This window comes from Malaclemys terrapin, chromosome 13 (genome assembly GCF_027887155.1).
Source record: "Malaclemys terrapin pileata isolate rMalTer1 chromosome 13, rMalTer1.hap1, whole genome shotgun sequence".
NCBI lineage: Eukaryota > Metazoa > Chordata > Testudines > Emydidae > Malaclemys > Malaclemys terrapin.
The window spans coordinates 10454114-10587448 of NC_071517.1; the positions used below are offsets into that span (position 1 = coordinate 10454114).

Genomic DNA, 133335 nt, shown 5'->3' on the forward strand with positions numbered 1-133335 from the left:
AAATAGAATTCTGTATTCAAAGAAAGAGCCAAACAAGCTTACTACACAGAAAGGGCTCATAACAGCTGGCCATCAAGCTAATATAATAATAATAAAAAGACTGCCAGGAAGCAAGCCATCTCCACCCACAACTCCCCTGCACCTATTATAAAACCAGAAGATACATGCAAGGAATTTGCATGTCATCAGAAGCAGATAAACAAGAAGAGTATATCTGCCACTCCCTTGTTGACCTACATTATTGTTTTTCTTTCCATTTCAGTCATGTGGAAAACTGGGTGGTCACAGTGTCTGCCGGAGCTCATCTACAGCCCTTTGGGTTCACCACACTGCATGTTCTTTATGATCGGCAGTAATTAGGAATTGGCTATTAGAACAGGAGTGCTTGTGGCACCTTAGAGACTAACACATTTATTTGAGCATAAGCTTTCGTGGGTTACAGCCCACTTCATCGGACGCATAGAATGGAACATATAGTAAGAAGATATATATACATACACAGAACATGAAAAAGTGGAAGTAGCCATACCAACTGTAGGAGGCTAATTAATTAAGATGAGCTATTATCAGCAGGAGAAAAAAAAACTTTTGTAGTGATAATCAAGATGGTCCATTTCAGACAGTTGACAAGAAGGTGTGAGGATACTTAACATGGGGAAATAGATTCAATATGTGTAATAACCCAGCCACTCCCAGTCGCTATTCAAACCCAAGTTAATGGTATCTAGTTTGCATATTAATTCAAGCTCAGCAGTTTCTTGCTGGAGTCTGTTTTTGAAGCTTTTCGGTTGCAAAATTGCCACCTTTAAGTCTGTTACTGAGTGACCAGAGAGGTTGAAGTGTTCTCCTACTGGTTTTTGAATGTTATGATGCCTGATGTCAGATTTGTGTCCATTTATTCTTTTGCGTAGAGACTGTCCAGTTTGGCCAATGTACATGGCAGAGGGGCATTGCTGGCACATGATGGCATATATCACATTGGTAGATGTGCAGGTGAACGAGCCCCTGATAGTGTGGCTAATGTGATTAGAGCCTATGATGGTGTCATTTGAATAAATATGTGGACAGAGTGGGCATCGGGCTTTGTTGCAAGGATAGGTTCCTGGCTTAGTGTTTTTGTTGTGTGGTGTGTGGTTGCTGGTGAGTATTTGCTTCAGGTTGGGGGGAGGGAATAGGTCAGTGGTTTGAGCATTGGCCTGCTAAACCCAGGGTTGTAAGTTCAATCCTTGAGAGGGCCACTTAGGGATCTGGGGCAAAAATCAGTACTTGGTCCTGCTAGTGAAGGCAGGGGGCTGGACTCAATGACCTTTCAAGGTCCTTTCCAGTTCTATGAGATAGGCTGTCTGTAAGCAAGGACTGGTCTGTCTCCCAAGATCTGTGAGAGTGATGAATCGTCTTTCAGGATAGGTTGTAGATCTCTGATGATGCACTAGAGAGGTTTTAGTTGGGGGCTGAAGGTGACAGCTAGTGGTGTTCTGTTATTTTCTTTGTTGGGCCTGTCCTGTAGTAAGTGATTTCTGGGTACTCCTCTGGCTCTGTCACTCTGTTTTTTCACTTCAGCAGGTGGGTATTGTAGTTTTAAGAATGCTTGATAGAGATCTTGTAGGTGTTTGTCTCTGTCTGAGGAATTGGAGCAAATGCAGTTGGGGGACTAGAGCTAAGGAAGCGTTGTTCTAAGTCAGCCATAAAAATGTTGGCATACTGTGGGGCTATGCAGGTACCCTTAGCAGTGCCGCTATTGATAATTGTTTCAAAAAGAATTCTGGACAAACACTAACAGGTCCAGCCAGCTGTGTAAAACAAGTCAATGCTAATACCAAAAAATTCAGAGGGGAATAATTATATTTAAAATAAGGGAAAGGGACTTTTCAAGATATATCATTTAATAAAACTTGTGTTATGTGCATATATCTTAATTGTTATTAAATAACAAGAACACAGGGGCAGAATTAACCCAGGTCAGTGTGGTGAGAGACAAATTCAGAATTTAATACATCAGAATTTACTTTTGGTTTGGACTTTATGTAAATAATGGCTTTCGGTAGCAGTGTCTGCGTACTTTATCTTGCATACATATTGATTCAAATGCAAAACACAAAGCTTGGGAAAGAGCTGGGTTTGCAAAAGGCTGGAATTGCAAACTTTTTCCTTCTTGCGTTCATGTTACGTGGGTGATAATGAAAGCTGATGTGTTACTGTGAATCTCTAGGAAAGGCAGTTGATTCTGTTTTAGAAGTGGCAAATATGTGCCCAAGACATACATTCCATACATAGATTACCAGATTTTATCGGCACAAATAAATGAAGTTAAAAAAAGAGGGAGTCACTTTGAACGTGGAATAAAAACATAGCTTCAAGAGAGAACCTTTTCTTCATTGTTTCTCTAATCCATTTACCCATTGCTGACAATGGAGGTTACGGAACCCAATTTAACTGCCGATGGAGCCAAAGAGAAACAATGTCCATCAGCATTTCAGAGACCACTGCTAAAACCTGCAGAGAGCAGCTGTTAGAGGGTTTCCAGGGTGGAGAGATTTCTTTTGACCTGCACTATGTCCCAGAACATGGGTGACACAGGAGCCACATGAGTGTTTCTGCCTGACTCATAGATTTCCCCTACCCGGAGCAGAATTCTCCACTCGGTTTGTTAAACAGCTTCAGGGACAATTGTTTGCACTCCTCAGATCAGAAAATCTAGTCCACCGCGTTCATCCTTTGCCTCCTGGCCTACATCCCCAAAAAGAAAAAGAAAAATGAGACTGTGATTTCCCCCTGGCCACATTACAGAACCGCGATAGACTTTGGTATACCTGGCAGTCTCTGCTCAAAAATGGCCTTGGGTGCAGGAACAGGGGTGTTTCAGACAGCTTGGGGCTGAAGGTGAATTGGCAGAACCTTGTCAGGGAAGCACGCCTAGTGGCTGCCTGCATTCCGATGTGCTTGGCTCAAGTCTCGTAAGTCCCCCATTGCCATGCCTGTTGACATTCACACACACATACAGGAGCAGCAGATTCACTACACCGTTTGTATAGGCAGCACAGCTGGCCTAGAGCTGACATAGGGCCAACACCTTCACCAGCTCCTTTTGCAGAAGCCTTGGCATACGGGTTGGCATTAAGGGAGAAGCTTACTGGGGGCATGTCCATACGGCACCAAACTCCCTTGGGCCCTGTTGTCAGATGCATAGTTTAGAGCACTATCCAGGCTGCTCTAACCTATGATAGAGCTAAGGCTAGGGTGGGACTGGGGAGAAAAAAAATATATCTGTAACTAGCTCCCTGCTGCCCTCTCAACTCCCATCCTCCCACCCCACCCCCATCTGCACCCTAAGCTCCAGTTGCATTGGGTGGATCTTGGCTGCAGTAGAGAATCTGTCCCATTTAAAAAAAAATAGAGTAAAAAGCATATTTCAGTGGTACACCTGGGGCAGATCCTCAGCTGGTGTAAATTGTCACAGCTCCATTGAAGTCAGCAGTGTCCGTTTATCCCAGCCGCCTCACTAAGTTAAGGGCAATGAGTTTTCTCTCTTTCATTCCGGATTTGGTTTGATAGTGCAAGAACCTTTCAACTGAGCATATTTAATGGGAACCTTCTCATATGCAGCAAAGTTTAACAGGCACTAAACCTTTTTGGCAACCTTTCATTGTAGATTGGAGAGGAGGTTTTATGGGAACTGGATACATACGCATTGCTATATAAATATTTGCTCTCTGCTCCTTAGCAGCAAAGAGATGAGTATGATGAAGAGCTCCATTTAAGGTTCCATTCACTAGTTACAAAAGCTCATCAACTTAAGCCAGTTTTGCTTTCATTACAGACCTCCTGTTTTGCTTTCTGCAGGAACAAGGATTATGTAATGCCTTAAAAGCAGTGGCTCGGAAACCAATGCCAGTCAGTTCTTTCGCTATAGTTCTATAACAATGACATCTGAACAATGGAAACTATACCCCTCGCTGTGCAAAGTACTAGCTTCTTCTTTCTTCTTCTTCAAATATTTTTGCTAACCAGTTTAGCAAGACGTGCAGTTGTTCTCCAGCCAGTGACTGTAAAGAATCATAGGGTACAAAGGGGCCTTGAGAGGTTACCTAGTCTAGCCCCCTGCACTGAGGCAAGTAAACCTAGACTGTCCCTGATAGGTTTTTGTCTAACTCTAACCTGTTCTTGAAAACTTCCAATGAAGGGGATTCCACAACCTCCTTTGGAAGCCTATTCCAGAGCTAACTACCCCTAGAGTTAGATAGTTTTTTCCTAATATCTAACCAAAATCTCCGTTGCTGCAGATTAAGCTGATTACTACTTGTCCTATCTTTAGTGGATCTGGTGAACAACTGTTCACCATCCTCTTCAGAGCAGCCCTTAACCTATTTGAAGACTATCAGGTCCCCCCTCGCTGGTCTTTTCTCCAGACTAAACATGCCCAGTTTTTTTAACCTTTCCGCATAGGTCAGGTTTTCCAAATCTGAATGGCACCATTGAGGATTCATGTCCTCCAACCCTGCCATCAAATCTGCATGGGTAGATGCTGGAGCCCGAGTGCAGACCTCTGGGGCCAAAGTCCATCTGCAGGATTTGGGGCCCTTGATTTGTTATACCCCAGTGATTCTATATACGCTTCACTTTGCTTACAAGACTTCACTGGGGCTCTGAGCAACGGCCTGCAGTAGAGTAGGTTGGAGTCTGACTAGCCATGCCCTTGAAAGAGAGCAGCAGTGTGCTTCTCCCCATAACAATCCACCTCTGCTGGCCAGTGCAGGTGGGAGAATGGGCTGTGACTTGATTAAGATTTTGTGCACAAGCACTGACATTGGAATGGGACCTTTAAGGCCTTCTAGTTGGTCACTTCAAAAATGGCCATACTACCAAAGGAGAGAGAGGGTAGTCCAGTGCATTGCCTGCTGGACTGAGCATTGTGAGACCTAAGTTCTGTTCCCAGCTCTGCTGCATGACCTGGCCCCTGCGTCATTTCCTCTCACATTGTCTTGTTTAAATGGTAAGCTCTTTGGAGCAGGGACTGTCTCTTAATACTTGGAAGGTGTGTAGTGAATGAGCAGGGCACTACAGGAAGAGAAAGCATGATCTCGTGGTTAAGGCAGTTGAATGTCACCCTGAAAAATGGGATTCTATCACTCCCACAGAGCTCCTATGTGATGCTGAGCAAGTCACTTAAACCAAACTTTTCACAGATTGTGTTCCTCATTTTCTGGATGCCCAACTTGATACCCTGGGGTCTGACTTGCAGAAGCGCTGCTCATTGGCAGCTGAAGTCAATGGGTGCTGCGCTTTGAACATATAAAGTGCTACGTAATGCTAAATACTCTGAAAAATCAGGTCTGAATGGTCTCAGAATGGACACCCAAAAGTAGTGGAAACTTTTTAGGTTAATCGCTGTGCCTTGGTTCCCCTTCTGTACAATGCGGATAATGACATTCCCTCGCCTCATATTTGCAAAGCACTCAGATGCTCTAGCAATGAGCACCATAGGAAATCCCAGGAGGAAATTAATAACTCCGTCTTTAGAGATGAGTTTGACTAGTGTGTGGGAAATAAACCTTAGGACCACCCATTGAACAATGATGAGAAAGCACAGTATTGAGTAGCACCCTCCATCCTGGGCACTGAACAAGGCAGGGGTTGTGTAGAAAAAATAGTATGTATTAAAGACTGAGGCATGATGTTTATGCACAAGGAGGCTGAATTAAGGTTCCTTGGACAACCGTAATCCTGCCATTTCCTAACTTTTGAGTGCTGGACGTTTTGCAACATTAATCAGGTTCTTTTACTGTCGTTTTTTGTGTGTGATTATATCTACGGTATGACCTGAGCAAAATGAGGCCCTGATCTTGGTTGGGGGGATTTCTGAGCTACTGTAATACAAATAATAACAATATACGTGAGAGTGATGCCCTTGATGGTTATTTAGTCATGTGTGAATTAAAAGCAGACCCTGAGCTAGGATTTTAGCTTTAATTTCCTCTTCTGGCTACATATCAGACCAGTATCTTTAATGTAGTTTACTATTAACTTTGTGAGGCTTAAGTACAAGCAGATTTCTGAGATCCCAAGTAAAGTTATCTAATTATTTTAATAACTTCCTCATTACTGTCTATTTAGCTGGAGACAGAAGGTTCAAGAGCGTATTTAATTGTGGAGGAGTCTGCGTCGTAGCATGACATCTCAAACAAAGGCAAGGCATTCTTACAGCATGTATAATCTGGAGCTTTAAGAGGATCAGTCACCCTTAAATAGCAGTGTATTGATGACTAAGAGCAGCACAAACTGTACATCAGTACCCACTGTTCCTGGGACTTTTTACTTTAGCTTTCTATTTTTCAAGAAATGGGAATGAAGTTATGAGACCTGGTATACTATTGCCCTGCACTTTGGGTAGTGATTTGCACTAATGCAACATGAGTAGGAAATTGACACTAATGCAAAGTGAGTAGGAGGCAGGAGTAAACTATCAAATCACTTTGTATTAGTGTAACTGATAACACAAAGTGTGGTTCAGTAATGAAGCAGACCCCTAGAGTCTAATACTCCTCTGTCTGACACCAGGAAATGTCTTCTTGCTGTGTGAATGGAGAGACACATGGAGATTTCCAAAACTGTGATCAATAGGATTCCTTGGAAATTTTCCATCAAAACTGTTTTTCAATGGAAATTGGAGTTCTGACTCAAAAGTTTTCAAAAACAATGTCTGCTTTCCACAGACAAGTTTAATTTTTTGTTAAAAAATCAATATCTGAAAAGTTTTTAGGTTTTCGCCAAAAACAGAAAACGTTTGGTCAAAAACTTCAGTTTGGAAATGGCACCAAAGGAGTCAGTTCCTCAGGCTCCAATTCTCCTCTATAAGCCAGACTCTTCAGCTGGAATATCTCCCGTGATGCACCACAGTCCTAGGACTTCCATGGTGGTTCACCAAGCCGAGAGCTCATGGTGCATCATGGGAGATGTAGTCCAACAGGGATCCCAGTCCGAGGAGAGGGGGAGCCTGAAGTACCTAAACTATAAGTCCCATGAGGCACCATGGTGGCATATCGGAACTGAAATGTTTGGTTTTTAGACCCCCAAAAATTGTTTTTCAGCCAATATTTTGGACTAGCCATTCAAGTCCAAAAAGGGCAACACTACAATATATTTCCTACAATATGTTTTCTCCTGTTTTGTCCAGTTGTATCTTCAATATGTAAAATGATAGGGTGTTTTTACTACTTCCCTGTGAAGAACGTTCCATAGCCTCTTAACTGAAAGACAATTTCTAAGTATTCTTTCTTTAAGGGAGAAAATAGCATGGAACAGTCACAAAGAGTACTCTAGTACAAGCCTAAACCCCCTTTAAGAAAAGGGTCTCCTTTCCTATTATTCCTTGAGGCTGCTCTAATACTGAATTGAAGACCTACTAAGTAGTGGTATAAATTTAAGTGCTGTGGTCAGTCTGGCTTCTCCTTATTAAGTTGACTTTGACAGATTATGAACATTGGCTGCGAACAGCCTTATGGGTTTAATTTATCCATTTGTTCCAGGCCACATCAATAATTCATTTGTCTCAGTTTCTATTTCAGGAGCTTCTACAAAGAGTTGTGTTAGACAAAGCGCAGTGCTAATTAGCTGCCTGTATCCATTTGAGATCTTATTTACCAGTAGGCTAGTTACTCGCTGGCTAGTCTAAAGGAGGATTCATAGGCCCAGGCCCTCAACTGACGTAAATGGGTGAAGATCCATTGATATCAATCCACTTAATAGATTTTAAGGCCAGAAGGGATCGCCAGATCATCTTGTTTGACCTTCTGCACATCACAGACTACTATTCCCCTTTAATGAGACTAATAGCCTGGATTAGACTAAAGTATTAGTCATCTAAACTGTGCATACCATGGACTACTGAACCTCACTCAGTAATTTCTGCATCTAATCCATAACTTCTTTCTGAGCAATAGCAACTCTTTTAGAAAGATATTCAATATTGATTTAAAGTCTTCGTGTGACTGAGGATCCACCACGTGACTAGGTAAATTCTTCCAATTTACAACAACTCAAGATTAGGCCCATAATATCTTTATACCTAAACCACTAAGGGTATGTCTACACTGCAATCTAAACCCAGGGTGCAAACTAGGGCTCACGCCCAACCCCCTTCCCATCTACACACACATTGCACTAACCCAGGGTTCAGACCCAGTGTCCCCAGACTCCACGAGGGTGCAGGGTCCGAACCAGAGTCACTGATTTGCAGTGTAGACGTAGACCCACTGGACTCATGTTCTGGGGGTATGTCTACATTGCCATAAAATACCTGTGGCTAGCCAGCCTGGGTCAGCTGACTTTGGCTTCTGGGTCTCATGCTGCATGGCTATAAAATGGCAGTGTAGACATTTGGGATCAGGTTAGAGCCCAAGCTCTGGGAACCTCCCCATTCCTGGGCTCCCAGAACCTGGGCTACAGCTGGAGCCTGAATGTCCACACTGCAGTTTTATAGCCCCCAGCCTGAGCCCTGCAAGTCCGGGTCAGCTCACACAAGCCAGTCACGGACGTTTTATTGCAGTGTAGACATACTCTGGCAGTCCGCCACTAATATCCCACAATGCCACAGCCTGACTTTCTTTGTTCTCTGGACAGTCAAGTTTGGTGAACTGTCAAGTTTTCCCATCAATACCACGAACAAAGGACTAGAGCAGCCACATTTTGGGAGGGTGCCAGCAAGTCTGAGATGTGGGTGGTTTGACTCAGGCCTGCATAATGCAGTGTAGACACTGGAGCCCCAGATTGGGACCAAGGGTTCAACTATTCCTAACCTGGGGTTACAAATAAATGTAGATGCTCAAGCCCTAACAAACCCAGGAGCTACTGATTTGACTTCTACTTACCCTGGGCTTACATTGCAGTGTAGACATACCCTGAGATGTCCAGAAATAAGAGAGTCCAGAGAGAGAGCATGCTAAAACAAACAGAAGAAAGAGAAAGGTGTGGCCTAAACTCAGGAGGTGTGGTTAAAATCAGAGGCAGGGATTCTTGAAGTCTGATCTATCTCCAGTACTGATTATCTTTGGGCTGTGAGAAAGTCACTGAGAAGCACATTTTCAAAGGGTGGGCTCTGTTCTGAGGCTGCAAGTTGCACTCCCCAAAAATGTAGCTGCATCTTTTGCATCCACAAGTCACAGAGTGCAAGGAAACTAATTCCCAATTCACGGGGGACCAGGTAACTCCTGATCAGCTTCTCTGTGCCCTTCCTCAGGTAACCAGAGGAAAGTGCTGTAGAAGTAAGAGAGAAAGAGTCAATGGCTTTGCTCCATCCACACCCAGGTATCATACAACTGGCCTGAACTTTCCTCTAGGGAGTTTGTCTGTTTATTTTCTGTTTATGTTGAATGATTTTATCTTGTTGTAAGAAGTGCACCCTAACCTCAAGATTCAGTCCTGAGGAAGAGACTTTGCAGTCTAAAGTCCCAATCCTCCAAATAAGAACCGTGTGGGTGGAACCGTTATTCCTGGAATTTATACCATGAGTCAGGTCCTCAGCTAGTGTAAGTCAATGAAGTCCAACAGAACCACACTGATTTAAACCAGTTGAGGATCTGGCCCCTGGATCCAGTTGTGGGTACAAATCAGGCAGGCAGTGAGGCACAGGTATTCAGATTTCTGCTCCGGTTTATTCCCCAGGTGTGAACTACATCCACAAAAAGGGAAGCCAGGCCTCAGCCTTTCTGAAAACTTACCCCTTATCCTCTCTTTCCCCCTTCCCCCATTTCTTCATCTATGAAAGATGATGGTTAGGTAATACCACCCTCGCAAGGCTGTTGTGAGACTTAACTAGATGGCAAAGATAAGAGGTGCTGGTAAGTGTCATTATTAATAGTAGTAGCATCTGTCTGGGAGTCACTCAGTGTTTGTCTACTAGTTAGAACAGTGAGACAGGCAATTGGTCTCTTGATATCTCTTTGCCGCTGACTGCGCGACCTTTGGCAAGTGACATAACCTCTCAATGATTCAGTTTGCTCTTCAGTAAATTGCATGTAACAATACTTTGCTACCTTGCTGAAGGGATGTTGTGAGGATCAATTAATTCAGATGACATGCACTATAAAAGCATCAAGTATGATTATTATTTTGTCCCAGTGCCCAGGTCCCCGTTGAGTGCCACAAATTGTTCTGTAGGCTGAGTGGAGAGAGCTACCTCATCAGTAATGACATTAGATGATTACATCATGACTGTTCTTTTGCCTGCCCATCCCCTTCCTCCCCACTTCCAATGCTGGTAATATTTTATTTTAAAGGTAAACAATACTTAGATTGTCAGCAGGAACTTCCTGTTCATTCTGAGTTTGCATAGCGCCCTGTATAATAGGATCCCAGTCCATGACTGCGACTCCACAGTGCTACCACAGTACAGGTAATTAATACAAATCCAGTGAAAACAGATGAGAGGAACCAACTGGAAAAAGAAATGCCATGTTCCTAAAGCCAGGTAGCTGCCTTTTCCACAATGAAACATACCTATGGAAAAAGAACAAGAGTACTTGTGGCACCTTAGAGACTAACAAATTTATTAGAGCATAAGCTTTCGTGGACTACAGCCCACTTCTTCGGATGCATATACAGTGAAACATATATTGAGGAGATATATATACACACATACAGAGAGCATGAACAGGTGGGAGTGGTCTTACCAACTCTGAGAGACCAATTAAGTAAGAGAAAAAAAACTTTTGAAGTGATAATCAAGTTAGCCCAGTACAGACAGTTTGATAAGAAGTGTGAGAATACTTACAAGGGGAGATAGATTCAATGTTTGTAATGGCTCAGCCATTCCCAGTCCTTATTCAATCCTGAGTTGATTGTATACAGACTAACACGGCTGCTACTCTGAAACATATCTATGGAGACAGTCCTGGAAGGTGATGTGCACCTTCAAATCTCCCTGACTTCATTCTATATGTCAATAAGCAATTTGGGATAGGGACTGTCTCTTTTTAAGTGTTTCTACAGAGCCTAGCACAGTGGGGCCCTGATCTCATTTGGGACCTCTGGGTGCTACTATAATACAAATAATAAGATGGCTCGTGCATAGATTCACATGTTCTAAAATATTTCCTAATCAGGTTTGAACCTAAACATTAATGAAAGAAATCCCACGTTATTGGAAGGAGTTCTAGTTTCCAACACACATGATAAAAACAGCAACTGGTGAGTACATTCATAGAATCATAGAAGATTAGGGTTGGAAGAGACCTCAGGAGGTCATCTGGTCCAACCCCCTGCTCAAGGCAGGACCAACACCAACTAAATCATCCCAATCAGGGCTTTGTCAAGCCGGGCCTTAAAAACCTTTAAGGATAGAGATTCTACCACCTCCCTAGGTAACCCATTCCAGTGCTTCACCACCCTCTACTTTGGATTTGGATTTATATATGATAGCTTCACTTCACTTCTCAATGACTTTTGCCACTAACAGCAGGCCGGAGGAGACCTGGATTTTTAAGTTATTCTTTACTAAAATCTATTTGTCAAAAGTAAAAGAACTGAGATGTTTATTTCAAGTTTGAAAGCGTGCATCTCAGTCTATATTTGGGTTCTCAGATTCCAAATATATTATTCAAACAACCTAATGAAAACCATTTTAACAAATAACTAGCATAATGCTGTCAGCATGGTCTGTGATTTTAAATGAATGACTCCTCAGCTCTAAGCAAATCCTGGGTCTGGTCCAAGTACTAAATAAGAGATAACTTGTCATGTAAACACAATAGACCTGCTTCTAGTCCCACTTACACCATTTTGATTCCATAAACTCCAATGAATTCTTCTTGATTTACATCACTAGATGTGAGAGAAAAATCTGGCCTGAGATTTTTATTTATCTATTTTCTGGTTATTTCTCTTTATAAAGAAAGTATAACAAAATGACTTTAGGTATCTTTGTATTTTAAAAATACAATCATGTAAAAATAAATTCAGCTGCTTCTCATCCTAAAACTAGACAATACCCACTTGGAATAAAACCTCTGCCATGCTTAATCATATATTAGGAAACTGCAATTTTTTCCCTTCAGTTAGGAAACAATGTATGTTAAAATCTGTAAATATGAAGGGCCAGATTCTGTGACCTTTATTTACTGAAGGCCTGATCCAAAGCCCATTGGATTCAATGGGGGAAGTCTTTCTATTGTCTATCTCGACAATAGATCATGGCTTTAGATCAGACCCATTGACCTTACTCCGCCAAGTATTCCCTTCATTGCAATGTCAAAGGAAGGTATTCCTTAATGTGAATAAGAATGGCAAAATCTGGTTCATCATCGATGTGTTTCCAAAGGGAAAAAAATCTGAGGTTTGGGAGGAAGTGAGAGAGAAGTCTTTACATGTAGGTGTCTGCTTTACCAATCCAGACTAGTTCTGCTTTGTTACTGAAAAGGGACTTGCAAGTGTATTAATTATATAATGGATGCTGGCACAAATGTGAAAATCTCGTACTTTTTTTTTGACAATATAGATGGTAAAATATTGATCAAATATCAGTGCCAAGGAGAATGAGTTGTTCTGAGTGAATGGCACATTGCCAAGAAAAGCTACAGAACCTTGTGAAAAGACTACACTTAATGGGCTGAAGAATTAAGGACTCGTCATACTGACAACTGAAGTTATCAGCTTTCTCATGCATTACATCAGCTGCTTTCTTCTCTGCATGGTCATTCTCCCATGCTGGAGTGTCAGGACCATCAACCCTGGCTTGGAAGGACCTTTCTGCTCTGCAGAGGAGAGAACCGACTGGTAACTTGGGCCAGACTGTGATATCTTTATTCACACTGAATAACTCCTTTCACCATGTGTAAGTGGAGTAAAACACCACTCAGTGTGAGTAAGTATATTACAACCTGCCCCTTTATCTGTATAATGTTGTACATTAGGGCAGATTATTGAGTTGTCCCAATTTATCTGGGAACCATCCAGCTCCAGAGATGATACAGATTGTAGAAATAATCAATGCCCTGATGACCATCCAGACAACCAACAAGCTGAGCATTTGATCTGTGAAATGCTGTATTTCTACGTGGAAAGTGGGGTGGCTTTCAAATGTCTTGTTATTTAAATTATAGTATATGAATGTACAAGATGATAGTTGTCAGGAAAATTGTGGATTTTTAAGAGGTCCTAATCACTATTGGGAATAGGGGGTTCTGGTTCTTCTCATCTGTGTTATGGGCACAGGCCAGCAGATAGGAGCCCATGTTCGGGAGAGCAAAAAACCCACATTTGCACCCCTTGATGTGCTGAACATTCCATGGCCACAGCTGAGTTTCTGACTCCACAAACTCTATTTGTTGCTCATGCAAGAATCCAACACCACAAATCAACAAATGGTGACTATTTTTCTATCAGCAGTCTCCTATGGGGAGAGGTGTTAATAGCGAATGTCTCCTTCATAGCAGGATAAGACTGAAAGCAATCAGCAAGAGAGGAGGAGAGGGTAGAAAATTCAGATTCACAAAGAGTCTGTTGAGCTAATTATAGTATGTATTGTTATAAACCCAAGAAGTGATAGTTCTTTATCCACTAGTGGAGACTTCCTTGTGGCAGAATACAACGTAAAACATCATGCAGTATGAATTGTACTTATTACATTTGGTTAAATGCATCCCAGTACAAAGGGTTTGGCCCTCTGATTTAAGTCACTATGTTACCCGAGGTTTTCTGAACCCAAAACCATGGTAACTAGTCTCTGTTTTCTAGGTGGCTACAGGAAATAAATCAGTGGGGAACACAGCACCTCTAGCTGATAAAAAATTGGTACACACAAGAGTGCTTTCACCCCAAAATCCTTGTTTTTATTAAGTATAAAGCACTCATCTAAAATAGAAATAGTCTCATCTAGAGCTCCCCAGATATAGTTACCCAAAGTTTGAGATGTATCAAGTAGTCAGCAGCAGAGTTCTAGTGACCAGCCTTTCTCCGAGCCACTGGGGAGTTCGGTGTCAGTCTTTTAGCTCATTGAAATCCACTCCAAAACTTCTCCAAAGTGCACACTCTAACAAATCTCTTTTATAGATAGCTCAAAACAAAGCACATAACCCCTAATGGGTCAAACATTTCCCTAGCAACAGCAAAGAATTCATAATTTCTTATCAGCAAAGCAGCTTCCAACAAGAAACTCACAGAAACCCAGAGCCAAGGTCAACTATCCACACTCCCTTCCATTCGCATGAATCCTTCGCTTTATCTCTTCTTGTTAGCAGCACAGTTTCAGTGTTGCTGGTTTGTCTGGCTAAGCCACAGGCCAAATTATTCCCTCCTTGCAGAGCAGTCATCTAGCTCCTCCTCTACTGGAAGGCTGGATTCTATTGGCATGCCAATGCTCCTTTTTTTCATCCTGACTTACCCCACCTCTCCTGATAAGTCCAACCCATCAATACCTGGAGAGCAAAGGAGTTCCACCAGTCAAACTTGTCTCCTCTTGCCTCATAAAAAGACCTAAGCTATTCTCTGCTATGTTAAAATGGATGATGGCTCCCAGAGTCACAGAAGGAAACTGGCCACCTTAGCTGTGTACCTGTGACCACTGAAGACTCAGGCAAGTATCCAGGAATGTAAACCAGTCAGTAAGGAAAACATTAACTATCATTGTGTAAGCGTTTGGTGACTACCAAAGCACACTCCAGAAACAATTGCAGTTCCTTATTCTAAATGTTTGTTAATCTCTTGATCTGACAAATGAAAAGGCTGGGTACATCACGTATGTCTGACATACATACTAATGACAATAATTCCTATGTTGTCAACGTGACAAGAAGAGATTCAGCTTCTATCTGAGAGATTTAATTTTGTTAGTAGGACGTCTACATGGACTTCTTGTGGGATACTACAATTTAGCCTTGGCCGTGGTGTGTGTTTTGCCTATGCCAACCATCATATGTAGGTTCTGCGTGTGCTGTGAGGCAGAGTGAAAATGGCAGCTTGTCATCAAGATCCCATCTTTCTGTCCCTGTTAGTATAATCTCCCCATGGTGCTTGATGTCTGTGCCAAAAACAAGAAATGCTATATATGTGTGAACTTAGCTCATGAAAAATGATTAATGAACAGCTCGGGGGAATGAATTTCTCTATCCACAGAACAATGGCGGTGCAAGCTTTGCATGTCCTCCAGCTCCTCCCAGGTGTCAAACCTGAAATAGCAATGAAAGAAGAGGTCACTCCATGTGGCCCATCCACTCGTTGTTCTCTGTGATGAGCCTGCCACTAAGCATGGCAATGAGCAGCCGGTTTGCTGTGTGGACACCTGCCTATTAGTTTCAGTCTAGTTCCTATCAGGCTCATTTCATATCACCCATCTAACAAATTTCCAGTATTGTTGAGCAGAGGTGTATTCAATCCACCAAGCTAGAGGTGAAAGCTTCTGTATCTTATCAGCAGTCCTCTGGGCCATCCATCATCAGCATGCAGCCATTTTGTTTCTAGGTGGACAAAGACATTGTAGCAGCTAGGGTTTCATCCCTTAAGAAACCATTGGCAATTTTGTTTAAGCAAACCTGACACATCGAAAAAATGCACTCCTAGCTAAAGCGAGGCAACATGTTTCTAGTGCCAGGAGCACTTTGTAATAAAGCAATGAAATAGCATCTTAGGTTTTTTAATTTGCAAAGTATAAGAGTGTAATAAAAATAGTGGTGTTTGGAAGACTTGGGGGATTTGGTTTCTGCAGTTTAGTGCTTGTTGCCAGTTTTTTTAATTAATTTGTAGCTCCTGAGACCATAAAAAAGTCTGAGCTCTTCTGATATTTACAAAATACAATAAAATGTCTGAGTCATTAATACATGAAATGCAATTAGAGATATGATTTCCATGGGAGTGGTAAGTGCTAAGTATGGTATTGTTCAGGATCAGGCTCTTAAATGTGAATGCTGAATAACTTACTTTCATTGCAAAAAGAAATATACATATTTGACTCAACATCAGCATCACAAAATCTTACGATTTTTATCACAAGTCTTGTGATTTTTTTTTCTTTTCTGAAATCCCCAGATGCTGCAATCAGGTTATTCTCTGAGCATCTCAGCTTTTCATTAAAACACAGAAGTAAGTTTCTAATCCTCATGACTCCAAAGAAAAACTTGAAAATGTGAATCCCCAGTGCTCATGCAGCAGAAGGCCAATAAAAGGAACCCAAAACTTAATTTTTAAAAATCTCATTATTTTAAGCAAAAAGAACAGGAGTACTTGTGACACCTTAGAAACTAACACATTTATTAGAGCATAAGCTTTCGTGGACTACAGCCCACTTCTTCGGCTGTAGTCCACGAAAATTTATGCTCTAATAAATTTGTTAGTCTCTAAGGTGCCACAAGTACTCCTGTTCTTTTTGCGGATACAGACTAACACGGCTGCTACTCTGAAACCTGTCATTATTTTAAGCCACTCTCATGATTTTGAGAGCCTGATTCATGATATTTTTTTTTAAACTGTTCAGGGTGGGCAATATTGAAATACTGTATTAGAATAGCTACATTCTACAAATATTCCCTGGGAGTCTTGTGTTAAAATTTGACCAAATTAAATTTATGTGGGATCATGGAAATCTGCTATACTATATGATTTTTAATTGTAAGTGTACTATGCACTGTGAAATAGCTAGAATGTACTGAACAAAGACACATGTGCATGCATAAATCCTGCAAAGACTTATGTACATTACTTACTTTTTGTGCACTGTTAGTTTTACTTAATTCAATGGCTCTATACATGTAACATACAATTAAGCACAAGAGTAAAACTTTGCAGGATGGAAGTTCTCCCTAAAGAGATTATCAGCTAAAGTAATGAATTGGTATAAAATTATACAAAAACTCCAGTGCATCTGCAACACACAAATCAGGCAATCAAAGGTTGAAGTGCATGGGGTTAGTTAGCACTTTTGCAATTTTTTAACTACAAATAGATAACTTGCATTAAAAATGTTTATATTTGGTGGTTTACTTCTCCCTAAGCCACTGTTCTCCACCCTTCACAAGTCATTGTATGCTCTTCGGGGTCTGTTTGTTCAACGTTTAGCACCCAGAGGATCAGGCAGCCATTGTGCTACAGTAAATAATAAGGCCAACATGGAATAAGGAGGTTGTGGCTGCTACAAGACTTTGTGGGAGAAATCAGTTTTGAGAAACTTGAAGAAAGACAAGTCGGTGTGCCACATGGGGAGTCTAGAAGGCTAGTTCAAATATAAGGAGGCAGCAGGGGAAAAGATGAAGCAGAGACTATAAGAGGAGATGACAAAAGAAGCAGCAGCTAAGAAGAAAGAGGATTAGAGAGGATGTGGGCAGAATACCCAATGACGTACCAAGAGGGATTTGAGGGTCACCGTCTGACTGGATACATTTTATACCGTTCACACATGCTTTCTGCTTTACCCTCCTTGGGCTCCACACATTGTGCTCTGCTCACAGCCACAGTCTGATGATGCAGCAATGTCATGACAGTTTCCTGTACTTTCTTCATACTTTCAGTATGCAAACTTGCTATGGGAGCAACAGAGGAAAACCATCACAGACGGTAGGGTGTTGTGCGGGAAAGCAGTGCTGCTACTCTTAGACTGTGCAGGTATTCAAAATATGACCATGTATTCTGATGGGCTCTTTGGGTTTAGCATTCCCTTTCTGGAGCTCACGATGCCTTGCTATGCTCCTTCACCTTTGCCCCTTATTGATTAGTAGGAAAAGAAGTTGGGAGGGAAAACAGAGGTACAGAAAAGTGAAGCAACTTCCCAGTGTCACACATGTAAATTGGGTAGATTTTCATACTACGAACCTCTATCTCTTATGTGCTGATTTGCAGTGAAATAGTTAATTCATGTTCAAATTAAATGTCAACATTGTTAAAACCTGAGATTAATAGGGGCCACTCATAGAGCTTGAAATTATTTTAGGCTGTCTGCAAACACAGGAAAATTAATCTGCAGTGGCTAAACCCATTTGGCAATTTGAAGGTTTTCTTTTCAACTACAAGAGATAAACTTGCCATTCCTCTCCCTTCCCCTTTTTTTAAAGAAAGCTTAGATGTTGTCCATCCACACTGAGGATTTGTGTACCTGCCCTGATGAAAACCCTTGCTGTAAATGAGAAAGGTGTGATCTGCACCACTGCAGCTCACTCCACCTTAAAAGTAGAATAAACTGCATCATAGCGTAGGTGTCTACACCAGTGGCTTGCCTTGGTCACTTTCCATGCAATCCCAAGCATAAACAAGGCCTTAGATTCTTTAATGAAAGGCGGGAGCTTGTGAGAAGTCGTACATCTTCCCCCTTCATAGTATTTGGTAAGTTTTAAATGGAATGTTGTGTTTTCTGTTACAGCGCTGCCTACTGTTTCCAACATACTAAATAGCGTACAAACATATTTAGAGGCAATCCCTGCTTGGAAAAGGCTATAATCACAATAGACAAGACAAGAGTGGGAGGGAAAACAGAGGTACAGAAAAGTGAAGCAATCTGCCCAGTGTCACACAGCAGCTCTGTAGCAGAACTGGGAACAGAAGCCAAACTGCTCTGGGCGCACCATGTCCGAGGCCACGCTATCTTCTCTCCATTGTTTCTGTTATGGTGATGGTATCTCACCTTTTTATAGACAAGTACATTGTTCTTGGAGTCAAGAAGATTCATCGTCTTAAGTTTACTGCTTCCTGGGGCAACTAAATTAAAACAAAGGGACTGACACCACTATCCTTTCTGATTCAGCCCTGGCCTCTTTTTCAGCTGCCTGTCCTAGCTCTCCTCTCTTACTTTCCCCTTCCAGTCCTTCATCCACCCTTACAACTATTCTGTTTAGGCTCTTCGCCCAGCACCTGACCGTCTCCTATCTTACATTTTCCCCTTTTACTTTCTTCCTTCTCCCCAGCGGCACTAAAACCATTTTTATAGTGGGGGTGCAGAGAACCATTGAACAAAACTAAATCCTGTATATGATGGAAACCACTTTAAGCCAGGGGGTGCTGCAGTACTTCTAGTCCCAGCCTCCCTGCTTCTCTCCTCACCTAAGAAACAATTGTGCTCAGGTCCAGCCTGGCTTTCTTTTTAACAGAGAGAGAGTGTGTGTGTGTGTGTGTGTGTGTGTGTGTACACACACACACACACACGAAGGGAATCCCACGTGTCAGCCAGTACACGGGTTTTCTTCTTCTTCTTCCATTCTGAAAAAGGAAACCCAGCTTGGTACCAGGATGTGCTTATTACACAGCAGCGCCCCCCTGGCCGCTGGACTAAAACGGGGTCTGATTTTCGGCCGGGGACTCCCGCGGGCTGCCAGCCTGGGGTTTCCACTGTAGCGCGGAAGGCGCCGCGGGCAGGTTTAGCCTCTGCGCGGGGAGGCTCTGCGGGGAGCCCTATGGACCCCCCGCCCGGGCCGCGTCTCCGCCTTCGCTCCCTCCTTGGCCCGGCGCCCACAGGGGCGGGACGGCGCCGGCGCTGTGGGCGGGGATGGGGCGGAGGGAAGCCCGGGCCGAGGGGCCGGATAAAGCGGCAGCCCCGAGCGCCTCCCCCCGCGTGTGCCGCCGGCTCCGTCTCTCCCGCACACGCCGCTGCCGGCCGGCCGGCGCTCCGGGCCGCGGGGCTCGCAAGCCAATGAGGGCCCGGACCCCGGCCCTCGCCGCCGCAGGAGCCGCCCGCAGCCCCCCGGCCCGACCCCCCGCCCGCCCGGCGCCCAGGACCCATGCGGCTGCTCCAGGAGAGGCTGCGGAGGTGAGCCCGGGGCCGAGCGCCCATCCCCGGGGGGACCCCCCAGCCGGCAGGCGGGGCCCGGGGCTCCCCACGCCGCCCCCGGGGCTGGTGCCCGCATCCCCCGGCCCCACCCTCCTGGGGTCTGTGCGCCCCCTCCTGGGGGGGTCTGATACCTGCCTCCCCCAGCCCCAAATACTGGAGCATGGGCGGGGCGGGGGGCCCATTGCTGAAGTCTTTGGGGGGGACCGGGTGTGTTTGGAGGGGTTTAAATTCCAGGGCTAGAACCCCCCCCCCCCCCCCGTAGCTGCATGCAAAGCGCCGCCAGCCCCCCATGGGCTGCATCTGTCACTGGGGAGCCAGTCCCTTCCCTCCTGGGAAACGGGCCCTGGGCTGTGCCGGGATACACCGGCCGGCAGGAGAGATGAGGAGCCAGCGTGTCTCCAAAAAGGCACTAGATCGCAGGCAGGGATGAGATCCCCCCCCTTCCCCTTTTAAGTGGGTGAAGGGTCACGCATCCGGTGGGATGCTTTGTCACAGGTTCATCTTTGGTTGGACTCCGCCAGCTCTCCCTGCGTGTGCAGCCGCTGGCAGGGGAATTTCCAACCTAGAAATGCTCTGGTCTCGGGAATGACTGGCCGTGGGGACTGTAGGGTATAGGGTGCTTTGGGATTATTATGTCTAGCGGTTTGTTTTGGCTGCTTTACGCTGCAGAACGCGTGGCAGGAGGAGAAGGGTTGGCAAGGGACAAGCAAAGAGTGTGGTCTTTTGTGCTCTGATGTGGTTGCGGAGCCTTACGTATATGGGGATATTTTCAATCCCTGCCGGCTTCTTTAGATGTCTTTTAGAGAAACAGGGAGGGTGAGGTAATATCTTTTATTGGATCGACATCTGTTGGTGAGAGAGACAAATTTTGGAGCCACGCAGAAGCTCTTCTTCAGGTCTGAGCGATTAGGGTGGCTTAAAAACTTCTCTCCCTCTCACCAACAGATGTTGAAGTGTTCAAGCCACCCTAGTCGCTCAGACCTGAAGAAGAGCTTCTGCATGGCTCCAAAACTTCTCTCTCACCAACAGAAGTTGGCCCTATAAAAGAAATTACCTCACCCTTATTGTGTCTCTAATTTCCTGGGACCAGCACAGGTATAACTACACTGCATACGACAATTAGATGTCCATTAGCAGACAGAATTAGAATGCTGGCCTCATTCCTTGTTCTTGTCCCCTCCCTTCCAAAAATGGGTCAGTTCAAGGAACAATAGATCCCGGGTACTTACATAAGTATTTGGGTTTTCAGGTGCTTCATTATTCTAACATCAGGTACAATGAAGGTGAAGTTTTGAATGACAGTGAGACTCCCAAGTGTGTAGGACCTCTGGTGTATTTCTCCCCCCCCCCAAGGAGGTACACCGTCGCAGTCTCTTGCAGAATTACAATAACTTTTTACTTTTGAGCAAGTAAACCGAAAGGCAAAGATTGAAAGCTCAAAGAAATCAAACCTAAAGTAGACCTGAGGGGAGAGAGCTTGTCTACATTGCCCATGCCTGTTTTGATATACTTGTTTTGTTAAGCTCCCCAGCTCAGACATGTGCTGCAGCATTACATGAGTGTCATCTATTCTTTCCCAGCCCCATCCCCATTATTTTCACATTTTGAGCTCTGCCACCTTAACACGCCTTTACTTTGCAATTTCCAGAAATCTGGGGATATTGAGGCGCATGTAGCAATGAATTTTAGATTAGGCCATAGGGAAATATAAAACAGCAGGCCTCTATTTTTATAATGGAGATTGTGAGCATATTGTGGGCTTGGGTTAACTTTCAGCATTCGCTTATTTCAAGAAGACTTTATGACCATGTTATGTTGGCTTCAGAGTTCATACTACCTGTGAACAGTGTTATTTATTATATCTAATGTTGAATGTGACAAATGGAAGCAATCTAATTCTGTGCTGATACATGTTTTGAAGCATTCTGAATTCTCTTGCCTCTAAAATAATTCTGTGTGGTAGTCAATAACATCTCAAACAGTGATCAGTGTGGTGGTTTTATTTGGTGAAGGGATTTCATTTATTTTCTTTTATTCTGGGAAAAGATGGAGGGAAGTAGAAACAGCTGCCAGGTAGATTATGAACATTAAACTTGATGCAGAACTGACTTTTTTTTTAATTTTATTTGTATCTTTATTTAGAGAAAAATAAAACAATGAATGGAACAATGGAAATCACTCTTCCTTCCCCCCGCTTGGGTTGTCTAGTCTGTTTAGTTCCTTAAAACTATTACCTTGGTATCTAAATGTGGAATTCCATTTAATCGATTCCCCTGCTAATGCTGGTTTGTTCCTGCCAGTGTATTTTCTCAGACTCTGTCAATCATGGATTTATTTATTTTATAAAAGGCCATTCAGACCTCCTACTTGGGTTTCTAGTTATACAAAAACAGAAGGGCACCAAGTAAAACAAAAAGGCAACACATTTAAAATGGATGAAAGGAAATACCAGAGGCTTAAAGTAACTTGGTCTATGAAACTAAATACTGAAAAATATTTACCTCTAAAAGATTACAAAATTGGACTATTGTGTGAATAACATCATACAGAGTTACTTAGCTAAGATGAGAACTAGAAGGTGCTCTCACTTCATGTTTCAAAGCTTACATTGATCACTAGATGAAGTCAAGAATATATTGCAAAATGGGCAGGTTTCTTGTCGATGTGTTTCTTACTACAGCTTTAGATGTAACCCAGTGTTCAACACAATGTTGAGTGTACAATTAGATGGGCCACCGGTCTGATTACAGAAAAAATAAGATCGAATTGTGAAGTAGTGTCTTGGCTACAATAGTCCTCATACTGTCTTCCAAACTCATTGTGGTCCATGGTACAGTTTAAAAAAAAAAAAAAAATCTTCCCCTTAACACAGGACTATTTAATTCTATATAATTCACATTTGAAATACAGAACACCGTGTACAAGGCAGTCTGATGGGAAATGAACAAGAATTTTACATTAAAAACTTCAGATGAGTTCTGTCCTTTCACTAATCTAATTGGTTACTCTGTTTTTTATTTAAAAGTCTGTCAGATACTTTAGGCCGAAAGTGTGTGTGTGTGTGTGTGTGTGTGTGTGTGTGTGTAAACCTTAAGATGAAGATGTTAGTATGAATTGCCCAAGCCACTTGCCCCCTCCCCCCCGTTCATTACTTTCCCTGTCTGTAAAATGAAGATGCTTGTCCTCATGTGGGATTCTACATTGAAGATGTAAAGGATTTGGTTTGCCTTTGCTCCAAGGCCATTTTAGTTTGATGAATACTTCATTTTAAAGCTTGGATGCCTTCAAACGTACTTTATACATATTGCAATGCTTTCACATTGCCTTGATTGATACAATTGACTGGTAACCGATCTAAGGGAGTCTCATGTCAAAATTGATTTCCTTCAGCAGAGCTTGAACTGGGGGAAGCTTCCCCAGCCCAATCTGCAGAATGTCTGTTTCTAATTAGCATTATTAGTCCATTACTTTCATAAACACTAAGGTCTAGTACACCAAACAATCAAGAAAACCAGGAACCCTATGTGTCATTTTCCTAATGGGCTATAAAATCCCTAAAATAGCAGTTAGTGTTGATCATATAAACATGTTACAAATTCTCTCTTGCAACTCCTTTTCAAGTCCATGTGTTTACCTGATGGACCTGAATGACTTGGGCTTGGTCTGCGCTACAAAGTTAGGTCAACGTAAGCTGCCTAGTTGCATGTGCCTACGTTTAAATTTTGTGTCTGGCCAATGTAAGCACCCTGTTACACCGTCTTCTCAAACAGCGCTGAACTATGCTCAATGTACTGAGAGCCGTGCAGTGTCCGTGTAGATACTGTGTGACTTACGTCAACTCTAACAGTCCGCCAGCAACTGTCCCGCGATGCCTGACGCTGACGGCTCTGGTCACAATTGTGAACTCTGCTTCCCAAGGGTCAGCAGAGAGTGGAAGCCACCCCCACCCCCCCTTAAAAAACCCTTCACCATTTTGTAATACTTTTTCCTGATTGCCTAGCTTGGTGAGCACAGCTAGCAGCTTCCCCTTGGGTGCAACTGACCACGCCGTCTACACGCTCTAGATGCGCTGCTGCCTGGAGTAGATGGGAGGTAATGGATTTCCTGGGCCCATGGGGGGCGGGGAGGGGAGAGGCTGTGCAGGCACAGTTATACGGCAGGCATAGAAACATCGACGTCTGCAAGCAGATTGCATAGGGGATGTGGGCGAAGGGGAACAACAGGGATCAGCAACAGAGCTGCATTACAGTGAAGGAACTACGGCAGGCATGCTGCGAGGCTAGCAGTCGATCCAGTGCTGAGCCACAGACATGCCGCTTTTAAAACGACATGCATGCCATGCTTTGCGGACACCCCACCAGCACCCCACAGAGCACCGTGGGTACCTCCAAGGAACTGGACACACAGACCTCTGCATGAACAGCCAGGAGGAGGCGGCGGATACATAACATGTGACTGAGGAGTCCAGCCATGCTGAAAGCCAGGACCTGTTTGAGACTCCTCCACAGTCCAGGCCGTCAAGCACAGGGGAGCCTGCTGCAAGATAAATGTGTGTATGCATTTCCCATTACAGGTAAAGTACTGATGGTGCCTGACCCCAATGTAGCAAGGTCCATCTATTGACTTATTATTTTCCTCATACTAGAAGAAGTAGTGGTACAACAAAAAGAGGTGGAGTGATCTGCTTTTCATTCCCCACTAGAGATAGGCAGAGGGTAGGGGACCCGTGGAGCAGTTTGTTTACGTACACATGGATGTCCTTGAATCGTCCTGAAAGATCTCAACGATGCTTCCATGGAACTGCTCTGCAATCCTCTCCTGCAGGTTTCTGGGGATGACTGCCTTATTTCTTCCTCTGTGGTAGGACACAGTCCCACTCCACTCTGCGATGACTTTGGCAGACATCATTGCAGTTGACAGCTAGCAACATACAGGCCTGGGTGGTTTCGGGTCACCAGCCACAACTGTGCTCTCTGTGCCTTTTCGTTACCCTCAGAGGACAGTTCAGCTAAAATCACCACTGCCTGTAGAATATAGTGCCTGTAGTCACTGCCATTGCCCTATACTTGTATTGTTTCATGCAACCAAACAATTCCCTCCTCATTTCTATTCCCTCTGGCCGCCCACGCTCACGATGGCTGGAATTGGAGCATGGAGCTGTGCCCAAGCAGTGTCAATAAGCGTGTCTTGTTTAAAACCTGAGGGCAGCAAGGGAAGGGAGTTCTGAAACAAAACGTACACTTTCCATTTTGACTATTACAATGATACCTCTGTGTGTGTTAGCTGTAGCTCCTGCCATTGTGGCCTTCAGGGGTCCCCCTCCACACCTGTGGAATGCTTGAGCTAGATAAGGAAGAGAAAGAAGAGACTCGATGGAGAAGGAAAGGGTGGGCAGGAGACAGGCCCATCAGGAAAAGGAGAGGCAGATGCACCAGGGCATAATGAGGCTTCTTCAGCACAAAACACAGATCCTGCAAACCCTCTGGGGGGCCTGCAGGATCAACAAGCCTGGACTTGCCTCCCTTTGCAGTCAATGGGAGGTGCTAAAACGAAATTCTTGTACACCCCTTCCCCCCCATGCTCTCCAATGTTCCACATGGCATCAGGGCTGCATCCCTACCCCTGCCACTCCACACTGGGAGACAGTAAGGACAACCACAGCTTCACATCCTGACCTGAGGGAGCCATGATTGTTGTCTGTGTAGCTGAAATGGACCTGAATGTTCTTTCCCTGTGTTTGTTTTTGAAATAAATTAAAAGGAACTAATTATTTGAGGTTTTTTAAATTGCATATAATTTCTATGCACTGGCTTTGGTACCCAATAAAATCTATTTTTGAGAACATAATGTATCTTTTATTTCACAACATAATGCCTAGCACAACTGAAAGCACCCACTGTTAGTTATTGTACAGGGCAACAGAACTCATGGGATCAGTGACAAACACCATAATAATTATAAAGGTACAACAAGCACCGCAAAATTGAACACTTGAATAACATCAGCCCCTCATGGTGAATTTTCCAACTCCAAAATGATTTCCCATGTATCAGCAGCAATCCAACATTGCAGGCTTCCCCAGTGTGATTGTCATTCAGTTCTCAACTTGACTATGCAGCTTTCATTCTGCTGTCCCTGTGCTGGAGGGCTGGGGTAAGCTCGGCCCACAGCTCCAGGAATGTGGCCTTTCACAACTCAAAAGTTCTGCAGCCTCTACTGGTCATCCCAAACCTGCTTTATGATTCAATCCTACTTGTTTCTCAGGTCCAGAAGCCACACTAAACCATCTGTAGCTGCTTCATGAACACCACCAGCAACCTTGAATTGGTTTTTACTAAGTCCCACAGCAAGCTGTACTCCATGAAATTATCACGTTGCTCGCAGCTATGGTTCTTTTTGTGGCTCTGCCAACACCAGAGGATCGTGCGTTTGTGTTTGCAACGCTCATGACAGTAGTGCAGAGCTGTGTGGACTCCCTGCTTCTGTCAGAGATGGTGGACAGTGACTAGTACTGCATGGGTTTGTGGGGCTTTTACAAAAGGCACAAATGTTATGGGATAGAAATGGCATAATAGGATGGAGAAAGTTGCATGATCAGAACTTGACCCTTCACTACTAGACCCCCTTACGTCACTCATTTCTGCCCAACCATACAGTGCCTGAATTTCCCAAAAGAGGCTGCACAATGGCAAGTTGCACACTGGGATATCCGCCCGTGCTGCACCACATTGTGCATCAACGCCAGCACTGCTGGTGAGTATGTGCACTGCTGGTGCAAGGAACTCAGTAGGCACATGCACAAGCCATATCTTAACTGCAATGGCTTTACACTGGCATAGCTTGCATCAACCAAAGTTCTGTAGCGTAGACATGCCCTCGGTGTATGACTTCTGTGCTCCGCAGTTAAAAAATAACCTTAACACAAGATACCGTGTGTGTGTGTGTGTGTGTGTGTGTGTGTGTGCGCGTGCCTAAGCAGAGCCCCAGTGTCCTATCCTGGAAACTGTTTGTTTTACAATCTTAATTATATTGGCTCTAATAATAAAAGAACTACTATAAGAACAGTATATCTTTACTGTTCAAGAGTCTTACACTGGAAAACATTTATGGATTCTCTTGGTGTAACAGATAACTAAAGCTAACTGGGTTTTCTTGTAAACTATTACTGTGCATTCCTTGGTGCTGCGTTTTGTTTTTTATTTCCCCCCTGCCCCCCCCCTCATCTGCCTGGCATATTCATTGTTTTTATTTATATTTTGAGGTCTATTTGTTCAGCTTAAGGCTATGTCTACACTGCACTTTTGTCAGTAAAACTTTTGTGGGTCATTGGTGTGGGGGGAAAAAACACATCCCTGACTGACCAGTTTTGCCGACAAAAAGTGCCAGTATGGACAGGTGGACAGTGCTATGTTGGCGGGAGATGGTGTCCTGCCGATAAAGCTACCGCCCCTCGTTGGGGACTTATTTTATCGGCAGGAGTGAGTGGTTAGTGTGCTGTAAGGTGCCCGGTGTAGATATAGCCTAGGAAAGTTTCTCCTAAGTGTAAATTTGAAGATTCAAACCTCCCGACCCTCACTTTTGAACATATGACTTAGTCTGAATACAGCATATAAACTTTTCATGTATTCTCCCTCTTTAAATCTGAATCCCTCTTGCCAGTACAGTACCTTTTTTCTTTTTTTTAAAGTGGCACATTTTCCTGCTAACCCAATATTAGAGATAACCAGTATCATCATCACTGCAACATTCATGATTTTAGGGAACAAAAAGCAGCAGCATTCCCACAGGAGAAACAGCGCAATCTTGTGCATGATGTTCCCAATCCCAACTGACTTAAGGAACAAGCATCTCAAGGTCACCTTTAACATGGCATATCGGGTCAGGAAATCAATTCTTCTATCTGTCTCAGTGCTACAGTATAGCTTTTAACTTTTACATACAGGAATAGTTGTCTGAGCTGATCTTTCACAGTAGATGTCAAAACCACATGTTCGTTTTTGATGAGTATGTAATCTTTAAAAGTAACCTTTTCTCTCTTTGGCCCAGTTTCTGCCTACACTGAACCAAAATAAATAGCAGAACTTTCTCAACACATAATGAAACTTGCGACATGGCAACAAACTCTCCATTCAAGATTGGATAATTATGAGCACTTCCCAGGGGCAAAAAAAGCCATATGTGCCACAATAAAATTGCTGTAGAGCATGGCCTGTCTTGAATGACCACTTAAGGGACCAACAAACTAGTTGTTTAAGAAATGCAGTCTGTAAATGTGGAGCATACCTGTACTTGGTACAATTATAGATGCTTGTGGATACAAGACAGAAGGTTGCCCAGTAAGGAAGTGTCCACATTTCACTGCACTTTGGGAGTTGGAGGAGATTCTTGTCATGAAGGGAAGTGGCTGACCTACGTACGATATAAAAAACATTAAATCTAGATACTAGATAAACTAGACTCTCTTCCAGTCAATTCCTCCTTATAAACAAAATTATACTAGTTGCTGTAACTTGCCTAGTGCTCCTAAGGCACTAGTCTTGTGTTGTAGAAAAATTATTTCACCATTTTCTTTAAATTCGCTTTACACTAATATTTGGTTTGTGTATTTCTTGGAGTATTTTTTTTTTGTTTTGTTTGATAACTGTAAGGAAATACACCAGACCCTTGCTAGAACGTGGGATTTGAGACCATGTTATAGTAGAGACTGCGTTAAAATGAATTGTAATTAAATAAATTAATTAAATTTGGGATCCATGGGCACAATCGCGTTATATGCAAATTCATGCTATATAGACGCGTGTTCTAGTGAGGGTCCGGTGTACTTGTAAATGTTGGTCTTCTTGGAAATCTAGAATGGGAGTCAGTGTGACCTAGTAATTCTTGTGGTGACACTGAGGTATCCACTTTTTTCACAAAGGAGGAATGGGGGTGTCACACCTAAAGCTGATAGGGGATGCAGTGCTTTGAAATCCTCCCATTAAAGGCACAGTAGAAGTGCAAATTTTTCGAACCTTTCCAAGATCCAAAGCAGAGCTCTGATGTTTATTATCCCCAAACTCATTTGTTTTCCTTGATGTTTAAACAAAGCATTTGTAGACACATTAGGATCTCTGTCACTATATGGATGAGCCCCTCCCTAAAAACACAATCCTGTGAGACAATCATCTATGGTAGAAAAAGGGTAGGGCTCAGTTCCCATTTAGTAGCTCAGTAATGCTGCTCTTCCAATAAGATTCTTGCTAAAGAGCGCTGAAATTCTCTACTGTGCTGTCAATGTGTCCACCAAGTGGAAACATTCAAACAAGCTTCTAGAATCTTGTCTAAAGAAACAGACTCCATGTGTGTGAAGATCTCCAAACTCGGAGGCCAGTTCTACAACAGGGCTTTTAGCCAGTGTCATTATGTTGGTTAGGGGTGTGATTCTTTACAACACATTTATACTGGCAGAAAGCATTAGTATAGATGCAGTTTATACCAGCAAAAAAGTTCTTTGCTGCTATAGTTGATTTCATTTGGGGAAACTAGTATAAGCTATACGGGCAAAAGAACTCTTTTCCTGCTATAAGCTGTCTACCCACTGGTATAAGCAATACCAGTCTAGTCTCCACTAGTTTATGGTATACCAGCCAACTCTCTTGGAGATGGGGGCCTTAGTGAAAGTCTGTATCTAACCCAGTCCCATTAAAGTCATTTAAGTTCATCCAGTCTTTAGAGGATCTGGTAATGCATTCACCCAATGCGGGCAGGGGACTGGACTCGATGACCTCTCGAGGTCCCTTCCAGTCCTAGAATCTATGAATCTATCTCCTGTGCAGATGATTTTCTTTATTTTCACTGAGTTATAAAACTATAATTTAATTTAAACTTGTACTGTGGTATCCCATTAACCATCTTAAACTCTTGTAAATCACGAATAGCTCAAAACAACTGAAGTAGTTAACATTCCAAATCCTGAAATAAGCAAAGCTTTAAAGTTAACTCTCAAGATATAATTATTCCTTTTGTTTCTACATATAATAAGGCCTCAAAGGTACCAGTGTGGTCTATGGAGAAATTTTGTAAAATCATCCCAGATGTAATCAATGGAAAGATGTCTCCTGTGGTTTTGAATCCACTTAACTGTCCAGGAGCAATCTAATCCTGAACACGAGGCTAACCTAACAGATGCTTTATTTTTAACTATTTCCCCAACGTGGAAACAAAACTGAGTGAACTGTTGGGCTCCCTCTAGACGACGTTCAGATAATCTTTAACAGTTGTTGAATAAATAAAGATAGGCAACCAGGCATTAATTCCATTTTCCAAATGTCCTGGAAATCTGTTTACCTCTGATTGCAATCCTACGGTTGTTCTAGAGACTAAGAACAGGTGTAAGTCTGCTAAATTCCTCATTGATTTAGGAGTTAGTATAGTTCACTGCAATTTGGCATAAATGTTCAGTATTCTCTGGTGTGTGAATAATCATTACATTTTGTTATGCCTCTCTAGGGAACTCAGAAAATGCAACTTTATGTAGAGATTGTATTTGTTAATGGACCAGTTTAGAAGGGGAGTTTTATTTTGATATCCTGCTCAATTTATCAGTCTTTGCAGGATTCCTTATTTATCAGTTTAGTATACATGAATAAAAAGCATTGGCACCCAGAGTTTCAATGTTAACTTGCACTGATTGTCATTATGAATAGATCAAAATATTTGTCACTATTTTCTATTTCACAAATAGGACTCTATATTTGGTCAAAAGAACTAGCTTCCAAATACCACAACTTCAGCTGCTAAGATTGGCCTGGTCTGACGTCACAGCACAGTAAATGGATGGTATTAAAATAGGACTCTTGACTTAAGAAAAACAAAGTGCTTGCATTATAAACAGGACTTGCATTATGAAGCAGTTTTGAGCTCTGAACATATAAGTACCCATTGGGAAGTCGGGGGCCTGTGCATTCATGATTCTGTTTCCTGCTGGGTACCAGTGAAAGCCTGAGAAACCCATTTGGGTGTTACTGGTTATTGGTACAAAATGATCTACTTGGAATAATTATTACTAACTATTGTTTTGTATTACTGTAGTGCCTAGGGGCCCCATACCAGAACCCCACTGTGCTAGGCACTGAACAAAAAGAGGATCCCCGTCCCAAGGGACTTAGTATAAGTTTAAGACAAGATGGATATAGACCGACGGGAGAGTAAGTTAGTAGGACGTTTCTTCTTGAACATTAAATTTCCCTATTTGTGTATAGCTTTAAAAAAAGGTTTTAAAATGATACAGGGAATATTTGCCTATTGGTTCTGGTCTTGTTGCCTGTGTCTGCAGTTTTATGTGACACAGGGTTTTTCCAGCTGCTCTCAGAAGAGTATAGCTCAGGGGTTGGCAACGTTTGGCACGCGGCTCGCCAGGATAAGCACCGTGGCGGGCCGGGCCAGTTTATTTACCTGCTGATGCGGCAGGTTCGGCCGATCACAGCCCCCCACTGGCCGCGGCTCGCCGTCCCGGGCCAATGGGGGCGGCGGCAAGCCGCAGCCAGCACATCCCTCGCCCGCGCCGCTTCTCGCCGCCCACATTGGCCCGGGACGGCGAACCGCGGCCAGTGGGGGCCATGATCGGCCGAACCTGCCGTGTCAGCAGGTAAATAAACTGGCCAGGCCTGCCAGAGTGCTTACCCTGGGGAGCCACGAGCCAGACGTTGCCGACCCCTGGCATAGCTTATGCTGGCAAGTTTTTTCTAACATTCTCTTACGTTTCCTCAATTGATTCTATTCACAAGCCTCTTGTGATTGACTCTTGGTTCAAGAATTAAAATGCATTATTTATTTTAGATGTATACTCACATCCACTTCAAAAGGACCACCTATTCTTGCTCTATGCAATCCTTCAATTTCTAAATAAACAATAGGATATTTGCCATAACTTGTTGAAATGTGATCTAGATGTATGTTTGACTTTGAAACCATTGTGATCTGAATGCAGTCCTAAGCAGGCAGAAGATGGAGTATAGTCTTAAAGGGAAAAGTCTTTAGAAATTGGTTCATTGGTCTTATTAGGATACCTATATAGAGCTCTAGCTCTATAAAAATACTACTCACTTTTGGTATTCAAAACTATGTGTACATTTATAATATAACATTTTTTACTTTTAAAATAATGCATTTCATTCTAGATCTAGCAAAATATTACTTGCTTGGTACTGAAACATGTAACGCAGCATGGAAGGGCAAGTTGAACATTTCAGTTATCTGGACCGTCTAAAAATATGGCAATTTATATCATTTATTAAACACCTGCTGGGAATGATTTATTTTAGTGTCCTGATGCTACATTTTGCTTAGAAGTTAAACTGGAAAAAATATGGGGAAACATTTTTCATCAGAACTAGATGAACAGTAGTTCATGATCAGCGAGAACTTTGATATCCCCTTTGGCTCTCACTTTTCTGAAGCTACTACTGAAGTAACATGCTCTAGGGGCAGGACCGGCTCCAGGGTTTTGGCCGCCCCAAGCAGCCAAACAAACAAAACCGTGATCGCGATCTGCAGCAGCAAGTCAGCAGGAGGTCCTTCACTCCGAGCAGGAGTGAGGGACCGTCTGCCGAATTGCTGCCAAACAGCTGGACGTGCCGCCCCTCTCCAGAGTGGCTGCCCTAAGCACCTGCTTGGTAAGCTGGTGCCTGGAGTCGGCCCTGTCTATGGGAAAAGTTGAGAGAGTTCAGCCATGCTCCCTCTCCTCTGAATCTAATCTTAATTTGGAATAAACCCCATTTTCCTCCAGGATCTTCTGAATACTATGGGTCCATATGGCCTGGGGAAGAGACTGTAGTGAAACAGTCATTCAAAAAAGCAAAACATGTCTTAGACTTGGATGACAGACCCAAAGTCTTGACCTTAGCTAAAAACACTAGGTTAAAAGACTAGGCACACACACTCAAGAGGCAATTGTTGAGGCCCCTTAGAGGAACAGAAACACCAGTATCTCAGCTGCCATGATCCAAAGGATTAGTCTCCTGTATCTACATAGAACTAGAGAAAACTGTTACAACTTTAGATAAAAGAAATCTTGGTCCTAGGATTACTCCTATTTTAACATGTATTCCCTTGAGTCCTGGCCATTCTTCAGAGCTGCCACCTCGTGTATGTTTAAAGAAAACAGAACAAGCCATGGGAAAAACTAAGTGTCTTCCATGTCTAGGGGATTGGTCTTCTATACACTGGGACACAGAAAAAATTATTTAATGAATTTCTTCATTAGGTCAGTTTTCAATTGTATATTATACCTTTGAGATTGTTTAAAATATCTGTAAGAAAAACATCGCTTTGCTTATATTTTTAACATGTTAACAGATTTAAGTTAGATGCTACTGTGTGTGGTGATGTGTTAACTTTTCTAAAAGTATTCCGTGATTATCTGAACAGGTTCATGAACCACCCAGCTCCAGCAAACAGCCGCTACAAACCCACTTGCTATGAACATGCTGCTAACTGTTATACACACGCAGTAAGTAAATTCATTATTTTACCAGTTCTTTCAGTGAAACCCTTTATGGTATTGGAATCCTAAATTTCTTTCAGCTTTGAATTCTTAAATATATTTGTTTGCAGCTTCTAAAAATCAATCTGATGGTATACTATTACTAGAAAGTAGCAGTAAATACAAGCAGTGATCATAAGCACATGTTCCGGGAGCGCAGAAGGATCCAAGGAGTCATATTTTGGAAAAGTCCTGCAGGTTAAAGGTTTTGACCCATCTATTTTCATTCTGCCCAATCAAAGGGTGACTAAAGCATCATGAAAATGGATCTCTATAGCTAATGATTACTATAATCCTTTTAGACGGATTATTTTTCAGTACAGGAAGAACAAGGAAGATTTAACAGTTTAAAAACTTTTGAGCCTTTAAATACAAGGCTGAGGCATAGGCTACATTTAGGATAAAAATAGAACTGAACAGCTTTGCTATGATAAATCTTCTCTTTCTAAATTGCTTAGAGAGAAGTCTAGACATTTTTTAAAGACACTAACAATTAAGGCGAGTGTAAACTCTAAGTATCTAAATATAAATATCCACATGTTCCCCTGGACAAAACATTTTTGAGTGACTAGTTTATTCGCCCAAAAATGCAGTCTCAGGTCAACTAAAACTATTTGTGAATTTGACCCTGATTTGGCAAATAGTTTTGGCAAAAAATAAAATAAATGTTCAGGCTAGATTTACCAGGGAACTTGATTGCTGTTCAACCTGGTGGTGGAATGCCTTTTGATCCTCTAGTCCAGTGCTTAGCACACTCATCCGGGATGTGGGAGGCTCAGGTTCAAATCCATTCACTCTTTGATTTGGAGCAGGGACTTGAATTTGGATCTGCCACTCCTACAGTTGAGTGCACTAACTGAGATGCAGGAAGGGCAGCTAGCGGATGAATGTAGCGACACTCAAGACTGCTCTTTTTGTAACTGCAGGAACAGGAAAGAAACCGTGCGTATGAGTGAAGTTGGGAGACGTTTACAGTTAAGTTGCTGTAAACTCCATTTGATATGGGAGTGGAGGGGTCAATCTGAAATTATCCAAAATACAGGGTTTTTATACCTGTGTAGAGAGCATATGCTATACTATAGTAAACTAAAACGAGCAAAATGTAAACAACTTGTCTTTGCAACAATTTTAAAAGTCCCTTCCCACTTGCTTTCATATAAGGAGCTCTCCTCTTTCTGTATTTCAAAATATGAGTCATGGTCTATATGCCCCAATGCTGCATCATGCAGCAGGGAGCAAAGGACTGCAAGTATTCCCAGAAGGGAGCAGTGGAGAGCTTGTCAGCTCCTTGGAGGAGGCTCCTCAAAGGTACAGATTGTGAAAGAGCTGATGGAGAGAGGGCCCTGTTTCTCTCCAGCCAATGTTGGGGAGTACAGAGGGAAACCATGTGGCATGGCCAATGATCATCCTATACTGCCAGTGGAGAAGTCCTCTCTGAAAGCCATGTACCGGGACAGGCAATCGAACTGAATGCCTCAAGATCTTCAGTGTTGAGTCTGGGACTGCTGCATGCCTCCCTGTGAATACTCGGGTTCCACATGGTCCTACCTGCTTTACATAGTCTTCCACTTGTCTCCATACACAGAGCAAGAATTGGGGTTTTGCACACTTTTGCCTTTCCCGTGGAAAACTTATGCAAGAGAATAACTTTACATTGTGTTGCTGTGGCCTGTGCAACAAAAAGAGTAGTAACGTAACGCACAACTTGCCTTAACTTTATGCATAAGCCAAAGAGATCTAACTGGTGTAGCTACTGGTCAAAGACCAAAATGGTGCTACGTAAACAGTGTGAAATGTGGAACAAGTTGAGGCAAAGTCGTGTCTATACCACCCTAGTAAACTGAGAAAATTGATGGGAAGTTTATACTGGTCTGCTATAGTTTGACAGCAAACAGCACGTTGGTGTTGCAATATATGAGTGTTCAGTGGTTGCGTTACATATAAGTTCTGTGGGTTTCATTTTGTGCTGCAAGAAGCTTATTAGAATTGTGTGGAGGATGCAATTATGTTTCACGAAGGATTTCTAGTGGTGGTTTTTTTGTTCTTGTTTTTTTTAATTTGGCTTCATTCCAAATTTAAACAAAAACTGAAAAATTTTGAAGCTGTAAGACAGAAACTTCTACAAAAATTGTTTCAGGTCAGTTGAAACGTTTTGTTTCAACAAAATTGAAACATTTCATTTTGATTGTGACCGTCTTATTTTGCATTCTTATGAGAGATGGTACAAATTTTTAAAACTTCCAAATGGAAAATTGGTTTCAAAACAAAAAATCAAAATGTTTTATTCTGAAAATGTCCAGACAGAATGCTCTGACATTGTTAAACATTTAATTCTGGTTTTCTTCCAAAAGGAAATTCCAGGGACATGACAGGATTTTGCAGAGTGCCAAGATTTCAACAGCTCTGCATGTTCCAATGGCATATGATTCCATCAAAACTTCTCCAACCAGCTTTAGGGCTTATAGTTTCTGCATCATTCATTCTGCTGTGGGCCCTAATTAAAGTTGCTGTTATGTGTAGCAATAGGGAAGTGCTATTGACTTTCCCCAGTGTATTTGCCACCTTTCAGTTCCTTCAGCAGATATTCCTACCAGCAGTGACTGCGACTTTCTCATAACTGAATGATTAGGATTTTTCCAAGGGTCTAGCAGAGTTAGGTGCTTAAATCCCAGCCAGTTTCAATGGACATTCAGCTCCTCATTCAACAGGCTCATTTGATGATCCCAGCCCATAAAAATAAGCTGTTAATGCATCTTAACTCCTTCCTGTCCTTTCCTTAATAGAAAGTAAAGCAAATGACTCTATCAGACGAGGTTCTCCAATTTATTCTAAAATATCTTAGTAAAATTGAAAGAACTAGGCAGCAATTCTGCTACATCTCCTCTAAAATACTGTCACTTCCCTGACCCCCCACCCCACCCCACTTGCCTCTCCAAAGCTCACTGCTCACTTCCTCTAATTTAGCAAGTACGCTTTGGCGAAGGTGCTCAAAAGTAATTGCTAACCTTGAACGATGAAACGGAATACTTTCTAAATTGATTTACTTTATTTTAATGCTGGCTTTTGTTTCAGTTGGGCTATTTATAAAGTAGTGGATTTGGCACACAGTATTAGCACCCTGGTACAGTATCTCCTGTTAATACAGCTTTGCTTACACAATGAACAAAGTGTAAATTTCAGCAAATTTGAATACCAAGAACAGGACATTGTCTGGCAGTTTAGCACTGTTACATTATATTGTGTTGACTCAGCGTTTTTATGATTAATTCCCCCGGTTTGTTAGTAAATATCAATCCTAAAGGTACTGTCAGGACTTTCCCCTTTTGAGAACTGATACTGTATTTGTTGTATAATTTTTGAAGTTTTAAATTTCTAAAAGATCTGCTCCAGGAATTATTTTGGGGAAGTTGTATCGCCTGTATTATAGATGGTCCCTTCTGACCTGGAAATCTTTGTATTTATGAAAAGTTTGAGTGGAAAACTTGTATTGCTTATCACTGCTCTAAGACTAAAGCTATATCTTGCTTTTTAAAAGGTGGATGAGAAATCCATTTTTATATACATCTTATTTTTATTAGAACCTATATTGTGTCAAGTGTAATTAGTGTAGTAGAGAATTCTGTTTGCCAGTAGGTAAGCAGACACCAGAATTCCACTTCTGGTCTGACATAAAATGGCTAGATTGAAAGCAAACACCCTGGAAGTAATAAAACACCTTTTGTTTAGTTAACTGTTCTCATGATGTACTTGATGGGATATAGGCAAGGCATGCTATTTTCCCCAAATGGACCACTTAGAAGAAAAGAGAAATGTAGAGTGTGTAATTCTTCCATAGCAGGAATGGAATTTTTTTATTTGGAGCTCAGAATAAAAGCCAGAAAAATGGCAGAAATAAAATTACATTTGATAGCTTGCAGCTCTGTACTGATTTGTATCTGTATTCATCCTTTAAAGGCATGAAGGAAGAGATGGTAAAACAAACTGATTTGCTTCACCCTGCTATAACTTGAACTACAGTGGTCTTTATAAAAGTTAGACCCCACCTTGTCAAAAATATCTGGTATCTTAAATGCACTGTTTCTTGATTGTATAAAAGTTTACTTTTTAATGGTGACCACCAGTGCTTAAGGTGTCTTATGAGTAATATACCTCTAGGCTCAAGTATTCTTTGGGTTTATGTGTATTCCATTAAATCTGAGGATGGAGAAGACTAAATTGTATTCAGTGTGAACTTCAAATTAAAAGGTAAACATGTCTTGTACATTGGTTCATTTGCTGTGGTACTAACAGGGTAGTACTCAACATATTTTTACAGTTATGCAGTTAGTTTATATATTCTAATCTTTGTAAAAGGGCCTTGAGGTCTGTGAATGGAAGGCAAAGGCATCATAGAAATGCAATTGTTGCATTCTCTGTGTGTGTTTAAGGATCAGTACATGCATTTATCTCTTTTTATTTATTTTATTTTATTTTTTAAACAAACAAACAAAAAACAGGCACTGGTTCTGTGCTTTTTACATTGGTTTATGAACTCTGGTCTTCAAGTTACAGACTGTTTGTTTGTTTTTCAATCCACAGTGCAGACTTTTCTTGAATGATCTCTATTGTAGCCAGGCTCGGGATTTCCATTTATGCTACAGGGAGTTTTGCATGTGGATAAAGTACAGTATATCTACTGTATATCTATAATCAAGGAAGAACTTTGCATCCTGTAATTCTGTCTTGCATTACAGACTTTTAAAAAGGTGAATCCTTGTCAAATTCCAGGATGCAGTGTTTATCATAAAAGACCTGTGTTTTCCCACCTTGGGCTGTACCAATAATTTCATTGGTTAAATTAATATTTCATTTCTTCAATAAAGCCTGAAAAATCTATAGTCAGGACCAGTAGAATACTATGTTCAAAATATTTACAGATGTATATTTTCTATAGTTTGAAGGGGGCAGCTTGAAATGTTTCTTATGACCTAAACCAGGGGTTGGCAACCTTTCAGAAGTGATGTGCCGAGTCTTCATTTATTCGTTCTAATTTAAGGTTTCACATGCCAGTAATACACTTTAACGTTTATAGAAGGTCTCTTTCTATAAGTCTATAATCTATATCTAAACTATTGTTGTATGTAAAGTAAATAAGGTTTTTAAAATGTTTAAGAAGCTTCATTTAAAATTAAATTAAAATGTGGAGCCCCCCAGACTGGTGGCCAGGACCCGGGCAGTGTGAGTGCCACTGAAAATCAGCTCGCGTGCCGCCTTTGGCACGCGTGCCGCCTTTGGCACATGTGCCATAGGTTGCCTACCCCTTGACCTAAACAGACCTCATCTGAGCACCTTTTTATCACTGTTACTGATTTGCCAGACATGCATACAAAAAATAGAAGGTGATAAAGATCTTTGAACTGCCACATATTAAAATCTAAACCGAAGTAGCACATTTTAAATTTTCTTCACTATAATTATATAAAATACACACAACCACTTTTTTTAGGATTTCATGTAGCATATTTTTACCACTAAGACTTAAAGATAACTCGGGTATGCAGAATGCTCTTTCAAGCCTAAAAATGATATAGGTTCTATTTTGTGTTGTGAATTGAGGATTATTTTTCTAAATGTTACTCTGCAGTGGCCTTAACCGATCCTTGTTCTGTTTATCAAGAGTACAGAAAAACGCCTTTTAAATGCTCAGTACGTACATGAGAATTTCCTCCTGCTCTTATTTAGGCCTCTCTACACACAGATTTTTGTATCACTATAACCATTTTGCTTTGGGGAGCGGGATTTTAGTGAAATAGTTATGCTGGGTACAACCTCCAATGTGGACCCAATTATACCAAAATAAAGGTGCCTTATACTGGTATAGATTATTCCCATTTTTCCTTCAGGAATAAGTTATACAGGTATAAAGGCCTTTATACCCACATAAATCTTCATCACACGAGGGGGGTGTTGTACTACTTTAACTATGCCAATACAGTCAGTACTTGAATCCTCTGTTCAGCAAAGCACTGGTCTAAATTCTGTTGACTTCAGTGAGGCTAAAACACTTGCTTTAGTGCTTTTCTGAATTGAGGCTTTAGTTTTCTTTAAAGATTTCTCTTGTTCACTTGTTATACTAAAAAGAGAACTTTTGCTCATGGATGCATGCATAGGGTGGGGACTCTCTCTTAGCCTCCAGTGGGCACTGTGAAGGAAGAAGTTGGCCTTCAGTTTGCATTACTTCCAGCTAGGTAAAAATACCATATCCGGTTTTAACCTGAAATTAGTTTGGCAAAGCGGTTGTGAAGACTGAAGATCTCCTTCAAAATCTTTGTATTTTAAATAGCTTACTAAGTGAAGAGCTGTGCTGAGTGTCTGTTTCCCTGGTGCTTTGTGACTGAAGAGGCTAATGATTAATCCCAAACACTAATGTGAGGAAGAGGTAGAATTGATATATAAACCTACTCGTAATAAGCCGTGAAATATTTAGATAACAGTGATCTTAGGTTTTGTGCCCTTTTTAGGGAGCTGCCTTCAGTCTGTGCAACAAAAACAGCTAATCAGGTCTTCTTTTACTCAGTGAAAAGAGGTTGTGGGGAGACGGACAGGCACACACTTGGCATATTGTCTGTTGCTGCTGCTTGTGTATTGTGACCAGTGAAATCCATAGTTCAGGAATGGGTGGATGACTCTACACAGTGGCTGGGCATAGAGAATAACATCCGTGTTCTTATTGTTTCCTTAGTTCCTCATTTTTCCAGCCATTGTGGGTAGTGCCCTCCTCCACCGGCTCTCTGATGATCGATGGGAAAAGATAACCGCATGGATGTATGGCATGGGCCTCTGTGCACTCTTCATTGTTTCAACGGTGTTTCACATTGTTTCCTGGAAAAAGAGTCACTTAAGGTATCCACAGAGAACTCACCATTTGTAATGTTTTTCATGCTGCTTCTGAAGTGGTCAGATTCAATTACCCTGAGTAAGCAGATCAAGGAACACTTTTTTTTTTCCCGCTTTGCAGAGCATTGTGAGGGGTACCTTGTGTGCTGTGTAATAGATTCTCCAGGAAACCTTCATTCTGTCACTGCAGACCTTTGGCTTGCAAGGTTGGGTCACTAAAGTAACACTATACTCTGTTTGTCTGGAAGAATTACTCCAGAGAAAACTAGATACATTATTTAAAGAACATATAATACTGCACAAAGTGTAGCTGTGTGTCACATTTCTATGTGCCTGCATGGCATATTCAAATATGAGTTGACTTCTATGAAGACAAAACTCAATAGGACACTGAACCAAAAATACATTGGTCTTCTGCTAATCTTACACCTACCATTATTTCTGATCACTTTCTATAGGCAGAACGTAATGATTACTTCTTTATTAAAATAATAGCATGTACTTCCTTCCATCACGAGGCTCTGAATCACTTTCACTGTATGTGTACAGGACAGATCAACACAACAAAACCACACAATTTATGCTGGCATTAACTGTTGTGGTTAATGGATGTCACGAGCAACTCAACATTATTCTGTAGAAGAAAATTGCTAGATTAAAAGTGAGGTGGGTTTGATCTCAATATAGAAATGTGATTGCTGGCTGGATGTTTTGCATTCTACCATACATTGAGCTAGACACAGAACCGAAGGGTCTCACAATCTAATACACAGTTGACCAGACGAAGGTTCTGTTTCAAAGTTAGTCTCTAATAGCAGAACTCCGGCTAGATTCTTGCTCCTGCCACGATTCCTCTGGAGTCACAAAGCTGTCTTAAACAGCCTCTTTAAGGATTCCCCCTGCATAGTGCCTGTCATTGGGTAGTGTAGAGCTTGTGTAGCAGCTCCATGCTACCTTGCCCTAGCATGGGGTCTTTTCCCCAGCCATGACATGACAGGAGCACTGCTGTGCTCTGGGTTGCCTGAGTCAACTGGCCCAACGTAGATCATCCTGGAGGCTGCTGCAGGCTGAAGGCATAGCCAGCCCTGAAATGAGGGAGCACAGAGCCAGACCTGAGCACTTGGTCCCTACTCTAGTGTCTCAAAGACCAAGAAGCTTTACTATTGTACATGAAAGCATTTAAAAGTGAGACACTTTCACGCTGAACACAAAAAGATCTAATGCTTTTTCTTGACAGAGGAATTGTGACGTTTTTCCACAACTTGTATTTTAGCAGCTTGTTTTTTCTTTGTTAGGACAATGGAGCATTGTTTTCACATGTGTGACAGAATGGTGATCTATGTCTTTATTGCAGCATCATATGCACCATGGTAAGAAATCAAATGTATATTTTCAAGGGATTAAAACGTCCTACGCTGTATTAATATGATTTCCAAATAACTTTTGTAAAGGTGTTGAAGTAGTTGATTGACAACATTATTGAACTGGGAAATGGAATATGGCCTAATCCCATGGGATTTAACACTGCTGCCTCCTCCTTCTTTTGTATGACAAGAAGAACAAACTGTTTTTAGAGTAGCAGCCGTGTTAGTCTGTATCCGCAAAAAGAACAGGAGTACTTGTGGCACCTTAGAGACAAACACATTTATTTGAGCATAAGCTTTTGTGGGCTACAGCCCACTTCTTCAAATGTTACTTTCTTTGTATTGTTGAATGAATTCCGAGCTACATGACTAGAAATTATGGGCTTTAACCTGCATTCCTGCTTATCCAAAGTTCAAACTGACTTCAGTGGGACATCAGGTTATGGAAGGAATGTAACCGGGCCCCTCATTTTTTACCTTGAGTTTTAAAATTTGGACTGAAGAAGAAAGGGAGGTAGCTAACAGTGATACTTCTTTCGAATGAGCAATTGCTAAATTATCCAAGTACTGCAGTTGTCTTTTTCTCTAGTCTACTGTCATAAGCAAAATACTACAATTTGTTATTGAAAATACTCTGAACATTATCCCTAAGAAGGGATGGTAGAAAGGGATTTGGGAATAGAAAAAAGCGCTCTCTTCCTCACATCTGTCCCAGCACACCTAAACACTACTTAGTTTAGGTTCTCAAATAAATTTTCTTACCTCTCCAAGAAGTCGCAAGATTATTTCCTCTTCCTGTTTTCTAAACAAAGTGTAGCCCATATTGTTTTAAAAGAATAAAAATCTTTGTATGTCAATAAATTCCATTCAGTCATCACTTCTGTTGTCTATTGTAATCTTCACGTTTTCAGGTTAAATCTTCGTGAGCTTGGACCTCTGGCATCTCATATGCGTTGGTTTATCTGGCTAATGGCAGCTGGAGGAACCATTTATGTATTTCTCTACCATGAAAAGTAAGAATTCTAATTTGCATTAAACTGTAAACTGCATTTGAACTTGCTGCTTTATAAATACTCCTATAATAAAATGTCAGCTTGTCTTGCATATTGACTTAAGAAATTCAAAATAGCAGAAATACATAAATAGAAGGATGCAAGCTTATATCTTGTTAACAGATATTTGCACCCACTTTATCACATACAAATTTACAGTAACTTGTATATCTCGCATTTAGAACAAATTTATAAATGCTCTTCTATGTCTTCTGTGGAAAACTAAGACACAGCTGGTAGAAAGTAGGCAAGGAGAGGAGGAGTATCTTTATTGACTTCATTCAGTAGTTGATCTTTACTGTCCTATTAAATCTGTTGACGGGAGTTGAGGGAAATGTCTAGACAATCAAGATGTCTTCATTGCTTCCATATTCTACTATGCTAGTTAATTGATACAACATCCCTTATAGGATTACAGTGCAATATAATTTAAGTTGCACATGGAGAAGTTACTAACCCAGGAAATGTCTACAATGCCCCTGTTGAGCTATTTGGAGAGCTGAGTCTGTTTAGTTTACACTGTTTCCTTGAGCCTGTGTGACTGCCTCTCATCGCATACCCCATTCCCGAGGAGCAAGCGACTAATCTTCATAAGTCTTTCCCCACCTAGTTAGAAAGAAGGGTTGAAACCATATGCATTGACCCACTTGGTGGGAGACTCAAAGTGGTAGTTACAGGTACATCTCAAAAGTATGGAGAAAAATTGATAAATTTAGCTATATATCGAAAGTGTGTAGGCAATGTTTATAGCATACTGTCATCCTCTTTCCCTTAATTAGAGAAATATCAGCCCTCTGTTATGTAAATAAAACCTCAATGTGATCTATCTGTAGATCTGTCTGTATACAAAGAATTTAGGTGGCTGATGGGCATCTGTTAGTTTAAAAAGTCATACATTAGCTGTTTTTGTCTTTTAAGGAAATATTAAATGTGCATTAAAAATTCATCTTGTACCTTTCCTTATCTTATTCCTTTAGGTATAAGATTGTCGAACTCCTTTTCTATTTAGCAATGGGATTTTCTCCTGCTCTGGTAGTGATATCCATGGTAAGGAATATGCTCTTAATGTAATAAATGAATATTCTGTTAATGTAATAAATACCTTTCCTTTTAAAAGTAGTTTAAAAGGGAGCTCCAGTGAAGTTCCATTTTTGTCTGTATAGCTGTTAATTTCAGTTCAACACACTGTTATAAATGCTAGTTGTAGAAGCACTGAAAGTATTTAGCCATCTGTTTGGGTTGATTGGTTCTTAAGCTATAAGCCAATGAAATTCCATCCATTATGTAGATTCAGTTTCTTTAATAATAATAATAATTAATAAAAAAGCTTAAAAGAATCATGTAGGGATAGTACTTCTATTTCACTAGAGCCAGAAAGAATCAAGTAGTGCATTTCAGTTCCATACATCCAAACATCGTGTATTTCAAAGCAATGTGTTTGAATTGTAATATTTATGACTCCATTTAATGATTGCTTCCTTGTCCCTTGGAAATTCAGAAGGAAGCTTTTAATTTAGAAGTGTGGCATAAGATTCCCTGTAGTCCTATTTGGCTTATTCACTAGCTGTCTTGTAAGTTTTGGGGTGGTTTCTCTCTCCCCCCTCCCCGTCCCATTCTGGCCCAAAATCTAGAAATAAGTTACTCCTTCCCTCTTTTTTTGCCCTTTTACATCCATTCTTATGTGTTTGTGGTCTCCCATGTGTGTACTCCACTCTCAGCTGGGTAGAATGTCAGACCTGCTCAACTCTGATCATGTCACCTGATATTGCTTTGATAATAGTAACCTGTGAAACACGTCACCATACACAAAATCAAGAATAGCCATTACATTGTAAATATTTAAGTACATTACAGCGTGTTGCTCAAACTGCTAGAACGGTGAAGTGATGACAGAATTATAACAGCAGAAACAGTGACATTCTAACTTTACACATGTGGCGCAACATCTTATAATGATCACAACACCAGGCCAGTGTTCAAACAAGCTAAGTCTGAAACTCCAACCTGAACTGTAAGCATTTTAGGATTGGCTGTCCTGTTTGTTCTGTTCATATTAGCTGTCACATGAAAAGGTTTAGAAACTCACCCACAATTAGGATCCATATACTATGTACTCCAAAGTGATGTCTCAGAATAATATTGTTTGGCCTTTTAAATGTCATTAAATAAGTCATCCGTCCCATCCCCTATCCCTGCCCCAATAACGAGGCCTGGAGACTTAGGGTACGTCTATACCCAGCCGCTAGTTCGGCGGCTGGCAATCGAACTTCTGGGTTCAACTTATCGCGTCTTGTCTGGACGCGATAAGTCGAACCCGGAAGTGCTCGCCGTCGACTGCGTTACTCCAGCTAGACGAGAGGAGTACCGCGGAGTCGACGGGGGAGCCTGCCTGCCGCGTGTGGACCGAGGTAAGATCGAACTAAGGTACTTCGAACTTCAGCTACGTTATTCACGTAGCTGAAGTTGCGTACCTTAGTTCGATTTGGGGGGTTAGTGTAGACCAAGCCTTACTAACTCTGTTCCAGTTTTCATTTTTGAAGACTTAACTTTTTTTTGTCTCTCCTTGTTAATTAACAGAACAACACCGATGGACTTCAAGAAGTTGCCTGGGGAGGCTTAATTTATTGCATGGGAGTGGTGTTCTTCAAGAGTGATGGAATCATTCCATTTGCCCATGCCATCTGGCACATGTTTGTAGCTATTGCAGCTGCAGTTCATTACTATGCCATTTGGAAGTACCTTTACAGAAGCCCTGCAGACATTATCCGTCACTTATGATTTAAAAAAAAAAAAAAAAAATCTGCACTAGGCCTCCATAACAGTATTATTTGATGTAAGGAATTCTGGGGAATTGAAAAATTGCACAGGAAAAACTGCACTGACCTAGATAGTTCTCTGAATACATTTACTGTGAACAGATGTTAAATAATGTGTCCTGGAATTGCCCTTCATACAGCAAGTACTGTAAATAATCAAGGCACTAAAGTACAGTCCGGATAGTCCATTCCACACTAGTAGAACTGGGTTCCTGATGTTTACTAACCAGAATTTTTGTATTCTAGATTAATTTTACAGTTTTTACTATATGAATTTTTCTAAATTAGTGATTCAAATTGTGAAAGTCAGTGCAATAGCAAAGATGTAACTTCTTTTGTTTTAAAATTGGTTTCTACTGTTTTTTCACTAGCCATTTAATAAACATAAATCATGGAGGGATAGATCTAGTTTTACCACATGTCATCTTGGCATAATGACTTTTATAGAAATTTTAAATTGTTTTTTGTAAATTTTAAAAGTACATTTATTGAAATGAAAACACAGCTGTCATCTATGCAGTTATTCATATTGCAAACTCTTGCAAGAAACTTACATTCCACATACTGTACTGACAAGCGAACATTATACCTCTTCCAAAAGTTTTATTACAAGTGTGGTTGTAACTCATAATTTTTAAAAACTTGTAATTTCAAAACGTGGTTCTGCCAAGCTTGAACGTGAAAACATGCTGCTCACTATAGTACATTTAGTTACTCAGGGCTTGTCTACATGGTGGAGTAATGCAGATTACAGGGTGTGATTCGTAAAGTGCACTAACATGCTACATGTTAATTGGTCCATATGGACCCAGATGCTGCACATGAAAGGCTCCCTAATGCACTTTAATGTAGTGCTATTTGAAACAGTATTAAGTTAAAGTGCACTAGAGAGCCTTTAGTGCACACCAGCAGGGTCTGTATCAACTAATGTGCAGCATACCCCCGTAGTCCACATTACCACACCATGTAGACAAGCCCTTAGTATGGCTTATCAGTGAAAGAAACCGTGTTTCAGACAAGTAGTTAATACCAGTCAAACATTTTAAAGCCCCTCCCCACATGCCATCTATAGAGACAGTTGAATTGATGAGAGCAGACTTTTTTCAAAACTTGGCAGTATCAATGCAGGTGGCCAGTTATTAAATATTCCAGTATCCAAATTACAGTGAGGAAGCATCAGTAATTGTCTAGAAGAGTTAATATATATTGGTGCTGAAACATGAAGGCTGGGATATCCAAAGGATCTCAGTGGAGTTGGGTATCAGCGACCCTGGGCTTTGAGTGGGCGTTGTATGTCTAACTCCCTTAGGCTCCTTCAGAATCCCAGCCAAAACTGGTATATTGCAATTGCTGATAACTTAGAGTATTTTATGGTTCCTCACACACATGGCCTTCTAGTGAAGAAAGCCTGAAGAACTTGATACAATATCTCTCATCAATTTGGGACCTTAAGAAGAGCAAAACTGGGCTTAGCATATTGCTATTTTCTGTACAGGAAAACAAAATGTAGCAAGGCATGATTGTAGAACACGTGCATTAAATATCTAGATGTAGACGCCTCACTGTAATGCTGTTCGTCCAGTTATTGTATCTGTCCCACTACATTATCAATGTCTTATATTAAGATTGACTTGATCCTTTTTTCTAATTTACTCAGTTTTTCATGTCAGTGTTTTAAAAACTAAAAACAAAACAAACATGTTGCCTTTTTCAGATTTTGTTCTGGGTATTGCCTGTCTTCAAACAATAGACTAGTACAATAGAGATGTTTTTCGAGGTACTATTTAATATTTCATCTGAACTTGCCAGTGGGTTGTTTGCATATTATAGAATCTGTACATGTCTATAAAATTTCCAGGAAGGGACACTTTTAAAATCAAGGCATGGAAATGAGTTGCCATACAGTGTTAGCTGGTGACTGGAAAACGGCACCACTACACTCGTAGTTTACCACTAGTTAAATCTCTAAAAAGCATAAAAATGGAACATCTGGGCAGACAATCCCTTGTATGACAGTCTTAAACATATGGATGCCTGTGGGTTTTTGTTCTTCTTTTTTTTAACATGTCTGTTTTTAATATTTTTCACTTCTGTGGGTTCATCTATTCTGTTCAAATGCAGCACTGTTAAAACCACTAAAATCTGTGTAAACGTTTGCTTTTTGACAAAAATGAAATTTTCGCTTGGATTTGTTCCATTATCTTTTAAGTTAATTTTCCCGGCCAGTTGTTTGGAGTGTTTAATGGTGAAAATGGTTTTTTAAAAATTTGAACTCGCCAAAAATATTTTGAATTACTGTATTCTAGTCTAAATGAATTTGAATGTACTAGACTATTAAAAAAATAAATATTTTGTGAATTTGGAAACTTCATGGTGGTTTGTTTTTGTTTTTTGGTACCCAAATGGAGTGCCAAAGCCACTGCAGATATGCCAGCTTGTGCTGCAATCATACCTCTGGTTGCTGTGTAAACATACCCTAAAACATTAGTCCAAAATGTACAGACCAAGATAGTCCCTGCCCCAAGGAGCTTACAATGTAAGACAAGACGCGACAGATGGATAATCCTGCCACATGGATCCACTTTGGACTGTCCTCTTCATTCAGAGTTTTGATTCATTAACCAAATTGCTTTTTGTAGCCAATAATTTGAATGCTGAAAGCAGGTACTTGAATTATAATACACATTTGTTCTAGAAGTTAATTCAGTGACTGAATTAAGTGAAATTGCTGGGGATATTTGCATAATTTTGGTTTAAAATGAATGTTCTTTCATGCACTGTAGCATACAGGAGTGATATTTTACCTCTGTAGGGAACATTTTTCTGAGTCGCCTCCAGGATTCTTTATTTAGGTCTAGGTTATTTTAGCCTCCAGAGGAATCCAGTGACTGTGGCCGTCATGTTGACGTCATGTGCTTGACTACGTCTTTTCTCATGGCTTTGCTATTTTTTAAAAGAATACAGGATGCTAGTTTATGCTAGATAATTGCTTTTAGTAGTGAGAGGTGTAGTAAGATTAAAGCTAAGAACAGTTAGAATTTCCTGTTACCAGAAGAATGCCCAGGATGAACACCTTCCTACTGGTATAGGAGCCTTTTTATTAAATCCCTATTTCAGCCTCTCATTTAGGGTTGAGCAGGTCACTTAACCTGCAGCTGTTCCAGCTTTGGATCTATTAAGAGCCTCTGTCCTCATGAAGTAAAATCTTAGGAGTTTGTAACTCATTTATATTTTGTTTAATGTGCTAGTAAATGAACTTTATACACTGCATAAATACAAATCACTGGTAACCCATGCTATACAATTACTTGAAATACATTCAGGCCTATGGTACCACCCTCATTCTCTTTCCCCCCCCCACCCCCCAAACCACTCCACAATGTATTTCTCTTTCCCACGTCTGGAATCAACCACTCTTTTTGGTTAGGAGGGAAGTTAAGTGGTCATATAGGCCCCAGAGCTGCAAGGTGCTGAGCATGCACCATTGCGGTTTAGGACACATCTCCTCAGAAAATTGCAACCTTAGTCAGCTAATCCAAACATTAGGTCTTGTGGGCCTACCCTCAGGGGAGGGTCTCCAACTGGAAAGTAGTGGTTTCTATTGAGATACTATTCTCTAGTAGGCAGGCACAAAGTTCATATTCCCGTTGGTGACCTGAATGCTATTTGCTAAGATAATTGGCATAGAACTAGCTTTCTCTCTGAGCAATGTATCTCTGTCATCAGCTTTTGTTGAATACAAGAGAGTATTGCATATTTCTTTTGTGAAATAAGGACGCTTATTACTATGACTAAGGATAAACCAGAGGAAACCAAAGTCCTCTTACAAAAGTTTAGGGGTAAAATCCTGGCTCCAGTGAAGCCGTGGAAGATTTGCCATTGCCTTTACCCTAGAGCTGTATGCACTTACGGGAATATTTTCACATGTGCCTCAATGAATTAGGAGCACAGGTTAATAGGATTTGTGCTTTTAAATCGCGTGGGAGAGATTTGCAAATCTCCCCCTTAGGTTTTCTTTTTCATATATATATATATATAATTAATAAACAAAGTCCACTAAATTACCAAGGCTTTAGTTCTGGAAAAAGTGTTCTTGCTTTCTTATGCATCCTGTTCAATTTTAAGAACAATGACGCACAGGTTTGGGTAGCAGGGTATAAAGCTCTTGATCTGCCAGAATGTTATAACAGACGCTGACCTTCTTGCAGCTTCCCTGACGTGAGCGGTGTTACCAATGTCAACTGACAGCCCAGCCTCATATCAGACGGGAAGTTCAAACCCGATCACAGGAAGCTTGGCTGGAGAAAGGTTTGTGCTTATTCATCACGCTGTTCAAATAACACTAGACTCAAACCCACAAAAGCAAGAAAATTTAGTATGGAGCTTATTCCAACAATCATGCGCTGCTTCTTGCTTTTAAATAGCGTGATGATCTTAGAACGTACCATGTAATACACGGGCACAGTGAGTAATACAGTGCAAGCTTAAATCACTGAAATTTCTTGCTCTGGGAGTTTAAAAGATCATTTCGCTAAAAATCTCAAACTTACAAAACCTAAATTCTTTACATGTTACTAGAACGTATATGTATTAAAACAAAGAAATTTTAAAATTAGATAACCTTTTTCACTATGATCCTTTCTGGTGTTTTTTGCATTTCACTCAGCTTGAGAAATGAAAATAACCAAGTCAACATTAATTGGGTCAGTTTCCGTTTTGGATTCCCTTGCAGTGACTAAGGGCTAATGTTATCAAACTTTCAGGGAAATGTTACAAATTCAGGGCCAGGGTTTTCACTGAATATTTTTGCAAAAGAAATCAAAACCTTCATATTAAGTAAGTTTAGCTTTTGTAAAAATAAAATTTTAGTGCCCTTAAATGTGTGCCCCTTTCTGAAGTCGGCTGTTTCACTAGTATTGTAAAATAGGCATTTTTGTTGTTGCTTGGCTGAGTTTTAGGGGTGGGGGGTTGTAAATAAAATTACCTCAGAAATAATCACAGCTAATCAGAGCAAAAGTTCACCATCCATCCCTCTCCCCCATCAACAGCTGTGTTAGAAAGTAGTCCTAGTGCTAAATCAAGCTTAATAAAGACAATATGCATCTAAATACATGGTAATAGTCCTTTGGTTAGTATCGTGTCTGTATGTAGAACTCAACACACAAGATTGTGTCATGCATTGTGGCTGGATTAAGATAAGGATAATCAAATTTCAGGTTTGATGGGGTATGCTCATATTTGCAGAGGTCAATAAGCAATTATAGTATTTCACCTTTCACTTGAGCATCAGCTGTTGGCCACCATTGGACTGAATTTTACTCTGATCTGGCATCATTTCTGTTCCTATGCAGACAAAATGTAATTTTAAAAAAATGCCTCATCACTCCATTCTTACATGCTGATATTTACAGCAGCCTGCTTAGAAATTAATTTCAAACTATGGCCTCCTAATGTGTTTTTAAATAAAATCATTATGCTTTGTGCTGTGTAAAAAGATTGGATGTGTTAACCCTATGAAGAGTGGCTGGGAATTTTGGAATATTACTCTGAGGAGCTCGGTATAGCTTATTTAATAAACCTAATTCTGATCTGAGAGATGCCCTTCCAACTTTGGCAGAAACCCAGTGGGGCGTGTGTGTGTGTGTGTATTTGAGAGTAGGGTTTGGGGTCTCATCTTTTTCTCTGCTGTCCATGAGTCTAGCTGAAGAAAACTTGGGTTAAAATATAGGCAGCAGATGTTTACAGAATATACAGTGGCTTTATAGACATCTGCTATTAGACTCTATAATCATCTTCATATCATCTCTTCACAAATTTTAACATTGCTTCTCTTGAATCTAGAAACACGATCTCTGACATGTTGGGCCTGTTCTCAAATGAGTTATATCTCAGTCAAGGCCAAATTTGGTGGCCTGGTTCATACGCACATTTGTGTGTGAAAACTGGTAGAGATTTCCTGTTTGTGGGAGCAATCGGGTAGTGAGCTGCTTCGATGCTACTATCTGTGACCACATTTAATTTAAAGCTGCAAAATTAGAGGCTAGATTAAGGTCCCTTCTTAAAATGTGGCCTTTGCATTGGGAGTTGAAAGTTATAAATGTTTCCATGAAGAGAGAGGGAAGGAAGTGGAGGGGAAAGATGTAAAGAAATACATGGTTGATATGGAAGCCAGCTGCAGCCAAAATCCAATCCCAATATCCATTTCAAGATGGATTTGAACTGGGACTCTCAAAGCATTTTAAGATGGTGTCCAACACCCATTGAATTTCAGTGAGATTCAGGTGCCCAACTACCTTTAGGTTCCTCTCAAAATCCCACTCTTTGTGACTTACTATTGTCTATAAATAACTTCACAAAATAGATATTCAAGAGGGTGGAAATGCTATCTATTGAAAGTTTTATCTGGTATTTTTTCAGTGCTCATTGTCCTGCTATCTAAGTTTTTGGTACATCCAACATTTTCCTCTTACCCTCCACGTTCTGCTTACACAAGGGCTTAAATTTATTTTAGTCCTGATCGCCATAGAGTTCTATGGAGTCTTCTTGAATAGTTGTCAAAATTTCCTTTTATGCATTTCATGTACAAACAGCTCCCTAATTCCGCAAAGGAGGCTAGTCGTAATGAGAGTTGGTGTTGCCTACGGTAATGGGTAGCTTAATGGCCTGAGCCTAGTTCTCAAGGTGGATCATATTTATCATTCATCAGGAACAAACATTAAGTCCTGTCTTGGTCAAAACAGCTATTGAAGGCATTGAGAGTTGAGCCCAAGTAAAGGCTGTGGGGTCAGGTTTCTTAGCACTGTGATCATTGCTTATCTCAGCCAGCATTTGTGTAGTTTGGAAGTCATTCACCGTAGGTTATCTGATGTGCTTTAGATTAAGATGTGTTTTCTAAATGACTTTAGCTTTCCTTTTCCTTTCTCTTGGGCGCTCGAGTTCATTTCCTCAGTCATGCTGAAGCCTTATTGCTTGAACTTTAGTTCACCTGTTAATTTCAAGGGTCCTTTTCTAGCAACAGCCCGCCTCTTTCTGGAACACCCAACTCCCACCTTTTCCTAAGGATGATGAAAACATTAGTCTTGTAAAGTGGATAATGTAGGTCATTGAAGTGCACGCACAGCCGTTGTGTTAAACGAGGTGTGCTCCATGTTATATACACTTTGCAAATGAATTTAGTGGTGGGGAACAGTGATTTATCTTCAGCACAGGCCTTGGAAGTACAAGCGTCCCTAGTTTATATTAGAGAAGGGTTCAATCTCCACGATTATTCGGTCCTTGACCCTTTTACTAAAACTGCCAACCATGTGGCCAATTAACATGGCAGCTTTTGTTATATGGACATACAATTTATAGAGCAGCATAGACCCCTTTATCCTGTTCCAACTGACATCAGTGGCGAAACCCCTGTTGAGTTCAAAGTGAGCAAGTTGGCAACTGAAGTTTGAAAGGATGGAGCAAGTTGGCAATTGAAGTTTGAAAGACTTTTTAAGTTGTTGTCCTTTCATTGCATTTCAAGCCCCCGTGCAAATAACCCTTTAGAGCTTGGGAAAGAGAAACAGCTTTTCAGTTGTAATTATTGTTGACTATGAATTGACTTCACCTATGGAATGCATTTCATATAAGAAATGACCATAAGCAGCAGCCACTACCAGGCTTTAGCAGGTGTCTAAAGATCAGTGGCAAGATATTCGCTTGAGCTACCACAGTTATTACTGTGAGGAGACAGCGCTGCTGTCTGGATGGGGAACTCACTAAGGAGTTGGATCAACTCTCTCAGATAAATAAGGGCCAAGTGAAACAGCAAGATCTCTTGTTGGAAATGTGATGTATGGACACAGGAAATTGGGGATTAAGGTTTGAAGCCAGTATCCTTTTGATCCAGGGCCTATAGTCCGAGGGATATTTGTTTCATTGGGAATTGCTTGTATCCTGCCAGAGAGAGCTAGGCAGAGCAATGGACAGTGGCGCTGTGCACTGCTGTGGAGGGCAAGTCAGCCACCTGCTTCTGGGCTGGGCAGATGATGTGGGTCCATTCTGAGGGTTTGGTGGCAGATTCTCTGATTTTGAGGGCATTAGGTAGAGAGGAAGTCAGTCCATGCAGGAGAGAGTCTTCTCATAGGCATCCTGGAGTTGGGTGTATCTGGGCTCTATTTAGCCATACTCCGTCCTTACTAACCTGCCTTGTGCTGGGTGCCACAGCCCATCAGCAAGCAGTATTCTCTCTCATTCACTCTCCCAGTCTGCTGACTTGGGGTGAAATTGCTGCAACAAGCCAGATCTGATCAGAATTCCTGCTTGTCCCAGGTGCAAGAGACAGGGCTTTGCAATAATAATTAACTGGGCCCCAATGCAGCCAACAAAACCTACAAAAACTCATGATTGTTTCAATGTTTGAGGCCAGATTCTGTGCTGCACCAGCCCTATGTGGAGAGAATTCCCTCAGGGATTGCCCCAGCCCCTTCAAACCACTGGGCAGCATAGGGCCCAGGATCCGGCGCAAAGGCTGCATTTATTTCCTGTTTTAAACAATACTAAAGTGAGGATCTCAGACCCTACGTTCTACAGCAGTGGCACTGCAAGGTTCTGGGCAGTTACCGTTGTGCTTAATAAGGGGACCTTTGCCCAGGTAAACAGTTTGCTGTAAGTTGGGTAAAGAAAAAGGCAAACCTGACTCCACAATTTCCTTCCCCACCCATCGCTCCCTAAAATATTTCCCAAAGCAGAAGAACTCCCCATTTCTCCAGAAACTCCTTTCCTCCCCTTTACCAACATTTTCTTTGTTTTTAATGTGTATTTTAATGAAATGTCTGTATGATTCCAGTGTTGCACTTGGCACTATTCTAGTTCCCTCTGTCTTAGGGATATCTCCATTTATTTGGTCCTATCTCCTAGAGCTGGAAGGGATGTTGAAAGGTCATTGAGTCCAGCCCCCTGCCTTCACTAGCAGGACCAAGTACTGATTTTGCCCCAGATCCCTAAGTGGCTCCCTTAAGGATTGAACTCACAACCCTGGGTTTAGCAGGCCAATGCCCAAACCACTGAGCTATCCCTTCCCGCACTTCAGAAATGGTCATTTTCATAACACACCTGTGACATATTGGACCCAAATAGCTCTGGGCTGCCTCTAGCTGCTCTTGGACTCAGCCTACACAAGGCCAGAGAAATTCCCATGAAGTACACACCCTGTCTGTGTCTCCCCCTCCCCCCACCTCACCCCACCCCACCCCACCCCCGGCCGCCATGGTGGGGTCCAATAACCCTATAGTGTGTCTGTCTCCTGTACAGAATTCCTGACACGGAGCGTCTGAATGCTCTCACCACATCTCCTATTAGTCTAAGGTAATTTCTTCCATTTAAAAATAAGGCCCGTTTTCCTCAGCACAAAAGCATCTGCAAGCTCCTGGGATCTCTGTCCTGGTAACTCAAAGAGGGAGAGATGTTGGCGGTTAACGGAGAGTGGTACAGAGAGGCACTGACTAACGTAGACACTTGCCATTCTGTACCAGTTTGGGTCTCATCCTGCACCCAGAAAGTCAGTGGGAGCTTTGCCAGTCATTTCCTGCAGCAGGGAGAGGGGATCTGGCCCTTAGCTTCAGATACATGCAGTGCATCGTTGCTCTTTCTAAAGACCGAGAAATTGGCATCTGGCACTGAGTCACAGTTCAATAGTCACACTTACCCCATTGTATAGCCCGGTCCGTTCCAGAAACATTCATCTTTCTTTCCAGGGGCCTGTATGCTTACAGTTTCCCATGGTTACATCTGTCAGTACAGGAACTGCCTCTTTCTATCTTGTTGTCTCCATTAGGCTGCCTTGCAGTTATTATTAACTGTCATTGTCTTGGCTTTGATACACTTGTCAAACCACTCGTTTATATTTAGATCAAAAGGTGAGTTGCCTTCTGGTGTGTTTGTAATAACCCATTTCACTGTCCCACGTTTGTTTTATGCCCTTAATATTAGTTTATATTTGATTCTACCCTACGATCCTATTTTGTAATGCCTGGGACTGATTCATTGACTCGCTCTGTAAACCATGAAATAGTATCTTTAATAAAATGCTCCCTCAGGAGCCTAATCCAGCTCCCATTGAAGGCAGTGGAGAGATTCTAATGGGACCTGGACTTTGACTCCTTAACTCTTTTTATTGATTAATCCTAGGCCTTTTATTAAGGGATTGACGTGCCTGGCTCCATCCCTGCCTTTGCACACGCTCAAGGAGCCCTCAACTAAAGGGACTTATTTTCCACGTGCAAATAATGAGACTGTGCAAATTTCCCTTTTTTCCCAGGGATCTCAAAACCTTTTACAAAGCTGTGTAAGTCCTATCAATGCCCTGATTTACAGATGAGGAACCTGCAGACAGAAAAGGTAAATGACTTGCCCAAGGTGACACTGTAAGTCACTGGCAGAGTTAGCAACAAAACCCAGGTCTCAGGTCTCCCTACTCTAACCATCACACCGTCCTGTCTCTATAGACCCCATTTGGCTGGACCTCAGCCATAGATGGGAAATACCAGTGCACCCACACATGCAGATTTCTGCTCTGTAAGTAAAAACTACTGCCAAATGGTCAAATATGTTCTTTGCTACTGCATCGGCACAGAAGAATTTAAACACAGCAGATCCATGGTGATACCATAGCACAAGTTGGAAAGATAGTTAGAAAGGAAATGGAAACCTTGATCTGTTCCGAAAGATCATATTACCCCTGGTCTTTGCGTTGCTTGAACTGCTGTGCCGTCAACCCTGGCAAGCTTTGCAGAGTTATTAGTTATGTGGGTGTTGTCTCCTCAGCCACCATACTGTGGTCTCAGCGCTTTTGGACACACATTTCCAACCGCCTGTAGTAGTAACATTAACATCTGAGCTAAAACGTCCTCTCTGGGTGTCTTCCTTCCTGCTGAAGCTTAATATGATAATAATAATAATGGGGGGTAGGGGGGAGTGACAGGTTACATGTTCTGAAGGATCAAGATGATACTTATTAAAGTAGCTCTAGTATGACCCCTTGTGTTTGAAGACAGGTTTTCTGCCATGGTTAGATCATTGGAGATAATCTCACTAAATACATGTATAATACTTTGATGTGAGGTGAGCTATGTATATGAAACTCTCATCTCTCTGTCAGTCCACCCATATATCTATACACACAAAGAAGTTTACATATATATCTACGCAGGTATACCAGTATTTATTTATGTATAGTTTCCTCTCTAGTTATCTAAATGGACTGTAGTAACTTTGTGTGTTCCTATATTATAGACAGATAGCTAGATGGATAAATCTGCCATATTTCTCACACACATCGCGCAGCATTTAAAGCATGAAATATACATATGAAATTTGGATGTGTATCCAATGATCCAGCCATAAACGCAAGTCTCCTTTCTAACAAAAAGATGTTACGCAAGTGCTATTTTAAGTACCATTTTGCAAAACACATATCCATTGCTGCAGGTACTCTGTAAATTTACACTGTATAGATAAGGATAAGGTTCCAAAATACAGTCATGAATAGGTGCTGTAGAAATCTTTTGTTGTGTTCAAACAGTGCCTACTGTGATACAGTTCTGATTAGTCTCGCTACATCAATACAAAAATATATAATATACATATATCCACAGATGATACTTATTAAAGTAGTTCTTACATTATTCCTTGTTTTAGAAGGTTCATGTATGAGATAACTACAAGTATCCATCTAGCTATATGATACAAACAATGAACCATACGGGCACAGCGTGTACAATACAAATGAGTGCAAAGAGGAGTTGCAGTGTGCACACAGCTACTAGACTAATGAGCCATATAAGAATCTCAAGAGAGAGTTAAACGTTTGACCCATGTTCAGTGACTGTGACTAAAATTGCCCATCGAAAAAAAGAAAGAAACACCATCATCATTAATGTACTTATATTTTAAAAGACACATACTTGGGCTCTACGTGGGTTTTTTTGTTTGTTTCATTGTTCATGACCATAAGCCCTTGCAGTGTGCCAATCCATTTTATTCTCTTTCAACGTCCTTCCTTACTCTTCAGTGCACAGCTATGTTATCGCATAGGATTTTCAAATGTTTCTACGGGCCTGCAAGACTAACTGCCAGTCAGCCAGAGTATGCAGCACCCTGAACAAATGATGCCTTTGGATTGAGAGGAATCTGTTGATGCAATCAATAATGGCCATATCCTATATACATTCTGAGGGTGTCTTTCTTCAGCTCGGGGAGGAGTGTGACTGGACCATCAAGCACTATTTTTGGGTGGCTAGAGCCCAGAATTTTCAAGCTTCATGGGTATCAGATGTTTGGCTGGATCCTGTCCAGGTGATGGCGCTCATGGACTGGTACCTAAGCAGTTCGCAACCGGAAAATGGCATGTGCCAAAATATGGCTCATATTCCAGTTATAAATCAAGTGGATGAATGAACTCCTCTATGCATGATTGTGTGGCTTGATAAGAACAGGAGTTAAACTATAAATATAACCAGGTCCAAGACTGTAATAATGTGTATTATCCTTTATTAAGGAAGAATAAGGCCACTCTCAGTCTCTCCAGAGATTTACAGCTTTGTTCTCTTGCCTGAAGGATTTTCCCCTACGCTTCTTTCAGAGATGATGGATGCAATGCCAAAGTATTCATTGGTTCATTCTTTGTATTTTGTGCATTTTCAGTCAGTTTTGGACTCCTGCAAAATGCTTGACTGACAGCTCAAAATCTGACAGCTTCTGTTAGGCACTTACAGGATTGAGGTCTTTATACATAAGCACATGAATAGGCGCATTTATTCCAGTGCGAGTACTCATGTGCTTAATCCACACAATATGTACAGATCGGGCAGTGTCACTGCTACCTTCTTCTCCGCATTGCAGCAGTGTGCCTCCACCTTAACTCATACAGACCTCTTTAGGGCACATCAGTCTCCATGCCTATTCAGCCAGATAGTTTCTGGGATTTGAGAATTATTTTGTTTGCATAAAAATGGGATTTTTTCCCCTTAAGAGTTCATTACTTTGCCTCTGGGTCATTAAAGTGCTGACACTGCAATGTTCTTAGCACACTCAAAACTCTGATAAAGCCACGCCACTGCCGGCATAGATTTTTAAGGAAAATTTAAGAAGCAAAGGATTCAAATACTAACATCCCCCAGTGTGCTAGGGCCTCTAGATCTGAAGTTATGGTTCCTAGTTCTAGTAACGATTCAACTCAGCAGTTCTGAAATGTAGCAAGAATCCTGTCCAGCACTGCAGGACTGTCAGTCCCTGTAGAATGACAAAATTAAAGAATAAAATAATGAAAAAAGGCCATGGGGAGTTATACTGCAGCTGGGAAGCCTCATGTTGTGTTTATTCAGAAATGTTCTGCAATCAGGCACCACGCTTTCAGGAGATCTGACAACATGCTCAAGGGGCACTGGTGGACTTGCCTTTTGAGGTTATGGCGTTCTTCAGCCAGATGACAGACAAAGCTTTTCCCTCAAGGATAGTACCATAACCCTCAAGTCCTGAGGGATTTAGACACCAGCCCTCTAAGAAAATCATACAAGTATCAGCCACAGGAGAGGACACTGTCCTACTCCCAGGGCTCACAAGAAGAGTATTCTCAAAGAAAGAAGCCCAGGTTCTCCAAGAGATGCCCATCTTCCACATTTGTGGCTATGCCAGAGGCAGCAGATTTGATGGAACCTCGTCATACAGGAGCCAATCTGGAGTCTGCCCCGGCCTTTGGGAACCACCTGGCTCCTTTCCACTGGGCCCTAGCAACCACTACAGCTAACAAATGGGCATTAGACATCATCCCCTGCAGCTACCCTAGCCCTCTCCTCTTCATAAACGTGTGCCGGTAACCGCCGGCTTCCGATTCAGCAGCAACATGGGCCTGTTTCTCAGTGTGGGGGATTTCTACCAGTAACTGAGTCTATCACAGAACTCTAAACAAGTGTCCATAACCTTCGCTGGCAGTGAAAGAACAGCTCTGACTGTATCTGCGCCATTTGACTTTTCTCTTCACCCCAAAGGCTGTTCAGCACCCTGAACATGCCTTCCAAAGGACTGTTTGTTCCTTGCAGGTTCCTAGCCAGCGCTTCCACTAGGCAACCCTAGACGGTCATCTAGGGCGGCAAGATTTGGGGGCTGCAGTTTGCCGTTCTCAGCAGAAATTCAGCGGTGGGGGGCCCTTCCGCTCCGGGTCTTCAGCGGAAATTCAGCAGCGGGTCCTTCACTCGCTCCGGGACCCGCCGCCAAAGTGCCCTGAAGCCGCGGAGTGGAAGGACCCCCGCGGCCAAATGCTCAGAGGAGGAGCGCTGTCGCCTAGGGTGGCAAAAACCCTGGCGCCACTCCTGGTTCCTAGGTACCCCTGAGGTCTCAACTGCTGTGGTTTCTGAGCACTTCACAATCTCCCGTGCATTTAAATCTTACTACACCTCTGTGAGGTATTGTTATGCTCATTTTACCAATGGCGGGCAGAGGCACAGAGCGACTTGACCAAAGTCACACACGGAGCCTCACAGTGGAGCAGGGAATTGAACCACATCTCCTGAGTTCTAGGCTAGTACCCCAACTGCTAGGCAACCCTTTCTTCCTGACCATTGGCCTTCAGTATAATGACACGTCTTGAATCAATATTTTGCAGGTATAAAAAACCCAGAATGGTTTGACTGATTAAATGAAAACCTAGGATACTCCAGGAGTCCCAGAAGAAGTTCCGGGCATGCTATATGAATAACTGGGCCTGCCCCAGTAAAACTGGGACGTATGGTCACTGTAGGAGAACTGTTGCCTCCCTGCTCATTTATCATCCCCCTCCCTTCCCTGCACGATCCCAAGGGGTTGTGGGTTGGCCCAACAGCCCTGTTCAGCTAGAGAAGTACCATATAAAAGAACGGTCATGGGGAAATAGCCCCAAGGATAACCTCATGGAAATTTCCTTCACCTTAATCCCCTCTAGCTGGAAGGAAGCCCAGGGCCACTGATGATAGTGATATAGACTATAATTGCAGCAGAGCAACCATTTGCCACAAGAGGGCACCATCTCCCAGGAATACTAGAAAACAAAAAGAGAAACTTGATGATGCACATAGCTTCATATAGGGCCAAGCCCTTAGGCTAGGTCTACACTACCCGCCTGAATCGGTGGGTAGAAATCGATCTCTCGGGGATCGAATTATCGCGTCTTGTCGGGACGCGACAATCGATCCCCGAATCGATGCTCTTACTCCACCAGCGGAAGTGGGAGTAAGCGCCGTCGACGGGGAGCCGCGGAGGTCGATTTTGCTGCCGTCCTCACAGCGGGGTAAGTCGGCTCTGATAGGTCGAATTCAGCTACACTATTCGCGTAGCTGAATTTGCGTATATTAAATCAACCCCCCCTCCCCCCCCCCCCCCGTAGTGAAGACCTGCCCTTAAACTCCCACTCATTCTTCACTCATTCCAGACTAAGGTAAACTACTATTGTCTGCAACAGACATGTGTGCACATGGGGGGGGGGGGGGGGGGAAGCTCACTATTTGGCAAATGGTCAAAGAGAAAGAAGGGAGTGGGGAGTGAGCATGTGGCCATGTGGTTGGGGAGTTCTGTGAGCAGGAGCCATTGTGGAGGTATTTTCATAAGGAGTACATGGCTATTGTGACATCACCATACTGTCACTACACAGCACTCCGATTGGCTATGGGCCATTACTAGCTTGTCCAAGTGCAATCTACAGACTGCCCAGGTGTAACACCTGGGGCCCGAAGCCCTTAAGTGGGGAGCTCACTCACTATTGACTCCTGTTGGTGAACACAGACAAAAGCGGCCCAGTCCTGTTTGAGAACTTCAGATAGACGGGGGGTCCCGAGAGGAGGGAGCCCTCTGCTGGCACCTCTTGGTGTGCAAAGGGAAATGAGTGAATGGGCCGGGCCTCATTTGCATTTCAGTTATGTGGCAGTTTGGGTCATTTCTGGTTCAAAAACGTTTTGAGTGTGTGGACAATAAAGTGCTGTTATGCCTGTTTGGAAATGACGGGACATGAGAACTACACCTAATGTGACTGGGATGAGGGGTCTCCCTGACTGAGACGGCAAAGCTGGGTAAGGGGGCCTGGACAAGGTTACTGCAGGAGAAACACTTATCCTTTTTGTGGGGGCCTTTCTGGTGATAAAGATGCTAAAAAAAGATTGTCTCCAATACTGATTCATCTGCAAGGACTCAGCACAGAGACAGTGTTGAGTGAGTAGATAGACTAGCTCAGCTAAGAGGTGAAGCTGAGCTGCTGTGGCGTCTAGGGCGGCAGTGGAGGACACTGAAGTAACTAGGGCTGAAGCCACAGAGAGTAACCGCCTACCTGCGGGATTCCAGTGCACTTCTCCCTCCCCAGCAATCAAAGCTGAAATAATTTCAGCTGGGTCGGGGGTAAATTAGCCAACAGAACAGCACTTCCCTTAGGGGCTGGAAACTGAACTGCCAGAAAGAATCCTTGGACGGGCTTGTCCAAGTTTATTTTGTTGTCCCTTTGTTCAAACCCTTGGACTCAGTGCTTGCGAGTGGAGAAGCCCATCCAGGGTGCCCAGGGCGGTGTCTATAGTTTCCCAGGTTTCTGGGTGCGGGCTCCCGCCAGTGTTGTTTAGGTTTCTGAAAGGAATCCCTAAAAAACTGGACCCAGCCCTTTTTGCTCCCAGCAGTATCTGGCAGAAGTGTTACACGTGTGCTGAGAAATAACCTTGCCATCGTGAAGCGAATTGTGTTGTGTCTTTCCTGCCTAGCAACTGACAATAAGGATTCAATTAAGTATCAGCATTTCTCCTGCGATGACTATAACCTGAAGGGGGTTGCATTAAGACAGCCAAGTTAATGTCAGTGATTAATGGGAAGGAAGACTGGGAAAGGAGGCAAAGAAAGGGAATGTTGGTTTCCTTATCCTCCAAGGACCCGACCCTGCAGAGTTTGCGCACACACTTAACCTGACTCATAAAACGAGCCCTGTTGAAGCTCATGTGAGTAAAGAGAAGCATATGTGTAGCACCGCACTGCCCAAAGCCCCGCCCCCCCGCGAGCACTGCTCCGCCCAACCCCAACGCCCCCTCCGAGCTCCGCGCCGCACCACCCAAATCCCTGGAGCGCCGCCCAACTCCCCCGCCCCCGAGCGCCAGGCCAGGCCGGCCAAACCCCTGCTGAGCGCCTCGCCGGGCTGCCCATACCCCCCACCCCTCCCCGAGCCCAGCCCTGCCCAAACCCCTGGAGCACCACACCGGGCCACCCAAACCTCCGCCCCCCCCACCGGCCCCCCCCTCAGCGCCGCGCCGCCGAAACACCCCCCCCGCGCTGCCCGGCCGAAACAACAACAAAAAAACCCTCGAGCGCCCCCCGCCGAACAACAACAACAAAAACACCGCAAGCGCCCCCTGCCACCCCAACATTGGCCGTCCCTTCTAAGGTGCCGCCCCAAGCACGTGCTTGGTTGGCTGGTGCCTGGAGCCGGCCCTGTTCGCAACATCCCCTTATATTTTGGTGTGATGGCTGTCATCTCGGAGGACACCCCAGGAATTGAACTGTGGCCTTGCAGAGCTAAAAGCTGGAGCTCCAGCTTCTTAGCTGGACTTTTAACAAACGCAAATCCTCTGTGGATCAGGCACAGAGGGGCCTGTACCACACGCTCACAAGTGGGTTACAGTGGGGAGACGGGGTCCTGAGCTAGCAGTGCTCCACCCACATTCCACTATGAAGCAAATTGATCATATTGAGAGCCATCTGGTTAAAGAGCTCATGTATCAGCCACAGGGTTAGTATTGTGCTTTAAGCAATAGGGATCCCTGCCTTTCTCTGTGTCTCCATTAGAATAGCAGGGTTGGAAGGGACCTCAGGAGGTCATCTAGTCCAACCCCCTGCTCAAAGCAGGGCCAATCCACAGACAGATTTTTACCCCAGTTCCCTAAATGGCCCCCACAAGGATTAAACTCACAACGCTGGGTTTAGCAGGCCAATGCTCAAACCACTGAGCTATTCCTCTCCCTTTTGTGGCTTGCTTATGTGACTGACTTGCATCAGTTTCAGAGGACTAGCATAAAGGAGCAGTTGAAAAGGTTTGGTGGGAGGTGCAATCTCTTTGAGTTCGAAGATACTAGTGGAATCCAAAATATCACTATTACTAGGCATAACTTGTGAGTAGGAGGAGTTGTGCTTTCTTCTCCTTTGGTATCATTGACGGTGCGTTTCAGTTTCTAAATCCTATTAATTCCGCAAAGAATGAGCAAAGCAGTAGGTAAGGTTGTTGCTTGCAGCATTACCTGATATCTTCTGTGGGTTCAAACCAATCAACCAAAATATAATTTGTGTTTCTCTGGATTTAGGTTAACCTCGATATTGCCAGTCTGCACCCAGTCAGCCCCTTCGTGATCTACAATAATATCTCATTGTCTGATCCATAATCTGCTTTCCATATATTTCCCCAGGGGAAGGTGTTTGGATCCTTTCCTGTGTGTTATCTGTGTTGTCACTGTGTAAATAACGTGACTGATTTGGGAGGATTATGGATTTGGATATTATTCAGACACATAAGTGTCTCTTCTCTGTCTTTTTGCACATAACAGAATTGATGGATTGCTAGCTGTGGCTACACAGAGAGTGCCAAAGCTTGTAAGAATGGGCTCTCTATAAATCATTGTTTAAATTACAGGAGTGCCAAGAAGGCCCAGAGTGCTAGGCTCTGTATCTACATATAGTAAGAGGCAAACCCTTCCCAAAGAGCTTACAGCTGTTAAAACAGGGAAAGGAAGGGTTATTTTCCTTTTATACTGATGTGGAACTGAAGAATAAAGAGATGAGTGACTGGTCCAAACTCTCATACGGACAGTCCAATGCCTTACCCACAAGGTCAGCCTTTCTCTCTGCTAGTGTCTCTCCCATCCTTATTCCCCTTTCTTCCTGTGTACAATTCTGGTCAATCAGATCTTTTTAATTTGTAGTTTTAGGGGTGTGGTTCTGATGCTGTTGGGTTTATTGTGGTAATGTTTAGGCCACTATTATACAGTAGGGTTACCATATTTCCACAAGCAAAAAAGAGGACACTGGGGGGGAGGAGCCCCGCTCTAGCCCCGCCCCTGCCCCGCCCCCATCCACTCCCTCCCACTTCCCACCCCCTGATTGCCCCCCTCAGAACCCCCCAACCCCCCCCGCTCCTTGTCCCCTGACTGCCCCCTCCTAGGACCCCTGCCACTAACTGCCTCCTGACTGCCCCGACCCTTATCCACACCCCCATCCCATATTCACACCCCCACCCCCAGACAGACCCCCAGGGACTCCCATGCCCTATCCAACTGCTCCCCTCCCCTTGACAGGACCCCCAGAACTCCTGACGAATCCAACCACCTCTGCTCCCTGTCCCTGACTGTCCCAACCCCTCTCCACACCCCTGCCCCCCTAACAGCCCCCCCAGAACCCCAGACCCATCTAACCCCCCCTGCTCCCTGTCCCTGACTGTCCCAACCCCTCTCCACACCCCGCCCCCCTGACAGCCCCCACAGAATCCCAGACCCATCTAACCCCCCCTGCTCCCTGTCCCTGACTGTCCCAACCCCTCTCCACACCCCTGCCCCCCGACAGCTCCCCCCCAAACTCCCGACCCATCCAACCCCCCCTCCCTGTCCCCTGACCAGGACCGGCTTTAAAGAGCCCAGGAATCGGGCTGCACTCCGGCCAGCATTGCGGGGCTTGGGGCCGGGCTGGAGGTGCTCGGCCGGGGCTGGGCCGGCGCACTCGTCCGGAACCAGGGCCGGCGCTGCTGGGGCCTGAGCCGGGCTGGGGCTTGAGCCGGGCTGGGCCGGCGCTGCTGGGGCCCGAGCCGAGCCGGGCCAGGGCTGCTCGACCAGAACTGGGGTCGCCGCCCTGGGGCCGGAACTGGGGCCAGAGCTGCTGGGGCCCGAGCTGGGCCAGAGCCGCTGGGGCCGCTGGGCGCCGCTCAGCCCGGGCTGAAGGGAGCCGCTCGGCCAGGGCCGCACCTCCCCGGAGCTCTCCTCCTCGCGCCCCGCCCCAGCTTATCTGCTGCTGCCTCCCACCTGCCCCTGCTTCTTTTCAGACTTCCCGCGAAGATCTGATTGGCGGGAAGCAGGGGAGGGGGAGGAGCAGGTGGGCGGAACGTTCAGGGGAGTGGAGTTGGGGGAAGACAGCTGCGGGGCCGGACAGCGTGGTAAGGCTGCAGGGGATGGGGGGAGCCGGGAAGGGGCTTTGGGTGCCCAGCGGCGCTTGGCCGCCGCTTTTCTGTCTATAAATAGTCGACTGGGGGGAAATCCCGGACATTTTTAGATTTTTAAAAATCCCCCCCGGACAGCTATTTATAGACCGAAAAGCCGGACATGTCCAGGAAAATCCGGACATCTGGTAGCCCTATTATACAGCGCCCCATAGAGTATTCATGAATATGGGCCACCGTGGACATACATACTGGGGGCCTAGCACAGTTGGAAGTGGTGAAACTCGGTCTCCCCAGTCTAAACCTGGAGCTCTGCATGGAGGGGACTTCACTGGGGTGTGAGAGCAAGCACCCACCCACTCTCAGTGGCACAGTCCCCAGATGGCTGTACGGAGGTAGGTAAAACAGCTTGAAGCAATTTCAGCTCCCTTTCAGTCCCCTCCACAGTGGAATCACTCAGCCCAGGTGTACCAGAGCAGAGGGAAAACCGGGGAACAGCACAGACACCGTTCAATACTGACTCTGAGCAAAGACTGCTCCCTACTGAACCACCAGTGCCACTACCCTGCAGGCCCCCAGACAATTCCTGACTTGGACAAGGACCTGTGTAGCTTCGAAAAGCTGAAAAGGGTCTAGCTTGCTGGGCTAATGGCTGTGCAGTCCAAACAGCAGCCTGTAGCACTAGCTATTGGGAGGTTTATGCATGAACTCACACGTCATCTTTAATACGCTCTGAAGGGGCTCGTCTGTTCCTTACCAGATCACCGTTTTGGTTCCCTAGATTGTAAAAAGTTTGTCTTCCGATGCTGGGCCAAATTCTGCTTTCAGTTATACTGATGTAAATCTGGAATCTTTCCATCGATGCCAGTGGCGTTAGTCCAGATTTACCCTAGCAACATTTGGAACAGAATTTGGCCTTCTGCTTAAAACCGGGGGGACTTTTATTGTTCACTGTCTAAATGCCTTGGAGGATCATAAACCAGTTTGCGGCTATTTTCCTTTACAAACCAAACCCATTACAAACATTGGCTCAAATCTCCTGTGAGTTCTCACTCAATCAGCAGCCTCCGCATGCAAGTGAAAGCAATAAAATATAATTGAAGAGCTGCCACTTTTCTAATTAAAACTCAACCCAAAAGGGCTTTGCCACAGAGGTGTTTCAAACACCTGTGGCAAAAATGAATCCATTAAAACAAAATCCCCCTTTGCTTCTCTCCTCCCTGCCCTGAAATAGATAAATAAAATAAGCGGCAGCAGACGTTAATAAAACTCACAAGTATTTTGGGACTGCCGCTGCTTTGCATATTTAGTACGTAACATGCTGATTTGAAAGATCTAGGTTTACGGAAGAAGAAACTGAGTGTAAAGAACTATTGACCAACTTAAAAAATAAACCAGAAAAGGTTTGCTGGACGCCAGCATCAACAGGAAGCCTGAGGTGTGTTGACAGGCCTGGATCCTGCTGTTGATTTCCAGGAAGGCAGCTGGCAAACATAATTGAAAATGACGTTCCTGCTTGCTGCATTACGGGTTGGCATTGGTAACCAATTCAACTTGGAGCAGCTGCCTACGGTGGATTGGTGGTGTTTATATAGAAAATAAGTTTTCGACTAGTAGATACAAGAGCAAAGAGCAAAGGGCAGAGGGAAAAGCTGTAGGCAGGGTGTACAGGGCTTTTCCAAATTACTACTATGGGCTGGTGCAAAGAGTGCAAATTACACCTCTCCCAAAGCCAGCAGGGCTGATGCATCTACTGTAGGTACCCTCCGTGTAATATCTCTGCATCTCACAGTCTTTAATGTAGCCATCCTCCCAGCACCCCTGTGAGGTAGGGCAGTGCTAATATTCTCATTTTACAGATGGAGGTCAGAGTCACAGAGAGACTACGGACCAGATCCTGAAAGGTATTTAGGTGCCTACTTCCCATTGGCTCACCCACTTTCCAGACCATTCCCTCTGGCACTGCAGTAGGGCGAAATGTAGGACTGAAGCTGCAATGGTGTAGCCATGATTTACACTACAGCAGTGTGATCGGAGCCAGTGCAGCTTGCCCTGGTTTGAAACGAAGGTAAACGACACTGGTGAAGACCAGCGTACACGTGTATAAATTGTGCCTGAACTTGGGGTTTCCATTAGTGCAAGGACAACAGTGACTGAAACATAGATACGATCAGACAATGGTACTGAAAGCAGCTACGTTGGCACATTTCATTGAAGATTCAATTAAGTCACAAAGATTTCTAATAGTGTCTCTTATTGCACCATCAAAGGCCAATGGGACTTGAGTGGTGCATAGATCTGCTGTAGACCAATTTCCCCCAGAGCATGTAAATTATCTTCATCACGGGTGTAAAGATGTGACATACCAGGATACAATTCAGACTAATAAGTAGCTGTGTCACCTCTACCATCTAACCTGGGGGTTACAAACAGCCTCCAGCGTGCAAGTCACTCTCAGCTATGTCTGGGTATGTGCTGAAGCCAATCAGCAACACCTTGGCTCTTATCAGCCTTGGTTATCCTTCAGGATGACCCCAATACACTCCCAGTCTTATATTTTCCCCCCAGAAATGTATGTCCTGTACTGCCCAGCCCGCTCCTGGACAATACAAGCTTACATAAAGTCCATTCTTTCTTTAATAGAAATAATATGCACACAACTTGCCATCCCAAATGGAGTTTCCCAAACACTTCAACTTAAACACGTTGGATTAGATAAAACAAGTTTATTAACTACAAAGAGATAGACTTTTTAAGTGAGTGCAAGTAATGAGGTATAAAAGTCAGAAATGGTTTGTAGAAAATAAAGTTAAAATGTTACTGGGACCTAATTTAACAAACTCAGATTCAAATAAGTTTCTCACCATGTGCTTTCAGCAGTCAGGACTCCTCCCAGAGTTCAACAAATGCTTCCTTTGTCACTTCTGGTGCTTTGATTGCAATGGACAGGGGTGGAGTGTGTCTTGGTCTTTGCCCCTCCTTTTTTATAGTTTCAGTTCCCCTTTTGAAAAACATTTCCTGCTAGGTACCAGGAGACAAAAGGTCTACAGGGAACGATGTTCCCTGCTTCTTTTTTCTCACCTATTTTAGCTTCCTTTGTCTCCCCTTTCTGCTTGATGACTCTGTTTACTGCTTACATGCAAATTAAGCGGATCACACATTGCTTTGTTGGAGACAGACCTGTTTGCCAATCACAGTTTGGAACATGAGTTAATAACACCTTACAGTGGAATCTTATAATTTCACATACAATGTTGCCACACATGTTTTATCAGGGCAATATTGCCAAGCAAATTATGAGTTTTCAGTTGATACCTTTCAAGACATACTGTGTACAAAGATTATTACAACAGTGTGAAGGGTGTGGGGGGTACAGTCTGTCACAAAAGAGCAATCAGCCTTTGAAGCAAGCCAAAAGGGATGAACTTGAATTGAGGATTATGTCATTCTTCTCCTTTTGGTCATAAGACTGCACCATCCTTTCCACTCACTGAGCTAATGGCTTTAATTTACCCCTCAGACCAATCTACGTTCCTGCATAAAAATAATCATCTTTTCCAAAGGGAGGAGTGTAGGACATCTGCATCTTAGGCCTCTTTGTTCATTTCTTTGTCTTCCTTTACTCTTTTTTCTCTTGGATTCCTTACTTTGGCATTGGTCATTTTTGGGTTCTCAGTGATATCACATCTCCTCTCTGGGCCTCTGATTCCCTTCCTACCATTTGTCTGTCTTGTCTGTTCAGACTACAAGCTCTTTGGGACAGGAACTGCTCTTATGGCTTGTCTACATGAGGAAATTAATTGGAATAGCTATTGCAGAATATTCTGGAATAGCTCCCCATGTGGACACTTTTATGCTGGAGTAACCTATTGCTACTCCTATTGACCTTTAAATTCACTGCCTACCTTATTCTGAAATAACTTTCCCATATAAACCTGATCTTACTCTGTATGGTATCTAGCACCATGGTCTTCCTGATCTTGGTTGGCATCGATATTTCAGGTGCGCCTGTCGTACAAACAACAGTATAATTTACAAGACAATGTGTTTCTTAGTTCCATTTATGAAGCCCCTGGGCCCAATTTTTTTATACGTGGGCAGGTAAATCAGAGGGCTCAGGAACCTCATTTAGACATTCAGGCATTCAGCCACCCATTTTAGACTTCGTTTCAAACCAGAGCTCAATAACTGATTAGCAATAGTCTGGTTATCTCACACCATCTGACCACTGAGCCATAAGAACTAGAGAGAGTCCCACAATAGGGTAAGCTGGGACCCATAAAACTGTCCAGGGTGGGCCAGCTGAAAGGGATGGTGTTCTGAAAGTGCCCTAGAGGCAGCCAACAAGTGACTCCATCTGTAAGTTCTAAGTCAAGAAGACACTTTTACCACCCCAGTCATGACTGAACCTTGGGGCTGAGGAATAAATCCGATCTCTTCTTAGGACGTTGGTGTTGGCGCCTTGAGGATGGGATGCAGGGCATGACAGGAGGTGAGTTGAGGAGTCTGTTTTGCCAGGGATCTTCCTGTTCTTCCCCCCCACACCCTTTTGTAGGGCAAGGTGACTGTAGGAGCCTTTGGAGGATACCCTAGATACTGGCCTGAAGTTGCAACGACAGCCAGTCACTGCATCGCTAAGTGGGGCGTTTTCCACCACTGCCGTGTGCGTTTACCCAGCCCAGGCCAGTCGCTTGGCCTGTTTGGTGGTAAGAGCAGATCCACAGCAGTGATCATGTTGTAGGCCCGTCACTTTGACTTCACTTAGGGCTAACATGCACTTTCTGCTGTTTCTCTTTGTGCAAGAAGCTGCTGTACTTACAACATAACTTACCTGAAGTTTAGCCTGGACTGGGACCACCACGACATCTAGCCATCAAGCGACCACTGTGATAACGGTATTATCACAAAATCATGTGCCGGCCAATTAGCATGAATTTCACATGCGTTCCTTTTGGGATTCAGTGTCTCTTGTGAGCTACTCAGACAGCACAGCCAATTGTTGCTATGGGCCCTTTCAGTAGCTCCTTTGCCTTCCAGTAATGGGAGAGAATAACTAAGAGGAAACGGTGGCATGTCATGGGATAGTCCAGTATCTAAGACTTACAATGACACATTGAACAGCTTTCCATCAGTGGCTGCTGAGCAAACTTGTGACTGCTGCGTACCCAAGACAAGTATTGCTTGCAGGCAAATCTCAGCGCAGATTAGTCTTCTTAGAAGATAGTGCTACAAAATGTTTTATTGTACTCCATGTGCATGTAACACTACCCTATTTAGTTTGGGGCAGGGAAGGAGGGTTGCTGGCTGATACTTCTAAAGATGCCCTGGGGGCTGAGTGGTCTGCAGCAACCAGAAGAGAGTCCAGAACCTCTTGATCTGAAGCATAAATAAAACTTTAGTCATAGTGTAGCCACTAGAGGGGGACAAAGAGCTATACAGAATTAATGGAGGTTACATACAGGATACAGAACTAATGGCAAAGCTACTAACAACCCAGGAGTTTGCAAATCCGATTATACACTGCAATGTAATATTTTACCAGGACAAGAGGGGTTGAGAGGAAAGTATACATAAGTCTGCAATGAGATGTGGCAGTGAAAATAGCCAATGCACTTGGGGAGAGACTTCTGGGCCAGGAGAGACTGGGAGGTGAAGGTGAAACGCTGATGGATCCCCCCTGCTCTGCCTTCCACTTTGGCTGAGTTCTGCCCGGATGGGGCACCTCATTGCACAGCTGGGTTTCTCCAACACGGACCCTGCACAGGACGTGCTGCAAAGGCAGAGTAACTACAGCACAGAGCAGCACAAATGGTTAGAATATATCTGCTTCTGATACAGCCCAAACTCACAATCCCAGCCCAAAGGGATCACAGTCTAAAGACAGACAGAGGGTAAGGGAACGATATACAACATACAGACATGTGAATGTATATGCACACGTGCTTAAGGGGACCATCCATCCACAGAAAGCCACACGAGCAGAAAAATGAGCAGGTACGGTAAGTAGGCACCTGCACTATGCCCTGTCCACTACAGCACTTTTACAATGTGCACTCACAGACACTGCCCTCTGTCAACAAGTCCCATCTGTATCCCGCACATACAGTAACACAACACAACACACACACACTCTCTTTCTAACACTAAACCTTTATTACAACCTCCTGGGAAAACAATATCAGACCATTCACCAGTCTGTGGATGTCTAACAGACAGGCATATTACTGGTGCTACCGGTGAAGTTCAGGTTCAGCCCATCCTGCTCTACGCTCTGCCCACCTCCTCTGCTGATGGCACCCATTTACACATGCACGTCTAAAGCTACGGTCTAAATAGCCCATAATTCTTACTTCCCTGTGCTGGCATGTAGTCCACTGTCCAAGTCACGCTCGAGCCCTATGTCACCACTTTAAAAGTCTGTGCTGCCAAAGGACCTTTTAATCCCTTTCCACTTTCATTTTAAATCAACCCCTTTTTGATTTTCTTTGTAGCTGCAGTGGCTTAAGTATTCTAGCTTTTCTTGTCCTTGAGCGCCCCTCCATTTAGCTGGCAATGAAGTAGCAGCTTTTGTTGTTAATATGATGGTGTTGGGATTTATTTTTTTGCATGCAGGAAAGAGACATCTTCATGCTCATTAGAAGAAACCTGCAAAAACATGTGATGCTGTAAGGCACCAACCCTACTGCATAGCTCGGTTAATCAGCAGGGAGGCAGGCTGCAATCGGGTGACTTTCGCTCGCTTGCAGGCATAAGAGAACCGGTAACAGTTATGGGTGAGAAAAGAACACCCCAATTGCCGACATGTAGCTATGTGCTGTATGTTCGGAATCAGTTGCACATCAAAAGCGAAGGGCTAACTGTTTTAGGCGTGGTGGAAACCTCGCTTGGACTTAATCCAGTAAGAAGCATTTACCTTTGCCGTAGTGCTTCTGTGCAGACAATATTTTGACTGCCAATTGATTTCCTGTCACCCACAGACAGACGATACCCAGGGAACCCAATGCTAATTTCCCGAAGAATCAGTAATCTCCATAGTCTCAACAGGATTTCAATTTGCAACCTGAAAGGGAGGCCCCTTCTGCAAATCAAATGGCCCATGCTATAGCAATTAACCTCATCCAGCGCACGTTAGATGCAACGTTCCCTCTTAAATGGCAAAGCGCAGCTACGTGTTGACTTAAATTGCCATATGCTTGCTAAAGCAACAGCTACAGTGGTATATTGGCGGCACGGTAAATTGTTAAGCTAATGTAGCTGATCAAGGACATTATTTGAGAAGGCAAGAGTGAGAACATAAATCAGTGTCAAGGACATGCTGGTTTTTTAGACAGCAAGCATGTCTTTGAAAGGCAAAGACTTTTGATTGGGGGTGTGGGGAATGAAATCACTGAATGCCAACTATGTTTCTCTCACCAACATAAATTGGTTCAATAAAAGATATTCCCTCGCCCACCTTGTCTCACTGTGTGTCTTTCAATGTTCATTGCAGGTAAAACAGTTATTGACAGAAAAGGCTATTTTCTAGTATGTGATGAAATTGAATGAGAGAGCCAGGCATCCAATGCTGGCTCTTTCACCCATTGCCAAGCCATTTCTTCCCCAAGGTTCCCATCTGGAGGCCAGGACACCTGAGTCCAAATCCAGCCCTGCCACTAACTCAGTAGTGCCCTGATCCCATGTCCAATTGACGTCAATGGACAAGCTCCCATTGACTTTAATAAGTGTTGGCTGAAACCTTGGATGTGTCATTTAACCACTCTGTGCCTCAGTTTTTCCATCTGTAAAATGGGCATAATACCTGTCCCATTGGTGTGCTGCAATTTACTAAATGAGAAGGCCCAACTGTTAGTCATAAGCATAGTGTACATATGAGGAGTCCCAGTGACTTCATTGGGACACCCTATAGGTGCATGAGTTGGAATTGCTGGATGCAGTTTTTATGAAGCACTTTGAGCTGCTATGATACTAGGTGCTGAATGACTGTTAGAAAGGCAACGGCTGATCCAACCTTTAACAAAGATTATACAGCTTCCATCCATGCGTAACCCCTGGGAAAACATGCTCATTAGAATTCTCAAATCCCCTGCCACACCATGGAGTAGGTTCCGTCACCCAGCCTCATCGTGACTAGGCGGTTGGGCTCTGAGAATAAGGTACTGCTCAATGGGACTTTAGGATGCTGACTCTGACCGAGGTATAGCACACCCCTGCATTTCCCTAGCAGGTCTTCTAGGGCAGTAGTTTACAGCCTGTGGTTTGCAGACCCCTGGAAGTGGGGAGGGTGCTGCAGACCATGTCTAAGAGTTCCAAAGGGGGGTCCATGCTGCCATTTGAAATTGGGGGGGGGGGTTCTACAAATAAAAAAAATGTTGAAACCACAGTTCTAGGAGAGTGGGCCCCAAACGGTGGGGGGGGCATTACCCCCCACCCCAAATTGGGTGTGTGGGGGCGGGAGGAACCGCCCCCAGGAGAGGAAAGGGCCAGTTCACCTCCCAGCCTAGCTCCATCCGGGCTTGGGCTCCCCCCTCGCTTCCGTCACATCCCTGCTCCCGGTTGTGGCCCAGGCCCTGCTCTCAGCCATAGTTCTGCTCTTGGCCCCGGTCGCAGCTCCACTCCTGGCCTGTGGTGTGGGGGCAGGGCTGCATTCTATTACTGGTAAGGGCAGGGTTTGAGAGGAAAAGTTGGGGGATCACTGTTGTAGGGCAAGGTGACCTAATCTTCATATGACCCAAACAGAATGGCTTCCCCATCCTGTCCACATGAGCCGCCTGGCTCGCCCCCTGTGGTAGGATGGCGAAATTGGAATAGTACCATGGGTCTAAAGGTAGGGATGAAGTTGGGGTTTTGTATGTTTTAGTGACGACTCAGCAAAACAGAAGCAGTTTCTATTTGTGGCGCTGTCATCCATGGTATGTCTAGCAGTGAGCAGTAGGTGACGTAAACGAAAACAGACAACCTGGAATTTAGGGTTATGTCATACACTGCTTCTGAGTCATAAGAATGCAAGAGTGTTTCCACACCCTAAATGAGTGGCTCTGCTTTCCCATTATGTAACTCCAAATTCCTGTTTAAAAATAATCTTTTTTAGCTGTCTGGAAGAAGCTTCTCACTTTATATCTCAGCACGACTCAATAGTGATTTATTTCTCCCTATTACTTATAGTGTGGTAGGACCCAGAGGTCTCATACAGGTCTAGCCTGCACAGTGCTAGGCGCTGTACAAACATATAGTAGCTGACAGTCCCTGCCCCAATGAGTACACTTTTTAAAATTATTTAATAATATTATTAGTCTTTTGATTGCCAGTCTCAATAAAATTCCATGGACCTAGTCTGTCCTCTCCAAATCTAGCCTGGCTATAAATTGCCAGGGGAGGGGCAAAACCAAATTCTCTCTCATTGACCTAAGAGTGAATTTCAAACGATATGAGAGCAGTCAGTACAATGTATGCCCTAGGTACGGCTGGCTGGAAATAGATTTGCTGGAAATTTTCAAGCTTTCACAAATTGATTTTGGTCTGCATGGGGCTGAAACTGAGACCTTTTGAAATTTGTCATGGAGAAGCGAGAGAGAAACATTATAGCCAATAGCTTCCTGGTTAGGCCGCTCACTTGGAATGCAGGTGACCAGGGTCAATTTGCTGCTCTGAGTCAAGCAGGTCCCAGGTGAGCGCTCTAATCACCAGGCTATTAGCTATTCCACTTGCTGTGTTTTCCTCCCGCTCCTTCCCCGATTCCATCCTAGACCTCAGAAACCTTCCCAGACAAAAGGTTTGTTGCACATGACGTGTTTCCATAAACATTTTTGGTTGCAACAAATTGGCAAGGTTGGTCAAACAATTACCCACCCACTCTAGTGCTGGTCTTGCTCAGGAAATGTAGCTATAGCTTGTCACACGCTAATGTTCTCACGTCACCACCACGCAACTGTGGATTCAAAGGTTATGAGGTAAGGTTCCCCCCCTCCCAAAAAAGTGACCGATGCCTTAATATTTAGGAGCACAATTTTCAGACCATCTGCCCACCGAAAATCAAGCCCTTTTACAGTGGCCAATTTGGAACCCCAAATCCCTAATATCTTTTCAAAATATTGGATGATAATCTTTTCCTGCTGTGCATTTGCACAGACTTGAAGGGATTTGTGGTATCTTCACCCATAATTTTACCCGAGTGTGATGCTGATGGCGTCAGTGGAGGTACTCAGCATTTACCCCAGCGTGAGAGCAGAATGTAGAGCAGGGTGAAAGCAATGCATTTAAACTAGTCTGAAAACCAGTGTGAGATCAGAAGCAGGTCCCATGTATCTACTGCCATCTAAAACGAACCAGTGCTGATGAAACCATGCCATGTTGCCAATAGACAGTTGCTTGCATATCAGGCCCTCTATTGTAAACGAGTAGCACATGGGTGGGTTAAGTCCTGTCCCTAAACCTTCTGACTGTTGCTCAATCCATAAGTTACTGGTCATCTGAGAAGCTGTCTCCTTAGGCCCCTTGGCAAGTCATGGTAATTTGATCACTATTGTAGACAAGAAAGAACAGAAATACTAAGGGCTGGTCTACACTGGAGCGGGGGGGGGAGATTGATCTAAGATACGCAACTTCAGCTACGCTATTTGCGTAGCTGAAGTCAAAGCATCTTAGTTGGACTTACCTGGCCGTCCTCACGGCGGCAAGTCTACCGCCGCGGCTCCCCCGTCGACTCCGCTTACTCCTCCTGCCGAGGTGGAGTACGGGCGTCGATTCGGGGATCGATTTATTGCATCTAGATGAGACGCAATAAATTGATCCCTGATAGATCGATTACTACCCGCTGATCCGGCGGGTAGTGTAGACGTGGCCTAAGATAAGGAAGAAAACTAGGCTCCCTTAAAAAGAACAAGAGTACTTGTGGCACCTTAGAGACTAAAATTTATTTGAGCATAAGCTTTCATGGGCTACAGCCCACTTCTTCAGATGCATAGAATGGAACATATAGTAAAGAGATATAGTAAGGCTCCCTTAGTTTTTTCTCAGTCTGTCATGGCAAGAGGGACATTTTTTTATTTGTTGGTTGTACTACTACTGGGACAGTGGGAAGTATAGGGGTTATAAACAGTTTGCAGTATACCAGGCCTGTTGGTTTTTCCCGGGGGCAGCAGGGAGCAAGTGTTAGGAGCCCTACTGAGGAACACAAAGAGCTTAGGATGTGTATCTACTTCATTAGAGCGCCCAGGAACTGATGGCTTTATTTAAGTAACACTCAGTCCCCTGTAAAAATTGGGTGATTTGGAAAGTAGCTTCATGAGCAAAGGTAGTCTGGTATTACGTAATTGCAGTGGCAAGTGTTTTATGGACAGGGGGTATTTTCATGTGATTTACCTGGGGTACGGACCTGAGACTAACTGAAGAGGGGCCCTCAGAGATGTGCCATATGATGGGTTGTTTCTTCAGGACCAATGATGACTACTAATAGACCTTGAAGTGTATGGGCTGAAAAAAGACCATCCTACTCTCTGACACACTAAACCAAATATACAGCAGAGAGCAGAAAAATTTAAAAGTTTATTAAACATTAAGAAGAACAGACAAAAAGATCTGGGCTGAACAGCATACAGGATGCAATCCAATTCATGACATACATTTAATTTGATCTTACATGTTAAACTTGTATTTAAACAGATGCTGTCTTGTGGTGTTGCCCAAAATACAATGGTTGATCACTTGTAATTTTTAAATATTTTTTTTCCCAGTTTTAAAAAACAAAAATTAAACCACACTTCTCTCTCCAATAAACCACACACAAAAATCATTTTTAAAGTGACATTAATGGCTGACAAACCCACAAAGGCAAGATCATTCAATCCTTAATTCATCCCATTTTGCAGAGGCCTCGATTCAGTGTCTGATGTTATGTAGCATATTGACGCTACAATAGACAGGCACAGCAGAATGAATTAAGTGTGAAATGTCAGCCCAGAATGTTTTCCTTTAGCTCCGAATTCCTTGATTTTGTGGATTTAAGTCAGCACTTTCATTCCATGATGCTGGTTATTTAAGTGCCAACAGCATCAGAAGACCCCCTAATTCCTAAGGCAATAAAACCTGTATGACTAGAATTGAAATTGAAAATGATTTATTTTTTAAACAGTGGTATTTTTTTTAAAGTTGAAATAATTGACTTAAGGGCTACCATAAAGCAAACATTTAGCAAATGCTTATTGTTTACTTATTAGATTTCAGTGGATTATTGTGTAAATACATCATTAGATCCTTTTTAAAGGCCATATAATTTGACAGACCTAAGAACTCCTTTAGAGTCAATAAGGCTCATCAGAATCTTGAGTAGCCCTGATACAGTGTCCCTATAAGTTGAATACAAGGTAAAAGAATGTTTTAAAAATTGTTATTCTTTTGGGAAAGTGTCTTAGGCTGAGAATTTATATTTCAAGGGTTTATCCCAGACGGTTATTTTAAATAAGTTAGGTACCCAAATCCCACTGTAAGAGAGGAGTCCCTGACTCCTTTAGGTACCTCAGACAATCCTAGCCTAAATGCCCTAGTTATAAACCCCTAAAAATGATGGCGCCAATGGTGGCTTTTATGGAAAAGTTGACACAACTCTAGATAGCAGCGCTCCAGGGCATTACTTTAATATTATTAGCTACTGGACTTCCACAGCCCTTCCTGATTATTCTGAGTCTCTCCAAGTCAAACAACATAGTTTTGTTTTGTTGTGCAGGATGCATTTGTCAAACCTTCATACCACTCCAACAGTATGCATGACCTATAGATATAAGGCACCTGAACAGACTCAGAAGTGTTTGTGATGGTGGATGAGGTAGCTGCTAGAAACCTCTGCTGGCACATGGTGGAAAGCCTATCTTGTTCCTCCTCCCCCACCCCCCAATAAATAAGTCTGAGATAGCCACCCTACAAAAAAAAAGTGTATCTACTCACCCCTTTACCCCACTTAAAAAAAAAATGACAAAAGTGCTCATTTATAAATTTTCTCAGCTGCCTGCGTACGTTTGGATGAACGATTGTGACAACAATGCAAACTACCAATAATTCCCAGCTGATTTCACAACCACAATTTCTGCTATTTCAAACTTCAGCTGCGGGATGTCACAAAAGATGGCATTCCAACATTGTTGCAATTTGCCACTGTGTGTCCATGTTACTGGCATCTTCTAGAACCCTGCCACTACCAAAGAACTTTAAAAAAAATCAGTTTGTTTTCTGGTCAGTGGCTATATTAACTTGTATCCAACAAATACATATTCCACACAGCCCATCTGGTTTATACTGGACAATAATTGACTTTCTATGCTCTGACCTTTCCTGAAGCTCATGGACATGCAATCCACAGAATTAATGGTCCACAGGAAACTACTGAGTATTAAGGGACCCTGTGGATTTTGAAGGGGAAAAAAAATGGAAAAAATGCCATTGATGAAAGGATATGTTTAATGTAGAACAAAATGTTTAGTTCTTTGTAACGACTTCCTTAAGCAATAATATGATTTACTGGAATGAACAACCATTTTTATTTGAAGACAAAAAAAACCCCCACACCCTAGAAAACTATGTGAGCCAGATATGTAGCACCGTATTTTCCTCAGAGGTAAATAAATGTATGCAATACATAAAAGTGTATAAATGACCAAGGCTATTTATTAAGAATTTCAGATGGAAACAAATTCTAGCAGCAGCAGATTTGAAATGAGCATGAGATTTTTTTGTAGTCTACATTATTTTTCTGCCTCTACAAAATATTGCATTGTCCAATATATATTTGACTAAACTCTATGTTGTGCTTTGTCTGTGTCAAACACATTCTTTATACGTTTCTGATGGAAAATTATAAAGCCTTTTAATATTTTAGTTATATGAATCACCCTGTCAAGCCGTATTACCTTCAGAAGTTTTCAATTTAAAGCACAACATATGCTGATGTGTCAGTGGTAGGTTTAAAATATTAAAGAGCTCAAAAAACCCTAAAGCACTTCCTCTCTGTACAATATTGGTGAATATAGATCTTTACTATATATTTTAAACATGGAATAGCCTTTTCTTTTTCTTTGCTATATATAATATGTCTTTCAAAATACACTGTCAGTATTTGTATTTGAAAAATACTGTACAAAACACCCCATACTATAATTATTCTGTATAAACTTTATACATTTTATAATATCTATTCTTTTGGTCTATAGTAAACATATAAATTGATTAGATTAACCACAGTATATGACAACACCATGGCCTTCTGAAATTCACCAGTGTTTCTCACATTCGTTTTCAGAAGTCCACTTTGTAACAGAACATATGTTCAAAAGCAGGTAGAGAGAAAACAGGATAAAGTTCAGAACAATCAGTTCAAGACATGCTCAAAATAACATCACTAGAAAAAGTGGGGTTTGCAAAACAGTGACTCTTCTAACTGAATAAAAATGATTTTAAAACAGCAAGATATAGTCCTCAGAAAATATATTACAAAAAGTGGAAAAATGAATAGTTAATTAATCACAAAATGGGACTCCGAGCAATGCAAAATTAAATGAAAACTAAAAGAAAAACTCCTCTAATTTCAACATCAAATCGGATTTGATACTTTTTAATTTTGTTCTTGTATCGACTAATTGTCCTCTCTCTTTCATACACACATTCTGTTCCAGGGATGCTTTCACCATGCTCATATCAATGGGTCTTTTATTTATAAGACATTAAAAAACTCTTATTAGGTAGGGAAGTCATCCTACGTCCACTAGGAACACCTAGGCAGCATGCGCTAGTGTACAATAGGATTATTGCTTTAGGTACAGACAGTGCAAAATACACACTCTGTATTCTATTAATAGTACTCCTATCTATCTGGTGTTTGTGGAAATAAAAGGAGACTTAGTAGATATAGATAAGTCATAATGGGATCTATAACGAGCAGAGCTAATTCAGTCTAACAGCACTTTAAATCTGAAGACAGCGATCACCAAAACTTAAAATACAACAAAAGCAATCTATAAATTAATATTTCTGTAGTGTTGTACTGAATTATTGTTTGTGCACTTCATTAGCATGTTAACTTTTCTGATTAGACATAATTAAACAATAGCTTGTTACTCTTGAAAACTGAGATCTACCTTTTTTTTAATTGTTATGGTTTATTTTTACTGGGACCTTTGCAAGTAAATGGTGAGGATGAAACTGTTTAGAACAACATAAAAATCCTAATCAGAAGCAGCACTGACAGAAAAAAAAAAAAGAGAAGTATACTATGGCAGTTCTTAATAGTCCAGGTAAAAATGTGTCACCCTTTGAAGAGGGGTTCATGAAAACGCTGAGATGTGCACACACACGCATACACAAATGAAAAATAATAATAGTAAGTCAGTTTTGTTTCTGCTTCTGGTAAAGTGCTGATGACAGACAGGTTGGTTTGGGTGTGGTGCTATCAAACAGGAAACACATTGTCCATCTATTAAAATGCCAACCCACAACAAAAAAGAAGGAATAAAAATCGCCATTTACAGGGGCCCGTGCCGAGCTTCATACTTCGTCAGCACGTTCTTGCATTTGCCCAGCTCTTTCCGTAAGTCAGCCACTTCTTGGCGGAGGGCTGAGTTCTCTTTCTCCAGGAAAGAGGCGCGGATGGCAATCTGGTTTTCCTTCAGCCTCCGGGCGTCTCTCGATCGCTTGGCAGCCATATTGTTCTTTCTACGTCTTGCCCAGTATTTGTCATCCTGCTCATTAAGTACATAAAGAAAGACAAGATATTAGATTTCAGTAAACTAACAACTCCTTAAGGCACAAGGTTTCACTGTTAACCATGCTGCAGTCTCTCAGCTCCGAAGCGACTTTAACTTTGATATTTCACTGGCCTTCGCTGCTTTCATTTGCACATTCCACTGAGAAGTGACAATATCAGTAATTCTTGGGGCAAATACTAAATCTATGTGCAATAGTCTCTCATAGGGGCATACACGTAGGCCTGCCTATTTAGCTAAATGTCTGCACTAAGCTCACCATCATGGTATCTTGGTTCTGAAGATCTCCAAAGAATAATTAATAAGCACCTGGAGCCTCACTGGCAGCAGGATACCACTCAACCTGATTACCCCAGTGAGGAGCACAATCAATCTGAAATGGGGACTGTGTATAGGAGTCATTGCCAAGTCAAGGGATTAAGGGCCCCAACCTACTTCCACTGAAGTAACTGGGGATTTCACGGGAGCTAAGGGACAAAACCTGATCCAATGAAAGCAAAGACCAAATCTCCATTGACTTCAATGGAGGAAGATCAGGTCTTAAAGCATATAAATTTGTGAAGCACGTGCCCTGGCCTGGAATGCCCCACCCTGGCTGGGCGTGCTCTCCACTGTGTCGATTGGCTGTCTGAGCCACAGTCTCTTCTCCTCAGCCTCACTTCACTTGCTCTCCACCCTTCCTTCCCCACCCCATCCAACTTGCCGCTTCTCCCTTCCTTTGCTTTTTGTTTAGTTTATTACCCCCCTCTTTTTAAAAAAAAAAAATTAGTAGTCATGGAACCCTGGCACTCACGTGTGGTTTGCCATCACACTGTTCGCTCTGCTCGTATGGTGCATCTCCTTCCCCTACCATTTGTCTGTCTTGTCTAATCAGATTGGAAACTACAGGGCAATGACTATCTTCTACTCTGTATATACAATGCCTAGCACAATGAAGCCCAGTTATCAGTCACTGGCCTCTAAGGCACTACCAAAATACAAGTAATAATAATAGGCCCCTGGAACAGATGTCCTTGGAGAGGCCCCCGTGCTGGGTTTGAGACAGGGGGGAATGGGGGTGGACTGCTTTTGCCTCACAGCCGCACATACGCTTTCAGTCATGTGCCTATGCGGAGTGCCTGCCAGCGTTTGTCCCAAAGTGCCTCAGTATGTTTCCTAGGTTAACATGTACTACAAGTATTATTCATAAAACTCGTGTTGCCTTCAGGAATTCAGCCTCGTTGGGCATCAAAGGAGACAAATGACCAATTAATTGTACAGGATTTTGCCCCTCACTTAGCGTGAAACAGACTTCAATGAAATAAGCATTTGGTAGTTTCAGTGTTACTTTGATCTTCCCAAATTGGAAGCACACCTCTGGGTGACTGGCCACATGCTGACAGGGTCCAAAAAATGAACGTCATCCATCTGCAGCACAAGGCCCGTACGCTAATTAAGCCGCACTCAGAATACCGCCTGGCAAGAACAATTTAGGTCAAAATTCTCCTCTCAGATCCACACAGCCCATCTCGGCTCCCATGTTCTGCCTCCCTTCCAAGGGTGGATTCCCCATTGCACACCAACTGGGAGCAGAATAGCGTATCAGTCCTGAGATTTACGCTGAGAGGAGAATTCTGTCCTTAGGCTGGATTGAACTTTTCATGTACCCCTTATGAAATATTTTCTCCCAAATGCCAATGGTTGGAAACAGAAGAGGCAAATATTTTAAACGCTGCAACTGCCCTCCGCCATCGGTCAGCACACTAGGCTTGCTGTACAGAACTGCTGTTCTGCACCTTGTAACACAATACTGCAAAGCAAGAGGACAACACTTCCCATTTTGCTTTGGTTGCATTTTATATCCCCATTACATTCACTTTGCACTGGTGTAAGTGACTATATCAAGTGCAGGGCAAGGGTGAGTTGGGCCCAGTGTATCAAAATCTCCATTCACCTGTTCTTAGATGGGACCCCCAAAAAGTCCCTTAAAAAAAAAAGCAAAAAGCCATGACCCCAAATCTTGGTTTACAATTTCCCATCTCATTCCTCTCCACAAAAATCAGCTTTAAACAATCTATTATTGTGCCATCTAGACCTCATGCATCTTTATTTTAACAAGCTGCAATGGCAAATCCTTTAATCCAGCCTGAGAGAGGCCAGGCTGGCATTTCAGAAACACGTGCAGTCCAGAGACAATTGACTGGCCTAATCTGTTTACCCTTCCCTTCCCAACAGCCAATCCTCACGCCAGGACAGAAAGAGTGCTTGGGTCAAGCACTCAGTTAACAGCCAAGGGCAACTGAATGTGATGATCTTAGACGGGAACCAGGACCCTGAGTCCCCATTCAATCACACACTGAAAACACAAAGCCTCCATGCATGGAGGATACTACGTTTTCAGTTGTTGATATGAAATACTCCAAGAGCATCTTGGCTGACAATTTTCTTTTCTTCCTCCATATACTATAAATATAACCTGGCACATAACAATTCTTTGGAGATAACACAATAACAATTGACACTCTGGGTCAAATTCCCGCTTTCCTTACACCTGGTAACCCTTCTGATTTTGAACACCTTTTACATAGATAGGCCCCCTCAGCCCAAAGATGAGTGATCTCAGTGGAGTTTTAAGGGTGTCCCCACAAGCAGAATTTGGTGTAGTAATCACATGTTATCAGGAAATATGTATAAAGGAAGGCTGGAGATACTATGGAGAAAGACAGTAACAAATCATTTGGTTACCACTTGACATGTGACTGATTTTTTTTACACTTTAACTATGATAACACCTGCTCCTGACACCACTTTCCTGAGGGATAAAAATAGCAAATGATGACAGACTTGTCCTCTACTGCCATCAGCCTACTGTAAACACAGACCAGTTCTCTGTCTACATGGGGCCTTATCCAAAGCCCACTGCAGTCATTGGAAAGATTTCCGTTAACGTCAATTGGCTAAGGATCTGTCTCATGGGAAACAGCAGCAGCTCAATGCCTTGCAATGCTGCACGGCGCTATGTCCTCACGGAAGCTGCATTATACAAATAGCATTTTCCATGTAAAAGACAACTTGCCCAGGTCTTCAGTAAAGCATGTCCCCTGATCATGCTACTGGGGTCCCTTCTTTCTGGTATTGTTTTTGTGGCTCAGAGATGGGAGGCAGGTGGTGGGTTTTATTTTATTTTTTTTCAATGTTATCTTTCCCTAGATAGAACTACATTTAAAATTCACACTTTTGAAACCCTGACAATACGGTTCGTTAATGGGATTATTCTCACCACAGATATTCAATCAGATTGGAATGGTGCAATGCAATCACATTCATGAGACCGTTTTCTGTTTTTAACAGGGCTGTTGTCAAGTCCTTTTTAAAGTTAGTTTTTAATTTGCTCTGTGATAGTCTTAGATGCTTGAAAACGCTTCTTTCCCTGCTGATATCGGCCTGTGACTTTTGGCAACCTTCACAAAAAAGAGATGAAATTATCACGCCTTGTCTGTGTGCTAGCGTCATCATCACTGACGTGAGGATGTTCTGAGAACAGGATTCTTAAATACTGCTGAAGTCAGCACAATAAGTACACAAATACTGTGATAGTGTAGGTCCTACCTAAATAGCCAATTCTAAAAAAAAAAGCCTCAAGCTCCTGAAGAGTATTATATATTTTAAACTATACATTTAAGAGTGTGTGTGTGTGTGTGTGTGTGTGTGTGTGTGTGTGTGTGTGTATATTTATTTATAAAAATCTATATAGCAGCAACAGTGTTCTTAGGCACATTACAGACAACTTCAAGGAGGTCAAATTATGGGCCTGATCTATTTGATTTAGGATCATTGTACTACATTTTACTAGACTTAGTTTAGCCCCTTCCACCGCCACTTAACCCTGGTCTACACTGGGGGTGGGTGGGGGGGAAATTAATCTGTGAATAACGTAGCTGAAGTCACAAAGAGTCCTGTGGCACCTTGTAGACTAACAGATGGATTGGAGCATAAGCTTTCGTGGGTGAATACCCACTTCGTTGTCTGACAAAGTGGGTATTCACCCATGAAAGCTTATGCTCCAATAGATCTGTTAGTCTATAAGGTGCCACAGGACTCTTTGTTGCTTTTTACAGATCCAGACTAACACGGCGACCCCTCTGATACGTAGCTGAAGTCGACGTACTTAGATCGACTTGCCGTGGTGTCTTCACCGCGGTGAGTCGACTGCTGCCGCTCCCCCGTCGACTCCGCCTGCGTCTCTTGCGGCGCTGGAGTACAGAAGTCGACAGGAGAGCGCTTGGGGGTCGATTTATCGCATCTAGACTAGACGCGATAAATCAATCCCCGCTGGATCGATCGCTGCCTGCAGATCCAGCGGTTGCATAGACATACCCTTAGGGAAAGTGACATTTCAGCATGTTGTTTGTCCTTTGACTGTCATCGACAGAATTAAGGTAGTCTCAAGACTGGTGCACAGCAGAGACAGCTTCACTCATCATTTATCAGACACAACTGCTCAGTATTCATTCATTCTGGGTGAATTTCATCCAGAGGCAGGTAGCTTTATGCCCCACTTAAGGGATTAGTGGGGAATATGTAGTGCCTCGTGCCTCTGTCCTGGGATCAATTCCCCCTTATGGGAATAAAGAATAATGGAGATCCCAATTGAGAACAGGGACCTCACTGGACTAGACGTTGTACAGACTTACAGTAAGAGATGGTTTGTGCCTCAAAGCGTTTACAATCTAAGTAGACAAGGCAGACAGAGAGGGAGGGAGAAAGGAAATATCATTAGCTCATTTTATACATGGGAAAATGAGGCTCGGAGAGTGAAAGTGACTTGTCCAAGGTCACACAGGAAGTTTCTGGCAGATCTGGGGAATGGTATCCTGATCTCCTAAATTTCAGCCTGGTGCCTTAACCATAAAGACATCCTTCCCTTCAGACCTGATCAGATCCCAGTCTCACACCAATTTTTTCATTTGCATATTTCCACTGGCTTCAAAGGAGTCACTCCTGATTTAAGTCAGTGTATGAGAACAGATTCAGACTCCAAATCTTCATTTGAGAAAAGAGCTTCCACATTTTGTTCCCTAACCGCCTGGTCACCAGTTCCAATTTACCTTCAGATCTTCTGGAATGAAGACTTTACGGGCTTTTTTAATCATCGGCTGTGGTTTGAGCTCTTCCTCAGAGAACTTGCGTTTACGAGGGTCAAACATCTCCTGGCCAGGAATGCTGGAGAGAGCAAGATCTGCAGGGTCAGGTTCATAACCCACGGGAACTTGGATTGTCTCAGGGTCGATGGGACTTGGCGTGTTACGATTTGTTGGCAAGATCTGACCTATAGCAATAGAAGAAGGGTTCAAGATGTGTTATAAAATAAAAAGCAAATAGGCTCTTTGCATTTGGGTTTTAGAGGGTCTCAAAATACATTACAAGCAATAATTAATTAAGTATCCAAAACACATCTGAGAGGAACTCTGTTTATTAAGCATAAGAATATCCATTTTAAAGAGGGCTATATAGCCCCAGAGAGACATCTCAAGTTGGGAACATAAAATATAAGGTTCCTAAAACGTATGGACATAGAACATGTTGGCCTATGTTACTTAGCCAAGGTCACAGAATTAGGAATAGAACCATTGGCTCTGACTACCAGTACCCTGCTCTATGCACTTGACTAAACAGTCTTCCCCACTCTTCTCAAACACATTTGTTTACGTGCCGCTTTTAAGTAAAGGGTAAATTTGATTTGGAATCAAACAATATATCATGTTTCCAGCAGCACATACAATGACTGGTGTAAAAGCTATTGAGCTTTGTTAAAATACCTCATCCATGAGTGCAAAATATGACTGTACAAATTCTACTTCCATCGTGAAATTAGAACTATGGCGACTGCTTAAAAATAACCAGCAAAAGGGAAAGAATATGGGTTTATGCCCTTTTTACGGTTTTATAATGTATGAAAAGGGCCTGTGCCCAACAGAGGTTTTAACTTCTTGTTTTTATCTTAGTAAATAGTGATTCTCATCCTTCCTAGGGTTTGATGGCTTCTGTGAGAACCAGATAACTGCTTCTTTGCAGAGGTGGGGGGAATGCCTGAATCTTTAACAGAAAGAGTTTTTTCCTCCCAAGTGTTTTCATGGTGTTTAATAGGTATAAAAAACAAAAAAAAGAGTTTTAAACAATCTGACTGAAAAAATCTTTTCCCGTTTCCACAGCTCGGGTTTCGTTTCTTCAGTCCTATTTAGATTAGGGAAATTTGCACCAGCGTAGCCACACCAATGGAACTATACAGGTGTAAAGTGTTAATGTGATGCATTTGTATAGGATCATAGGACTGGAAGGGACTTTGAGAGGTCTCTACCCAGTCCCCTGCACTCATGGCAGGACTATGTATTAGCTAGACCATCCCTGAGAGGTGTTTGTCCAACCTGCTCTTATAAATCTCCAACGATGGAGATTCCACAACCTCCCTAGGCAATTTATTCCAGCACTTAACTACCCTGACAATTAGGAATTTTTTCCTAATGTCCAACCTAAACCGTCCCTGCTGCCATTTAAGCCCATTGCTTCTTGACCTATCCTCAGAGGTAAATGAGAACAATTTTTCTCTCTCCTCCTTGTAACAACCTTTTATGTACTTGAAAGCTATGTCATGTCCCTTCTCCAGACTAAACAAACCCAATTTTTTCAATCTTCCCTCACAGGTCATGTTTCCTAGACCTTTAATCATTTTTGTTGCTCTTTTCTGGACTTTCTCCAATTTGTCCACATCTTTTACTAATATGAAAACTATTACACATGCAAAAAGAAATGTTATGGACTTCCGTTCATCCTGGGCCAATCTTGCAGTCACCATCTGGGCAGTATTCCTATTGAAATCTATTATAATAACATAGGCCAATGTTTCAAAAAATATTTAGGTGCTATGGGTAAGATTTTTCACAGGCATCTCAGTGACTTAGGAATGCAAGTCTTATTGACTTCAGACTTAGCTTAATTTAAGGGGCTTCTATTTTAGAACATGTTGGCCATCATTATTACACACTTACTAGGTCAGTAAGTTCATTATCACTTTAGAGATACGACGGCTTTCATAATAACTTTACTAACAAACTGTTACTTTTCATAACAACTTCATATTTCTGTACACAATTGTAATATTTCCTGTGCAAATTAATACCCAAAATCATCACTATTTTAAAGGTCGTTTCTAACTGCAACTCCAGGGATTTATCTGCAGCATCATTTGTTATTATTCTATATAAACAACAACATTGTGGGTAAATTGCATAAGACAAGGTTTTGGTCTCAGAAATCATGGCTTCAGTAACACCCATTTTATAATAGCACCAATAACATCAGATTCTAGGAAAGGCTGGGAAGGATGCAGGAGAAGAAAAAGGTGGATCAAAGTAATTTTTTCCCCAAAAAAAGAAAAAGAAATCAGAGACAATTCAGTTATTAGTGTTGTACCAACTGTGGAGTGTTTCCTTCTCTCTCTAAGGATGTGGCACGCTGCTGCCAAGATCCCATTGTTAAAAACTGGACATTTCCTGTTGTGGTTCATTAACAAAACCAGGAAAAAAAAATGTATCCCAGCACATAACCACATGGGTGACAGTAACCTAGCAGACAAGTCTACCAGTAATAATTGCAGTTACAGTGTGAAAATCATGAGAGGGCGCACACAGCATGCATGCTGCTATGGAGAAGTTACCTGCTCCGTTTCAGAGCACCATTGGTAGTTGACTTTTCACTGTGATGCATGGTTAGTAGATCTCTTTTTTCATTGCTATGTAAAGAATACTCAAGTCGGATGTATTTTAGCAAGTGAAGCAAAATGAAGTTGAAAGCTTAATGGAAGAAACAAGGCACACTCGTTTTTTGTCTGCTTGAAAGAATTTCATGAAAAAAGATGTTCCGTTTCCCTGGATACACTGGATGTAGTCTGAAACAGCTTTGATGAAATCATTTTTGCCTAACACATTTTATGTCTTTTTTAAGGTGGGGGGGGGGGGAACCCAGCTTATTAACTCAGTAAACCAAAGGCACTTGTTTGTAGTTTTATTGTAAATGGATGGCTAATCTCATTTCAGATATATGAGGTGGGGGCAGAAACAGGCCTATTTAAATGATTAAATGCAGGCACCTTCCTTTGATGTTAGTACATTTGTATCTGTCAGATATTTTCTAACACACACATATAGATCTTGCAAATTTTATATTAAGGATAGAAACAAACCAAAACCATAGCTGTGAATACTTTTACAGTTTTATTTTTGGTGGGGAAGAGGGGTGCTCAAAGAACAGAGTGGATTTTGAAAATGGCCCCTCGCTTTCTAATGGATCTGAACCAAAAACCTGGTTCTAAATAATTCTGAACTCTGAAATGTTCAGTATCTGGATTAAAGATTGATATCTATCTATGGTACTTGTATGAACTCCATTACCATAGCATCTAAGCGTCTCTCAGTCTTAAACTCGCAGCACGCCAGTGCTATTTGTCCCCGTTTTACAGATGGGGAACTGAGGTATGGAGATTAAATTACTTGACCAAGGTCACATAGGAATCTGTGGCAGAGCAGGGAATTGAAGCGGAATATCCAGAGTCCCAGGTTAGCATCTGAATCACTGGACCTTCCTTAAACAAATCCCTCAGAAACCAAATGTGTTTCTCTGTGTTTATAATGCATATTTTATAAAATAACAACACATAATTCTAGCAGAGATTTGGAAACATTGTGTGAATAAAAAAAATAAAATTCCTTATGCATTATTGTGACACACATGTAAATATTTTTCCCATCAAAATTGTTTTTCAGCAGAAAAAAAATGGGGTTTTGACAAAATGAAATATTTTGCAAGAAGTGTCTGGGTTTCACAGAAAATTTAGCTTTTTCATCAAAATACACCTCTACCCCAATATAACGCGACCCAATATAACACGAATTCGGCTAGAACGTGGTAAAGCAGTGCTCCAGGGGGTCGGGGCTGTGCACTCCGGTGGATCAAAGCAAGTTGGATATAACATGGTTTCACCTATAAACACAGTAAGATTTTTTGGCTCCCAAGGACAGTGTTATATCGAGGTAGAGGAGTATTGTGGCCAAAAAGTTTGGCTTTCATTCAACATTTTCAGGTGAAAACTTCATGGGACAAAAAACAAACAAACAAACAAACAAAAAAACCACCACACTTTTGGACCAGCTTGAGTTAAGCTACTTCCTCTCTGCCGCCTCCCCCCCCCCCCCCCCACTTAAATTGATCCAGAGAATCCAAACACCAAGGCCCTGATTCTACAACTTCACACAGGTGGACGCATGTCGATGCACAGCTCATTCATAAAGCTGTCCAGATGCCCTTAGATGTACATAAATCATCTAGGAGCCCACGGGCCACTTGCTTTTGAGATGTTTACCACTACATAGGACCCTGTTCTGCACTCCCTTACATTTGGTGTTATTAGTAACACCACTGAAGTCAATGGAATCAACAGGAACGTGCAAGAGGGAAGAAAATCTATTCTTCTTTGTCCAATATTAGGCAACTCTTGGCCTCTGCATCTTTGTATTTATTCTATCTGCTGTTGCCAATAACATTAGCCAGCAACTTGTCTTTGTTAGTTGACTGGCTAACGGCCACTGCATCTACGCAGTGCTGGAACTTGTTGTAACCTAACACGATCGCGTGGGCAGCTTTGGATCCAGTGCAGATATTACTGTAAAATGTACAGTATGTGGGCTCATATTACCTTGTCAGACAACCTTCTTTTCTCTGTTTGCACGGCACTTGGGACTCAGCTCCTTCTGCAGAGTTTGTGCAGGGTGTTATTTTTATGCACTAAATTCCTCCCAATCGGGGACAGGTCAATAGAGAACAGCGATCGAAAGGTCATGGGCCTAGCGGCCAACTAATCCCCGCCTCAGCGAGCTCTGCAGCTGTCACAACATCCAGCGAAAGTCGCTCAACAGACCAGAGAGGCTGTGGTGCACGACGAAAGCCCACGGTACCTGTTGTAAAGGCCGAGCAAACATAAGGCATCTCACTGCTGGACATGAGGAGACAGAGTCTTTTTTTAAGCACTCAGCACTGGCAACTGGGGCCAAATTTCCAGACCACCATCACTGAGGTGCCTAAATGGAAGCTGAAGCGGCCAGGTTCTCAGACACGCCCGGACTTTGTTGTCAGTGGGCGCTGATGGGGGGTGCTGAGTGTTTTGGAAAATCAAGCAGCTTCATGTAAGTGTCTAAACGGGAGCGGATGAGCACGGACTGCTTGGAAATCCAGCCCTATGATGGAAGCAAGCTGTGGACAGTGGTTAAAGGAAGCTGCGGAAGTTTCCCCGTATGCAGCCCAAGCGACGTGCCTCAACCCTGACCTAAAAGGAAAAGAACTAGGTCAGCTTTCTTCCCAGAGCCACACTAGTGTAAACAGGGCTCCAGGTGGCTCCTTGCATTTTAACCATAGCATCTTGCTCCCAGCAGGTCCACACATGACGCACACCTAGAGTGGCCACCAATCCCTTGTCTTCATTAATGCTTCTGATGTTGCCACACCAGGCGTTAGCAACGGTAGGAACATTTTCAGGGTGGTAGGCTTAGGAGCAGGTGAACAGATCAGCAGTCATGAGCGGTTTGGCCCTTAGCCTCTCTGCTATGGTTGCCAGTGGGAAAGCAAATGTGGTGGCAACGCAGATACCTGTACACTGAGAATTGGACCAAGGCCAGCAACTTATGTCACTTAAGTCACCAAACAGGTATTAGAAAGCAACAACTTTTGTCACTGCCAACATTAATTAAGCTTCACAAACCCATCAGACAGGAGAGTATTTTTATACCCCCATTTTAGAGAGTGGGAAATCTCTGTAGGTGAGATTTGGGCCTCAGTTTGAGGCCCAAAATGATAATGTGCAATGCTCATGGTCACAATGTGACTCAGTAATAAGTGTCCTGAGTCACAGGCCCCTTGTCTAACCACTAAGAAACACTTACTACCAGCTTTATATACAAGAGGTACAAGTGAAAAGAACCTTTTCAGAAGTGTCTCTTGGCGATGGTTTTTTATTATTATTTGTATTGGAGTAGAGCCCCGTGGTCCAAAGCAGGACCAGGATGCTGAATTAGGTTGGTACAGCTGATCAGAAAATTGTATATACCGTAATTCAAATTTGCAATCCATCAAAAATAAATCCACTCAGTTTCCTGGAAATTCTCTCTGCATCCCCATTTTTCACCCCGGACTAAAACGGATTGGAAAATGTAAACAAACATGACAGGGAGGGGAGAGGAGAACATGGTCTTGAATTTTTTTTCCTGTTGATCTAGTACTTTTTGTACATTTGTACATGGGGTTTGATGCAATTGTTAGGAGTCCAGCAGAAACAGATTATGTACTTTCAGTTAACAGACTTTCTTATGCAAACTAAAATGTACTTCGGGTTTGTCAGTTATAATACAGTCTGTCAGTTAAACTGACATACAATCTTCTCCCAGAGTTGCCCTAAAGAACAACACGGCAGTGTCAATATGTTTTCCAAGTCTTTCCCTTTGGCAGCTGTCTAGCCATTGGGAGTAGTTCTCTGACCCCAAATCACAGACAGTCCCTGCCTAATCTGTGATCTATTTTTACATTAACTCTTTCATCCCATAGATAAGCACATCTGCACACAGATCTACAGTACAGCAATCAGGACAGAGCTTGTAGACTAGCAGAATGAAGGGGGGGGGGGGAAGTAAAAGGAAGACTTAGGAGCTTGGTAATTATTTTAGGGCAATCTCCCACTAACTAATGTAATTGCTAGCTAGAAATGTGATTATGTTAACAGAAACTAAACTTAATAATATAAATGTGAAGATAAGCACTAATAGTGCTTTACTGAAATAGAGAATTATATGGAGAATAAGAACATAACCTATGCTTACACTAAATAGAATAAAAACACACAGTACATGAGATATCAACCTTTATACTTCAGGACAATACCAAACAATAGCTGCTGGGGTTAGGAAGAAACTTCACCCTTGGGTGTGTTATTGCAAATAATTATGATCGGGATTTTATAGTTTCCTCTGGAGCATCTGATGCTGGCAATTGTCAGTGACAGGAGACTCGTGTATCTGGACCATTAGTCTGATCCAGTGTGGCCGTTTTTATGTCCCAGTCCTATACAAACTGGATTCTAGAATATGTATTTGTGGGCTGACCAGTAAAATTTTCTGAAGGAAGAATATCTTGGAATGACCAATGCACCTGCTCTGGCACATTAATGACTCCTAAAACATGATAAAAGCCTAGTGAGTTAAAAAATAAAAAAAACCCAAAAGCCCTTTTAAGACAAAAGTGTTGTTTATAAATTGCATTTGAGTTCTTAAAAGAATCACCAGACAGTATGTTTCATCTCTAGGCAGTGTGGGCATTCCTGCTTGGGACCTGCATGAAAATATTGTACAATAATGCATGAGCACAAGGTTTGGGGGGGAACTTGATTTGTGTGTTCCCAATTAATAGTTCAAGTATAAGGAATAGACAAACTGAAATCTTTAAGGGTGGAGCCTCCAGAGCACTTGCAGATCATGTAACTGACTGGAGGATTGTGAATGACCTGCATGATAGAATTAAAAACTATTTAAAATAAAATATTATTAAAACAAACAGGCATTACACCACACATTGCATTTATACTCACATTCCACGATGAAATGGTGCATTCAGAGGTGATTAGTCCCTGGATGGGAAGAATGGGTATATAATCCTTTCTCTAATGGTACCTCGATAGTGAATGACACGCTAATCTAAAATTGGCATACTACCCTTTTTATAATCACTTATAATAATACCCCTTATTTACTTAAATTTACCTTTTACCATATCTGTATTTCTGCTACCATATTTCATCCCAAAACCCAAATATCATTTATTGGCTATTAACGTCAAACATCATTCTAATTATCATTTGCATTAATGCAAATTTTGTGATTACCAATATTCCAAAACATCCAGAAGTTCCCCTACAATACCTGCTAACAGCAGTGAAAACACAAACATATTTAATACATGACCCAAGATTATGCTTTGCTTCACTTCTGTTAATACCTCATTCACTCATGCTAACAAACTTAGCTTTAGCTAATACAAAGCTTAAACTTTAGGCCTAAAGACCTACTCCCTACTTGCAGTTCAGCACATTTTCAATTAAGCAAACATTCCTCTATAGGCTACAACAGGCAACTTAACTTTTGAGCGCTTGACTTTGTAACCTTAATAGTGTTCTTTTAACAGTTTGTGTGTAGTATATATACTATGCCTATTCTATACTACATTGCCTTGCAAAAGAAAATCCCAGGCATATGCACAAGGCAGCCTAAGCCCCACTGGCTTTCACTTAGACTTGGACTCCTAAATTGCTTTTGAAAAGGGGGATTAGGCACTTCTGAAAATCTTACCCATTGTCTTTTTATTATGTGCATATACAGTACTTGGCTGAATGGGGCCCTGTTCATTGATTGAGGCCTCAATGTGTATGTTTACACTGGAAAGAAAAACCTGCAGAGCGGAGTCTCAGGGTATGTCTGAACTGCAAATAGACACCCGAGGCTGGCCTGTGCCAGTTGATTCGAGCTCTCAGGGCTGTTTAATTGTGGTGTAGATGTTCCGGCTTGGGCCGCAGCCCCAGTTCTGGGACCCTCCCACCTCACAGGGTCTTAGAGCCCGGACTCCAGCCCGAGTCTGAACGTCTACATGGTAATTAAGCAGCCCCACCGCCCGAGCCCCGAGAGCTCGAATCAACTGGCACAGGCCAGCCACGGGTGTCTAATTGCAGTGACTGGCTAATGAACATCCAGGACAGGTGTCTCGCACTGAGCCACGCATCTCATGCAAAGCCAGCGTATGCTGCCCCTGCCTCATGTATCTATTCCCGAATTATGGTACCCAAGCCCATCTTGTCATCTCGCTGGCTGCGTGTTCTCGAAAGTCTGCAGAGTGAGATGTCCAGCGACATGGAAAAACCCTGCACTGTCACTCTGGCAAAGCCAACCAAATGAGCACATTTTCCATCCCCGTCTTAAAATCACTGATAGTTGCTAAGAGATGCTGTACAGGAGAGTCCATTAAGCAAGGGGGAACCACTGTAGAGAGTTCCAGATCCCTGCAGACCTTTCCTTTCCTTTTTTGATCTGCACATTTAACTATTCGTAATTGTTCTGGCTTTAGTTTAAGGATTGTTATTCATTAAAACAGTGTGTGTTTGTTTTTGGCAATGTAACAAATAGATACTTTACACAGGATTGTTTGTAAGAAATGATTATCAAAATTACAAAAGGAGTAAATAGTGGTGATCACATATCTTCCAAATAATGAATAATTTGTGGCTCAGTAAATTTCATTTCCTCCCATTTAAATTAAGGGCTGCTCATGCATAGAAAAAAATTATATTTGTAATGGGCCAAATTCTGCCACCAATTACAGCCCACAGGATAGCTGGAGGAGCAGAATTTGTCCCTATATTCTTATTTTGCACTTTGTAAGCAAAGCATGAGAGAGTGTATGTATCTAGTAGCTCTCGGTCTTTGCCCACAATTTACATAAGTGCATTAATAGCACAGTAGGCTGAGAGGGGTTTGAGATTAGCTGGAACACATAATGATGTTTAGGGCAAATTCCAAAAGAACAGACTGTTCCAGAAAGAAATGATTCCGCACATGGCTCGCCAATTACCCATCTGACGGCACTGCTTAATGTGGACTTTGATGGTACATCAACTGCAGAAGAAAATGGGCAGCCATACACAGAAAGTCTAAGAAAAAGGAACTACTATGTTACTGAATATTGGGCAAGACATTTCCTCTTTCTCCTACTGGGAGAGCCATCTAGCATCAAAAGAGTGAAGAAATACCATGTTTTGGATTAAAGGCTTTTAAGAAACAGTAACAAGGGCCAGTGGTTTCTGCTGCACTTAAAAATCATGTTTAGCAGAGCAACAAAAATTCCAATTAAAATTAATAATGCAAATAAAGGCACTTGTGTTGAAATTTTGTGTTCTTCTCAGTTTGAGGCATCATCTTGAAAAAAGTAGAAAGATAGAAAAATCCACATGCTTCTGGAATTATTTCTTGAGCAAATCCCACTATTCATGTTCATTCTCAACCTTTTCTACATCGCAACCTTATAATATACCAGAAGAAAGTTGTGGGACCCTCTTCATGTCTAACAAGAAAATGAAGATAGTTCCAATCCTCTGAAACCTGTTCATGACCCATTGTGGAGAACCCATGTGGTTAAGATTAAAGAGTCTACTCAGTGTGTAATTCCCCTTCTGTCTATTAGTAAAAGTTCATTTATCATGATGCCCCCAGGAAGTGTCTCAGCGGATGGGAATTGCTTATGATTACCATTAAAGCTTGATTTCTTTAAAAAGTTTTTTTTTTTAAATGTACAAGTAAGCGAGTAGAAGCTACACACTCAAATCTTGCCCCCCTCCTCTGCACAGCTGCCAAAGAGAGATTAACAAACTGAATACAGTAGAACCTAAGAGTTACAAACACCTCTGAAATGTCTGTAACTCTGAACGAAACGTTATGGTTGTTCTTTCAAAAGTTTACAACTGAGCATTGACTTAATATAGCTTTGAAACTTTATTATGCAGAAGAAAAATGCTGCTTTCCAATTATTTTTCTAGTAGTTTACGTTTAACACAATTGGCTGTATTTGCTTTTGGGGAGGGGGGAAGAAGGACGGGGGTCTCTGCTGCTGCCGGATTGCATACTTCCGGTTCCAAATGAGGTGTGTGGTTGACTGGTTAGTTCATAACTCTGAGGTTCTACTATACCATAATTAATGATTATCAGGCCAGCTGTAATTAGCAAATGTCATTATCCATTCATTGAGTGTAAGCACTTTTTAAAACACAAATGCCTGCATCGTACAGACACACACACGCACGTATGACTTTGTTCACTGAGAAATAAAGAAAATGTCGGTCACCAGCTGGAGGTGTACTTTAATGTTACTTTTCTCCAAATAATCAGAGCTGGGGAGCTCAAAATTAATCACCCAGACAGATGTTTGAAATGATTTTCAAACAATGCCTGGCTCCTGAAACACTGCTAACAGACACCCACACTGAATATATACCTTGCAGTACCTTTCAGAACACACACACACACACACACACACACACACACACAAAACACGAGGAGTCCTTGTGGCACCTTAGAGACTAACAAATCTGATGAAGTGGGCTGTAGCCCACGAAAGCTTATGCCCAAATAAATGTGTTAGTCTCTAAGGTGCCACAAGGACTCCTTGGTTTTTTTTTGCTGATACAGACTAACACGGCTACCACTGAAACCTTTCAGAACACAGTTCAATATATCTACCATACCAATTTAAAACGATCAAAATGTTCTGTGTGGCGTATTTTACTCTTTATTTCCCAACATCCAAAACAAGCTAAATGTTGCTCAGATTCGAAAACAACATATTTTCCTAGCCTCCGCTAACAGTACAGTTAATCATTGCTATGCAACACCATGGCTTTGGGATCATTAATGAGGCCAAAAAGTGACCATGTATTTTTCTTTAACGGTTTTATCAATTTCTACAATACAGTGATCACCCTCAAACATTTGATTTACATACTCATATATTTTCTTAGTATGAGCCTGCTCCAAAATCAATGGGAGTCTTTCAGTTGGCTGGATTGGGCCCTAGTTGCACCTGTCCTTATATATTCCGTAGGGGCCACTATAAATACAGAGATAATGGTATTTACCTACCTAAGGCAACTGACAAGTTTTTAACGGTGACCACAGTAAATTAAGGCTCTTTGCCTCCTTGTGCACCTGGCTACTGTTCATCTTGGTTCAGCCCCTTTCAGTGCAGGAGTTGTGTATGATTCTAATCAGATAGTCCATATTTATAGGATCAAATCTTAAAGACAGACTTTCCTAGAGTGAAGCCTCCATATTTGACCCTGAGGAAACAGGTAAGAGCACCCCCCAAACAGGAGAAGAAACATCTGACGGTTTGGAAAGCCCTGCAGCGGAGGGCAGAGAAAATTCACGTGCTTGGAAAATTATGTGGGTTTTACCTTTTACACTCCTATTAACTCCAATTTTCATGAAGTAGGTGGTGTTGCCACAGCAACTGTCATATCAGATCACTTCTGCAGTCTGACATTAAGATAATTTTTTTTTTTTGGTAAATTCAGGCACATGGATTTTCATGTTTTTAAATGTCCTCTGCATTTTGGATATAAGAAAATGTGGGTAACGAAGACGCTTAATTTAAAATGGTTGTTATTTTTTAATGCCTAGGCTTATGCCACATTTTTTCTTAATCTTCATTGTACAAATGAATAAGGAACAACGAAAACTGCACTGAACAGACTTAAGGAGTTACAGGGTAACGAGATCTATTAGGCATCTGCCTCATGAGGAGGAAGGTATTCTGTGCTACTGTTTATTTGGGCTTTCCAAAGAATACAATTCGGTGTTCTGGTACACCTTAATAATCTATTTAGCGGTGAAAAAAGTATGCTTCCTCATACCCAGATCTATTTATGTGCATACACTCCACCTAGACAATATTACACATTCACGGTTCACTTTGTTTGTCTGGCATACCTCACTGACCTAACTTGCATTCTAAAAATAATTCTATTGAAATAAGAGACAATATCTTCATACCTATTTCGAGTGTGTTTGTTCTAATAGCTAGAAATGAGGACAGCTAATCTTGGCTTTGCCGCTTACTTGCTGTGTGAGCCCGACAAGTTGGTTTAACTCTCTGTGCCTCAGCTTTGTGATCTGTAAAATGGGTATAATACCTCCTGCTAAAGTCTCATTAAATTGCTGTTTGTAAAACACGGCGATATCTATGAATGAAAGAAAGCGTGGTTGTTGTTAACATACGTCGTCATACAGCTCAGGAGAAAAGAGCAGCGCTGACTACCCAACCAGCCGGTTCTTGCATTTAGCTTTTTCCTTGTTATTGCTTTCTTTTTACACTCTCTCTGTCTAGTTAGCAAATAATCAGTGATTCACTTCAGGTTACTCAGGAAACTGGAGAAAGACTTGCCTACCACCAAAGGTGATCTTACAAACCAGTCAGCTCAGATTTACTGCCAGGTCAAGGTTTATCATTGCCGCAGCCCAAGTCAAACATACGTATAGCTGTTTCTCATGAAGGATTTCCAGACTCTGCCCAAAACAAGCAACCCTGACACCAGATTACAGTTACTGAACAGCAATGGGGCACTGGGCAGGCACCCATGCAGCGTCACAGAACGTAGTAAAAACAGTTTGGTGCATCTGATGAAGTGGTATCCACCCACGAAAGCTTATGCTCCAATACATCTGTTAGTCTTAAAGGTGCCACAGGACTCTCTGTTGCTTTTTAGTAAAAACAGAGTTTCATTTCAACTGAAATTTTTGACGTTACCTTCAAGTGCCTACAATGCATTAAGTAAATACATATTGGCTTCTCCCTTCCAAGGCACCGCCTCGGTACTGCAGAATCATCTGCTCGCACTGGCAGCAATGAAACATCACTTGGATTTTGCAAACATTTCTTTAAAAGGAAAAACTTTGAACAGTACAAAAAATTAGCTGAGGAACTGGGTGAAAATTGTAGGCAGGCCAAGGATGCAAGAACTGAAGCTACACACCTGTAATCCTGCATGCCCTTATTCACGTCATTCGTCTTTACACACGAGTGGTCCCATGGTACCAATTAATAAGTTTGTAAGAGCAACACCTTTCTTACCACCCTCATGTCCCATTGCTGTTTTGTCAATGCGGGCAAATGTACATAATTCCTGAAGGCTGGGGAGGAAGGAGTTAAATTTTGCAAAGGAAAAATTAATCTCAGGAGACACACCATTACTCTTTTTGCTTAACTGGCTAATGGCTTAACAAGAACCTGTCTGTTGAGTTTCAGCAGCTCCAGGAGATCATCTGAGGGCACTTTTGAGAAGGGCTGAAGCTGCTAACTGCCACCAGTGGCCCACAGCTCTCTAAGATTACTGTTTACGGCTGAGATTTCTCAAAAGGCAGCTAAGGAAGTAAGGTGCCTAGATCCTCTTAAAATTCAGTGCACAGCTAATTCCTTTAGAAATCTCAACCTGAATCTTTAAAGTCCTTAAGTGTGCGTGTCTGTGCGCGCGCACATGGGTTTTAAAATCAAAATCACAGTACATAGCCCAATTTTAATAGGCGTCGTTCCATGTACTTATAATCAGATCAGATGTGATTATTGCCCACCCCATAATGAACCAGTTTAGGAGCCAAATCCAGCCCAGACCCTTGCACGGGCATCCAAGCAACTGAAAAAGCAACTGAATCCTTGAGGGCTTTTTGGAACCAAATTCTCCTCTAGTTTCAGTCTGTAGGAGCTCCACCAAAGTGAATGTAATTAAGTGAAATTTATCATTGGTAGGAACGGAACACAGTTTAGCCCCTGCAGTGCAAGGAGCGGGTTGTAAAGACACTGAGAAGCAGCGAATCAGGCGACGCTACAGAGTGTGTCCAGAGAGGGTCCAGGGACCACAGATCCTCTGAACAAAACCCTCCCATAGAGGATAACTTGCTGTCTGGAGACTACAGTGGGTACTGTGCAGCTGCTCTACATACTGTCTCCAGACTCTTACTTGGGCTTGGTGGACCAGAAACAGACACTTATCAATACACACAGGATTGAATAGTACACGTTATAAAGAGGGAGTGACCCTTTGAAAGTTAATTCTTTAAATTTCAAGTTCAGTGAAATGTGATGAGTTTAGAAAGGGCCCAGCCTGACCCTCTCCATCAAGGGCCTGATGAAGTCAGTGGGAGGCTTTCTACTGATTTTTTGTGGATCCCTTATTTTTAAGTAAACACACCTCGAATGCTTCTAATGACAGTGAATTTGAGGCTTCAAGGCTTTCCCACCATACACTAAACAAACCATAAATCACTAGAAGACATGGAGATACTACACGTATTTTAGGTGACCTGTAGCAACACAGCTTGACATAGTATTTTAACCTAAATCTGACCTTACAAAGAAGGTACATTTTCTGAGATCTCCAAAGCAGGAGGGGCTACTACAGTGCCCCTTTCACTTTATAATCAGGAGCTTTAGAGAGAATGGTCCTGCTGTTCCCTTAGGGCAGGTCTTCACTACGGGGGGGGGGGGGTTGATTTAAGATACGCGTAGCTGAATTTGACGTATCGCAGCCGACTTACTCCGCTGTAGGGACGGCGGCAAAAATCGACCTCTGCGGCTTCCCATCGACGGCGCTTACTCCCACCTCCGCTGGTAGAGTAAGAGCGTCGATTTGGGGATCGATTGTCACGTCCCAACGGGACGCGATAATCGATCCCCAAGAGGTCGATTTCTATCCGCCGATTCAGGCGGGTAGTGTAGACCTAGCCTTAGTGTATAGTTGCAAAGCTCCACTGACTTTAATGCAATTTAGCTGATGTAGATCAGCTGAGGGTCTGGCCCCCTATTTCCTTTTTTCTACACATTTGTGAACGTAGGAGAGTCCGACAGAGGTGACGGTTGCTAGATATTCTCAAGATCCCTCTGCACAGATTTTAGAAAGGCTGCTAAATAGCTATTGTGGGACTAGCTATTTCAGTCTGTTGAGCTATTCAGACACAGCCTATCGTTGCACATAAAGCAATCACAAAAGTTGTCTAGGACAACTATTTTTTATGTATAAAACAAACAAACACACAAAAACCCACATCACAAGAAATAGTCCCTTATAAAATACTCCAGCGTTCTCTCATAGCAGCCCCAAATGCCAGAGCAGTGCTACCAACCCATGTTTTGGATGGCTGTGGTATTTTTTTTCTAAGGGCATCATCAGAAATGTTGGGGTTTTGACCACAGTGCCAACTTTCCAAAACACACACTGGATTCTGAAAAGTCAATGTTTGATTCAGAGAGAGAAATAAATGAGTTTGCATCATAAAGCCTTTATCTCCCAAGAATCCAAAAGCCTTCTAGACTGCTAAAATCAAATCCAGCTTTATTTTCAGGGGTGAGTCAGATTGCATGCAAACAGCTTCAGAGGAAGGCAAGTTGGGGGCGGGAGAGAGAGACCTTCAGAGGAACAAGCATCCATCTCTGGAATTCTAACTGCACCCTCCTATTTTCCCAAGACATTTACTAATATTGTCACTGACAATCTGTATTTTCCACTTATAGCTGGAGACAAAAACAATAAACTCTCTCTCTCTCAAAAAAAAAAAGTTTAAAAGATTAGAGACAAGGACAGACTATTAGTTTAACAATTCTTGCTATTTTCAGAGCTCCAGCAAAGTTACTTCCTTCCATATTTGGCCTTCAATCCATCCTGGAGAAGCTTTTGATCTCTGAAAGAGTAACAGCATAATTGTGTCATCAGCACCCTGGCAGTGGGGAGGGTGGGGGCGTAGTTAAGAAAGTTGGTTTTCAAGCTGTAGAATTCTAGCCTCATCCTAAATGCATCCCATGTCATGGCTGTAACATGTTCTGAACACGTATACAGAGCGTAGACGCTGAACTGGGACTCTCCAGTCGACTGGCTAAACGTTAGTGGTGGTGTTATATGACCCGCATGGATGGAAAGAAAGAAGGAAAGAAAGATTGATTACTATCCAAATATACCCGAGTGTGGATGTCCTGCCAAACAGCATGTGTGTGATTGTGTGCTCCAAATTGAAATAAAAGCTTGGCCAAGAGCCCAGCACTTTGCTGTATTTTGCTCAGCTAGCCACAATCTGGCAGAACAGAGCGAACACGTTCTAATCCACGTGACGGCAAAGCCGATTTCCTTGTGTTGGTTAAATGTGATCTTCAGACTGTACACAGCAGCGGCTCTGGGAAAACGTGAGAAAGTGGAAAGAACAAGCCAGAGGCTATGAACTGGCATGCAACGGAAAAAGGAGAAGCGACTTCAGAAATTATTTTGGGGTTTGCTTAACTGCTAGCGTCGGCAACGCTGTAGATTAACTAGGGTCCAGTCCCGTGAAGTGCGCCGAGCACCATTCAATCGCATGGATTTAAATGGGAGTTACAGAGGATCAGCACCTCTCGGGCTTGGGACCGTCACCCCAGCACACAGGCTCCAATCCTGAAAGGGACTGAGAACTGCCAACGGACGAGGATTCGGAGCACCTCACAGGAGTGGACTGAAAATGGACTCAATCTTGCAAAGTGCTGAGTGCCCTCAAATCCCAAAGTCAATGGGAGCTAAAAGTGCCCATCACCTCTCAGGATCTGGCCCAGTATAAGGATGAGAAAAGTCAATATCTGATGATGGGCCACATGGCTCACGGTTCCAATACCTTTACTTAAAGTAGTCCCCAAGCAGTCCCATTGAAATATATGAATCTACTCACAAAGTAAGCTGGGCACAATTTGACCCAACGTAACATTTTGGGTCCCCTTGGGATAAACGATGCTACAAATGTAAGGTATTATTGTTATGATGATATCAATGGCAGTAATGCATTTAACTAATGGACCTAAGTAACGACAAGGGGCAGCCATTGCCAGTATCAGTATTAGCATGTGACTGATTCACTCTCCTACACCTGAGAGCATGTTACAGGTATAACACAACAGAAAGCCCCCAGCACCAGAGCACAGGAAACATATCCCTGCTGCAGAGAAGAATGACGAAGGATAAAACAGAAGCGGGGGTACAGAATGAAAATATATCTGTTTACTTACTACAGAAATGAGAGGATAATCAAGACACGTGCAGAAGCTCCTGGAATCACAGAAAGACACGGACAAGTTGAGAAATTCTCTCCTTTTATTGGACCGATGATTCCTTTTCACGTGTTTGATTTTCTCAGTAGTTAATGGAGTGCACCTACTCTTTTGGTTTTCTTGTCTCCTTAGATGCAGTGCAAGGAATTAAGCCATGATAAATGGAATCTATCAGCTTTTTCTAACTCAAAAATTTTACTATAAAAAGATATTTACATTGTGATTGTTGATTTTTAGATCAGAAAACAAAATGCATTGAGCAACCACAGAACCACTGCCAGCTTTAGCCACATGTGAGTCATCTGATGCATTTAGACAAGTAAAAACAACCCTGAACATGGGATTTTTTTTTTTAAAGGAGGAATCTTTCCATATTAGTGATCCATTTGCACATTTAATTTTGTTTATGATTTCATACATTAAACTACATAGATGTCTTGATTTTGCAAATCTCACTCAAGCAAACTTCCACTGGGATTTGACAGAGTACGAAGCATGTGTTTCATCTCTCTGTGCTGTTTTGTGTAAACTACTCAATTTTTTAATGTCCTTCTAGGAATCAGATTAAATATTCTGGAACTGAAAGTCCACAAAATCTGTTATTAAAGCCCCATCTAACCAGCAGTTTTCCCCCTTGGGAAACATTTTTTTTTTTTTTTAACATGGTTTCTGCTAACACAGTTTTCCCAACCAGTGTTATGGGTCATAAGTTTGTTTAAAAACAAAAACAAAAAACACTTTTTTGAGACTAGATACTGCCTAGGGTCTATCCTGGAAAACTAGCATGGCTTTCTACAATGGGTATTGAAAATGACTTGGCTCAGTCTGTTTAGCAAGCAAACCATTTACAACCCTAATTGATGAGTGGGTGCAGGCAGGACCCACGGAAGACATGACTGCCAGAGATTACTAGTCTTGAGAATGGTTTTTAACAACCTTGTGGCTGACACAACTGAGTGACCAGTTTTCCAAAAGTTTCCTAACACAGCAAAAACTGCAGTAGGGGCCCAATACAGCAGAAAGGCCAGTTTTTTCAAAAGCAACCACTGATTTCTGGGTGCCCCAATTTTGGGGGTCCCTTAGTTGTGACACCTGTGGTCTGGTTTTCAGATGGGCCAAACAACTCCAATCGGAGCCAAGGCCTGAGGTGTTTCAAGCTGGCACCCAAAATACAGGCACCCAACATCAGTGGCCACTTTTGAAAGTTTTCAACTAAACCTTTTCAGAATGCAGGTGCTTGGATTATCTTTAAATGGACTCAATTCTGAGTTCTCTCATTTTAACCTATGGGTTATATAGGTACAAATAGAATGCCCATTACCATTCACTGAATCTGCGCTGTCCTCAAAGAGAGAACAAATTAATGAACTAAAAAAAAAAGTCCCCTCCTAGCACATCTTCAGAAAATGTATCATCCAAAGAGCTACTTCCATATTTCGTTGTGTGGCTGATTAGAGTCAGGAGCTATAGCAACAGGGAGCTAAGAAACATGACCTTTTCCTTACAGCTGACCTAAACCAGAATCGATTATTCCACCTGGATAGGTCTCGCACTCCCTCTTCCCTCTCCATAACGGAGTGCTGCTCTTTCTTTAAGGGTCTGAATAATATTAAACGTGATGATGAACAAGGATATTTAGTCAACCCTTTATTTACACAGAAACGTGAATTCCCCTGAATGCAAATTCTTCCAACACAGAAACTGAGGAAGACAATCTCCAAAGGAGCAACTTGCAAGTCCTAGTGTAGGTGGTGTGATTGGGGAGGGAGGGAGCATATTGGGGCAGGACCTCAGCATATAACAGCTACAAAGACTTTGGGGAACCAAACTTTGAGTAGCTCCCTGAGCTGTCTAGTCTCCAGAGCAGCCGAGGATCGAAAGCTGCCTTAGAATCCATCTCAGCCCCATTTACTCTGGGCTGAAAATTCTGTGCTGCACCTCTTACGCTTGGCGTTTGCACAGATGCAGCTCTACTGGTACTGCCCAACAAGAACAGCAATCAGACTGAGGCCAGTGTAGGCAAAGACCTACTCTCAGACCTATGCACACAGCTCACTTTGACTTCAATGGTAGCTGTGTGACTATATGACCAATATAGAAAACTAATTCACCATGTTAAGTCATTTCACTACAAATGTCTCAGGGAAAACTTTGGGCAACTATTTTTTTTTTTTAAATGAGAAAATTTCACTTCAGAGTACGTATGCAGGGAGACTTATTTCAAACAGTGGTGAGCCCAGCACCTGAAGCCATTTCGGATCTGGATCTAACTTCTACTTTTCCAGTTACTCTTAAGGCAACGTTACTCCTGGGGGAATTCTGCATCACTGCGCATGCACAGAATTCATGGCCCCTGCAGATTCTTTGCTTCTCCGCAGAAAAATGACTTCTGACGGGGAAGCAAAGGGAAGCCACCAGAGCGGTCACACACCCCTCCCCATCTGCGGCCACACAGGAGAGATTTAAGTGCTGCCCAGCTGATTAGGAGAGCATGAGTTCAGTTGCCCTCCCCCCACATTGCTTCATCCTGCAGCTGCTCCTGGGAGTCTGGGAACCTCCTGCTGGCTGTGCAGAATAGGGACGGGGAGGGAGAGGAAGAGGAAGGTGCTGATGTCAGCAGGGTGTCCCCTCATCCGTGTCCCCCCCCTCCTGTACCCCATCTCTGCAGAGCAGGGGAGAGGCAGGGGACACAGCCTAGCTCAGGACTTGGAGCAGCTGCGGGGAAGGGTGAATGACTGAGTGCCTTTCTTAAAGCGACAGTGTATTGTTTCTGAGATTTCCCCAGCAGCCAGCTCACAGAGTCTCTGTCTCTCTCTCCCCAGCCCCATGAGACCCATCTCTGCAGAGCGGGAGAGGGGAGACAACAGGGCTCAGGACAGAGCAGAAGAGCTTTCAGTGAGCATCTTAAAGAGACAGCGCAAGGTGTCTCAGAAACTTTCTCAGCAGCCAGCACACACACACACACAGTCACACTGTCTCTGTGTCTCATACACACTCTGTGTCAAACACACACTGTCACACACTGTCTCTGTGTCACACTCTGTGGCCTTATAAATGCTTATGGTGCTTTAGTGATTAGAACTGGTCTAAATTTTTGGACTGAAAAATTTTCCTATCAAAATGTGCTCCAGGAACTGTTTGCTACTGAGCTTTCTGGAGATGCTCAGTAGCCAATATAAATTGTGAGTTTGAGTCCCCAGCCCTCGCCTGCTCTTCAGTTGCCTACAATGTAACACTGAGCATATATTTGTTGACTAAATAACTAGAGGTAAAGGTTCAATACTACCTACATTACTATTAGACAGAGGGGGCTTGGAGGCTTCCTCCAGGGCTCCCCACTCCCATTTATCATTCATTGTATTGCAGTGTAAATAAATTACCAAAATAATTGAAACCAGCAGGGTTATAACAAATAAAGTATGCAGAATTTTGCAGAATTTTAAAATACTGTGCACAGAATTTTTAATTTTTTGGTGCAGAATTCCCCCGGGAGTAGGCAACATCTTAAGACACAATTATAAAAATAAAAAACAAACATTCATAACATTTCCCAGTAAACTGTATCTTTGTGTCCATAGAACAGTCCTGACTCTCTTTCAAAGCATTACTTTTTATACACCAGCCTTCCTCACTTCACATGCGCTTTTATGATGCCATTACTAGATCCAACGATTTTTTTAATGTCAAAAGGTGGTCTTCAAGTGACTTGACTGCCTGTTGGAAATGTAATACAGAGTAGATTAACAAGCAAGAGGAAAAAAAGAAAATCTGCCCAGTACTATACTGATATACTACATTATGCTGCAAGGCTGCTGCGTCATTAAAGCTTTCTACCGACACACCTATATTTACAGCACACGATGTACCGTGCAATGCACCATGCCAAGAAATTCAACATATCTAATCTGGCAGAAAAACAAAAAAAGTCATATCAGGTTAATCCAATCCTTCAATTACTCAATTTCTTAAAACTCACAAGAAAACAAATCTCTCTCTCTCTCTCCTCTCTACTTTATCCCCCTACAAACCTAGCTTTCCTCAATCCCTGACTGTTCCTAGCCCACTTCCACCATGTTTCTTATTGATTCCCAACCGAGCCCCTCCATGCCCCAGCCTATGAGTGGAAATTTACACTGATTAAAACATGCTGCATAAGGTGGAAAGGGCTGGTAGACGTATATTTTGGAGATTGGATGGCAAGACATATACACAAGGTCACTCAGACACCTCCCCGCCAACATTTTCCCACAACTGATATTGCAACAGCTGTGATAAGATGAGGTGCTCAAGATCGCAGGCATCAAACTGAAATGGGACATGGCTGAGAACAGAGCCATTTCAGCAAGGTGCCCTTGACTACAGAACTGGGGTGGTTCTGCTTCACAAAGACAGTCCAAAGCTATCCTATGTAAGGATATGAAACTTGTGATAAGATTGCAAGAGTTAGCAACACTGTGTACATCAAATGCCCCCCTTGCATGGAGGTACAGCAGCTGTAGAGAGGAGACTCCTTGAGACCTCAGTAACAGCTGAAAAAAGAGGGAATATTCCATTTGTCTGATTCCTGAATTGTCCCTGGAACTAAGCCAGTTACCACCCCAGCTTTGACAACGAACAGGATTTAGCCCTTAAGAAGTACTTGCTCATATGTAGCAAGAGTTAGAATTTAATCGCTTGATATTCTCGATGATGCATCACTCATTTCAGACCCAAATTTACCTGTCATACTTAAACCTGGTGTTACTCTTTGGCACATTGTTAGACTTGAGAGCTTGAAATTGCATGTTGCAGAATTTAAGATCAAACTATTTCAAGATTTCTCCTCTCTTTCTTTTTTGACTGACTCTCTGTATTATACATTTTGAAGGCCAGTGCGACATTCTGCTCTTGGAGAATTGAGCACTATGACTTTGGTGACTTCATCGGCTAGTCCTTCAAATGAGCTATGCAGGAGTGTTGTGTTTAGAATCTGTTTCACATCATGTTTGTTTCCTCCATTTAGAAAAAAAAGAAAAGTTACAGTCTCTTTTCCTCCTTAGAAAATAAGACCATGAAAATAATCACTACTGGGATTTTGTTTAGACAGCACTTGGTGTTTGGTTTTAATGTTTTCATCTGTATTGCAATTACAGAGTGACCAGGCTATTTGAAATTAAGGCCAGGTCTACACTAACCCCCTAATTCGAACTAAGGTACACAACTTCAGCTACGTGAATAATGTAGCTGAAGTTCGAAGTACTTTAGTTCGAACTTCCCTCAGTCCACACGCGGCAGGCAGGCTCCCCCGTCGACTCCGCGGTACTCCTCTCGTCTAGCTGGAGTACCGCAGTCGACGGCGAGCACTTCCGGGTTTGACTTATCGCGTCTTGTCTGGATGCGATCGCTCGCCGCCGAACTACCGGGTAAGTGTGGACCTACCCATAGTCATTTTCATGAGCAGGTAGTGAACCAGTAGGAGAGCCTCTGAGCACTTTAGAAAGCCTGTGGTCCAATGCTTGCCACACGAAGTAATGGATTTGCTATGAATTAAGAGACATGTTTATCCATTTGTTTATTAAATTCAGGGAGCACCAACCAGTTTTGCAATGAACTACTTAATCTGTGACCTATTGTCCACAGCCGTGTTTCAGAGTAAAGAATTTATTGCAGACTGAGATCCCTATGGCTAATTGGAAAAGAAGTCATTGCCATCCCTACTACCAAACCTGAGCCAAACAATATATTTGTGCCTGTCCATTTATGCATATACATTTTTAGGAGGACATTTTGTCACAGATGATTTACTGCTGTAGCTCATTCTGGCATCTGTTTATGACAAATGTACACTAATCGAAGGAACATGCTGATATGTAGGCACCTGGTACATTTTGTTTCAGTAATTATCTGTGTTTCATCTCCAATTAAGCACTGAAGATCTAAGATAGGCTGTGGCCCTATTAAGAATGAGGTTTTACCAGCCTAAACAGGGTGGAAAAAAAGAAAAAATGGTAGCATATGAGCAAATGCTACCGCTCCGGCATGCTTGTGAATAGCGAATGAAATTTCATCCAAACAGAAGAACATTACCAACTTTAAAAGCAAAAGATTGAGACATAGCTACGAACAGAAACCTGAGGCAATGGAAGAGGGCTCAGCGTCAAACCGGCTAAACAATGGGTTCACATGTGATGTAAATCCAGGCAGAATTTGGCCCTTCAAATTTTTGCCTCAGCTGCAGCCCAGAGTAACAGGTGCAACTCCTGTGATGGCTCTGGGCCAGTAACAGCGGTGATGTAAACCCGGGTGTACATTTGGCAGACCATGGGAGTAAGTGGCAAAATATGTAATTTGCACCAATCTGGAATTCAATGGGCATATTGTAAATTCCATGCCAAAGAGGGGGATCCAGTAGGAAAAACAACCAACAGAAATAAATTAAAGTGCAATTTACTCCACTGAACACCACTGAATATTTTTCAATTTGTGGTTTTCCAGCTCTTGCACTGTCCAAAACATTTTATATGCTAAAGATCATAGCTTGTGTGTCTTTGGGTACTAGATGGCTAAGATACTGCTTTTCTATCCATCCCAGGCTTTTCTGGAACTCGTCTGGAATTCATAACATTTTCACCACTGATGAAAGTGATACCGTTTTAATGAAATGTTTATTTTTTAAAAACATCATTTTTAGTTACTAATATGCCTGTTAAATATATCCCTGGCAAGGCATCATCAGCCAATGAGAGCTTCTGATTATACAATGCTCCAAAGCAGTCTTTACTGATCATGAGTGTCTTTTCACACTGTCCTTAGAACATACAGAAATGAGCACTGGCTACCACCTCACACAGAAAATCCAGAAAGACAGGAGAACCCTTCTGTTCTCCCACACCCCTTAGAGTTGATCGGGGGCAAACAAAGTTCTAGATTGCTCAACCCCTTTCTCCTGCTGAGCAGCACCTCAGGCCTGGTCTACACTTAAAACTTAGATTGCAATAGCTATGGCACTCAAGGGTATGAAAAATCCATACCCATACGTGCCACAGTCATGCTGAACTCGCCCACAGTGTGGACACAGCTAGGTCGGTGGAAGAATGTTTCTGTTGCCCACTGCTCAGTGAGGTGATGTTCCTACAATGATGGAAAATACCCCTTCTGTCGCTGTAGGCTACACCTACCCTATGAGGTTATGCCGGCATAGCTACAGTGCCATAGCTATGCCACTATACATGGCCTCATCGACATCAATAGGATTACTTGAGGAGTGAACTACTCATCAGTGTGATTAACTGGGCAAAATCTAGCCATAGCTATCTCCCATTTTGCCAGTCTACTGCCAAATAAATAAATAAAAATTAACAATTTAATGTTTACTCAGAGCTACATCTAAACAGACATCCACCTCTTCTTCGCATATAGCTGATGATGTCCCCTCTCCTAACCAGATCAGGAAACAAAATGTGAAGACTTCAAGATACCCTGGCTTCTTAAAAAGTCAAATAACTGAACTAGTCAAACACTGCACCACATTTAGAGATGTGAAAGAAGGCTCTTAGAACTTCACCATAGCTCCTTACTCAGATGATCATGACACATACAGGTTGCTCACCCCTGAACTGTCTCTCTAGCAATAAATCACGCTTGTTGCCCATTGGGCAACCCTTAGTCACCTTGAGTCGCACTTACTCACACAAGTAGTCTCATTCATTTGGTAAAAGCTACTCCATGAGAGGTTTGCAGAATCAGGCCCTGTATATTTCCAAATTAGCACACAAAAAGGAGAACATCCTTCTTGTTTACTTTTTAACCTCTAAATATGTTAAATTGCTTAATCACAAAAAGAATCTATTAACCAATAAATTACAATTTAACAGCAAATATTAAAACTAAATCTACTGAGTGAGGAGGGTACACAATGTGCTGGCTTCCAGCATTAGCTAGGCTTGTGCATTTAGAACTTTCTTTTTTTTTTCTTGTAATGCAAGAGAGTCTTTTTTTATGCCGGCCAAAATATACCCTCTATCTTTTTTCTTTGATCCAAATCACAGTTTGGTGATCTTCTGCATATTACATTTCCCTGGCACATGACGCCCAGGCAGTTAAACCTTTCCATTTGGGTGTGATTTCCCTATCAGCGGGTCATGGCAGGAACAAACAGCCCAACACGAGCTTGCTGCTGTTCTAGCAAAAGTCACGCAGAGCAGGCTGCACAGGCAGTGCCACGTGCCTAAAACACATGGTCATGCAGGCAACAGCCACTCAGAGAGGAGCCTTCACGGGAGAAACAATGTGAAGAAGCAGCACTCAGTATGGGCCTGCTCGATGGCTCTGCTGGTCACTTCCACGTGGCAGTGCAAGGTTCAAGAAATTCACAGGGAGGTGGTGTCCTCAGCCTCTCAGTACGGGGGCTCATGGCATGGAGCATGCACCTAGTAATTGCTTGTAAGCAAGCATGACAGCTTAGGAGGAGGTTGCGTGCATATCTGGCTGCTGGGAATATGCAAGTCCTTGGATTGTGAAAACTGTTCTGGAAGAGGGGGGAATATTAAGATATATGGGAGGGAAAAGGCAAACCAGAATTAAGGGGTGTTAAAATACACCCTTCCTTGGACTAGGCCACCGATTAAGTCACTCTGTATATGGTGTTGAGAGGCTAGATCGGGGTGGACAAACTTTTTGAGCTGAAGGCCACATCTGGGTGGAGAAATTGTATGCAGGGCAGGGGGTTGGGAGGGAGTGTAGGGTGTGGGAGGAGGTGTGGTGTGCAGGAAGTGTCTCAGGGCAAGGGGTTGGGGTAGAGGAGGGGTGTGAGGTGTATGAGGGGGCTCAAGGAAGGGGATTGGGGTGCAGAGTGCAGGAGGGGGCTCAGGGCAGGGGTGCAGGAGGGGTGCGGCAGGGGGCTCAGGGCAGGGGGTTGGGGTGCACAGGGGTGCAGGGTGCAGCAGGGAGTTCAGGGCAGGGGTTTGGGGTGTAGGAGGGGTGCAAGGTGCAGCCAGGGGGCTTAGGGCAGGGAGTTGGGGGGCGAGGTGCAGGAGGGGTTCAGGCTCCGGGGTGGCAGCGGCACACGCCGGGGCCAGAGCAGGCTCCCTGCATGCCTGCCCTGTCCCCTCCCCCGCGCTGCTCCAGGAAGCGCTGCGGCCCCTGGGGGAGGAGGACTGTGCGTGCGCTGCCCTTGCCGTGCCTCCAGGTACCTCCCCTGAAGCTCCCATTGGCCACGGTTCCCCGTTCCCGGCAAATGGGAGCTGCGGGGGGTGGTGCCTGGAGGCAAGGGCAACGCACGGAGCCCTCTGCCTCCCTGCCCGGGGGCCACAGGGACATGGTGCCGGCCGCTTCTGAGAGCGGTGCGGGGCCCACAGCGCCACAGGAGGCAATCCCGTGGGCCGGATCCAAAGCCCTGAGGAAGAACTGGAAACTTCTCAACAGTAACTCATTTCTGTCATTTCGGTTCAGTATCTATTTGCCAAATAAAGGGGAAGAACTATGTCATGCATTGTGCAGGACAGCACTCCATTCCTGCTGTATTCATACACCAAATAAGCAAAAATGTAAAGAAATTCTTCCTACCCCAGCTTCAACTGAGCCCCCTGTGGCCCTACCCACTCTCTATCTTGACAGCTGCACTATCCATTTAAATTACAAAGATGACATATAAAAAGCCAGATGTTAAACAGATGCCTGTGATCACCAACTAGGTATCATCTGATGATCGCAAAGCATTACATTCCATATTCTTCACACAAAAACAGCCAAGTGCAGTTAAACATTCTTTAAAGAGCTCCATAGCCAATTCCAGGTCTGTGTTCCTACTACAGAACAGACAAAGACAAAACAAGGTCTGCAAAGACGGAAAACACATAATATGGAGCATCAACAAAATGTGTTCAAGTTAATTTAAAAAACTAACTTTGTAGAAACATTTTCCTTAAGATGACTATTGATTTAAACCAACTAATCAGAGGTAAGTGCTCCTGATAGCAAAGAGAAAACATTTCCAAGTCCATCTACACATTAGCGAAGGATGTAACATGGCACTGGTGAGTTGAACAGTCACTATGCCTCATTATTAAACAAAATTACAACCAGAATCTAATCTTGCAGCACTCGCTATACTGGATAGCACTTGAGCCAAATAAAAACTGTATCCTTTATATCCAGCCTCCACTTACTCTACTGAGTGGTATTATTATTTTATTCATTCTTCACTCAGAGAACAAATGATAAATTGATGAACCTATCTTTTTGTAAACCACAATGTAAAGATACACAGTCCAATACAAAAAAAAAAAAAAAAAGGAGCATTTTTCCTAAAGGAAAACCAATCTGTTATAATTTTGTAATGTCATATTTACAGTTAAATTCAGATTAGCTTTGCTGAGCTTAACTAAGTTCCTTGGCAAATGTCACTGCACGTTTCTGGATCATTTCCAGTAGTGGTAAAATAAGTTAGTACTTAGGAGCTAATTGTGTCATTCAAACAATGGTTAAATTTCAGTACACATACGTGTGATATGCAATATCATAATTCTAACAATGCATTTTATGTTGCTTGTATATGAATGTTGTAAACAGACACGTCTCTGAGCCCCTGCCGCACCACAGAAACATGTAGATATCCCCCACACACACACAACTCACACATGTATGCATGCACATATTTTAGCATCAATGTATCACATACTATGGGCCAAATTCCATTTGTCTTATTCCTGGGAACAGACCCATTTAAACCAATACCATCTGATGGGAGGTGAGCAAGATTTGGTCCTATATATATTAACTGCCACGCTGCAAGACAGGCAGCACTAATAACATTAAGCAAGATGGCACTCAGAGGATGCATGCTGAACACAAAAGAATACAAACATTTTATTATAATTGCGGTAGAGTTATCACCTTGGCATCGTAGTTTAGCCAACACTAATAAGACCATATGAATCGCATTAGTATTGGTATTGTAATACTTTTTTGAATTCTAATTGGTCCTGTGCCTTGGCATAATAAAATAAATCATGACAACCAAGCAGAAGTCCTTTTGGTAACTAAAAAAGGAAGCCCACAACTATCAAACCAAGACTTCTTTCTCAAGGCACAATTTTAAAAACAGACTATAAAATCCACATGTAATATGTAAATGGCATGCCTCCATTCCAATGCTTTTTTACATTAATAATAATTTAGCAGAGCTGCAGCTCATGTCTTCTATATTTCAGAACAGGACATTTGTTTAAGTCTTTTCATAGCAGTTTTAATTGCTATTTTTTAAATATTAAGAGTTTGATATGTTTAAAATATATTTGTAGTCTGATTTTAAAAGTATATCAAATACTTAAGTCCATGTTGGAATTCTGATGTTTCCTCAAAACAGTGTGTGAAAATAGAGATATTTATAAAATGATGTATGTTAAAATCTATTGACACAGTGAATTTGCATTGTCTTAAGTTACTGCTTAAAGTTTTTCTTGGTTTTACTCTGCATCCAGTTAAAGCACAGAAAAAATATTGTGACTTACAAACATGAACTCAACTCTTCATCTAGAGAAAAATAAACGACATGATAGTTTGGCAATAGAAGGTGACATGACGTTTTAAAAGCTGCAATCACGGCTATTTCCCCCTCACCCCCACACACACCGAGATCTGGATTTCTTTTACAACAGTAAAAAAAAAAAAAGTATAACTGTATTTGTGAAAAAAGATTATGAGCCCCAAGAATGTTGTAAACAGAATGGAAAAAACACTAACAAATCAATGGGCTGCAAAAAACATGCAAACAGCTGACCCATAACTCAGATTACAAATACATTCTGACAGGTGATCATTAAAAGGCTGGCTCACTTTCAGGAGCTTCTGGAAAAAGAATGGCAAGGGATAATCACTTCTTAATTTTGTGTGCATGCATGTGTGTGTGAGAGAGAGAGAGAGAGAGAAAAACCACATGTGTGCACAATGGCTTGTTAAAAATATCACAAGAAAAGTAGGGGTGTTTTTTCCTCTTGCCAGCTCTAAGTGTTATTTAATTTGGGAGAATGGTATCAATTACTGTTCACTGTAAACTCTGAGGCCCGTTAAAACTGAGGGAAAAAACACAGTTTCATAAGAACTAGCCCGTGTTAAGGCGAGTAAATGAAAAATCACAGAATAACTTCCCAGCTTGGGCCCAAAACACTGTTCACAGCTTTATATTTTTTAAAAGAAGAAATGAATTTTGCCAATTCATGTGATTTTTGCACATTACTTTTGCTCCCTAACTATTGTCATTCTATTTATTTATTTTGCTTCTTTATCAAATGGTTCTGACAATGGCATTACATGCTGCGCATGGCAAGTGATCAACCAGAGGGGAGAGGAGTGGTTTCCTGCTCCCAGCAGCAAAGTTTGCTTTCTGAAATGTTGTACAAGTGTAGGGTCACAATCAAAGTTTAGTAAGAATATGCCACTTTATTTGAAAGCATAAGGCTTCTTATTGCTCCATTTCCGCCAAACTGTTGATATGGTGCACCGGGTTCTCATCTCGGACACCAGCATAACTCCATTAGAGATACTAAGGGTCTGATTTAAAGTCCCCTGAACTCAGTGAAAAATTCCCATTGCCATCAAATGGTTTTGAATTAGGCTTATGATCAAAATCCAGCCTTAAGGTGTTTCCTTCTCTGCCTATTGCTTAGGGCAGAATTAGATAAGTTCATGGAGGATAGGTCCATCAATGACTATTAGCCAGGATGGGCAGGGATGCAACCCCACGCTCTGAATATCCCTAGCCTCTTTTTGCCAGAAGCTGGGAGTGGATGACAGGGGATGGATCACTCGATGATTGCCTGTTCTGTTCATTCCCGCTGAAGCACCTGCCATTGGCCAGGGTCGAAAGACAGGGTACTGGGCTAGATGGGCCATGGGTCTGACCCAGTATGGCTGTTCTTCTGTAGATATAAGTCTCATGTAACTCAACTGAAGTCAATAATTACATTCTGGATTTACACTAGTGTAACAGATCAGAATCTGTTGTAAATTTTTGTGTTTTATTTCTTGCCTGATGTTTAACTATTACTTCTCCGTTTTTTATTGTGTGTGCTTTTTGCCTGGTATATTACAGGAATATAGGACATACAATGATACGGCCAACATTACAAACAAAGAACCTTCCTCCCTACTATTACCACTGAAATGACACCTGGGGCCCTGAATTCTCTTCTGTCTTAAAGAATATGGTCCTGTTGACTGTACAAATTCTCTTTTGCGCTTTCTCCCTTTTTCTTCCCCTGTTCATTTTACATAGTGGCATCTGTGTATTACTATTTTTACTTCGGTTTGTATTTTTAGCCTGTTAATAGCTAGGTTACCGGTAGGAAAAAGATGACAGGCAATTTTCCATGGAATTCCCACAGATTCTTGACATGATTTAAGTAAAAATTCCTGCAGAGCTGGTTAGCATTTCTCCAGATTATTATTAGAGCTGTCGATTAATCGCAGTTAACTCACACTATTAACTCAAAAAATGAATTGCGATTAAAAAAAATAAATCGCAATTAATCACAGTTTTAATCGTACTGTTAAACAAAATAGAATACCAATTGAAATGTATTACATATTTTGGATGTTTTTCTACATTTTCATATATATTGTATCCTGTGTTGTAATTGAAATAAAAGTGTATATTATTTTTATTACAAATATTTGCACTGTAAAAACAAAAAAAATATTATTTTTCAATGCACCTCATACAAGTACTGTAGTGCAATCTCTATCGTGAAAGTGTAACTTACAAATGTAGATTTTGTTTGTTACATAACTGCACTCAAAAACAAAACAATGTAAAACTTCAGCACCTACAAGTCCACTCAGTCCTACTTCTTGTTCAGCCAATCGCTAAGAGAAACAAGTTTGTTTACATTTACAGAAGATAATGCTGCCCGCTTCTTATTTACAATGTCACCAGAAAGTGAAACAGGCATTTGCATGGCACTTTTGTAGCTGGCATTGCAAGGTATTTACTTGTCAGATATGTTAAACATGCGCATGCCCCTTAATGCTTCGGCCACGATTACAGAGAACATGCTGATGAGGCTCATTAAAAAAATAATGTGTTAATTACATTTGTGACTGAACTCCTTGGGGGAGAATTGTATATCCCCTGCTCTATTTTACCTGCATTCTGTCACATATTTCATCTTATAGCAGTCTCAGATAATGACCCAGCACATGTTGTTCATTTTAAGAACACTTTCACTGCAGATTTCAGTGCAAAGAAGGTACCAATGTGAGATTTCTAAAGACAGCTACGGCACTCGACCCAAGGTTTAAGAATCTGAAGTGCCTTCCAAAATCTCAGAGGGATGAGGTGTGAAGCATGTTTTCAGACATCTTAAAAGAGCAACGCTCCAATGCAGAAACTTCAAAACCCAAACCACCACCAAAGAAAATCAACCTTCTGCGGGTGGCATCTGACTCAGATAATAAAAATGAACATCTGTCGGTCCTCACTGCTTTGGACTGTTATTGAGAAGAACCCGTCATCAGCATGGATGCATGTACTGATTGGTGGCTGAAGCATAAAGTGACATATGAATCTTTAGCGCGTCTGGCACCTAATATCTTGTGATACTGGATACAACAGTGCCTTAAGAACGCCTTTTCTCACTTTCAGGTGACATTATAAACAAGAAGCGGGCAACATTATCTCCTGCAAATGTAAACAAACTTGTTTGTTTGAGTGATTGGCTGAACAAGAAGTGGGACTCAGTGGACTTGCAGGCTCTAAAATTTTACATTGTTTTATTTTTGAATGCAGTTTGGGGTTTTTTTTTATGTAATTCTACATTTGTAAGTTCAACTTTCATCATAAAGAGACTGCACTACAGTACTTGTATTAGGTGAACTGAAAAAAATACTATTTCTTTTGTTTTTTTACAGTGCAAACACTTGTAAGCAAAAATAAATGTAAAGTGAGCACTGTACTCTTTGTATTCTGTGTTGTAATTGAAATAAAAATATTTGAAAATGTAGAAAACATCCTCAAATATTTAAATAAATGGTATTCTATTATTGTTTAACAGTGCGGTTAATCATGCGATTAATCTTTTTAATCGTGCAATTAATCATGATTATTTTTTTAATCGCTTGACAGTCCTCATTGTTATTATTGGCCCTGCCAATGACTTGCTTCATGTTGGACTTCTCTATGTTGCCAGTGTCAATCACGCAGTCAGAAATAATTATTTACTTTTTTCATTTGTTTGCGTGTCTCATTTGAGAACCTCTAGGGAAGGTCTTATAGACGATTACCTGGTCTGACTGGGCTCTGCATGCAATTTTGAGACACCATGCCCGGATGGATTGATGTAGATGCCCTGCTGCTGAGGTCCATGACAGAGGGTGCTGCTGAGGTAGCTTGCTGGAGATTTGGCTGGTGTGGACTGTGGTCATGTTGGGCTGGGCTGGGAGGAATTCCATTTTCCGAGAGGAATTCTTCCAGGTCCATGTATTCCAACTGGAAAGTGTCTCCATCATATGGCAGCGTCTTGTCCCATAACGTTGGCCCCAAGAAAGCTGACTGGGGGACTGATGCGCTGGTGCTGTCATCATCTAGCTTCTTTTCTTTGTCTTTTTCTTTACCAAATGCTTATAAAAAACACAATAAAGATGTTAAGTGCTGAGTAGTTAAAAATTATTATTTTCAAGAAGATATTTTCCACTTTCTCCTATTGTAAGAACCTAACATCTTATCACATACATAAATCCTTTGATTCTTTTCATCTGGCACAGAATTAAAAGGTCGAACCAAATGACCATGAACTGAATGTAGGCATATTTTCATCGGTTCTGTCTATTTTTAGTTAACAATTCAGCAGCATTCAGTATGGCTTTAAATAAATGCTCACAGATTTCTTGAGAGTGTTTGTACTAATCGACAAAGCAAGTTAGATGGCAGATGTTGCCAGGTATTTTATTGTGTTTTAAAGGAACAGTTTTCATCTAAAACCCCCAAATACCTTAACTTTATTAAATAAAAGGGCCCAATCCTGCAGTCCTTAAACAATAAATCAGCCATTGACCTTAAGTTGTTTTGCTTGCTTTGAGGTGGCAGAATTGGGCCCATAATAAGTAACAACACAGTATATCTGTTGTCTGTAGAACTAAAAATAATGTTAAGCTACTTAATTTTCTGCTGTATATGTTTACAATAATGATTAAAATATTTTGGGATAAATACACTCAGGAGATGTAAAAACAGGTAAATAAATTAAGAAAAATGCCCAGACTAAAATATTAAGAATCCACTAATTGTAAAACAACATAACAAAGTGCCCTTATCACTCTTACTTAGGAAAATGTTTTAAACGCCTATTAAAAATTAACAAGACACAATTATACCATGCATTTTAAGAAGATTTAGCCCCTTGATTTGCTAGAGTCTAAATTATTATAGTTTTTTTCCTAGTTATATTACCATTATGAACAGAATCCACAGATGTTGCAGGAAGTGTGTATGTTTTCTAAGTAACACACATTTTTGTAATAAAAACACACTTGATAAAATCCTATTATGATTGAATTATCTTATTATCCCCCAAAAGTACAAGTTGCAACTTTTCAGCTTTAAAATTCTTATTAGTTACCATTCACCCAAATACATTTTACACATGTTCATTGAAAAAAAAGGGTGCAAAGTCAGACAGTAAAATTGCCACAAAACCAAAAAATAAATAATAATAAAAAAATGCTCAAACTTCAGTCACCCAGAATATATACTCGTTTCTGGAAGGAAATTTTGAAGCTGTGCTGTCTGCTCCTTCCTAATAAGTCCGTCTTCATTCAGTACAGATGAAATGTATTTATTTTCTGAAGACATGCCGTTTAGTGCCCATCGCCTAACTAGAAAGTGATTGCTATGCATTGATTCAAAAGAAAGACAGTTGTCTTTCATTACTTATTGATCATGTTTATCATTCGTATCATACTGTCTTTATCTCAAGACTAAAAGTATTCCAATCTTGCAAAAGCTAAATTTTCCTGGGGTTCACAGCTGAACGGTAGGCAGGTTATATTTGCTTTTCTAACTCTGCAGAACTCTCAAGGGAAATTTATTGAACAGCTGAAAGAGTGGAATTCTGCACTGGAAACGCATCGGTTTGGCACTAGCATCCTGACATGCATGCACTTGGGACTAGGGTGACCAGATGTCCTGATTCTATAGGGACAGTCCCGATTTGGGGGTCTTTTTCTTATATAGGCTCCTATTAACCCCCATCCCCATTTTTCACACTTGCTGTCTGGCCACCCTACTTGGGACTAACGCGTTACACTATTGCGTTGCCTTCCACATTCATTCGCCTCGCACCTCCCCAAAAAATCATATAGAAGCAACTTTCTACGCCTCACCGTCTTCGTGATTTAGCGGCAGCTTGAGAGGGTTTTCCAGCAGGGATTTCAGCACCCCGTAAGTCGGAGGTAGGAAAGTGGGGTTCAAAGGGAGAGGTCGAGCCATTTTCTCTCTCGCTTAAAATAAAATAATAATAATAATAAAAACAAGCTGTAGAAATCCTCAGCGAAGCTGGAGCTGGGCAGAGGTGTCACAGCTCGTTCGCTCAGTCCTGGCCGGAGCTACCCCAGCCTCGGCGGCGCTGGCCCCTTTCCCAACCCACCGGCCCAAGCCCCACAACAAAACAGGCAGCTGATGCCTCCGCCCCGCCCCGCTCAGCTCAGTCGCGCGGCCATGTGCAGACCCTGACGCCCAAGCCCCGCCCCCGGGCAGGCCTGCGGGGGGGAGGAGCTGCGGGCTCAGGCCCCACGGCTACAGTGACCATGAAACTGCGTTTCCGCTCGGCCTCGCAGCGCGTGGTCCACGCGTGTGCGCGCGCCAGCGGGGACTGACTCTGCTAGGAGTCTCGGGGACGCCAGGAGTCAATTCCCCGCTTGCCGGGGCTGCAGACGCGAGAGCGCCATGGGGCAGCAACAATGTTACCTCCTAGAGTGACCAGACAGCAACTGTGACAAATCAGGACGGGGTGGGGAAGGATAATTGGGCTTCTATATAAGAAAAAGCCTCAACGATCAGGACTGTCCCTATAAAATCAGGACATCTGGGCACCCTATTGCCTCCAGACCCCACCATCTATGTATTACTTAGTGACTCTCACCATTGATCCCAGGCCTGCCTTGGGGGGTTTCAAGCGGTGCTCAGTTAGTTTCCGCAGTAACCAGGAGTGACTATCCTGATGCACCAGAGCAGCACCTGGAACAAAAAAAAAACTTTCACACGCGCACAGAAGCTTAAATGCAAATATCAACATTGCAATGGGACTAATCAGACAAGGGTGAGAGGATTATTTAGGTTCCTAGCCGATGAGGTGTTGACACCCTCCTTCCCCAAGCTTCCACTGCACTTAAGGAGAAAAATATATAATATTATCAATGTCAACCCCAAGCATCCAAAAATCATGAGTCAGGCCACCAAAAATACCCAACCAAAAACAACAGTAGGCTTAACATTTATGAGCTTAAAAATACATTTTGGGTTCTCTTCAGTTGTCTAGGTTTTTGTTAGGGTCCATTTTTTTCCAGTTTTTCTGTGCAACACGAAAAGAAAAACAGCAAATATTGCAGGACTCAGGAGACCTGGAAACACTGAAAAGATAAGTGAAAGCATCTGGAGCAGTTGCAGATGAGATCAGCTCATAGCTGGGACAGAACAGAATGCTGCTGGTTTGGAAGCAGGTGATTCCTTTTGTCATTAATTATTCCTACCTGGGAACATTCCTGTACCTGTTGGTTCACACTCCAACCAGGGCTTCAAGGTGCCACAAGTACTCCTGTTCTTTTTGTGGATACATGGCTGCTACTCTGAAACTCCTTGTTGGGGAAGTTGAAGAACCGAGTATATCTAGCTCTTGGCAGTTGCCAGTATAAAGCGCTTTTGAATTCTGCCTGTGCAGCTAACCGAGTCCCTCCCTCTACCCCAAAGTCAGTAACAAACATAAAAGTTCTTGTTTGTAACAAAGTTTAGGTCAATGGACATTTTTACAGTGAACACTCCCCCCCCCCCCCACACCAATATTTTTTGCCCTGGGGCCTCATTTTGATGACACATGAGAATACTAGGTGAGGTGTGGGTGAAGTGACATATTTATCTAGTCTATTTATGAAGCACCCAAATCATTCTGGTATCTAGGTACTAACCATGGTATCTAGCTTCACAGTTTCACACTACAGCTTTTTTTATTTTGTAGCTTTCATGTAATTAGAGATGAAAGAAACCTAACAGATCTTTTAGTTCATCTTGCTGCCAGTAAAGGATTGCTGCATCCAGCACATACCGTGGAAGACTATTCCACAGATTTCACCATTAGGAAGGATTCTTGATCTCCTGTCTATATTTTCCTGGTGGGGCTTTTCCATCTTTAATTTCTGTGACCCTACTCTCAGTTACATACCCCTTTTTTTTTTTTTTTTTTTTGGTCCACATAGGTTTTCATCCCTCATCACTGGATCAGAGCACTTACTATGTTTGCCCCTTTTAAACAGTTCCACTCCACCCTTGGTGTTTATACTCTTCAAATACCTGTAATCACTTATATCTTTTACTTCTCATCCTGGTTGGTTATCACATAGACAAGTTGTACTTTCCCTCATTTAGCTCTATTAAACTTTCCTCAGACTCAGTCCCTTAATTATTTCACATTTGTTATATACCTAAAAAAAGAAAAAATATATTTTCCCTGATCTATTCATTTCTTTACAAAGATTTACACATCGCATTTTCATAACCTCTTTGCTTTTGAATGGCCATTATTTAAAAAACCTATTAAATGGGTGTCTATCTATTATTCTAGGCACTTTGATGGGTATTTATACAAACAGTCCAGCTAAAATTAGCAGTAACCCACAAGCGCTCAATAAATCTCAACCTTGACCCAAGAGTATGAGAGCATTGGCCTAGACAAAACCTAGGGATTTAAAGTGATCATCTGGTGTTTCAGAGAAAGAGAAAGTGTAGCATTAACATAATTAAGGAAAACAATTAAAAAGAGGAAATGACAGAACGGTGACATAGCACAAAGCCACGGTTTGAGATTAGAGATGTTTTAAGGAGTAACATGATAATAGCAGCACAGCATATTACAGGCCACCCAACAAGATAGAACGACTGGATTATTAAATGATTGCACACATGGCACTAGTGCGTAAAATGGCCAAATTGCTAGTTACTGGAGACTTTAATTACACATGTACAGAGTAAACGGCATTAAGAGAAGGCAAATGATTGGCAGTGTTGCATGCATATCTGGTACAGGAATGATTTTCTATTCAATATGTGCATAAATAAGAAAGGGAACCTTTATGAGGTTTGGTATTAAGTAACAATGAGGATAAACAGAAATATAAGATGCAAAGGTAATGGAGAATCTGGGAACCACCAATAACAAACAATATTCATTTGGAATTTGGATATAAAAGCTCAAGAAGGAAGAGAAAAACTATTGAACTTTGTTATGGTTATTATCCACCTATAATATACTCAGTAAAATCTGATGAAATAGGATATTGAATTAAATATAGTAAGACCCAAGCTTGTCTCTTTGATTATTTGACACCATGAAGCATGAAAAACGCCTAGGAACAAATTGTGTCTAGACCTGCATAAGTGTAGGACAAAGAGTAGCAACAAATCGGTCCAGGAGCCATGTATAATCCCAGTCTTTGAATTCCCAGCATGCAGGGACTGGAAATTAACTCAAAGGGACAGGGGAAGGGAAAAGTCATTCCCTCCCATCTATGGACTCGCCAGCAGAGCTGGGCCAGCATCCAGGAAAAACATGTTGCACAAGTATGTAGCACTTCGTCCAGTACTTCCAGATAAATAATCTTCTCCCCTCTCTTAGGATATGTCTACACTCCAAGCGAGGGGTGCAATTCCGAGCTCGCATAGATATACTTGTGCTAGCTCTCCTCTGAGCTAGCATGCTATAAATAGTAGTGAAGCCACGGTACCACGGGCAGCAGTGGCACGGGCTAGTCGCTCCAAATATATACCCCTGCGGTTCAGGTGGGTTTGTACTCGGGGTGGCTAACCCAGGCTGCCACTGCCCGTGCTACTGCGGCTATGCTACTCTTTTTAGTATGCTAGCTCAGATGAGAGCTAGTGAGAATATGGCCACACGAGCCAGGCATCACAGCCCTAGCTCAGAGTGTAGATGTATCTTAACAAAGGTAATAACTTAAAGCAACAGTTCTGCCACAAAGGTTATTTATATCGCACAGACAGCCTCCTTACACTGGCAAATCACTGAGATGCTTTTCAGAATTATCCAGTAAGGGTCATAGGTACACAGAAGTTGCCACATGCTTACCGGCTATAGTTCATCTCTAGTCAGACTATATCCTAGTTCCAACAGTGGTTGTTGCCAGTTGCGGCATAGGAAGCTTTAAAACGAATTATAGCTGGATTTCTGCATTCTACATACAGTCAAAAGGCAGCTTGTTTTGAATATTTATTCCTACCAGATTCACCAAGAGAAAAAAACTTATTTGTATATAATGACAAACGACCACAGCAGATCACTATTTTTCCATATAGAAAACTTTTTATTTGCTTCCCAGGTAAAAATTAACTCAGTTAGTGAATGTTTAAGTTCCTCTTCCAGGTGTTTTCATCACAAAATCTTGGGTCAGCATAGAAGTGTTCAAGGATGCTATTTTTCAAACGGAGTCCAGCCAAGTTAGTATAAATCCATATTTTTTGAGGCCCTGCTTTCTGATAACTCTTTCCCTTCTCTCATCTAGGTGATTTGAAAAATTAAACACATGAAGCTTTCCACTTCTTCCGAAGAGCCCATCTATACTACACGTCTGACCATACCAGTTCACACCTAAGACACGGCCAGGTTTTAACCTAAGGTTTTCTTTTGCATTTAGGTGGGACAACAGCTATAGACCTATCTTGAGGACTAATGACCTAAGTTATAACACAGTCCTGCAACTCCCAACCACTATACCAACATATCAGAACACAGATTATTTTACTTGTGCTAGACAAGGCCCCGTACAAGTGTTAATGTAAATGGGCTCTAATAAATCTGTAGCCGTTTTAAAATCTTGCAAACCACATTATCCTCTTTCCGTGGACTAAAGGCTGCAGTATGAACAGGATTTTAAATGTAGACATTTCCAGTTCCACAGTTTTTGGTCCAAAGTTTGATTCTGTTCACCTTTCTCCCCATATTCCTCATAGTGGAAATGCCCTCTGTTATTTCCTCTTCTTGCTGTATCTGTCTGCTGCCTCTGTCACCATTAATTCATGGTAAGAACAGGAGCAATCAGAAACAGGCGATAGTCTCGTCAGCTTCTACCATGTGGGATATAGCTGTGGTGCAAAGAACAGCATATGTGAAGATATTACTGAAGTATTGAGTATTATGCATGACCATATTAGGGTTGGTAATGGGCCTTACTTTTATTATCATCAGAGACAAATCCTAAAGGGATGTAGCCTCTTTGCAGGTCAAATGGCACCCCAATCAATCTCTAGCTAGGTCCTTAGTCTGAACAGTAAGACCATCTTAGGTCTGTCATTGCCAATCTTATTGTGCCACCAACGTTTTTCATGACTATGACATTTTGATAGGCCTCTTACAAAAGCTATGGGAAGAAGAAAAAAAAAACCAAATGAGTGGGAAAAGGGTCATATAGTGAATCTGCCAAAGAAAGGAGACCTCAGTCAGTGCAAAAACTGGAGGGGCATTCAAATGACGTCAGTCCCAAGTAAAGTTTGCATTATTCTTGACAGAATAAAGAAAGCAGTAGATTCAAGGTTAGATGAGAATAGACGAAGCTTTAGACAGGATAAATCCTGTATAGATCACATAGTAACCCTATGAATCAACCCAGAACTGTTGATTGAATGGCAGTCACCACTTTACACAAATAGTATAGATTTCAAAAAAGCTTTTTATATAATGGAACTTGCTACACCGGTTTGGAATTCCCCATAAATTTGTGAACATCATTCAGAGCTTCTGTGAAAAAATGACATTCCAAATAATACATAAAAGTGAACTGATTAAACCATTCAAGGTTACTACTGGCATCAGATAAGGATGTCTTATGTCACCCATGATCTTTTTACTGGTAGTAAATTGGGCAGTGAGAAAGATCACAGAACAATCCAGGGGCATTCAGTAGAGTGTCATGCAGAAGTTGGAAGACCTTGACTTTGCAGATGACATCAGCTTGCTATCCAATCCCAAACCTATAGAGACATGCAGACCAGACCAAATGATCTTCAGGCCTAAGCACAATGAATAGGATTGAAAGTCAACACCAAGAAAAGTAAAACCATGGGAATCAACATACAACAGGAAATACTAATGACACTTTCTTGGACTGACACAGAAGAGGTCTGATATTTCACATATCTTGGCAGCACTGTAAGTAAAACGGTGGAACAGATGAAGGCACAAAAGCCAGACATGCCTTCCCAACTGTAAAGCTGCTCTGGAAAAACAGAAAATTTGCCCTCCAAAACTAAACTTTGAATATATAACACCATTGTAAAGTCTGTCTTACTATATGGGGCTGAAGCTTGGAGACTTATTAAGACCTTACTATCTAAACAACCAGTTTTCATAAACAGCTCCCATAGACAAATCCTAAATATTAGATGGCCAGAAGAAAATCACAAACAAAGGACTATGGAGGAGGATAAAACTGAAACCGATAGGACAGAAAATTATGGAATGAAAATGAAGGAGATGGCTAGAACATAGAGGGAGGAAAAACTTGAATAACATAACAAGACAGGCACTGGACTGGAATCTCCTGGGCAAGAGGTGATAAGGTAGACCAAGGTTAACAAGGAAATGCAAAATAGCAGTGGAACTGAAAGCTACCAAAATGACATGGGAAGAAGCAGCGAGAGCCTGTCAACGATGGAAGGCAGTGGTGAAAGGCCGTATGTTCTGCCTGGAATGAAGAGGCATAAGTAAGTAAATCAACCATTGTTCTATAGATCCAAAGGTTTGTAGTAAACATGATGTCAGGTCATCTCCACAGAGGCCAATAAAGGGCCTGGACCATGGCAGCAGCTGCAGCTATACAAGTATCTACATCCTTTGATCATTCTCAACACTGGCTATAACACTTATCAAGTATCTGACAGTGACCATCTGGACAGATGAATGCTGAGCTGGTTGTAATCTAGAGTTGGCAGTTGCTTGATGGTAATAGCCAGGGATTTAGTTTATCGGGATTAATAACCAGACTAATGCAGGCTGTTTCTTGCCTGAACAAATTGGCCCTCAGCTGCAGTGATTTACCAGACTGAGCCAACAAGACAATATCATTGGCGTATTCAAGGTCTTGAAGCAATATGGTGCTCAGCTCAATAGTGACAGATGCCTCCAAGTTTATCCATCAACCAAGCAATGCCAATATTGAATGATGGTGACAAGATGCAATCTTCCCAAATTCCCACGGAAATAGAAAACCATGCCTTGTGTCTACCATTAACTCAAAACACGATTTTCCATTCCATTAGAGAGCTGTTCTATCAATAACACAAGCTTCCCAGGGACGCCAGGTTGCCTTATCAGATCCTACAAGCTTGCTTGATGCACTGAATCAAAGAACTCTATAAAAAGTGTTGTGAATGGCTTATTGAATACAGCCTTTCTCAAAAAGCGTCTCAAGGTGAAGATCTGGTTGATACTGGACTGATTAGGTCTAAGGCTGCACTGACTAGCCTGGCTTTTCACTGATTCAAGATACGAACATGGAAGAGAAGATTTCAGAGTAGCAGCCGTGTTAGTCTGTATCCGCAAAAAGAACAGGAGTACTTGTGGCACCTTAGAGACTAGCAAATTTATTAGAGCATAAGCTTTCATGGGCTACAGCCCACTTCATCGGATGCATAGAATGGAACATATCTTCATGCTCCATTCCATGCATCCGATGAAGTGGGCTGTAACCCACGAAAGCTTATGCTCAAATAAATTTGTTAGTCTCTAAGGTGCCACAAGTACTCCTGTTCTTTTTATGGAAGAGAAGAGTATCCCTGGGCAGGGACTGAAAGGAGCATAATACCTCTGTGGTTGCTATATTTGGCCTTACTGGCCTTTTTGAACACAAGTAGAATAACACCCTTCCTCCGATCCTAACATATTACACGAATGCACCGGATAGTCTAGAAGAGCCCATGCAGCTGTCATATAACAATACTTTCCCCTGACTTCAGCAACTTGGCGGTCCTTTCCCAGACTTCAACTCACAGACCACAATCCGGGTCTCTTATTGGTTGAAGGAAAGTGACTCTGCCAGAATTTCTTGCCCCACTTCAAGCGGCAGAGGGATACTTGGCAGCAGACAATCAAGGAGTGTCTTGAAATGAGTGTCCCATTGATACAACTGCTCTTGCAGCTGATGTCCTGAGTCTTTGCTGGACAAACTGGTGCCATCTTCCACCACAAAGCTGAAGAGAGGCTGCGGAGATCGTCCTGGTCAACAGCCTGGTGTGAACAGGTTGCCTGAGTTGACCACCAGGATTCCTTATCTTCTGCAATAACTAGACGACATTCCAGAGTCAAACCTATTTGGCCTTTGCTTTCGGTCTCAATAGACGTGTCTTTCAACAGCTCAGGTTATACAAATACCACATTACTCATTTCCAAATGCAGATACACCTAATTCTACATAGCAGATCTGACACTAATAATTCAGTAACTGCTGGGTCCTGAGTGTCTCTTTAAAAAGTAAGTAGGTTGCAGGAGCCCACCACCCTACTGGCAAAGTGAAAGTGGGCACACTTGAGAAGCAAGCCTTCGTCTCTTGTGAAACAAGTGCAATGTCATTGGTGGCCATAGAATTAGACGGGCTGATGTTTCTTTACCTACCCTGCTAAGCCCCTAGATAATTAGAAGTGAAATCACTATCTGACGCTCCCATGGAGGAAGGGAGACCACTGAGCGTTGAGGGGGTCCCAGGGGCAGGGGACCCCGCTGGCTGGTGGAGGCGGCAGGATTCCTGCAGGAGCAGGAAGTTAGCCTTCCCACCAGGCGGCTCACCGCTGCCCGTCCGAAACACGTTGGACGGGCTTGGGCAGTGGCGAACCTGAGAGTCGCGCTTTGGTTACTAGCCCCGCCCGCGCCCCCGTCACATTGGAGCCCCGCCTGCGTCCAGGCGTCGGCGCTCGGCAGGGATCACGTGGGATCGCGGGGTGACCTACTTTGGGCCAATGGCGTGGGGCCCGGTCGGGGCTTCGCTCATCTGCGTCGGGGGCCCCGCAGGGGGGAACTCCAGCGCGGCGGCGGGGGGGTTCCGGAGTGCAGAGGAGGGGACAGTAGGGGGGGTTCCAGGGGACGGTGTTTGGGGAACAGGGGGGTTCCAGGGGACAGCGGGGGACGGTGTTTGGGGGGCAGGGGACAGCAGGGGATGCTGTTTGGGGACATGGTTGGGGGTCCCAGGGGACAGCGGGGGATGGTGTTTGGGGGGTAGGGGACAGCAGGGGACGCTGTTTGGGGATATGGTTGGGGATCCCAGGGGACAGTGGGGGATAGTGTTTGGGGGGTTCCAGGGGACAGCAGGGGTTAGTGTTTGGGGGGCAGGGGACAGCAGGGGACGCTGTTTGGGGATAGGGTTGGGGGGTCCCAGGGGACAGTGGGGGATAGTGTTTGGGGGGTTCCAGGGGACAGCAGGGGTTAGTGTTTGGGGGACAGGGGACAGCAGGGGACGCTGTTTGGGGACATGGTTGGGGGTCTCAGGGGACAGCAGGGGATAGTGTTTGGGGGGTTCCAGGGGACAGCAGGGGATGGTGTTTGGGGAGATGGTGGGGTTACAGGGGACGCTGTTTGGGGGGCAGGGGACGCTGTTTGGGGACATGGTGGGGGGTCCCAGGGGACAGCGGGGGATAGTGTTTGGGGGGCAGGGGACAGCAGGGGTTGGTGTTTGGGGAACAGGGGGATTCTAGGAGATAGCAGGGGATAATGTTTGGGGAATGGGGGCAGCGGACAATGTTTGGGGAACGGGGGGCAGCAGGGGTTGGTGTTTGGGGGACAGAGGACAGCATGGGATGGTGTTTAGGAAGCAGGGGGGTTTCAGGGGACAGCAGGGGACGGTGTTTGGAGAACGGGGGCGCAGGGGACGGTGTTTGGAGAGATGGGGGGGTTCCAGGGGACAGCAGGGGGGGATGGTGTTTGGGGAGATGATGGGGTTACAGGGGACGGTGTTTGGGGGGCAGGGGACAGCAGGGGATGCTGTTTGGGGATATGGTAGGGGGTCCCAGGGGACAGCGGGGGATAGTGTTTGGGGGGCAGGGGACAGCAGGGGTTGGTGTTTGGGGAACAGGGGGATTCTAGGAGATAGCAGGGGATAATGTTTGGGGAACGGGGGCAGCGGACAATGTTTGGGGAGCAGGGGGCAGCAGGGGTTGGTGTTTGGGGGACAGAGGACAGCATGGGATGGTGTTTAGGAAGCAGGGGGGTTTCAGGGGACAGCAGGGGACGGTGTTTGGAGAACAGGGGGGCAGGGAACAGTGTTTGGAGAGATGGGGGGCTCCAGGGGACAGCGGGGGGGTGATGGTGTTTGGGGGGGCAGGGGGATTCTAGGAGATAGCAGGGGATAATGTTTGGGGAGCAGGGGTTGGTGTTTGGGGGCCAGGGAGAGCAGGGGAGGTTCCAGAGAACAGCGGGGGATGGCACCTGGGGAGGAGGAGGGGGCTCTAGGGGACAGCAGAGGATGGCATCGGGAGAGGTAGGGGCAGGGGAAAGTAGGGATGGCCTTTGGGAGAGGGGGCTGCCTTTAAGCTCAGAAAAGCAGCTAATCACAACCAGGCACATTGCAGTAAGACTGATGTGTTACCAGGGCACCTGATCCAGAACTCAGGCTGGACTTTTGGCCCTGGAGTGAGCACCTGTACCTCTAATAGGAGCAATGGTTCAAGCAAAGCATTAGGTCTTGGCTTTTTCTGTAGCTTGTGCTTTCCCCATCCCCACAGCTGATGCTCCGTGACAGGCAGGGCTATGTGTCCATGTTGAAATGGGGCTGGGGTTTTCTGCAATCCTGTACTGACAGCAACACACAATACAGCCCAACCTCCCCGCTCTAGCACTGGGACTGGAGGGGGAGATCACTTATTCCTGAGCTCCTTTTATAGCATTATGGACCAGTTGCCTAGCAACACCCCCACCCCCTTATGCATTTTGAAGCATTCCATATATTTGTCACCTGCCCAAAAGTTGAGGGCACATTTGATTGAGGAAAAAATGTGGAATTCACTTCAGGGAAGGGGAGCAACTTTGCAAAATTGTGATGACTTCTACAAAATTTTATTTGGAGCCCTGTAGGATAAAACAGGAAAAAAATAGCAAGTCTGTCTCTTATTTCATACCAATATTTGCTTCCATCCCACCTGTATGTGGTGTTGTACCACTTATTAGTGTACAGTTAGTTTTTACACTTGCCTAATTTTTGCAAACTCTGTTCAGCTGCTCAGTGATTTTGGGCTTGATAAAACATAATACAAATGTGGAATACTGCATTCCATGTTAGTGAATGAGAAGGAAGCCACTACAGAATATGCTTATTTTAAAAAAAGTTACCCAGCAACATTGTTTTAAACTTTTTTCACCCATATTTGTTGTGTCTACCTGCTGTGGGGGGCTCCCCTGAAGTATTATATCTAGTGCTGGCTGCTGTTGGAGAGAGGATACTGGAATAGATGCAGCAGGGGTCAGTTACTGTACAACAATTCCTATGTTTTGGGATGTTCCCAAGTGATGTTTTGTGGATTTTAGGCATCCACCATCTTTGAAAATTAAGCAGCTTATGTTAAATATCCGGGTTTAAAAAAAAATTTGGCTTAAGGTCTTCCAGTTAGAGGGGTTCTCAAACTTCATTGCACCACAACCCTCTTCTGACAACAAAAATTATGACATGACCCCAGGAGGGGGGACTGAAGACTTAGCCTGCCCGAGGCCCACTGCCCCAGGTGAGGGGGCCAAAGCCCAAGGGCTTCTGCCCCAGGCAGGGGGCCTGTAAACCTGAACCCTGCTGCATAGGGCTGAAGCCCTCAGGCTTCAGTCCCAGGCGGTGGAGCTCAGGCTTTGGCTTCAGCCCTACTCTAATGCCAGTCCTGGCAACCCCATTAAAACGGGATAGCGACCCATTTTGGGGTCCCGACCCACCATTTGAGAACTGCTGCTAGAGGAACGATTTGAATTGCTGTTTACATTTTTTTCCTTGTCATAGATCAATTCTGATTATTCTAACTCTTTCTAAAGCTCCCCCTACCCATAGGATGATTTTGTAATAACTACAGATTTTTCAGTGAAAGGTTTCAGAGTAGCAGCCGTGTTAGTCTGTATCCGCAAAAAGAACAGGA

At 42.7% G+C, this 133335-nt stretch overlaps 2 protein-coding genes across 4 annotated transcripts; one reads left to right on the top strand and one right to left on the bottom strand.

The window, feature by feature from the left end:
* The first annotated feature begins 19508 nt into the window (after positions 1-19508).
* Positions 19509-47731, top strand: MMD (monocyte to macrophage differentiation associated). Of its 2 annotated transcripts, XM_054047749.1 has the most exons (8): positions 27150-27610; positions 30803-30918; positions 33140-33221; positions 39976-40136; positions 41426-41500; positions 42406-42507; positions 43524-43593; positions 45124-47731. In XM_054047749.1, exons 1-8 carry the CDS (start codon positions 27353-27355, stop codon positions 45322-45324), a joined length of 1065 nt encoding a protein of 354 aa, XP_053903724.1. In that variant the 5' UTR covers positions 27150-27352; the 3' UTR covers positions 45325-47731. The 2 variants fall into 2 exon arrangements, with proteins under 2 accessions (XP_053903723.1, XP_053903724.1); XM_054047748.1 differs by lacking the exons at positions 27150-27610; positions 30803-30918 and adding an exon at positions 19509-19711.
* A 29320-nt stretch (positions 47732-77051) lies between these two features.
* Positions 77052-121617, bottom strand: HLF (HLF transcription factor, PAR bZIP family member). Of its 2 annotated transcripts, none has more exons than XM_054047157.1 (4): positions 121347-121617; positions 119250-119585; positions 86354-86574; positions 77052-81245 (listed from the first exon to the last, which is right to left on the bottom strand). In XM_054047157.1, the coding sequence occupies exons 1-4, from the start codon at positions 121450-121452 to the stop codon at positions 81027-81029; spliced, it is 882 nt and encodes a 293-aa protein (XP_053903132.1). In that variant the 5' UTR covers positions 121453-121617; the 3' UTR covers positions 77052-81026. The 2 variants fall into 2 exon arrangements, with proteins under 2 accessions (XP_053903132.1, XP_053903133.1); XM_054047158.1 differs by having other exon boundaries at positions 77052-81242; positions 121347-121615.
* Between the last annotated feature and the right edge of the window lie 11718 nt (positions 121618-133335).

Bases quoted from the DNA above. Each gene is read 5' to 3' on its own strand.
- MMD (XM_054047749.1), top strand. From the start codon at position 27,353: ATGTATTCTCCCTCTTTAAATCTGAATCCCTCTTGCCAGTACAGTACC. The intron at 27,611-30,802 runs GTCAGGAAATCA...GTATTACTGTAG, and splicing joins CCTTTAACATGGCATATCGG to TGCCTAGGGGCCCCATACCA. The intron at 40,137-41,425 runs GTATCCACAGAG...TTTCTTTGTTAG, and splicing joins TGGAAAAAGAGTCACTTAAG to GACAATGGAGCATTGTTTTC.
- HLF (XM_054047157.1), bottom strand. From the start codon at position 121,452: ATGGCTCGACCTCTCCCTTTGAACCCCACTTTCCTACCTCCGACTTAC. The intron at 119,586-121,346 runs GTGAGGCGTAGA...GTTTTTTATAAG, and splicing joins GCCGCTAAATCACGAAGACG to CATTTGGTAAAGAAAAAGAC. The intron at 86,575-119,249 runs GTAATCGTCTAT...CTATTGCTATAG, and splicing joins GCAGAGCCCAGTCAGACCAG to GTCAGATCTTGCCAACAAAT.